Raw genomic sequence first — 141,062 nt, 5'->3', positions numbered from 1 at the left:
CGTACAGAGTATTGAAACGATGGCTTTTTAGTTGCCCAGAGTTAGGGTGACATCAGGAACCCTGCGTTGATGGAAATGCTCTGCTCAGTGTCAACATCTTGGTTGTGACATTACACTCGGGTCTTGTGAAGTGTCGTAATTGGGGGAAACTGGGTAAGGGGACATGGGATCTCTGTGTAGTGCTTTTGCAACTGAAAACCTATCCCTGCTTTTCACCCCATATGTTTCAACCGAAAAGTAGGAACACAAGCGTGCCTCCTAACCTCTGTTCTGCGAAGGTGTACGCCCGCGGACAGCTCGCCCGTCCCGCTTCCCCTCGCCACCGCTGCTGGGCACAGATGCAGAGGTGGGCCTCAGTGGGTAGCAGCTCCTTCCCCCGCAGTAGACAGCGGGGCAAACTCGGAGGGAGGGCGCCGGGTCTGAGAGTGGCAGCCGGTAGGAGAGGGAGGAGGTTAGCAGGGTGGCCTGGCATCCCTGGGTCAGGCCCTTGCTCCGCTCTCTGCGCCCCAACCGGCCTTTGGACCAGTTCGCGTCCTGTTCCTTTGGGGACACTTTTACTGCAGCCACAACTGCTTCTCGCCTCACTTTGGCTCACAGGGACATAGCTAAGGATGCTCTGGACTGAGTTTAAATTCCTTACAGGAAAAGACTGACTCGCCAGGCTGCTTGGCACGATGCTAGGCACAGTATACTGACATGCAAGAATGTTCTTGCCTTCTGTCACGGCCAAGAAATAGCCTCCTCAATTTATAAAAAGGTCACAAGAATCAAAAAGAAAAAGACCAGTGACTGGTTAGAAAAATGGTGAGCCAGGTGTGGTGGTGCAGGTCTGTAATCCCAGCACTTGGGAGGCTGAGATGGGAAGATACATGTTTGAAACCACCCTCAGCAACTTAGGGAGACCCTATTTCAAAATAAAAAGTAAAAAGTGCTGGGGGTATGCCCCTGGGTTAGAGCCCCAGTACTCAAAAAAAAGGTCATAGCCGGGTATGGGGGGCACACACACCTATAATCCCAGTACTTGGGAGGCTGAGACAGGAAGATCCCAGGTTCATAACCAGCCTCAGCAACTTAATGAGGCCCTCTGCAACCTAGGGAGACCCTGTTTCAAAAAATAAAAAATAAAATAGGGCTGGAGGTGTAGCTCAGAAGTAGAATGCCCCTGGGTTCCATCCGCAGTATACCCCCACACACATAAATGGTCAAAGAATATAAATTGATCCTTCTCAGTTTATAAATGCAAATGGTCCTTAAACATATAAAAATATGAACCACTGCTTCATAATAAAAAAATGGAAAATGTACATCAAGAGACCACTGCTCACCTGTTACATGGCCAAATATCCAGGAGTTTGACAACATACTCCGCTGGCCAGGCTCACATCTATTCCAGGAGGGAAGGCAAAATGCTATAATCCTTATGATTTTGTAAACTTTTTATTGTAAAGCAATTTCAAATATACAGAAAAGTTACAACTAGTTCAAAGTACTTGCTTGTTTCTGAACCATTTGTCAATAAGTTGATACCTCAGGGCCCCTCAAAAACTTTATATATATATCTTTTCCAAGTGGAGTATTCTTTTTCATAGCTATAGTACAAAACATCAAAGTCAGGAAAGTTACATTGATCCATTAGGATCATCGAACCCTCGCACCCCATTTGGTTTCTCCGGTACCTCTAGCCATAGCCTTTATAGCAAAAAGATCTGGTCCAGAATCACACTTTCTTTTCGTGTGTCTTTAGCTTCCTTCAAAGGAAGGGAGAGTTTTCTCAACATTTCTTTGACTTTTATGACCTTGACACTTTTGAAAAAGGCAAGGCAGTTCAGCTGTAGACTAGCCCTAGTTTTCTGTTTGTCTGATGTCTCCGAAAGATCAGATTCAGGTGTGCGCCTGTGGAGAGAGCATCTCAGAAACGATGCTAGGTCCTCCTCGCCGCATCCCGTGGGGTGGAGCACCGTCTTGATTTGGCCCGTTACTGATGACATTAACTTTGACTTTGATCACTTGATTACAGCGATCTGGTCCAGTGATGTGTTTTCCTCTTTGTAATTAAGGATTTTGTGCGGAGGCACTTTTCAATATGGAAATATCACATTTCTCATTAAACTTAGAATTTACTGGGTACAGCCGGGCATGGTGGCACACGCTTGTAATCCCAGTAGTTGGGAGGCTGAGGCAGGAAGATCGCAGGTCCGAGGGCAGCCTCAGAAAGCAGTTAAGACTCATCAACCTAGGGAAACTGTTTCCAAATAAGAAGTAAAATCAGGCTGGGGGTGTAACTCAAAGGTAGAATGCCTCTGATTCAATCTCCAGCCACACACACACACACACACACACACACACACACACACACACACATTCACTGGTTACACAACAGCCTGTAATCCTAACAATTTGGGAAGCAGAAACAAAAAGATTGCAAGTTTGAGGCCCAGCCTGGACAACTTAGAGAGACCCTGTCTCAAAATAAGAATAAAAAGAGCTAGAGACGTGGTTTAGTGGTAGAGTTCCCCTGGGTTCAATCTCCAGTAGCAAAACAACAATTTGTGTTGCTTTTCTCCTGGTTTGTCTATATACATGCAGCAGTGCTCGCACAACAAGGAAATCGCCTGAGGACAGGAGTCTGAGGGAGCTCGCCACTGTACGATGGACTCTCATCCCGCTTCCTGCCAGCAGCATGGACGCTGTGGGTTTGGTGATCTCGTTGCTGTTGGGTTTTGGTTTGGGTAGTGGGAATTGAACCCAGGGCCTGCTACACGCTAATCAAGCACTCTCTCGCTGACCTATAACTCCAGCCTGTTCACTTTATTTTCTGTATTTCTGCAGAGCTGGGGGACTGAAACTAGAGGTGTTCTGCAACTGAGCTAAATCACCTGCTCTTTTTATTTTTAATTAATTAATTTCTTTATTGGCACTGGGGAAAGAACCCAGGGGCATTCTACCTCTGAGCTATACCCTCAGCGCTTTTTAATTTTTTATTTTGAAACAGTCTCACTAAGTTAATGAGTATCTCGCTACATGGCTGAGGCTGGTCTTGAACCTGCAATCCTCTGTCTTAGCCTCCCAAGTATTGGGATTACTGCTCCTTTCTCGAGGCCTTCCTCCTCATGCCACCATGCCTGGCTTCTTTTTATTTTTTTTTAATTATTTTTTCCCTAGTGGTACTGGAGATCGAAGAGAGGAGCATTCACCCCCAACCTTTTTATTTTTTTATTTTTTTACTTTTTGAAACAGGGTCTCACTAGGTTGCTGAGATTCTTGCTATTTGCTGAGGCTGTCCTCAAACCTGGGATCCTCCTGTCTCAGCCTCCTAAGTACTGGGATTACAGGTATGTGCCACCAGGCCAGCTTTATTTTTATTTTGAGACAAGGTCTCACTAAGTTGCCCAGGCTGGCTTCGAACTTGAAATCCTCCTATCTCCTCTTCCTGAGTGACTGGATGTTACAGGCATGTGCCACCACACCTGGCTCTGTGCGTTATAATATGTTCTCACTGTTTTTTTCTTAATTAATTAATTAATTAATTAGGTACTGGAGATTGAAACCAGGGGTGTTCTACCTCTGAGATGTATTCCCACCTGTATTTTATTTTTAATTAATTAATTAACTTTTTTTTGGTAGTACTGGGGATGAAACCCAGGGGCATTGTACCTCTAAGCTATACCCCCAGCCCCTATTTTTTTTAGTCTTTAGTCCTGTTTCTTGTTTGAAACAGGGTCTCACTGAGTCACAAAGGGCCTCGCTAAGTAGCTGAGGCTGTCCGCGAACCGCGATCCTCCCGTGTTAGCCTTCCAGGTACTGGGATCACAAGCGTGTGCCACCACGCCTGGCTTTATTTTCAATTTTGAAATAGACTTTACTAAGTTGCTGAGGGGCTTGCTAAGTTGCTGGGGCTGGCCACAAACCTGTACTTCTTCTGTCTCAGCCTCCTGAATATTGGGATTACAGCTGTATGACACATCTGGCTCTTGTTAATTATTTTGATGCTGAACTATTTGCTGGGGAGAAGAAGCCAAACCAGGAGCTCGATGTGAGGGGAAACTGGTGGAAGTGGCTGTGGGAAATCCAACAAAGAGCATAAAAATAATTGAAGAAAAAGAGAATGTGCCACCACACATTAACCCAAACCAAAAGAACTTGTGTCTTTGTGACTCTCTCTGTGGAAGACAATAATGCGTGTCCAGGGTGACAGAACACGTCCATACCCACTCTTTCTTCTAAAGCTCCCACCTCGGGTGGCGCTGGCGCACGGTGCTCGGTGTGGTGGCCTTGGGTCTTTGGAGGCTAGTTATGAGTCCATGGACTTCTGTGATTTGGGTCAAAAATGTCACCCCAAAACTGATGTGTTTAAGACTTGGCTTCAAGCGGCTGGTGCTATTGGCAAATGGTGGGAACTTGCAGATGTGGGACTTGGTTGGAGGAAGTTAGGTCACCGTTGGATGGGATAGCGCAGCCCCAGGCCTCTCTTTCTGCTCTGGCCACCGTGGGGTGAGCAGCTTCTCTACCCCCTGGGCTCATTTGCCCAGCACGTCTTGCTCTGGGAAACAAGCCTGCTAATTCCGCCGCTGCCTGGGTCTGCCCGTCCTAATGCCACCTCATTTACCCACTTCCAGGGACGAGCATGTGGTCCATGTGGCCCCACTGCTGAGTCTGTGACTAAAGCCAGGACGAGCGAGGTAGGCCCTGGAATGTTTCTGCTAGGGATGGCCTCGCAAGTGAGGGCGACACTGGAAAAGAGATAAAAATCGGACCCAAGTCATGGCAACGGTGTGTGTCGGACCTTGAGGCTCAGGGTTGGGAGGGTGCTCAAGACTCAGTTTCATGTCCTTGAGACATCAGGGGGCTTCCTGAAGGAAAGGGAAGTGATGTACCCAGGGGGCCCTAACCTGCCTGAGTGCAGACCTGAGCCTGCTGGCTGACATCTTGCAAAGTTTGTGTGGGCAGGAGGGAGAGGTGACAAGGATAAGGAGGAGGGGAGCAGAGGTGAGCACTGGAGGGGAGGGAGAGCCCACAAACGTGGGCTCTGGAGGCAGCATTTTTTTTTTTTTTCGGTACTGGGGATGGAACCCAGGGGTGTTCTTACCCCGAGCAACATCCCCAGCCCTATTTTTTATTTTGAAACAGGGCCTCACTGAGTTGCAAAGTTGCCTCAGTAGCTGAGGCTGTCTGTGAACCACGATCCTCCTGTCTCAGCCTCCCAAATGCTGGAATTACAAGCGTGCGCCACCGCGCCCCGCTGAAGGCAGCCTTTGAACATCTGGATTTACCTATGCCTGAATCCCCAGTCTGGGCTTCCCAACTGTCTAAACAACGGGGTCCGTTTTTTGGCATCTTTCTTTTTTTATTCCTGGTGCCGGGGATTAATTCTAGGGCCTCACGCAGGCTAGGCAAACGCTCAAACACCAAGACGCACGTTGCACAGTAATTTGTAATCTACTGGGTAAATTTAATATATAGCTGTACTGTGTGCTATTTGTCTTATTGCGGTAAAATATACATGACACAACATTTCGCCTTTCAACTGGTTCTAAGTGCACAATTCAACGGTGTTAAGCACCACCGTGGTTCACATTGGTACGCAGCTGTTACTACCATCCGTCTCCAGAGCCTTTTCATCTTCCCAGACCGAATCTCTGTACCCATTACACTCCAGCTCCCCATTTCCCTCCCGTCCAGGTCCCTGGCGACCACGCTTCTGCTTTGTCTCTGCCAGGTTAACTATGCTTGGTATCTTGGCACCTGTGAAACCCTACAGTATCTGTCTGGCTTATTTCACTTAGCACAATGTTGTCAAGGTTAGTTCATGTTGTAGCATACGTCAGAATTGCCTTCCTTTTTAAGGCAGAGTAATATTTTTCTTTCTTTTTTTTTTTTTTTTTTGGTGGTACTTGGGGTGGAACCCAGAGGCTTTCTACCTCCGGGCTATACTCCCAGACCTTTTTTCTATTTTATTTGGAAACAGGGTCTCACTGAGTTGCTGAGAGCCTCACTAAGTAGCTGAGGCTGGCTTCGAACCCGTGCGATCCTCCTGTCTCAGCCTCCCAAGCGCGGGGATTACAAGCGTGCGCCACCACGCCTGGCAAGGCAGAGTAATATTTCATTGTATATGCAACATTTTGGTTATCCATTTATCCGTTGATGGACATCTGGGTTGTCTCCACTGATGTACAAACATCTGCTCACGTCTCTGTTTTCAATTCTGTTGGATATACACCCAGAAGTGGAATTGCAGGTCATATGCTAATTCTATGTTTAAATTTTTTGAGAAATCACTAAACTGTTTCCCATTGAAACTATGTGTGTGTGTGTATGTGTGTGTGTGTGTTTGTGTGTGTGTGTGTTTTACCAGGGATGGAACCCAGGGGTATCCTACCTCTGAGCGACACCCTCAGCCCTATTTTATTTATTTATTTTTATATTTTTAATTTTTATTTTATTTTTATTTTTGTGGTACTGGGGCTCCTGGTAGCCCTTCTACCTCCAGGTTATACTCCCAGACCTATTTTATTTTTGGAAACAGGGTCTCTTATGCCAGTGCGGCTGGCTTCGAACCTGTGCCATCTTCCTGTCTCTACCTCCCAAGCACAGGGATTACAAGCCTGTGCCACCACGCCCGGCACCCTATTTTGTTTTTTAATTTGAAAACAGGGCCTCACTAAGTTGCTGAGGCTGGCCATGAACCTACAATCTTCCTGTCTTAGTGCCACCATGCCTGGGTGACTTTAAGTCACTGAAATCTGAGGTTGTTTTGTTACTGCAGGATAAGCTAGCCTGTTCAGACTGACACTGCCCTATACCCCAGAGTACCTAGGACCAACAGGATTCTGGTGAGGCCACAGTGGGGCAGACAGAAGTAAGGGAGTGTAGAAGCCCAAAGGCTAGACCAATGTAAGCTGGACCTGGCATGATGTGCTGTGGGTAGAGTTTGCCAGCCTAAATATGCCTCCTCTTCCGGCCAACTGTATTAGGGTCAGGGTCTGAACCAAACCAGGGCCCTCACACAGCTGCTTCATTTTTTGGCAGTACTAGGGTTGGAACCCAGGGGCATTCTACCTTTGTAGCTTTGCCCCAGGTTTATTTTTTATTCTTTATTTTGAAACAGGGTCTCACTGAGTTGCAGAGGGCCTCACTAAGTAGCTGAGGCTGCCTGCGAACCCTGATCCTCCCGTCTCAGCCTCCCAAGCGCTGGGATGACGAGCGTGCGCCGCCGCGCCCGGCAACAGTTGTTTCTTACTGGGCCCAGACTCCCTACATGGTCACTTTGGGCCTCTTGACCCCAGCAACAAAGATACCCAAGCTCACACACTGAGGATGCCATGACGTCATCATAAATAGCCCCGATGAACAGCAACCCGCCTTTGCCTTTCTGGGCCCGGAAGCTCACACACTGAGGGTGCCATGACGTCACCATAAATAGCCCCGATGAACAGCAACCCGCCTTTGCCTTTCTGGGCCCGGAGAACTTCAGCTTCATAAGAGCAACTGAGATGTTGTAAAGGTGTGGTGACTTCAGAGTCAGCTGAACCTGGCTTTGAATACTGATCCTGCCACTTCCCAACTGTGTGGTTGGATTAAGCCTTGGTTTCCTTTTTTCTTTCTTCTTTTCCTTTTTCTTGAACTGCTGGGTATTGAACCCATGCCCTGCACAGCTAGACAAGCCCTCTACCACCGAGCCACACTCCCGGGCCAGGCCTTAGTTTCTTCACTGGAGAGTGAGGGCAATGCAAACTCCCTGACAGGTGGTGAAGGCTGGGACATGGTACTGCTTAGTAAGTGGCTGCTGCTTTTGGGGGGCAGCATTATATAAGGATTTTTTTTTTTTTTGCATTGAGGATTGAAACCAGGGGCCTTTGAGCTATACCACATCCCTTTTTATTTTGAAGCTGCAGAGGGTCTTGCTTAATTGCCGAGGCTGTCCTTGAACCCGTGATCCTCTTGTCTCAGCCTCCCAAGTACTGGGATTACAGGCGTGTACCACCACGTCTGGCTATGTAAGTTCTCAACAAAGGGAGAGATATGTCAGTCCTTTCCCTCAAATGGTCTTCCCCCAGGCCAAGCCTGTAGAATGTTTGCGGAGGCCCATCTGGATGCTAAAGGCAAAGAAGAAACCTGTGTTCACATATGCACTCAGTCGCAGTAAGTGGGGAGCTACGGGGCACGGCGCGGGGCCACAGCAGCGTCCTCACAGACACTGCGAGTCTTTGGACCCGTCAGGTAGGGGCCACAAGTAGATCGGCCTCAGCCCAGCAGCCTCGGTGACCCCTTGAGTGAGGGTAACAATAAAAACAGGGCAGTTGGCTGGAGAGTGGTCCTTCTTGAGGCCAGGGAGCAGGGAAGACCCAAGGCGCTGGGGGCTTCCTGAAGGGAAACCTGCTTCCTTACACGGAAGGGCGGCTCTGTGTCCCCCCAAGTTAGGGACTCTTCCTCTAACCCTCAAAGCGGTGAAGTTAGTGGGTGAAAGGACTCCGCATGGGGCCAAGGTAAAACTAGCATGGGCTACTGCAGGGTGGGCCTGGGTGCCCATGCCCAGTAGCCCCTGCCCACAGGGGTGGCGGGTGCCTGGGAGGGAGCCCAGGGCACCGGAACACAGCTGAGGGGAGGGGTGCAGCGGGGGAGGGGAGGGCGGGAGGTGGCTGGCTGGCAAGGGCAGGGAGAGCGCCAAGCAAGGAAGCTGGGGGCCCAGGACTCTGTGCCAAGCCCTAGAGGTGTCTGTTGGAGGGGAGCGGCACGGAGGGAGGCTGTGCTGGCTGGGTTAGATGCCCCCAGTCAGAACCCTGGCGCAGAGAGCTCTGCGGGGGAGGAGAGCGGCCCCCACGGTGCAGGGGTGAGGGCGGAGGCAGGTAGGCCAGATCTCTGAGCGGGAAGAGGCCTTTCAATGTCATCGGGCTCAGCCTCCCACCCCGGGAGATCTTTCCGGCTTTCCAGGGCCCACCTGAGGGTACCCAACTCTACTGGGACCCCTCCAGGTAGGGGGAGCTCGGTCTGGTCTAGGCGGGTCGTCGGGTAGAGGTGCGGGCGCCTCCAGGGCGGCCCGAGGGCCTGGCGCCGCGACCTTGCCCGGGGGGCACGGCCGGCTCGCGGCACCTGGCCGGGGGCGGCGCGGGCGCTGCTGTCCCCGGCCCCAGTGCTGAGGCCGCGAGCGCAGTGGGCTCTGGCGGAGGTCGGGAGAACTGCAGGGCGAAGGCCGCCGGGGGCTCGCGGGCGGCGGGGAGGCTCTGACACCGGCCCGGGGAGAGGCGGGGCCGCTGTCCCTGCGGCCAGTGCTGGATGCGGGGCCCGGCGCGGGAGCAGCTCCAGGTAGCGGCGCCGGCGGGCGGGCGGGCGGGCGGGCGGCGGCCCGGGGCGCGGGTCAGGGGCCGCGGCGGGGTCTCGGCCCGGCCCGGGGGCGGCGTGCGGGCGCGGCGGGGCTGCGCGGCCGGCCGCGGGCGCTAGGACCGGGCGCGCCAGGCCGCTCCCCGCGGCGCCGGGCCAGCGCCTCCCGGCGGCTCCGCAGCGCGGGCCGGGCCAGCGGCCGCGGGGGGCGAGCGGCGGGCGGAGGCCTGGGCCGCGGCGGCCGCGAGGGAAGGAGGAAGGCGGAGAGAGGGTGGGAGGGGGCGCCCGGCGAGGAGGCGGAGAGAGGGAGCGCGACAGCGAGCGGAGGAGGGAGGGAGCGCGGGCGGCGCGGCGGCCGGGAGGGAGGGAGCGCGGCGGCGGCAGAGGACGCGCCGGGACGACGCGGCGAGCCTCGCACACGGTAACCGGCGGCGGGTTTACGTCCCCGGGCTCGGCGGGCGCCCCCGCCCGGCCCGGGCTCAAGTTCAAGTCTGTACAATGCGGGGCCTCCGCGCCGCCGCCGCCGCCGCCGCCCGGGGCCGCCGCCGCCGCGCCGGCCGGGCTGGAGGGCGCGGACCCCGACCCCCGGGGCGGGCCGCGGGCCCGGGGAGGGGCGGGGGCGGCCCCGCGCAGGCCCCGCCGCGGCGGCAGAAAATGGCAGCCTGGCACGACCCGGCCCCCGCCCCTCCCCCCGGCCCGCCGCCCTCCCCGGCCGGGCGGGCGGGCGGGCGGGGGGCCCCGAGGCCCCCGGGGGCGGGCCGAGGGTGCTGGGGCCGGGCTGGGGAGCGCGGCGCCGCGAGCCTCCTCCGGCCACCTGTGGCTGGGGTGCGGGGCGCCGGCGGAGCTGGGAGGGGCGGCGGGGCGGGAGAGCGCCGGTCGGGGGGCGCACCTTCCCGGGGCCGGGCTGCCCGGGGCGGGTGGGGGGCGTCGCGGCGGGCTCCTCCCTCCCTGCCCCCGCCGCGGGCCGTGGGAGCCGGCGGCGGAGGTGGCGGCGCCGCAGTGTGGGGGCGGGGCGGGCTGGGATCCCGGGCCGCGGGGCCGGAAAACGCGGGGGTGGGCGCCGCGGGCCCCGAGCGGCGCGGGTGGGGGCGCCGGGGTCGCCCCCTGCAGCGGCACCCCGCCCCGCACACACCCACGGGCACGCGGACACACTCACACACACGCACACCCCGCCGGGCCGGTGCAGACGTGTCCTTGAAAGCTTCGCATCTGCACCGTGAAGGACGAGGCCTCGCCGGGGCTGGGGATCGGGTCTCTGGCCCCCGAGTCCCCGCGCCCGGGGAGACCCCCAGGTCCGAGCCGCAGGCGGCCGAGGTCTGTGTCCCGCCCTCACCCCGCTCCCCTCCCCAGGCCGCCCGGTCCTCCCTCCCCTTCGGCGGCGCGGACTCGGCTGGCGAGCGTCCAGGGCCCGCCCCCGGCCTCCCCCAGCCCCTCAGCGCTGGGGCCGCGGGCTGCCAAACTGCGTCTCGCTTTCCTGGAGCCTGCCTTCTCGGGACCACCCTCTCCCTTCCCTCCCCACCTCTGCTATTCCCCCCCTTCTCTCCCATCTCCGGGCGTCCCTCCGCCTCCCCCTCTGCTGCAAGACCAGTTGAGTAGGTGTCCGCACCCTGGGTGGGAGCAGGGGCCCGCTGATTCCCAGGGGCGCTCTCCCTGCCTCCCAGGGGGAGCCCCCTGTCGCTGCACCTTGACCCAAGATGGCGTTCTGCACCCAGCTGGGCAGCTCTGGCCTGCGTCAAAGCAGGGGAGGAGAGGCTGGAGACCGGTGCCACACCACTGCCCCCCTCAAACCAGCAGGGACAGGAGCCTTGGGGAGAAGCACCCTCCGCCCAGTGACCCGGCTTGCCCCTTCACTGCTGTGCCCAGAGGCTGCCATCGGCGTCCCTGGGGACAGTTGGGTCTTCATGTTTCACCCAGGGCTGCCAGAGGCTGAACCGCCAGGCGGTGGGGCTGCGAAGGGATCCAGGGATCAGGTGCGGCCCCAGTGTGCCTCCTCCCTCCCAGGCAGATGTGACAGCTGCAGCCTGGGGACTGTTCTCCTTGTGGAGCTGGGATGTTTGGACTGGCCTGTGGGATCTGGGGAGCCCAGCTGTCAGGCAGACGCTCTTCGGGCGGTCCCCTCTGCTGACAGGAGCCATCTCTAGGTAGTTTTCTCAGAGGCTTGCCTCCAGAGAGGTGGGTGCTGGGGCATGATGGCCCCTCTGCCTCTAGGCTCCACTGAGGCCCTGGAGGGATTGTTGACAGGTGATTCTGTCAAAGTGTGTGCTGTGTGCTGGGTGGGCAGGGAAGCCCAGGCGGAGCTGTGCAGAGCCTGGGCGGTGGGGTCCCTGGGCCCTGCCCCCTCCAGCCTCTGCTCCCCCTCCTTGCTGTTCTTTAGATGCGGCTGCTGATGCCAGGTGCCCAAGGCTTTGCTTGTTTACCCCGCTGGCTCTAGTGTCTGTCAGTAGGAGCCCAACTGACAGAGGAAAGATGAATTCCTTCTAGACTCCAGGAATGACCTGTCCCCCACTGGAGGGGCTGCCCTTCCCACGCCAGAGGAACCTAGGCGGCTAGTGGCCATCTTGTCAGGATGTCTGCAGACAGGATTCCTCTGTGGGGTGGGGGTTGGACTGGATCTTAGAAGCCCATTTCAACTTTGAAATTCTATGGCTCTGATTCTCATGGTGGAATTTCAGACCCAGAGTGGGGGCAGGGTGGTCTGTTTTCCACGGCAGCCAAAGTCAGGGGAGACTTCCTAGAGGAGGAGGTAGGAGAGCGGGCAGGGTTTGGGGTAGGGGTGGGGGCTTGGGAAGGAGGGGTGGCTCAGGGTGAGAGACAGGTTTGTCACCGACTCTGCAGAGGGTGTACAAGTACAGCTTCCGCTAAGCCTGCACACACGTGTGTCCTTCTATAGAAAGAAATCTGTGCATGTGGGTATTTCTGAGGTTTCCCTCCTGAGGCCCCATTCCCTGTAGGCCCTTCACCCCCTGATGGACATTCTGCTACACTTTCACACCACTCTCTGCCACTGGTGCTCTTAAAAGGAAGCCAGGACATGCCGGAGGTCCTTGCCCAGGCCTCTGAGCAGGAGGAAGCGGAGCCAGGCTTGCAGGCTGGGAAACCAAGGCTGGTGGCACCACCGCTCTGTCCTGGGTTGCCGCCGTGGTCCGGCTCCCCTATCGGTTTGCAAAGCTCTTTGCCTGGACGGCCTCCGGGTCCTCTGGTGGACGCTTAGTGGGGCCTGCCTGGGTGACTGCGGAATGACAGGAAAGCCTGTGTATCGCTGGCTCGCTTCTGTCTGCTATTGCTGTCCCCGTGCTCGGTGGCCGGCGCCTGCTTATGGCAGTTCCTTAGGTTCCCGTCTCCCTGAGAGGCCAAGTACTTTCCCACACTCCCTGGAGGCTCCTGCTTTGGGGAGCCAGCTAGAACAGGAAGGCTGTCAGAGATCTCTAATACCTGGGTACAAAACAGACCATGTCTCTCCATCCTTGGGCCCGAGATGTTCCTAGTAGACTCCAGGCCCTAGACTTTCAAGTTCAAAGAGAAAGTAAGCCCCGTGAACACTTGGAGCTGGGCTGGGGGCTGTGCGAAGGGACCGGACCAGTTCCTGAGGCAGAAGGGCCACTTGTTCTACCCCTCAGCCCCTCTGCCTGCCGCCGGCTGGCCTGGGGGCCTCCTGCTGCCGGCCCCAAGGAGAGTTGCGCCTCTAGCAGTGAGGACAAGTTGTAGCCCTCAGGAATTGCTTCCACTTGGGCACTGTAGTACACATTAGAGGCCAGCAGCCTGCTCTTTGAGACTGGGTTTCTGCGGGATCTGCAGGGACTCCACCGTTCCTGAGCAGGGCTTTCACGGTAAACTAAGCCAGGCCTGGTGGGGCACACCTGTAATTTCAGTAGTTGGGAGGCTCACTGAGATAGGAGGTTCTCAGGTTCAAGGCCAGCCTCAGTAACTTAGTGAAACTCTCAGCCATTTAGCAAGACCTTGTTTTAAAAAAAACAAACAAACAAAGGGCTGGGGTGTAGCTCAGAGGTAGAATGTCCCTGCGTTCAATCCCCAACACCCCTCCCCCTGCAAATAGTAAACTAAAGGTGCCGAGTTCTTTTCCACTTCAGTTTTGAGGCCTGTTTTCCGTCATTTGTCTTTTTCAGTAAAGAATTTTCCCCCTAAAAACAGGACCAAATCCAAAACCCGTGAAGTATCAACCTGAGATTTGTGTTCGTGTCTGAGCTGCCTCCACTTGGCTGAGTGTGTGGGCAGGATGGGGTTCGGTGCACGTGTGTCTGTGCGTATTTGTGTTCGCACGGTGTGCAGCTGCGTGTGCGCAGACAGGACTTGCTTCGACATGAGCTGGTTTCAAGGCAGTGCGAGGGCCCTGGCGTCAGAAGGAGCTGTGTCCCAGCTGCCTGGGCTCGAGCAGCTCTGGAGCCTCACCTGTGACCCGGAGGCACGCAGACCCCCAGGTTGTAAGCTGGAGGTGTGCTGTGTAGCGGTCTCAGCAGAGGCTGGCTCTCAGGGCAGGTCCACCGAGCTTCCCCATCTGGGCTGTGCTGCCCGACAGTGACAGTGGAGAGGGCTCTGTCGACCTTCCTTCCGCCTTTGCGGAATCTTAGCTTGGTCAGATGAGGAAAGTGCTGGTTCTGGCTGGAGGTCTGAGGAGGGCGGCTGCTCCACACCACCTAGCAGCCTGTGACAGGGTCACAAAACACTGGGCAACAGGTTGTTTGCGCCTCCACCTTCGTTAGCTCTTTATTTCTGCCATGAATTCAGTACCCCCCCCCCCCAATGTTTGCTTCCATTCGCCAGAGGCTTGCTGAGCATTTCCTGTGAGCAAGGGAGGCCGGGAGCTGGCTTAGAGGGGACCTGGAGGATGTGCCCAGCTAATTACCCCTGCAGCCCAGGGCCCTGGGAGAGGGAGCGCCCAGAGGACAGTGATGTCATCGGCAACTGCTGGCACCAGGGAAGGCTACTTGGAGGAGGGGGCACCTCAGAAGGGCCTCGGAGTTCAGACATGGTGTCACCAAGGGGAAGACCCCCTAGGGAGGTGGTGGTTCCAGGGGAATCAGCTCTGCTGGTGCGGTGGGGACGGTGGAAAGGGGTGGAAGAAAGCAGGGTTTCAACTGCACCCCGGGGAGTCGGCAAGGGTTGGGATCCTGCGTGGATGGGGGCGGAGGTTTTCTTTTCTGACCTTCCAGAGGCCTCCACAGCCCTGTTGCCCACGCTGCAGGCTGAGACGCCTGCGCATCCAGAACATTCCTGCATGGGGCTCCGTGAAAGATGGGGGTGGACCGCGCAGCCTGACTCCGCCCCGCCCTCTCCCTCCCCCAAGCGCTGTATGTGGAACCACCGCCAACTCAGGGGAGGTGCCGGGGCAGGCGGTGGGCGCCCCCTGTGTGGGTGCAGGTGCCTGGCAGCCCCCGGCAAGGACGGCGTGGACATCCGCCCCGCCAGGCCAAATCTCCCTTGCCCAGCACATCACGGCCACCAGCGTGAGGAAGGTGGGGTGGGGGAGGTGCAGGCGCCGGGGCTTTCCTGGCCAAATCCTAGCCTGGCTGGATTGTTTTTTTCAGCAATGGCAGTGGCTCTGCACTACCTGCCCGCCCCGCTGTGGTCCTCTCTGACCCCTGCGACTTCCCAACCTTATTTAGATATATGACCAGGTTCCTATTTTTCTTTCCTGCGGTCAGCCCTATTGATCCTGCCTCTGTTTCTGTTTCAACTATCAAGGTCATTTTTAATTCCAAGCTGTCTATTAGCTGCCCCATCTGGGGGCAGGAGGGAGGACCATCTCTTACAGCCAGTAGCTGGGCGTTGGGGCTCCTGGAGAGCTGCAGGTTGTACACAAGAGGTCCCAGACCTGACAGGTCAGCTGGACTGCAGGGTTGCACTGACCCCTGACCCACTTGAAAGCGTTCAAAGGTGCCTGGAGTGGAGATTATGGGATTGGGGGTTAGACTTGCAGTTGACTGGGGCTGTTGGTGGAGGTGGCCTTGTGTCACTGGGAATGTCCGAGAGGCCTGAGGCTTTGCCTCCCCTCCATACCCCAGAGGACCTGGGCACACAGGGGGTGTGCCAGGCCAGGGGGTCCTCCAACACCCAGCAAGCAGAAGCTGTGTGGAAGGAGGCTTCCTGAAGGAATGGCCCTGTGTGATTTATTTTAAAGATTCTGAAAGGGTAAATAGATTTATGGGTAAAGGGGGACTACATACTAAATTTATAGGTAAATAAATAAATGTATAGGCAAAGGGGACTCTACTTAAAGCCTTTGAAATGAGTCCTAAGGGTGTCTATTCTAACTTGTTAGCTGCCCGTAGATTGGTGTGTGGAGTCTCACTTTTGTAAAATTCCTTTAAAATATAGACAAATATTCACTCTTATGGGTTGGTTCATGCATAGAAAGAATCCTGGAAGGATATACATCCAACCTGTCAGTAAAGATTTTGCCTTCTTTATACATTTTTGTGGCCTTTGAAAAAAATGTAAAGGAACATATGTTTGTTTCTTAATGACAACAACAAAAATAAAACTGTGCCTTTAAAAAAATTGGAAAAACAGATTTTCTTCTGGAACTTTTGCAGTAGGGGAGAAGAGTACTCAGGGTACACCTGGGCTGGATTCTGAGCAGCCTGGACCAGTGGGGGGGTCCACAGCCCAGGAGTGTGTGTGTGTTGGGGGTTAGATGAGAAGTATGTGTGAGTGTGTGTGTGTGTGTGTGTGTGTGTGTGTGTGTGTGTGTGTGTGTTGGGGGTTAGATGAGAAGTTAGCATAAGGCAACTCCAGGGACGGGAACTTGGTGGACAGCCTACGAGGACTGAGGGCAGCTAGGGTGATCAGATACCAGGGTTGGGAATGAGAAATTTAGCAAGCTATTGTGTGTGACTGATACCAAGGGAAAGCTGCACCTTTCGAGAGCTTGTGGATAAGAATATGAAAAAAAAAAAATTCAAATCACCCTTAGGGGCAGGATGAACTTTTTTTTCATAATGGGTAAGAAGCTGGCTCAGGGTTACTCTAGTAACCTTCCCCTTTGCATGGGATCTTTTCTAGAAAGTGTGCAGAGCCGAGGTCTGGGCTGGCAGGGACTGAGTCAGAGCAGAACCTAGACAGCTGCCTGCCCCTCGACCCCCAGGGACGGCGGACAAAGTTAACTTTATCGGATGGTGACTTCAGACTTAGTTCGGACGTGGGATGGGAAACCAAAGCTTAAGGGTCTTCCGGAAAGGCAACGGTTGGTGGGCTGTTGTGGCCCAAAGGGTTCCCCAGGAGTTGAAGGCATGAGCGGGGCCTGGCCCGGGGTGCAGAGCAGGTGACCCGGCCCTGGCATTACAAGAGCACCCCTCCCTTGTCTGCAGCCCCCTCCCCTACCTCAGCCACCGGGGCCTTTGGGAGCTCCTTTTCCTTCTGAAGCTGTCACAGCTGGAGAAAAGGTCTCTGCTACACACACACACACACACACACACACACACACACGAAGAGAAATGCAGGGATGGATCCCAGCATGGAGGCAAACAGCTGGTCCCTCTGCAGACCATCCCCTTAGCTCCAAGCTGGTAGGGACAGATGTGCAGGGCAAAAAGGAACTAGGAAATTGGGCCGACCTCCACTACTAGGAAGTCGCATATTTGCCCTGCTGCAACTGAATGGTGTTGAGCTGCAGCATTCCCATCTGTGAATCAGAATGCAAACTCTGTGGCATCTGTCTGTCTGCCTTTTTTTTTTTTTTTTTTTGGTACTGGAGATTGAACTCAGGGGCATTCTACCTCTGAGCTACCCCCAGCCATTTTTAATTTAAAAAAAATTTATTTTTTGTACTGGCGAACCCAGGGCATTCTACCTCTGAGCTACACTCTCAGCCCTATTTCTTGTTTTATTTTGAAACAGGGTCTTACTAAGTTGCTGAGAGCCTTGCCAAGTTGCTGAGGCTGTCCTTCCACCTGAAATCCTTCTGTCTCAGCTTCCCAAGTACTGGGATTATAGGCATGAGCTTAAATTTTGTTTTTGAAACAAGATCTTGGTAAGTTGCTGAGGCTGGCCTCAAATCTGTTTCGGCCCCTTAGGCACTGTGATTATAGGTGTGCGCCACCATGCCTGGCCCTCTTCTCTAAGTAGGGGTCAGTTCAAGTGGCACAGGGTAGGGATAACCCCCTTGAGGCTCTGTTGCACTGCCAAGCCCTGCGAAAGTGACCTGCCCTTCTCAGCACCCTAGGAGTGAAGGGACAAGACCCAAGGCCATGGTGGACTCTGGGCTGGTTGGGGGAGTGGCAGGGTCAGGGTGTCTCTGTTTACCAGCTCTCACTGACACAGGCCCCTTTCCCCCGTGCCAACAGGAAGTCTAGTCTTTTTGGGCCTCCGCTTCTTCCTCTACAAACCCAGGATTTGCCTGTGTAGAGCCGTCTGCCCAAATAGAGTCCCCTGAGCCGTGGGCCCTGCCCGGCTACAGCCCCCTGGTCTCCTGGGCCCAGACAGGCAGTGGCTTCTCCTGGGTTCTGGGCCTGCTGGTTCCATGGCCTGGAGGCCTGGGGGTCTAGACCACAGGCTCGCAGTAGCAGCTCCTAATGGTTTTATTACCGGCAACAATGTGCCGTTGTTGCCACTTGCAGGCCTGACTGGCGGTGGCCTGAGGCCCTGCCTGGTACTGGAAGCTCAGCTGGGAAGCCACTGGGGCTGGGCAGTCACCTACTGAGTTTCCTTCTGTCAACACCCTGCCAGCCGCCTAGTGTCTGAGAGCGCGGCCTGGTGGCACTGGGGTTTTCTCTCCGGAGTCCTTTGCCGCACAGCCACACGGTGCCGGCAGTTCATTTACGAAAGACCTACTGGGTGCCAGGCGTTGGCCACACAGGCAGAGACACAGAGAGCCTGTGGGAGTCTGGGGAGGGCTGATCACAGCTCAGAGAAGTGGAAAGAGCCCCGCAAGACTGGGGCTCAGAGGAGGGGAGCCCAGTTCAGAGCAGGGAAGGTTCAAAGGGCTTCTAAGGATGGGATGTGGTCCAGGGCATGTCTGGCACCGTGTGGCTGCAGTGCAAGGGATGGTGGGTTAGGAGGTCCACAGGCTGAGCCGGCCAGGGAAGGCTGGAATGTTATTTATGATGGGCACTGGACCTGGAGGCGTGTGTGTGTGTGTGTGTGTGTGTGTACACATACGTATACGAGAAAGGTCATTCCAGGGTATCAAGGAGGAGAAATGAGACAGGTGAGGTTGGCAGCAGGGGGTCTAGGTAGAAGGCCCGTGCAGAAGCTGGGGCACAGTGGGGCACCCCTGTAATCCTAGTACCTGGGAGGTCGAGATAAGCGGGAGCACAGTTTCAGCACCAGGCTTAGCAACTTAGTGAGATCATGTTTCAAAATAAAATAGGCTGGGGGTCTGCGTAGCTTGGAGTTAGGATGGCTCTGGGTTCAATCCCCAGTATCAAAAGCAAAGCAGAGCGCAGGCAGCAGCGTGACTGTTTTTGCAGGACTCAGGAGGCAGAGTCAGGAAGGCTCGTGCTGAAGGACCGAGGGGGGCCAGCCCCTGGTTTCTGGCTCCAGCTTGAGTGGAGGGAGCTGCTGGTGCCTCCCTGGGAAGTGGGATTGGAGTCCAGATGGAGGCTGGGTAGGATTTCCTCAAGGAAAGCCTGGGAGGGAGCCAGGCTGCAGGAGGAGAGGAGAGCCTGAATCACAGGCCTAGGGGGGCGTCCAGTGGGAGGCAGGAGCGAGGCAGGGGCACTGGTGCCGTCACTGGGAGGCACCCTGCGGATGCTCGAGGGAGGCAGTGACTCCACCAGACACTTGCGTCACGGGCACAGGGGATGCCGAGATTGGGGCCTGAGCCGAGGCTCCCGCTTCACAGTAGCCCTCCCCAAAGATAAGCAGCAAAGCCTAGTCCCATCCCTCTGCTCCCTGGCTGCATGACCTAGGTAAGTCCCACCACCCTTTGGGAATTGTGTGTAGACTAGAAATTATTGTAAAGCCGTCAGGGCCTTCTGGTTGCTCTATTCAGAGGCAGGTCTGCCGAGGGAGGAGGGGACGAGCTGGGGCAGCATTTTTGTCAAGCAAATAGAAAAAATACTAACAAAAAATGATGCTCTAAAATGGACATGAGAGCTGGGCGTGGTAGCACACACCTGTAATCCTGGTACTTGGGAGGCTGAGACAGGAGGATCACAGGTTCAAGGCCAGCCTCAGCAATTTAGTGAGGCCCTGTTTCAAAATAAAAAACAAAAGCCAGGCATGGTGGCTCACGCTTGTATTCTCAGTGCTTGGGAGGCTGAGACAGGATGATCATAGGTTTGAGGATAGCCTCAGCAAGTAGTGGGACTCATCAACCTAGTGAGACCCTTTTTCCAAAAATAAAAATAAAAATAGGGCTGGGGGTGTATCTTAGAGGTAGAATGCCTCTGGCTTCAACCCCCAGTGCTACAAAAAATAAAATTAAAATTGAAAATAATAAATAGGGCTAGGGGTGTAGCTCAGAAGAAGAACCCTCGTGGGTTCAATCTCTAGCACCACAAAATTAAAATATAATTGCGTCTTTTGTGTATCACATGAAGTAGAACCTGAGGGTGTTCCCAAAGAACTTCTAGCAAAATGACACAAGCCGTGCTGGCATCTGGGAAGCCCTCAGAGGCAGCGCAGCGTGGCCGTGGCTGCGCCTCCTCGCTCCGCCCTGGGCAGGCAGGGGTTTCCTCGGGTTCCTCACAGTGTCCTTGGGCCACTGGCGGAACCTCGCTCAGCCTCAGTGTTGCCGGCTGCAAAGTGGACTGGCTCACAGCCTTCGCGTTGTGTACTTGTTTACCTGCCTCAGTAGGCTTGCGTTCACCCTGCATATATTGACTCCCAGGCGTTAAAGGTTGAGTCGGCCTGTCCACGGGCTGCTCCCTTCCGCCCTTCCCCGCCTTTCCTCACTTGGCTTCCTCCCTACTTTGTGCTTTGCCTGAGATCTCCTCTCCATCAGGGTTTATTTTTTGTTTTTTGTGCTGGAGATAGAACCTAGGGCATTCGACCCTAGCCCTATTTTATTCTTTATTTGGAAGCAGGGTCTCACATCACTGCAGAGGGCCTCACTAACAGCAGGGGCTGGCTGTGAACCTGCAATCCTCCTGTCCCAGCCCCCCAGGACCTACAGGTGAGCACACCACGCCCGCTTCTTCCTCAGTTCGGAGCTTCTTGTTCCTCTGAAGTTCCCTGATTCGGTCTCCAGGGACTCCCTTGTTCCCAGCACTTTCCTCCCCGGTGTGTGTCAGGAGTGGCTGCTGAGATTGGGAATTGGGGAATGGTTCCTTTCCCTATTTAATGAACAGGAAGGTGTCTGTGCCCCACTGCCCAGGGCGGTGTGGAGCAGGAGGAGGGCCAGTGAGGACAGTCACGGGACCCAGGTGATGCTTCACCTGCAGCGGCCTCATTATGCTGGGGGAGGGGGAGCCCTGAGGCTGGGAGGTGAGCTTGGGGGTGACTTGATCTGGACCCCGAGTGGGCTGCCTCACTTACAGAGCCAGACCTCAGGAGGCCTGGGACCAGTGTCCCCTGTGAGGGCCACACATGGTGGCCTTTCGGTTGTGCTTGGCTTGTGACCTGTCACCATGCCTAGGAGACCTTGGAAGCATCTCTGCCTTCTAGCGGTCCGGGGGAAGATGGCTTCTCAGGAGGAGCTCTGGTGCCCTGATGTTGACCAGAAGGCCTGGGAAGGCCTGAGGCTGTCTCTGGCCAGGGATGGGATGGGTGGGGACTGCTGTCGATTTGAGTGTGGAACCCATGTTACTCTGGTTTGTACAAACCTGTGCAAGGACCCAGGCCATTGGCCTGCTCCTCTGAAAGCTGGGCCTATGTGAACCCGGGTTGTGGAGGTATGATCAGATGAAATGTACAGCATAATTAATCCAGCATACCTTAGTGATATGCATGAGTATGCTGTGTGGTGATTAGGTGTAAATGGTAAGCAGTTCACATAAATGTTTTTGTAATTGGTATTAATTTTGCAGAGGCAAACCAGGTTTATGTGGTTTTTCTCTACTTGCTCTGTTAGTTTTTTGGTGCAGGCAATTCCCAGCTTTTGGAGGAATTCTATTGCAAATGTTTGTTTGTAGGGCAGTGTTTTGTATTTTCTCTCGGAACAATGTTATGAATGGTTATGAGGCTCCCAAGCTGGTTTCCAAATGCCTCTTTGGCCTGCACAGTAGGTGAAATGTGCGGGTGTGCGTCTGTGTGGGGGCGGCCTGCAGCCCTGCTCCAGGTGCCTGCCTGTGTTGGTTGGCCTTGTCGTGCACACTTGGCTGTGTGTGCCCGTGAGTTTGTGCTCGTGTGTCTGTGCATCTCTGCTCATCTGTGTCTATTTGTATCTGTGTCGCTGTGTGTATCTGTGTCTGCGTGTTTGTATGTCTCTGTGTCTGTGTGTGTATGTAAGCATGTATGTGTGTGTCTGTGTACCTGTGTCTGCCCAACTGTGTTCCGGTGTGCATTTGTATATGTTCATCTGTGTGGATATGTGTGTGTATCTGTGTGTGCACCTGTGTCTCTGTGCATCTGTGTGCAGCTGGGTCTGTGGCTGCGAGCCTCCTGAGGGCTGGGTGGCAGGTGTCCGGCTGTCGCTCTGGGTGAAGTCACAGCATCCATTCTGGGAGCACATGCCACTTGCTTTGGGGTCTGAAGCCAGAGTCTAGGTTTCCTCAGAGCCCGTTACTGGCCTTTCATCCTGAATAGCACAATTTTTTTTTTCAATACTGGGGATGGAACCCTAGGGCATTCTACCTCTGAGCTAGACCCCCAGCCCTATTTTATTCTTTACTTTGAAACAGGGTCTCACTAAGTTGCAGAGGGCTTCACTAAGTAATTGAGTCTGGCTGTGAACCACGATCCACCTGTCTCAGCCTCCCAAGTACTGAGATTACAGGCGTGCACCAACACACCCTACCACACATGATTTTTTAAGTAAACATTTATCAAGTGCCTACCATGTGTCAAGCCCTGTGTTAAACACTCAGCTCAGATTTTTATTTTTATTTTTTTATGGTACTGGGGATGGAACCCAGGAGCATTCTACCTCCAAGCTATACCTCTAGCCTGATTTTTATCCTTTATTTTGAAATGAGGTCTCACTGAGTTGCAGAGGGCCTCACTAAGTAGCTGAGGCTGTCTGGGAACCGCAATCCTCCTATCTCAGCCTCCCAAATACTGGGATTAAAAGCATGCACCACCATGCCAGCTTCAGCTCAGATTTTCTCATACCTTAAAATATATTTATGAGATAGGGAATCTCATTCTCCCTATTTTACAGATTTGGAAACTGAGGTCCACACCTCAGAATGACAGAGCCAGGGCCTGCAGTGGGGGCTGGCTGAGCCACCCGAAGGCTGTGGGTGGATGGGCTGCAGGGCGCTGCCGGGGGCAGAGATGGAGGTTCTGGGGCTCTTCCTCCCCACCTCGACCCCCTCCACAGATGGCTTGGTTTGGGTTGGGGTACAAGGTGAAGAAAAAGCAGACCAGGGCCCCACGGGAGAAGCTGTGAGCAGCTCCTTCCTGCCTTAGTGGGCAGGGAGGGGGCGGAGCTCCAATGGCAGCTCCCAGACCCCAAAGACCCTGGGGGCCTCCTAGGTTTGACCTGTTGCCTGTGATTCGCGGGCACCCCAACCCCTCATGACTCCCTTTGCCTTGTCTCTGTGGGGCCTTGCACGCCCCTTGGCTGGGGACAGTGGGCAGGGACCTCCGGGTTCCTGCAGAGACCTTTCTGTTGACACAATGCCTTGGGGGCTACTCCAGGCCACCCCTAGAGTGGGGATTGTGGGGTCTCTCTAGGCACCGCAGCACTGTGCTGGAGATGTTGCAGGGGTCTGGGAGTGACTTCACACAGTCTTCCCTGCCTCCGGGGCCACCCAGAAGGATGGCAGGAGCCCCAACTGGGGGCTGGGGGCACCAGAAAAATGCGAGACTTTGCCCTCATCTGTCTGGGAAAGCAGGCACATTCAGACACAGGTGAAAGGACCACCTGTCTGTCCCCAGGTGGGCGATGGAGAAGGAGGGACAGAGGAAGGAGAGCTGTGGGACGGAGGGCTGGAGGGTCAAGAGAGGGGGGCTGGGCGCTTCTGGGAGGGGCCTCCTTTAGGAGGAGAGAGTGGTGTGAGCAGCAGCGTGGGATGGTCACGTTGGCTGAGGAGGATGACCGGCTGGAGTGATGGCGTCGGCTGGGAGTGGCGGGGGCTGCGGCTGCACGGAGACAGCCGTTGGTGTAAGTTTAGATTTTATTACTGTTATTTGTAGTACTGGGAATTGAACTCAGGAGCGTTCTACCGCTAAGCTACATCCCCAGCCCTTTTTATTTTGAAACAAGATCTCACAAAGTCTCTAAATTGCTGAAACTGGCCTTGAACCCGAGAGTCCCTGTCTCAGCCTCCCTAGTGCTTGGTTTATGGGTACGTGCACCACCCCTGGCTCAGAGTTTAGATTTTATTGTGTGTGAAAATTATTGGCATCCCTGAGTTTAAGGAGATAGAGATAAGTTGTAGTGTGGATAGACAGAAATATGTATCAGGTCTATGAAGATATAACACACATTCCATTCTATCTTACAATTCAATCATGTAACCATCCAATTTGATGGGTTTTCGTGTAGCCCGAGTTCTGCGACCATCACCACCATCAGTTTCAGGACTTTCTTGTCAGGCGTCAGGTTTCTGTGGAGGAAGCCAGGAGTGAACAGCCTTTGCTGGGGGGCTGGGATGGAGGCCGAGACAGGAGAACAGGGAGCCTGCTCCAGAACTCCCAGCATCGTCACTGTGCCTGGGACAGGGGCCTGGAGCAAACTGGGGAAAGCAGAGAAGGTGAGGATCAGGAGGCTCCGGATGTGGCTGCTGAGTGAGGAAGGTGGGACCTGACGGGGCTCAGGTAGCCGGGGGTAGGTGGTGCCACTTCCACACAGAGAGAGAAGGTGGAAAATAGAGCTGGCTTCGGGGAAAACAGGAGGCGTCTGGTTCTAGAACAGGATGTTAGGTGACTACACGTCATTCAGTTGGGGATATACAGAGGACAAGGAAAGCAGCCAGGCATGGTGGTGCACGCCTGGAATCCCAGTGCTTGGGAGGCTGAGACAGGAGGAGAAGGCCCCCCGAGGAGAAGGCAGGGGACAGGATCGTTTCCTGAGCAGCAGTGGGTACAAGACTCCTGGCCAGCCTCACACAGAGCTGTACAGAGCTGCAGATTCTCAGGGTGTGAGCTCTAAGAGCAGGGAGCCGGGCGGAGGCAGAGGTGGGACAGAGCACCATGAATGCACTAGGCGAGGCTGGGGTCTCTTGTTGCTTCAGGGCCCAGCTCAGCAGCGGCGCTCAGGTACGTGGTTGTTGAGTGCCTGCTTGGGCAGGGAGTGATTAGCCGGTAGAGCTGCTGAACGCCAGGACCACAGGATGGAAAAAGGCATCTGTCGGGGTCTATTCAGGAGACAGAAACCACATGGGCTTTTGAACAAGGAAAGTTTGATATGAAGAGTGATTAGCTGTAACGGGGGGTTGGAATAGTGAGGGATTGGCTAGTTAAAAGAACTTCACTGAATACAGAAACAGCAGGTATGAGAACAGTGACAACCCCCATAGTTCCAAAGAGTGCCCAAGGAAGCGCCCCAGGGCGACAACCATAGCTCTCTGGACAGCAGAGAAGTCACTGTTGCCATGTTGGCAGATTTTGCTGGAAATCTGTACTCTGGAACCGACTAGAGTTTGTCTTGTGAGCGGGGCGTGGTGGCGCACGACTGTAATCCCAGTACTTGGGAGGCTGAGACAGGTTCGCCGTCAACCTCAGCAACTTAGTGAGACCCTGTTCGAAAATAAGAAATAAACTGGGTATGGTGGCACAGACTTGTAATCCCAGTATTTGGGAGGTTGCAGGTTCACCTGCCAGCCTCAGCAACTTAGTGAGAACCCTGTTTCAAAATAAAGAATAAAACAGGGCTGGGGATATAGCTTAGAGGTAGAATGCCCCGGGCTCAATCTCCAGTACAACAAAAATAAGTAAATAAATAAATACAAAAAATAAAATAGGGCTGGGGATGTGGCTCAGAGGTAGAATGTACCTCAGCTCAGTAGTTCAATCCCAGCACTACTACTGCTACTATTAATAATAATCATAATAAGCTGGGCGTGGTGGCATACGCTTGTAATCCCAGCATTTGGAGGCTGAGATGGGAGGATCGTGTTTCAAGGACAGCCTCAGCTACTACTTAGTGAGGCCCTTTGCAACTCAGTGAGACCCTGTTTCAAAAGAAAGAATAAAATATAGGGCTGGGGCTATAGCTCAGAGGTAGAATGCCCCTGGATTTCATCCCCAGTACTATACACACACAAAAATAAATAAATAAATAAATAAATAATAATAATAATAATAATAATAATAAAATCTTCATATTTTGAGCCAGGCAGGTGCTGGCTCAAAAGATGAAATTCCAGTACTTAGACTGAGACAGGAGGATCATAGGTTCAAAACCCCCCTCAGCAATTTATCAAGACCCTCAGCAACTGAGGTAAGACCCTATTTCAAAACAAAAAAATAAAGGGCTGGAATTTTAGCTTGGAGGTAGAATGTCCCTGGGCTCAATACCCAGTATCACCATCAAAAAGAAGGAAAAAAAAAAAAAAACTATCCTCTGCGGTCCCAAAGAAAGTCATTTATGTCATTGTGGGAAAGTGCCTTCCTGGAGGCACACTGCTCCTAAACTCAAGGAGAGTGCTGGGGAAGCTGCCCGCTGCAGCTGACTTACAGCACGGCTACAGCCAGGTGTTGGGGAAGTATGTCTGCACTGCGGGAGACTAGAGCTCCTGCAGGAGCGGGGCACTGCGGGGCTGCACAGTGTGGGAGCTGGGCACTGGAGAAGATGCGGCTGTGCCTGCGCTAGGTGCGGGGAAGCTTGGCCTCCTGCAAGAACTTGATGCTGGAAAGCGCCCAGGCTGCAGGACTTGGCCGCCAGGGAAGTCCTGTACAATTCAGGAATCCTCCAAGAGGGCACATTGAATCCAGGGAGACATTTTCCTTCAGTGCCCTCCCCTGACAAGGTTAATGTGCCAGCCATTAAAGGAAACATTTAAAGGGCCCGTCTGTATTTTCACAGAGCAGGCCATGAAGGGTGAATAATTTGGTAAGTGGCACCGTCCGCCCCTTTGGCTACGCAGATTCCATCTGAGTCCTTCCACGCCCATTTGAACTCCTGTACAGCAAAACAGCTGGATGTCTTGTCTGTCAAGACATCCTTGTGAAGTGTTCATCCTTTTGCCCAAGTGAGGCACCCCAGCAATCAGCGTATCAATCCCTGGCTAATTAATAGCATCTCAAACTCAGTCACAGACCCACTGAATATTCTGTTACCTAAAAACAACTTTTCTTTTTGGTGTTGCAGATTGAGCCCAGGGACATTCTACTTCTGAGCTATACTCCTAGCCCTTTTTATTTTTTATTTTGAAACAGAGTCTCGCTAGGTTGCCCAGGCTGGCTTCAAACCTGCGGTCCTTCTGTCTCAAGCCTTCCAAGTACTGGGATTGCAGGCATGTGCCACCATACCCAGCTGTAAAAACTAATTTATAAAGTTAACCGCCCACAACTTGTACAGAAACTATGGAAAGAAGGAGAAAAAAAGATGATGGTAACTCACGTCAAGTAAGTAGAAATTGTGCAAAAGAACCACAGTTCTCACGCCCCCCTTTGTTATCCAGGCTAGCTGGTTTCCTATGCTCATTACTTACTCTGTACTTCCTCTGCGCTCAGTCTCCAAGGTCACGAAGGTCACGTCACATTGGTAGGTGGAGTGACCCACACCTTCCTTCTTGAAGGGTCAGAATCCTCGGTTGTCCTGCTTTTGTTTTTATTACTGTAGTTTTCCATTAACCTTTACTTTGGGGCATGGACGTTCTGGGAGCCACGTGAGAGAATCCCCCCGCTCCCCCGCCGGGTCCCACACCTCATCTTCTTTGGCTTTATTGTGCGTTAGTACAGTTTTGTCCTTGGTAAATAGGACCCGATGTAGTGGAGGAACTCTAGTTTCTACTTGTCGATTCAGTAGCCATTAGCTCCAAAAATGACAGGCAAAGGCCTTGGGTCCATTGGAACCATTCCGGGGTCCCCTGGTGGAAGCATCGTTCCTTCCAGGGTGAAGACTTTCAGTGTCCCCAGAGGTTGCAGAGGTATGGGGTAGGGAGTGGGGGCCAAACCAAGGAGCCAAGGGGAGAGCGAGTGAAGAGGTCTGGAGTTGGCAGCATAGAACATTCTTTAAAGAAGCGCACAGGTGTGACCCAGGCCCCGCCCCCGGGGAGAATGCCTTTGAAGCCCATGGGGAACCGCACAGCTGATTCTCACGCGGACTTATGGCCTGGCCACCTGTGCCCTGACTCCCAGGCCGGGGCAGCCCATCTGACCGCCACGGTGCACACAGCCCCAGGCTGGGCTTCTCCTGTGCATCACACTCAGCCATGGCCGTTCCTTTATGGAAATCTCTGGTGCCTCACATTGGCTCCTGAGAACAATTTCAGCTCCTCAACAGTATCTATTTTGGGGCATAACCCCTCCCCACTTTGGGGGCTGTGTCATGGTAACGGTGAGCGTGAGCAGAGGAGGCCGTGACTCAGCCTCCTCCCCGTCCCTGTGGCTGCGTGAATGCTGGGCCTGTCTGCCAGGGCCCTGGGCTCCAGGGGGGCATGAGGGCCACAAGTCCTCTTGCTGTGACTCTGGGGCCCGGCAGATGGGCTCTGATGTGGTACCAGGTTGGCAGGACTATTGGCCCCTTACCAGTGGCGTTGAGTCTTCCGCGGGCAGCTGGTGGGCCGGGACGAGTGATATTTCTGAAAGTCAGCGTGACGTGATGATGATGGTATCTCACCCTCCGCCCTCCTCCGTACCCAGCCCATCTGTGACCCACACTCGGCAGATAGATGGCTCCCTCTAGAAGGCCCTGGTGCCCGTCGGCCTTCTGCTGTCCCCCCGCTTGCACCAGTCTGGCAGATGATGGGGCAGGTGGGGGAGCAAGATGATTCCAGCCATCCAGGCCCACAGGGCTCATTCGTACCCTTGCCCAGCTCAAATAGGAAGTTCAGCTGTTGTTTGTGGGCTGGGGCTGCGCTCAGCCCACTCCCCTGAGAGCTGCTTTGTTTGCTCTGGAGGGACCCGGCTCTGGATTCCTAATTCTGCCCCAGGGACTTTCTAGCTCTGCCATCTTGGAGAGATGTTTCCTCTTCTAGAAAATGGGAATAACAAAAGGACCTACTTCACACATTTCATAGGATTGTTAGGAGGATTAAACAGGACAGTGCGTGTCCGTGAGCACGGCGTCAGGAACGTGGTAGGTGCTCAGTAAGGAGCTGAAGGAAACACGCTTGTAATCCCAGGACTTGGGAGGTTGGGACCAGAGGACTGTAGATTTGAGACTGGCCTCAGCAGCTTAGTGAGAGCCTGTTTCAAAATTTAAAAACAAAATTGGGAGGCTGAGACAGGAGGATTGCGGTTCGCGGACAGCCTCAGCTTCTATTTAGTGAGGCTCTTTGGCAACTCAGTGAGGCCCTGTTTCAAAATAAAGAGTGAAAAAATAGGGCTGGGGGTGTAGCTCAGAGGTAGAATGCCCCTGAGTTCCATCCCCAGTACCACAAATAAGTAAATAAATAAAATTGGGGCTGAGGGTATAGCTCAGAGGTAGAATGCCCTTGAGTTGAATCCCCAGTGTCTGTCTGTCTGTCTGTCTGTCTGTCTGTCTGTCTGTCTCTCTCTCTCTCTCTCTCTCTCTCTCTCTCTCTCTCTCTCTCTCGCACTCTCGCACACGCACACACACAATCTTGAATGAATTTAATGGACAAACAACTTCCACTGAGCAGGGCATTGAACACTGATTGAAGGTTGTGGTACTCGCGCCCCTCCTTGCCTGACTACACACTGGCTTAACCAGGGGAAGGAGCTCACTGGAAACTCTTTAAAGCAGCCTGCGCCCACAGTTAATAAATCTGCAATGGTCACATGCTAATTATGAGCGGTCATGATGGAGTGGAAAGCCAAGGCTTCTCCGTGGCTCCAGCCTGGATCTGAACCTAGCTGCCCATCTTACGGTGACCTTGGGTGGTTTTATGAGCCTTGCCCTGCCTCGTTTTTTCTTGTCTGGGAAATGGGGATAAAAATAGTACCCACTTCAAAGGGTGGGGTGAGGTGTGAGGATTAACGAGATGTTGACATCGTAAAGCTGTGCTCACGGGCCTGGCACCACGCAGGAGCTACAAGCGCCTGCTTGAGCGACGTCCACTTACGGGCACTCCGGGGATTTCAAGAAAAGAAAGGAATCTGTGGGTGGATGAGTCAGGGACTAATAATCGTTAAGATTTATTGAGGGTTTTCTCTGTGCCAGGCCCTCTTGGAAGCACTTTGGATGCATTGTGTTTTGACTCTCACAACAGCCTTGTGGGGCGATCATTATTGGTCCTCCCACTTTTCAGCTGTGCAGGAGGTCACACAGCTGATGAGAAGGGTGGCCGGGCCTTGAATCGCCTCAGCCTGTCTCCCCGGAGGGCTTCTGGAGGTTGCGATTGGCACCTGAGTCAGGCCTGTGTCAGCCACGAGTCACAGGCTCCCTCCCACGGAGGGAGGGGAAGCTCACGGCACCCGGAAGTTCAGGATGTACCGCCTCGGGTGCAGCCAGGTGTGGTTGGCAGACAGCTGCTCTGTTTGACCCCACTGTTTTCATCGCTTGGCCGTTTGCTCTCAGCCCAGCTTGCTCTTGAGGACACAAGACAGGAGCTGCCAGCCCCTGACTCAAGTGCGACCCCATTAACATATTTCTTCTGTAGCATCAATAAAAAAAGTTCCAGGAGGCGGTCACGTGCTTACCTGGAAGCGGGATGGGGGCGGGGTCAGCACAATCACTACTAAACTGTGAGAGTTTCCCACGTGGACTTCAGGTAGGGGGCTGGACATGGGGACAGGGCTCTTAGGGCGATGACCGTGGGTGGTTTGGTGGCGCGGGGATTTGGGTCTGTGGGCCTGATGGCTTTGGCTGTACGCGGGGGTGACGATTTGTGGGCCCTTGTTGAGGTGGGCCTGAGGGGACACACTCTGTGGTGCTGGTTGGGGCAGAGGAGGAGCTGAGACTTGGTAGCTCACTCCGCTCCAGGGTGCTGACTTGGCGAGGAAGTTGGGGAGGAAGGTGGGGATGGCGTTGGTGACGGTGGGTAGGACACTCTCGAGGTTCGGGAGGAGGCTGAATTGTGGGGCCTTGGTCTGGGTGGGGGAGCGGGAGCCTGCCTGCCGTGGGATAAAAGCGGCACCGCCACCACCGAGGGATGCCACGGAGGCGCTGTGCGTGGCGGGCTGGGGAAGTGACGTTTCTGGAGGACTGAGTGTTGCAGGAAGGTGACTCCACTCTCGTAGCTGGTGATGGAACTCCGTGGGTGTGCGGAACGGATGATGGTTACTCTGTGGGATGTGAGGGTTTCACAGAACACCAGAGTATTTATAGAAGCCAAGTGAGGCCAAAACCCCGTCAGTGGCCGCAGTGGAACGTGAGCCCCCTTTCTATCCTCATCCCTCTTTTAAAAACTTACTGCCGGGCGTGGTGGCGCACCCTAGTAATCCCCGCGCTTGGGTGGCAGAGACAGGAGGATTGCAGGTTCGAAGCCAGCCGCGCTGGCTTAAGAGACCCTGTTTCCAAATAAAATATAAAAAATAGGTCTGGGAGTGTAGACCGGAGGTAAGAGGGTTCCATCCCCAGTACCACCCAAAAAAAAAACAAAAAACAAAAAAAACCTTACAATAGCAGGTGCTATAATCTAAGAAGCCAAATAGTATTGAAATCTAACCAAATGCAGTTGTTCCTTCCCTTTTTTCTCTTCCTAGAGGGAACTACTTTCAATCCTGTGTGTGTGTGTGTGTGTGTGTGTGTGTGTGTGTGTCTGGTACTGGAGAGTGAACCAAGGGGCATTCTACCTCTGAGCTATACCCCCAGTTCTCCCATCCCTTTTTTAAAATTGTTTTTTAAACAAATTTGGCCGGGTGTGGTGGCGCACGCTTGTAATCCCCGCGCTTGGGAGGCGGAGACAGGAGGATTGCGCTGGTTCCGAGCCAGCCTTGCTGGCAAAGAGACCCTGTTTCCACATTAAAAAAAAAAAAAAAAAAAAAAAGTTAAAAAATAGGTCTGGGAGTGTAGCCCATGGGAGTGTGTCCCAGAGGTAGAAGGGCTTCCAGGAACCCCAGTACCACCAAAAAAAAAAAAAAAAATTTTTTTTTGCACTAAGTTGTTGAAGTTGGCCTTGACCTTGCCATCCTCCTGCCTCAGGCCCCCAGTAGAGGGGATACAGGCATGGTGGCCCAGCCTCATCTCATGTTTCTGAGTAATGTGTATATTTTTGATTCATCTATGTAGACATTTTCCATGGAGTTTCCACTTAATATATTCTTGTAGACAACGAACCTTTCTACTCCCCAGCCATCCTTTTTTTTTTTTTCAATTTATTTTTATTGGTGCATTGTAATCATACATCACATTGGAATACAAGACTTGAGAGGATATACAAGCACACATCATCCAATTAGCCCTCATCCAGTCCCCATCCCATTCCCTCCCCTCCCTCATCCCATGCTTGTTTGGTGATTAACTTTGATACATATGTTTATGTACCTCCTGCTTTTTAAAGAGGCTCCATCCTCCCCTATTCCATACCCTCTGATTGGTCACCTTAATTGCTTCACTATAGGGCCCTTTCTATAGCTCGACCTCTTCCTGTTGCCCCTTTCCTCCTAGTTATTGCTGATTAGGGGAAGCATCTGGTTTTAATTTTCTGCGATATTTCTCTGTGCATTCTGCGTTGCAAATACCGATCCCACTCTTGATGGCCCCAGTAGTGGCATGGCTACCCAGTGGACTGATCCAGACCTCGCTGGCTCAAGCAGCGGCCTTACCTCATGGGAGGCCCCGATTCTGGTCTCGCTGGCCCCGACACTAGCCTAACATCCTCAGCTGGCTCTGATCCCAGCCTCGGAGGCCCCAGCACCGGCCTTGTCTCACGGCAGGCTCTGATGCCACCCTCGCTAGTTCCAGCGCCGGCCTAACCCCTCAGCAGGCTCCAATCCCGGCCTCGGAGACCTCAATAGCGGCCTTGCCTCACGGAAGGCTCCGATGCTGGCCGCTGGCCCCGGCACCGGCCTAACCCCTCAGCAGGCTCTGATCCCGGCCTTGGAGGCCCCAGTGTCAGCCTTGCCTCACGGCAGGCCCAGCCATCCTTTTAGTTGTGTGTGTGTGTGTGTGTGTGTGTGTGTGTGTGTGTGTGGTAGGTACATTACTAACAGTACCCTTCTAATAGTCTTTCAGAAATGGGTATACATGCTGGGCGTGGTGGCGCACTCTTGTAATCCCCGCGCTTGAGAGGCTGAGACAGAAAGATCACACAGGTTCGAAGCCAGCCTTGGCTACTTAGTGAGGCTCTCAGCAACTTAGTGAGACCCTGTTTCCAAATACAATATAAAATAGGTCTGGGAGTATAGCCCGGAGGTAGAAAGCCTCTGGGTTCCATCCCCAGTACCACACACACACAAAAAAAGGTATATATACATTAGTGTGTATATAGCTAACAGGCAGAATAATGCCCCTTAAAAATGACTATGTCCCCTGGATGTGGCGGTACACACCTGCATACACCTGTAAACCCAGTACTTGGGAGTCTGAGTCTGGTGGATTGCAGGCTTAAGGCCAGCCTCAGCAGCTTAGTGAGGCCCTCAGCAATTTAATGAGACTCTTTAAAAAATAAGCTGGGCATGGTGGTGCACACTTGTAATCCCAGCTTTTGGGAGGCTGAGACAGGAGGATCACAGTTCGCGGACAGCATCAGCTACTTAGTGAGGCCCTCTGCCACTCAGTGAGACCCTGTTTCAAAATAAAGAATAAGCCAGGTGTGGTGGCGCACACTTGTAATCCCCGTGCTTGGGAGGCGGAGACGGGAGGATCACGCAGGTTCGAAGCCAGCCTTGCTGGCTTAAGAGACCCTGTTTCCAAATAAAAATATAAAAATAGGTCTGGGAGTGTAGCCCAGAGGTAGGAGGGTTTCCAGGAACCCCAGTACCACCAAAAAGAAAAAAAAAGAATTAAAAAAAAGAATAAAATATAGGGCCGGGGATGTCACTCAAAGGTAGAATGCTCCTGGATTCCAATTCTGGTACCTCAAAATAAATAAGTAAAATAAAAAGTTAAAAAATAAAATAGGGCTGGGGGTGTAATTTGGAAGCAGAATTCCCTTGGGTTCAATCCCTAGCGCCCCCTCCAAGGTATATTCCCCTGAACCTGTGAATATGTTACTTTTGTATGGCAAAAGGGACTTTGCAGATGTGATTACATTAAGGGATTTGAGTGGGAGATTATCCTGGACTAGCTGGATGGGTCACTGTACCACTGGCCCTTAGAAGTGAAAGGCGGAGCACTGGACAGTCAGAAAAGAAGCCACAGAAGCAGAGTAATGGGACGGGAGGGAGATGGGCCCCCTGGGCTGGGCGGGAAGGGGAAGGGCCCGAGCCAAGGCACAGGGGCCTCTGGAAGCTGCCTCTAGAGGAAGGCCAGGCAGTGGATTCTCCCTGGAGCCTGTGGAGTAGAATGCAAGCGCCGCTGACACTTTGCTGTCAGCACAGAGGGGGCAACCGCTGGCACTTCCAACTTGCAGAATTGCAAGGGAATAAATTCGTGTTGTTTTAAGACGTTAATTTTATGATACATCCAAGATTAATATATATGCATGAGTGTAAGCACATACTTAGACATCTATATCTGTTAAATCAACACACAACATCTACATGACTATGTGAATGCGCCTCTTATTCACAGCTGAGCCTTCTAGTGGACCATGATCTTTTCCTTTTGTCCCCCTTGAAGTTAATAATTTCCTTGTTTTTCCACCTGCCTGGCTTTCGTGGTGCCTGTGGCTGATTCCTACCCTGCCTCCGCCTTCGTAGCCCTCAGCATGGCTCCCCGCAGCAGCACCAAAGGTTTCAGCTCCAGGTTTCGAATGACCTCCCCCTCGCTCTGGGCGCTGCGGGGCACAGGGCTGTCGCTGCTGTTCTGCGACTTCCCTCTGTGGTCATCCTCGGAAGGCCCTTTACCTCCGGTGGAGGCCCCCTCTGGCTCTCGCGTCTCCCACTTGCTTGGCCCACGTTCCCTCTTTGGAATACCTCCTCCGGGTCAGATGTCAGTCAGCATCTAATCTGTGCAGTTCCTGGGTTCCGATGGCGTAAGGAAGCCCAGGTTCAGTGGCAAAGGACGGACTTGAGTTCTCACCACTGAGGTGGGAGGCGCGGCCTCCGGCTCGCCAGGTGGTCCTCGGGCAGCCTCTATCCACCTTCATCGGATGGACAACGCCCTTCCCTTCTTTCCTGAGCTGCATCTCTGTGGCTTAGAGGACGTCTCTCTGGGCTACCTGAGAAAGGGGTGTGAGACCCTACAAGTATTAAAATGTATGTATTCTGTTTTCACACTTAAATGAGCATTTGGCAGGGGAAAGACTTCTAACCTGAACCCAGGGCCATTCTACCTTTGAGCTATGTCTCCAGCCCTATTTTTTATTCTTTATTTTAAAACAGGGTCTCACTAAGTTGTGGAGGGCCTCACTAAGTACCTGAGGCTGGCCGTGAACCTGTGATCCTCCTGCCTCAGCCTCCCAGGTACTGGGATTACAAGCCTGCACCATCATGCCCGACTCCAACCCTTTTTTTTTTTTTTAATTTATTTTGAAACAAGATCTTACTAGGTTGCTGAGACTGGCTTTGAACCTGCGATCCTCCTGTTTCAGCTTCCCAAGTACTGGGATCACAGGCATGCTCTACTATATCCTGCTTGTCTATTCTATAAGAATTTTGAGGCCCAGCGTGATAGCGCACGCTTGTAATCCCAGCATTCGGGAGGCGGAGACTGGAGGATCGTGGTGGTTCTCCGACAGCCTAAGCTACTTAGTGAGGCCTTTTGCAACTCAGTGAGACCTTGTTTCAAAAATAAAAGGACTAAAAAAATAGGGCTGGGCATGTAGCTCGCAGGTAGAATGCCCCTGGGTTCCATCCCTGATACTGAAAAAAAAAAAAAAATTGAAGCCAGGCTTGGTGGTATACTTCTGTAATCCCAGCACTCGGGAGGCTGAAGCAGGAGGATTGCAGGTTTGAAATCAGCTTCAACAAGTTTGTTGCAGGTTCAAGGCCAGGCTCATCAACTTATTGAGGCCCTCAGCAACTTAACAAGACCCTGTTTCAAAACAAAAACCATGGGAGGCTGAAACAGGAGAATTGCAGTTTCAAAGCCAGCCTCAGCCACTTAACGAGGTCCTGTTTTCAAATAAGAAATAAACTCTGGCCGGGGGTGTAGCCCAGAGGTAATGCCTCTGGATTCAACCCGCAGTACCACAAAAAAAAAAAAAAAAAAAATTGAAGCCAGGTGCGGTGGCACATGAATCTAATTCCAGTATTTAGGAGGCCAAGATAGGAGGATCACAGGTTCAAGACCAGCCTCAGCAATGTAACAAGACTCTCAGCGGTCTAGCAAAACCCTGTTTCAAAACAAAAGAAATCTAATAAAAAGAGCTGGGGTAAAGCTTGGAGGTAGAATGCCCTCGGCTTCGTTTCCCAGTACCAAAAAAAGAAAAGAAAAAAAAGGAAAAGAAGGGAAGAACTTTGAGGGTCTGGTCTTTCATCTTCTTGCTTACAAGGCTGCTGCTGCGCCGTCTGAAGCCACTCTGATTCCTGAGCCATTTCATCTCCCTTTTCTCTGGAGCGGGGCAGGTTCTCTTTGTCTCAGGGTTCTGAGGCTTCCCCGCGGGGCCTCGGTGTGGAGCTGGAAGGTTAGGAGCCTTTTCACCAGGCAATTTGTCTCTCGGTTCTGGAAAATTCTCTTGTATTATCTCATTGGTCATCTTCTCCCTTTTTTTTTTCTTCTTTCTGTAACTTTTATTATTTGCATGTGAAAACTTCTAGACCAGTTCTGTTTTCCGTGTGTGTGTGTGTGTGTGTGTGTTTGTGTGTGTGCGCGCGTGCGTGTGTGTGTGTTGAGATTGAACACAGGGGCATTCTACCCCTGAGCCACACGCCCAGCTCTTTTTTTTTTTAAACAGTCTTGCTGTTAGGTTGCTGAGAGTTGCTCAGGCGCTAAGGCTGTCTTCCAACCTGCAATCCTCCTGTGTCAGCTTCTCGAGTACTGGGATTACAGGCTTAATCCCACCACACCCAGCTTGTTTGGTTTTCAGGTAGGGTCTTGCTGTCTTGCCAGGGTGGCTTTGATCTTCCTGCCTCAGCTGTCAGCCACACTGTAGGCTTGTGCCACCAAAGCCTGGTTTGTTGTTTTTTTTTTTAATCTTTTAAATGAACTTCTAATCTGAACCTGGTGGTACAGGCCTATAATCCTAGTACTTGGGAAACTGAGACAAGAGGATTGCAGGGTCAAGGCCAGCTTCAGCAATTTAGCCAAACCCTCAGCAACTTAATGAGGCCCTGCTTCAAAATAAAATATAAAAAGGGCTGGGGGTGTAGGTTGGAGGTAGAATGCCTCTGGGTTAAATCCCAGTAACACACACGCACACACACACACCTTTCTATTATGTTTTTAAATATATATATAATTTTGGTACTAGGGATGGAACCCAGGGGCATTCAACCTCCAAGTGAGACCCCAAACAGGGTCTGAGTTGCAAAGGGCCTCACTAAGTAGTTGAGGCTGGCCATGAACCATGATACTCCTGTCTCAGCCTCCTGAATGCTGGGATTACAAGTGTGCACCACCATGCCCAGCTTATTTTTTCTTTCTTTCTTTTTTTCTTTTTTTTTTTTTTTTGTGGTGGTACTGGGGGTGGAACCCAGGGACTTTCTACCTCCGGGCCATACTCACAGACCTATTTCATATTTTTATTTGGAAACAGGGTCTCACTAAGTTGCCGAGAGCCTCACTAAGTAGCTGAGGCTGGCTTCAAACCTGTGCGATCCTCCTGTCTCAGCCTCCCAAGTGCGGGGTTTAAGAGCCTGCGCCACCTAAATGGCATAATAATTGTACATATTCATGGAGTACAGAGTGATACTTTACTATCTGTAAACAAGGGAAATGATCAGATCAGGGTAATCGGCATATCCGTCACCTCACACATTTATCATTTTTTGTGCTGGGTCTGGGCACTGTGAGGCCTGAGGCCTGGCCAGAGGAGGCTGAAGGCAAAGGACTCCAGGAACGTGGGGATGCCTCTGACCGTCTCCCTGCCCCGGCCCATAGTTTACCTGCTCTGGTCCGGTGTGAAGCCCACCAGTCAGAGGAATACACGGCTGCTTTGCTCTCCCGCCCATCCCAACCCCTCGTGAAAGCCCCTAGTCTGTAAGGAAGCGGGCTCTTCTGATGCTGTGGGCGCTTTCCCTGGTCAGTTTCCCCTCCCAGGCTTGTTCTGGTCTATTGAACCATGTGTCCCTTTTATCCTTATATTTTCTAACATTGGGAACATTCTAAATCCTCTTACAGGCTACTTTGAAATATCCAATTAATTGTTTTCAATCATTGTTACCTTACCTTACCTTACAACTGAGACCCTGTACCCATTAGCCATCCTTCCCCATCCCCTCCTTTACCAATTGCCCTCCAGTCCTCTGGTGCCCACTAGTCTATACTTTTTATTTTGGAGGGGTCTTGGGGATTGAACCTCCAAGATACACCTCAAATCCTTTTTATTTTGAAATAGGATCTTCTAAGTTGCTGAGACTGGCCCCGAACCCGCAATCCTTTTGTCTCAGCCTCCCAAGGACTGGGATTATAAATGTGCACCACCATGCCTGGCTTACTTTCTACTTTTAAGAGATCTACAGATAAATGAGAAGCATGTGGTATATATCTTCTCATACCTGACTTATTTCATTTAACCTTGTTTTCTCTAGGCTCTTCCATGTTGCTACCAGTAATAGAATCATTCATTTTGTGGCTCAATAATTATTTCATTTTGTATATATACCACAGTTTCTTTATTCAGTCATCCATCAATGGACAGCTAGGTTGGTTCCATATCTTCTTGGCTCCTGTGAGTAGTACTGCAATAAACGTGGGAGTACAGATGTCTCTCTGCCATACTGATTTCATTTCCTTTGGATATATACCCAGTAGTGAAATTGCTGGATCATATGGTAGTTCTATTTCCAGTTGTCTACTAAGTTTTGCATTTCTACTAACATGATTTTTATTTCTAGTAATTCTTTTTTTGTTCTCTGTTCTTTTTTAATAACAGCACATTCTTGTTTCATAGATATAGTATCTTCTCTGTGCGTGAAGTCTGTTTCCTCCAGGTTGTTTTTGTTATTACTGTGTTTTGTTCGGTTTTCATTTCTTTGTTCTGGTTTTTGTCTTTCAAGTTAAAGGCTTCCCTTGAATGTCTGGTGGTCCTTGGTTATCCTTTCTGGATTAAGAACAGGAGACTATAAAAAAGCTCTGAGCATGACGGTGAGACCTGTCATTTTTCAGGTCCACATTGGTTGACCTGAACAAGTCATTTGATTCCCCATGTTGATACTGGTGTCAGTATTGGTATCCACAGGCCTTTTCTCTTGGACTTGTTACATTCTTCAGAGAAGGTCAGGGTCAGGTTCTCTATTCTTCAGCCCAGTGAGGGGATAGCTTGAGGGATCCCACATCACCATTTACATCAACCTTCATATAATGCTTTACTCCCTGCCATGCCAGTGAACTCTCTGTGCGAAGGCCCCGTCTTTTATTACCTCTGGAAAAAATGAATTAACCTTCAGATTCTGGGGGAGGTGGGGGGAGTGACTTCAGTCTCTTCAGTCGGCTTCTATTTCACAGATGCATCGTCTTTCCCCTGGTCTCAGAGTCCCTGGTGCTTTCTGTCAAGTATCCGTGCTGTCTGTGTTAAGGACTGTTGTACATTGGCTTTCACACTCCTGTCTCACGTTTGGCCATCACAGGTCTGCTTTCCAGATCTCAGAATTTTATTAGTAGTGTTTCTTCTCTGGTTGCGCCCAATCATGTGATTTTACATCTTCTTAAAACCATCTTTCTACAAGTTTGGACTGTAAGATGTGGGGTACATTCCAAATCCTGGATCTTTTTCCACAGCAGTTTTATAACTCAACTAGTCATGTTGGTGACCGTATCAGTGACAATCACTGATATTTTCATGATGGAATTCTTTAAACATTTTTATTTATTTATTTTGATATTGGGGATTGAACCCAGGGACATTCTACCACTGAGCTATACCCCCAGTTCTCTCTCTCTCTTTGTATGTGTGTTACTGGGGACTGAATCCAGGAGCATTCCAACTCCAAGCTACAACCCCAGCACTATTTTATTTTTTATTTTGAAACAGGGTCTCACAGTTGATGAAGGCCTAAGTTGCTGAGGCTGGTCTCAAACAGCCTTCTGTCTCAGCCTCCCACATACTAGGATTACGGGCATGTACTACCAAACTCAGCTTCTTTAAACATTTGGGTTTTTTTTTTTTTTGTTTTGTTTTGTTTTGTTTTTGTACTGGGGATTGAACCCAGAGGCATTCTACCTTTAAGCTACATCCCCAGCCCAACTTTATTTCTTAATTTCTTAGTTGGAAACAGAGTTTGACTAGGTTGAGAGCCTTGCTTAGTTGCCCAGGCTGACTTTGAACCTGCAGTTCTCCTGTCTCAGCCTCCCGAGTTCTGGTATTACAAGCATGTGCCACCATGCCCAGCTTTAAATATTTTAAAGTTGTTGCTATAAACATTGTTCTAGGTCACATGAACATGAGAAGTATCAAGGAGAAAATACAAACTGGTCTTGGCGGCCGGGGATTTTCCGTGGTGGTGGGTATGGTGCTATAGCCCTTGGCCTGGGCAAGGAAGAGGCTCAGTTGCTGGGGCGGCAGGGCCAGGGCCGTGGGGGACCTGCGCCGCTGGGTTGGGACGGTGGCCTGGAAGCTCCCAGAGAGATGGCAGACGTGTGAGGCCTGGGACCGTGGCCGCCCAGTGGGGTTCTCGAGGTGCACAGCGCCTGCCCTGCCTGGCCACAACCTGAGTGACTTTAGAAGATGCCTAGTGACTTTGAGGGCCACCTAGGGACCCGGCTGGTACACGGAGCAATCCCAAGGGACTGAGAGTGCACTGGGCCAGCACATTTTTCCTTGAGGACAATTTATGTAGCTTAGTTGTCAGGGCCTCAGGAGGAGGAAGAAGCGCTTCCTTCCTGTTCCGGGGTGTCTGCCCTCGGGGTCAGCGCCCTGTGAGGTTCTGCGTCCCCAGCGGCTTGCTTCCTCTCCCCCTGGACCTGGGTTCTCTGAAAGGGCTCCTCTCACAGCACCTGTGGTGGCCCACGTGCCCCGGTGTCTCTGGGCCTGAGGGTAGGGTTGTTTACTTTGTGTCTGGGTCTCCCCTGGCCTCCGCTTTGGGGCTCCCAAAGGTGCCCCCTTGTCTGCCCCGCGTCTTCCCTCCTTGTTCCTGTGAGGCTCCAGTGTGGCAGGCCTGAGCTTCGCCCCAGCCCTATTTTTACTTTTTATTTTGAAACAGGGATTCACTAAATCACAGAGGGCCTCACTAAGTTGCTGAGGCTGGCCGCAAACCTGCGACCCTCCTGTCTCAGCCCTCAAATCCTGGGGTTAGGAGCGTGCGCCACCCGCAGCTCTGCAGCTCTGCAGCTCTGCTTTCCATTTTATTGGTGAGGAAACCGAGGGCCGGAGAAGGGCCAGTCAGGACAGGAGAACCACTCACTCTGGTAGGGTCACGAGGAGGGGTGGGTTTGAGGAGGAACCCCTGGACAACAGATGGGAGCTGGGGCAGTTCTGGGTTGGACTCTGGAGAGCTTTCTGGGGGTGGGGTGTGAGTTGGGGGACACAGCTTCATAGAGATCTGGTATATTCAGAGTGTTTGTGGCTGTAGGCAGCAGAGCTTCATAGAGGACCCAGCCCCTTCAGAACTTTAGAATGAGGAGATCTGGGTCCAAGTGCTGGACAAGCCCTGTTCTGGGACTTGGATTCAACTGTAAACTCCAAAAGTACTAGTCGCTGCCCGAGGCCAAGCACGGTATGGGGCATGGAGCCGCCCTCACAGTCCCGCCGTCCACCCTCAGGTATCTGGGCGGCCAAGCTCGCCCAGCACTGTGCCAGGCTTAGGACTGCAGGGACCCAGATGCACCACACCTGGGGCCTCCTGGGGCACAGCTGTGAGGCTGGAGTCTTTGCAGGCACCCTGGGTTTCTAACTAACAGCACCTCCCTGTTACCCCAGCACCCACCTCCCCGCCGCTGTCACCCGCTCCCAGGGGGGAGGCTGGGTCCACAGGAGAGCCAAGCCTGCGCTGTCTCAGCTCCTGGTTTTCCAAGAAGCCCTGGCTGGAGGGGGATGGGAGGAAAAGCCCACGAGGGAGGGAAGGAGGGAGGGAACAGGACACAGAACCAGCAATTGGCAGGGGAAGGGTGTGGGTGGCCCGCATCCAACCTGCCTCCCACTTTCCTGCCGCTGCCAGTCCCCTCCTGGTGGGCGGGCACACTGAGGCAGGGGCTTGGCGCCTCCAGCTCCCCCGGGTGAGAGCAGAAGAGCCCTGCATATGTGTCTCTCATGGAGGGGGTGACACACCCCCACCCCCACCCCCACCCGGCTGTGTTATTTCCCTGGCTCGAGGCCCACACCTGGTGCAGGGAGGAAGAAAAGCCCCTAAAATTTAGCTGTGCGGGTCTGGAGGGATCGGGAGGGAAATGGGGCTGGTGGGGAGCAGCCCATCCTTTTGGGCACCCTGGCCAGGGAGCAGAGCAAAGGGGCTGCAGCCAGGGCTCAGGCTCAGGGTCCCCGGCCCCCAGGCCCCAGGCCCGGGCTCAAGGCCTGATGTGAGGTGACATTCATTTCACTACATCCTGTGACGCGGCCACTTCCTCCACGTGGCAGGAGCGGTGTGGGGGTGGGGGGTCGGGTGAGGACAGATTAGAAGGAAAATGTAGCCCGGCCAGGGGGCCTCTGGGGGAGCTGGGGTTTCCCAGGGGCTGGCTGGGTGGGAGGGAGGGCGCGGGAAGCTCTCAAAGGGAAGGGCGGATGTCAGAGAGAAGGAGGAGGCTGGAAGGCCCAGCAGGCTGCGCCCCAGGCTCTGCGGCTGCTCCCCGGCCAGCCGGCGTGCCTTGGTTTCCCTGCTCCCTGAGGTGCTGAGGCGGGAGGAAAGGGCTGGGGGGGGCTGATCCTGGAGCTCTGCCCGCTGACCACTGACCGTCAGCTTCTATTCTCCCGCAGGTGGAGCCATCCGAAGCCCAAACCCACAGGCCCACTGAGGCAGCGTCTCACCAGAGGGCTCGACGCTGGGATCTATGTTTAAGTTTTAACTCTCGCTGACGAAGACCACGATAATTCCTTCCTCCAAGCCCAGCAGCCCCCAGCCCCGCGCAGCCCCAGCCTGCCGCCCGTCGCCCAGCTGCCCGCGATGCCCTCCAGCGGCCCCGGGGACACCAGCAGCTCCGCTCCGGAGCGGGAGGAGGACCGAAAGGTGAGTGGTGGACCCTTCAGGACACTGGGGGAGGAGGACCCTGTCCCCGCCCATTGGCAGCTCGGGGGTGCCACTGTCTTCACGTCGGGGTGGTGGGGACCGCCAACATCTGTTTTGGTGAAGGGGAAACGGAGGCAGGGAGAGGTGATGCTGGTGGCCGTCTGGCCCCAGGGCCCAGCTCTCAGCCACCATGGTGGGTAAGCACAGGCTCAAACCCAGGTCTGTGTAGCGGGGAGGGCTCAGCCGTCCAGGGAGTCCTGAACCACAGTCCTCCTTGGGTCTGCCCCTTACTGCCTGTGCCTCTCCGTTTCACCTGCGTTGGTCTCCCGGGGTTCAGTGACTTCCTGGGAATGCTGTAGACACCAGTGTCCTCCTGGGCGCCCGGCACCATCCCAGTTGCAGGTGCGCTGCTGTGCCAGGGCGCTCGGCAGCCCTTGGAGATAGATGTGGAGTCCAGGCCCCGAGTGAGCCGCACTGGGTGATTGTTGACGTGGCTTCTGGATGTGGAGCTGGTGACCTCAATGTCCTCAGAGTCCCGGGAGGGTATACCTTCCCGCCCTTCTGCTAAACTCCAGGTTGGCCTGAGTCAGTCAAATAGGATTTCATCAGATTGATGGGAATCCCTTCCGGGTCCCCTCAGGCTGAGTTGGGACCTTCTGAGCTGTGACCACCCATAAGAAAAGCCACCTGTGTCCCAAACACTAAGGCCCTGTTTCCCCGTCACTGAGTGGTAAAGTCCACTGCTGCCCTTCCTGGTGGCCAGGGCCCTCCTGGCGTGTCCCCACGGCTCCCGGGAGGGTCGGGATGCCTGGTGGTGTCTGGAGTAGCAGGGTCTGCTCATGAGGGCAGCAGTTTATTCTTCTGGAGCAAGGGTGGAGACTGGGTGCGGAGCTCCTGAGCACTCTGGGGCGAGGAGCAGCGGGGCGTCCCCATGCCGAGTATGGGTCCGAGGCCACCCTCACCACGCTCCGCAGCCCCGGGCTCACTCATCCGACTGTGTTACCCGTCTCTGGGTGGTGTCCATCCACTGTTCCGTTTGTCCTTGAGGACGACCCTGGAAACAAGTGGGGCACCACAGATGGTCCCGATTGACAGATGGTCACCCGAGCCCAGCTAGTCAGTGGTGGGTCCAGATGAGTGCCTGGCCTCCTGCCTCCTGGATCTGAGCCTCCCCGTGGCCACCTGCCTAGGTCCTGCTGTGAGCGCACGCACACTGGGCACTGTGTACAACAAGCCCAGGGCCCAGCTTCCCAGCCTGGAGCCCACAGCCAGGCAGAGTGCCCCCCGGGCAGGGTCCAGCCCCCTATTTCTGATCCAGTGGTCCAGGTTATCTCACAGGGCACTAGGCTACTCTTTCTTTTTTATCAGATGATTCTTTATTGACATATATTCCTTTGTACTTTAACTCACCGGGCACTCTACTGCGCCACTGTTGACGTCATCTATGATGCCATGACATCAGCATTGCAGCCCACCGACCAGGCAGGCCCCAGGATCTCTTTGATGGTTCCAGAAAGTTCTCTGGCTAAAGATCCATGTCACATCTGTCGGGCAGTGTTGACAATTTAATCAAAAGTGATGTTTCGCCGGGCATGGTGGCGAACGCTTGTAATCCCCGCGCTTGGGAGGCGGAGACAGGAGGATCACGCAGGTTCAAAGCCAGCCGCACTGTCTTAAGAGACCCTGTTTCCAAATTAAAATATAAAATAGGTCCGGGAGTATAGCCCGGAGGTAGAAGGGTTCCATCCCCAGTACCACACACACACACACACAAAAAAAGTGTGATGTTTCCACTGTGTATAACTGCAGGAAAAAGAGTAAAAGGCGTCCCAATCTGAGGCCCCCAATAGAACGGGACTCACATTAGAATGGCCCTTCACCTAATTCTGGGGCTGTTCCCCTGCTTTCGGCACAGAGTGGTCCACAAGAAGAGCAGCCCTGTGCCCTTCGCTGGGGTTACTCTCAGCTCACCTTGAATTGCACGGGCAACAGAGAACTGGTCAGCTGCGGTGGTGGGCGGCTCACGCTGGATGACTCTTGCTCAGGCAGCAGGTGGGACCCGCATCCGCCTGCGCTCCAGTGACCCTAGTTCTGTCCCCTCCTTCCTTGGAGGTGTCTCTGGGTTGGACCGCGTGATTGATCCTTCCCTGTTCTGAGCCCTACTTCCTGACAGCGACTGACACATCTTCAAGACCAGGCACTTGACATTGATGGTCAGATGTGGGACAGACTTCTTCTGTTTCTGGACTCCTCTCCACCTCCGCTCCTTTCCGGACAGCAGCAAGTGGGGCTCTTGTGTGGGTTTGGGAGAGAGAAGGAGCACTGTGCGGGAGTCCTAAGTCCTAGGCCTTCCCAGTGTGTGCCGCCTCCTGGAGATGTGACCTGAGGCCACCTGGGCTTGTGTTTGCTCAGCTGGGAGATGGGGGTGGGGGGTAACTCTAGCCTCGCCTGTGCTGCAGGGTGGTTCTGGAAGTCAGATGAGGTCATGGGCATGGAAGTACCCTGCAGACAGCAAGTGGTCCACTTATGAGGGATGACGGCTGCTATTATTATCCGCCCATAGTAACTGGTCTGGCTCAAGCGGCAACAAACACACACCCAGCCCCAGATCCCAGGGCTGATAGAGCAGGCGAACTCACGCTGGCAGGCAGGTTGCCAAAAGATGGCAGCGATCTGGGCAGACAAGGGCCGGGGCCCGGCGGGCCTCCTCCCCGGCCACCCACACCCATAGCGCGCACGCTGGCACACCTCCCCAGCACCTCTGAGCTGGCTCCTGCAGCCCCAGGGCACAGCAAGATGCTAACGGGGGCCCTGGAAAGCTGGGCCTGGGCAGGGGCGCTGCAGAGGGGGAGACCCAGGCTTGGTCAGCAGGGGTGCCAGGCACGCCCAGGACAGAGGGGCTCTGGTGAGCCAGAGGCCCCTTCACCACTGCCCCTCCAGGTCCAGCCTGAACCCCGCCAGACATTGCTTATGCTGGCACCTCTGCCTGGCCACTGTTGCTCTGGTATTCTCTCCGCCTGCCTGCCTTGCTTCAGTCTGCCCTGGCGCACAGCTGGCAGTGGCCTCGCAGTGCTCAGGGGATCCCAAACCAGCCACATCAGCACCACCTGGGAAGGTGTGGAAAACGCAGAGCCCTGGCTGCCTCCTGCTGAGTCAGGGCCCAGGGGAGGGGCCTGCCGGCCCTCCAGGGGTGCCCTGCCCACTGACAGCTGAGAACTGCTGCTCCAGGCAACGTTCAGTGCCCCTTCCTCCTGTGTGAATCCCCTGGGCCCGCTGCAGCCCCAGTGGGTGCTTAGGAAGCAGGCTGAGGGCAGGACAGAAGGGAGCGTGAGAGCCCATGACACCCTCCAACAGTGCCGCCACTGTCGCTGGATGGGGGCAGTGGGAGGGGGCGCAGAGGGGTCCATGCATGTGAGCGCCCCTAGCATCTGCTGCCTCCTCCATCCTGCCCTTTGTGGGGTAAGTGGGAGAAGGCAGGCTTTGGCGCAGCTCTGGGGCTGGGTCAGGTGGGGTCCCTGGGCAGATGTGGCAGCAGTGAGGGGCCGCCTGGGCAGGAGGCCATAGCCTGGGGGATAGGGAGGTAGTGGCGGCCCTGCGTGGAGGGGAGGGCGAGGGGCAGAGGAGCCAAGAGCACCCGGGCTGCCTCGGCTCCCACACAGGAACGAGGGGCCAGCAGTCTAGGTCCTCAGACCATTTCCCCGATCTCAGCGCCCCTTCTTTCCTCTCGCTCTATGGCCAAGGTGCTTTGAGCACCGTCTGCTGGAACTCTGTACATGATTTTCTTATTTAATTCTTTTTTTTTTTTTTTGTGGTACTGGGGTTCCTGGAAGCCCTTATACCTCCGGGCTATACCCCCAGACCTATTTTATATTTTTATTTGGAAACAGGGTCTCTTAATCCAGCTGAGGCTGGCTTTGAACCTGCGTGATCCTCCTGTCTCCGCCTCCCAAGCGTGGGGATTACAAGCGTGCGCCACCACACACGGCTGATTTGATTTCTTATACTCGCCCAATAAGGCAGGCACTGTCATTCTCACTGGCCTTTCTTATTAAGGGCTAAGCTGCAGCTCAGAGAGGTTGTCACTCGGCTAAAGTCGTGCGGCTAGCAGGTGGTGGCACAGGGGTTGGAACCCGGGCAGCCTGTGTTGGCTTCTGAGCTCTCGGCACCTCCCAGGTGAAGGGGACGGCGCCTCACGGCCTGGATGCCCTGGAGTTCGGCTGTGGTTTCTCTCGCTGCAGGTTCAGGGTGTTGAGACTGAAAGTCGGGATGGTCAGAGAAGTCCTATGTCTGTGTGACAGCGCTCTCGCCCCAGGGTAGACGTTGAGGGCACTTGCACATGATTATGTGCACACCCACGCATGCACAAACACATTCACACAACCAGCGAAGACGCCGCAGTGAACACGCAGTGGCTGTGTACTGCTCTTCCCTCCCTCCTCCTCTGGACTTCTTGCTTCTCTTTCTGTTCCTCCCTCTCCACCTCTCTTTCTTCAGATTTAGGTGCCTTTGGAGGTACCTAGCACATAGTAGGGATCACAAGTCTGTTGGATGAGCTGATTAGCATCCCTGGAGGACCTTGAAGAGCTGAGCTGAGCGTGGCGGCATGCCATGTCATCCCAGTACCTGTAATCCCCGTACTTGAGAGGCTGAGACAGGAGGTTAAAAGCCAGCCTCAGCAACTTAGTGGGACTCTTAGCAACCCGATAAGACCCTGTTTCCAAATAAGAAATAAAATTGGGCTGGGGATGTAGCTCGAAGGTGGAATGCCTCTGGGTTCAATCCTCAGTTCCAAAATAAAACAAAGAGCCGGGTGTGGTGGCGCATGCTTATAATCCCCATGCTTGGGAGGCTGAGACAGGAGGATCGCACAGGTTCGAAGCCAGCCTCAGCTACTTAGTGAGGCTCTCAGCAACTTAGTGAGACCCTGTTTCCAAATAAAGTATAAAAAAATAGGTCTGGGAGTATAGCCCGGAGGTAGAAAGCCCCTGGGTTCTACCTCCAGTACCACACACAAAATAAAATAAAATAAAACAAAGACAAAGGATGGAGGATAGTTGTACTCACACTGGGGAGGAGGGAGAGCCCCTGGGCAGCTTAGCCTCGCACCCTCCCCAGCTCTGTGTTTGTGGGGGGAGCAGGCTGTGTGTGTGTGCGCGCACGCACTCACGTGTGCATGTGGCCAGCACTGGGGCTCCTCCCTTCCCTTCTGACTTCCCTTGGGCTCCTTGCACTTCCTCTGCCCTGGCACAAGCTCAAGGGCGCCCTTGAACAGGGTCCCTGCCTGCTCCAGTCGCAGTGGCCCTTGCAGGTCCACAGGTCACAGGTCGCAGGGCACTGTAGGGCAGGTTCTGCCTTTATTGCAGTCCCATCCCCACATGGTCACTTCAGGCTGGCTGGTTCCTGCAGGACCCTACAAAAAGCATCCTCCCTGCAGGGGCATACCTGTGATCCCAGCTACCAGGGGCTGAGGCAGGAGGATTGCAGTGAGACCCTGTCTCAACCAACAGGCAAAAGGACTGAGGATATAACTCAGTGGTAGAGGGCCTCAAGACTTTATTTTGAGGGGGGTAGTCCTGGGAATTGAACCCAGAGGCATTCTGCTTCTCAGTTATACCCCTTTTCTCCCCTTCTTTTTTCTTTTGTGGTACTGGGAATTGAACCCAAGGGCATTCTACCTCTGAGCTATACTCCCAGCCCTATTTTGTATTCTTTATTTTGAAACAGGGTCTCACTAAGTTGTAGAGGGCCTCACTAAGTAGCTGAAGTGGGCTGCAAACCTGTAATCCTCCTGTCTCAGCCTCCCGAATCCTGGGATTCCAGGCAGATATCACCATACCTGGCTTCCCTGAGGACATTTATTTATTTCATTATTATTATTATTATTATTATTAATTATTATTATTATTTTGGTTGTACTGGGGTTCCTGGAAGCCCTTCTACCTCCAGGCTACACTCCCAGACCTATTTTTACATTTTTATTTGGAAACAGGGTCTCCTAAGCCAGCGCGCAGCTGGCTTTGAACCTGCGTGATCCTCCTGTCTCTGCCTCCCAAGCGCGGGGATTACAAGCGTGCGCCACCACACCTGGCCTCCCCTGAGGACATTTGAATAGAGTAAAAGCTGTTTTCCTCTTCAGAAACACAGCACATGAACAGCAACCTGTGCGCTTTTATTCCATGGAGTTCCTAGATGCCTGGGCACATTCAGCAGGTGTGTGATATACACAGCCCACTTGGGACCTAGGTTTTGTGCTTCAGAAAGTGTAAACTCCTCTTGAATTAGACATTAAACCTCAAGTTCAGTTAGCCTCGCCGTCAGTTTGGCAGGGTCAGCTGGGCTCTTGAGTCTGACCTCACTGCAGGACTCGGCACCGGCCGGGCCACAGCTCCTCACCAGCTCCAAGAGCTCACGAGAGATGGAGCTGGCACAGAGGACGCTTGCCTTCTACTTTATTTTGGATTACTGTCTATGGCTTCGCTGTCTGTCTGCCTCTCTACCTACATACCCCCCATATTGCCGGAGGCGGGGGAAGTGCAGGGACCGGGTGGAGGTGTGCGTCATGTGGGCTAGGAGCTGGGGGCTGGGCATGTAGCTCAGTGTGGAGGGCTCGCCTAGCCTTGCGAGACCCGGGGTTCAAACCCCAGCATCACACACACACCCTGGAAAGAAGCAAACCAAGCTCAGTGGCAGTGAGCTCCGCCTCTGGAAGGCGGGAGCCGCGGGTTCCTGCTGGAGGGCCTTGGCCAAGCCCAGGGTCCCTCGCGTCCCTCCTCTAAGTGGCCAGGCCAGCTTGGAGCCCAGCCCTGCTAAGGACAGTCAGGAAATGGGCCTTTCCTCTGGCACCTGCGCCGGCCCGGGAGGCCTGGCCGTGCCCTGTAGCTGCCTCTGCAGAGAGCCACAGGCAATTAGGGCCATTACCCGTAATCACCCCCTTCGTGTGCAGTGTGGAAGAGCTTATAAAGGAGGCTCCTTTGCACAGCAATTAGCCCAATTGATGTTCACAGTTACTCAGGAGGCACCTGCCGTCATTATCCCATTTTACAGGTGAGGAGCCGAGGCTTCAAGAGATTAAGAAACTTGGCAAATGTCAAGTGGCTACAGCGTAGTTTTCTCTGGACTCTCCCTCCACAGAGCGGGGCGGCAGAGTCCGGGTGGGCTGCCGGGTCGGAGCGGGCTGGGTGCCCGCGGGTTGGCTGCCAGCAGTAGGCACGCTCCGCTCTGGCTCGGCACAGCTCAGCTGCGGCCTTCTTTACAGGAGCTCTGTGTCCTCCCTCTAGACCGGCGCAACTGCTTGCTTACCTTTGTATCCCATCCACAGTAGGCGCTCCATCTTTTTCTGGTTTTGTTTTTAGCACATCCTTGTGCCTGGCCTCTTGGTGGGCACCAGGTCCCGCCCACTCTAGATTTCTGTTCTTTCTGGAGGAAGTCCATGAGGGCCCCCCCATGTTCCCCAGCAAGGGGCATAGCTTGTAGAGGAAAGTGGGGTGGCCTGGGGAAACAGCTGGAGCAGCCATTTTTAATGATTTAAGGGTTTTGAGGCGCCTGCTCTGTGTAAGTACCCACTAGCTGTGGGGACCCAAGGGGCCCACTGCCACCTGGCCTCTGTCCTCCAGGACTATGGCCTTTGGGCAAGAGGAATGGCTTCCATCAGTTACTATAATATGAAGCCAGTGAACGCTTGCTGAATTCTATTTTGTTTCTTTTTAAATTATTATTTTACAGTACTGGGAGGTGACCAAGGTCAGAAAAGTAGGGGGCTCTAGAAGGCTGGGGCTTTGGGCATCTCTGATTCCTGGTCCCTGGCCCCTGCCCTACCTCCTGGCCAGAGCCCCCTCGGCAGAGGGGTCCATCCTGCTCCCTGTGACTGTGGCTCAGACCAGGCCAGAGCTCTGCTTGCTGCAGAAGCCAATTCGTTTCGCTGAATTCCAAGACCACAGACAGTCCTGGGAGGCCAGCCAGCCAGCTGGCAAAGGCTGTGCATGTTTCTTGTCCCCGGGGGCCCCAGGCATGTGGCTGGCTGGATCCGGCAAGTTCATCCCCTCGACTCGAACACCAACTTGAGACATCTGCCCAGCGGATGCCAGATCAGTAGCATCCGGTTTAAGTGCTGCAGGGGCACGTGTGTCTCTCTGGCTGTATCTGGGCATGAGCTTTGGGGGACACGCCTCTCTCTGGGGGGAAGGGGACCCCTGTCTAGGCATGGCAGGCGAGAGTTTGTGTGCACATGGACGGCGGCGGGTACACTTACACTTGGTGTGTATTGTGTGTGTGTGTGGCATGTAGAATACAACATGATGGGTGATTGTGGCATGTTACAGGTTTCAAGAACCATGGGCTGAGAGTCAAATGAGTTTAAGTTTTGGTTCTAAAGGGCTCCCTGGCTCTCTGACTCCATGAGTTATATAGCCTCACTGCACTTCAGATTTCTCACCTGTACAAGGGGAAAAAAACGATAATACCAGCTCTGCTTTCTGTAAAGCATAAGAATAAAATGAAATAACGTATGTGAGAACGCTGTTAATTACCCTGTACTGTACAAATGTGATCATCATAGCCCAGCTCATCGGCATGAGAAATTGTATGTGGCTTAAAATAATCCATCCAGTGAGCTGCGCTAAAATGTAGGTCAAATCCTAGCCTCAGAAGTTTAGTGAGAGGCTGATGGGAACCACCTAATCTAACAGGCGCCCGAATGTAAAGGTGCTTTGAAAGCCGTAAAGAATTACATAAATGTAAAGTGACAATTTTGTTTAAGCCTAGAAAGTACATTTTAGTCATCCTGTTTCCTGCTTCCAGAGACATAAAGATTTGAGTGGCCCTGGAGCCTCATACACTGTGGTATTTTTGAGGATTTGGGCAAATTTGTTGAATGTGCGTTTGGGTATTTGTTTGTGTGCCTCGTCTGTGTGTCTGAACTCGGTTATTGATCAAGCACCCACTCTGTGACGGCCACTTATCAAGTATTTGAGCTGGTGTGCCTGGGACGGGCACATCAGTCTATGCATGTGGGCACCATGTGAAGAATACCCTGGAGTTTCCCTTAGAGAGCGATGCCTGGCCAGCCGGGTGCTCAGAGCAGAATCCTGCAGAGCAGGTGACGTAGGAGAGGTGGGCCGGCTCAGTCTAGGTGGGGGGTGGGAGAAGAAGGGTCCAGGGGAAGGGATCCCCGGAAGCTGGGCTGGAGAGGGGAGTCTGGGTTTGCTGAGAAGCCTGAAGGGATAGTAACCCTTGCAAAGCGGGGATTCGCAAGGCACTGGGGGTGCTTACATATGTGGGGTATTCTGACCAGGATGCATGGAGTCACTCAGGGTGTTCCCGAGTGACTGTTGTGTACCTGCTTTTGACGTATTACCTCTGTTAATCCCTATACAATTGCTGCAGTGTATGTCATTATCTGAATTTTATGGGCGAGGAAGGCAAGACAGAGAAGAGGTAGATAGCATAAAGGGACGCGTAGGGAGCGGAGCCAACCCCAGTCCACCAGTGATTCCTGCCCCTCGGCCGCTGTCCGAGGGCTGCCGGGCTCGGCCCGCTGCGTGACAGGTGAGGAGACCCACCTGGGTTCAAATCTCTTCCCACCAAAGTGTCGCTGCTGTTTTCCAGCCGCTCAGGCCACCGGGGAGCAGATTCTCGGATTTCAGAGTATCTCCTGATTCACTGCTACTTGTGCATTTGACAAGCATATTTTACATTCCTTTACTCAACAGATCAGCAAAGATACTGACTGAAACAGGCCCCGTGACAGATGTGAGAATGCTCCATTGACAGGCCTCTGGGAGCGTGGAGGGCACGGCCGGCACCTGCTGGCGCTGCTCGGGGGCAGCCCCCTGAGCCCCCTGCCCGGTGTGGGAACCGCAGGCAGCCCCGGCAGAGCCGCCCCCATGCGTCTTCGCGGAAGGACGCTATGTTGGCAGAAGAAATGTGCTTCTCACAGCGCTTGCTTGAGGGCCGGATGGGAAGGGCCTGGGCTGGCCCGGTGTGACTCCTGGCCGGGTCCTGTGGAGACTCAGTCTCTTCAAGCCCCAGCTCAGGCGCTCGAGTGAGGCCTGAGTGGATGTTGCCCACCAGGCTCCGCTGCCCGGAGCTCCCCACGTCTCTAGACGTGTCAGGACCCGGAGCGGTGGCCTGGCATCCGGGGGTCCAGCCCTTCTCCCTGAGCCCAGGAGAGAACCCAGCAGAGATATTAAAAAAAAAAAAAACTGTGCTGAGCGCCTGGTGGAGATCCCAAAGGCTTCCCCAAGTGCCTGCGGGAGCGGGGCTCGCCCGTCCCTGGAGCTCAAGTGTCTTTGTTTATAGGTCATTGCCGTGTGGTCACGGGTTTCTCTTTGCTGATCAGAGGTCCTGGCTGCTTTCACATATCTGATTATTTCAGAATAAAAGTTAGAAAGTCAAATAAATCCCTTTGTAATAAATGCAGTTGGTTGAAGAAATAGTTCAAGCCAGGTACAATAGCTAAGGCTTGAAATGCCAGCGACTCAGAAGACTGAGGCAGGAGGATTGCAAGTTTGAGGTCAGCATGAGCAACTTAGTGAGACTGTGTGTGTGTGTGTGTGTGTGTGTGTGTGTGTGTGTGTGTGGCACTGGGGATGGAACCCAGGGGCCTCTGGGCTACACTCCCAGACCTATTTTATATTTTATGTGGAAACAGGGTCTCTTAAGCCAGCGAGGCTGGCTTCGAACCCGTGCCATCCTCCTGTCTCCATCTCTTAAGCACAGGGATTACAAACATGCGCCACCACGCCCGGCTAGTGAGACCCTGTTTTATTTATTTATTTATTTATTTATTTATTTATTTTATTTTTTTGCGGGTCTGGGGATGGAACCCAGGGGCATTTGACCTCCAAGATACACCTCCTGCCCTATTTTTTCTTTATTTTGAAACCGGGTCTCACTGAGTTGCAGAGGGCCTCACTAAGTAGCTGAGGCTGTCCGCGAACCGCGATCCTCCAGGTCTCAGCCTCCCTAATGCTGGGATTACAAGCGTGCGCCACCACGCCCAGCTATGAGACCCTGTTTTAAAAAGTAAGCAGGGCATGGTGGTGCACGTTTGTAATCCCAGTACATGGGAGGCTGAGATGGGATTGCAGGTTCGAGGATAGCTTCCACAACTTAGTAAGGCTCTCTATAATTTAGTAAGACCCTGTTTCCAATTTAAAAAGTGAAATAAAGCTGGAGGTATAGCTAAGAGGTAGAATGCCTCTTAGGCTTCAATCCCCAGTACCAACAAAAAAAATATTTTTAAAAAAGGGCTGGGATGTAGATCAGTGGTAAATAGCACCTGGGTTCAATCCCTAGTGCCACACACACACACACACACACACACACACACACACACAGGCACCAAAAAAAAAAAAAAAAAAAAAGGAAAGAAAGAGTTTAGTCGAGTAACCCCAGTACCCAGAACTTGGGAGGCTGAGACAGGAGGATTGCAGGTTTGAGGACATTAGAACAGCCTTATCAAGTCCCTACTTGATACTCATTAATCTAGTTAGACCCTGTTTCAAAATAAAAATAAAATAGGGCAGGGGGTGTAGCTCGGAGGTCGAATTCCCCTGGGTTCTATCCCCAGATCCATTAAAAAAAAAAAAGTTGCTGAGGCTGGCCTTAAACTTGTGATTCTCCTGTCCCAGCCTCCCAAATCTCTAGGATTACAGGTATGAGTCATGGTGCCCTGTGTGATCTTTCACCTGTGTGTCTGTGGGATCCCAGGAGACAGATCCCGCAGCCTATCCTCTCAGGGACACAGGCCCTTGTCTAGCTCTGTGGAGCCTTCCGGACCCCAGTGGCTCCCCCTCCACCTCTCTGTCCTCAGCTGTGCTTTCCTGAGCCCCTCAAGGGTCTCTGGTCCCAGCCTGCCTTTCCCCGCACACTGCAGCCATCTCTCCAGACATCGAGGATGCTTCCTTTCCCTGGCTTCCCCTCCAGACCCTCCCTGCGTTGGTCCTCTTCACCTGTCCAGTCCCTCTGTCCTCACTGCCCATCATTCTGCACAGCCTAGTGGCAGTGTTCTCGGAGCCTAGCCAGATCTCTCTCCGGGACATCAGTGCATCAGTCGGCTGGTCCCTCGGGTGGCAGCTCTCGCCCTCCTTGCCCCACCGGGGACCTCCTCTGCGCCTCTGGCCATTCTGATCCGTCGTGAGCACCGCCCTCGTTCCAGCATGACGGCCCCCCCCCCCCGGGGTGCGAAGGCGCGGTGCCTCTCTAGCGCCTCCCAGGACCTGAGCCGTGGTGGTCTGTCTCCACTGGCCTCGGGTGGACGGCTGGACAGGTGGAGGGGCCAGTGGTGTTCTTCCTGTGGGTCAGATGTCTCCAACTGGTCAAAGTGGGTTTTGTTCGCATGTCCCCCCATCACCTGAAAATTAACGTGGCAAACCACAAGCTATTTTGAAATTGCAGAAAATGAAAGTCAAGTGGGATGTGGAGGGCCATCTGAGCTCGACCTCGGGGAACCCGGAAGCCGCCTCTCCCCATCCGCAGTGTCCCTGTCGCCCTGGGTCGGTCCCTCCTCCTGGGAGGGCCGTGGAGTCGTCTTCAGCTCCTGCCCTGCGCTGGGGCAGGAGCAGCAGCCATTCCTCCCGCTGGGCCAGCGTCTCTCTCTCCCTCCCCAACATGGCTTCAGCCAGGGATTAGTCATGCCGGGGCAGCTGAGTCAGAAGGGACTTGTGGGTGGTTTGTGGCCAGCCTGGAGCAGTGAGGCAGGACTTTCTAGGTTCGTGTCTCTGTGTCCCAGAAGACAAGCAAGAAGGCTGGAGGAGACACCCCTGCCCAGGCACTGTGGGGGCGGGTCACTGAGCTGTGAGCCGCAGGGTCAAGAGGAGCCAAGATGTGGGCCCGGAGGCGCTCCTGTGGGTGACGGCACAGGCGGCTGTGTCTGCGGCCCGGGCTCCGGCACAGGGGTTCACAGCAGCTGCAGAAGCCCCATGGTGCACATAGTCTCCATTTCAGGTTTTGCATGAATTTCAAACAGGCATCCTGAGTTTTAACATGCCTTTTCATGTGACATGTCTTTTCATGTGGTTTTATACTTTTTACTTTTTTTTTTTTTTTTTTGTACTGGAGATTGAACCCAGGGGCATTCTACCTCTGAGCTATATCCCTAGCCCTATTTATTACTATTTTTAAAATTTATTTTATTATTTTTTTGTGTGGTACTGGGGGCGGAACCCAGAGGCTTTCTACCTCCGGGCTATACTCCCAGACCTTTTTTTAATATTTTATTTGGAAACAGGGTCTCACTAAGTTGCTGAAAGCCTCACTAAGTAGCTGAGGCTGGCTTCAAACCTGTGCGACCCTCCTGTCTCAGCCTCCCAAGCGTGGGGATTACAAGCATGCGCCACCACGCCCGGCTATTATTTTTTTATTTTTATTTACTTACTTTTTTGCAGTACTGGGGATTGAACACAGGGACATTCTACCTCTGAGCTACACTCCCAAAAGGCAGCCCTATGTTTTCTTATTCTTTATTTATTTTTGTATGTGTGTATGTCTGGGAATTGAACCCAGGGGCATTCTACCTCCGAGTTATACCTCCTGCCCTATATTTTACTCTTTATTTTGAAACAGGGTCTCACCGAGTTGCAGAGGGCCTCACTGAATAGCTGAGGCTGTCCTCAGACCACGATCCTCCTGTCTCAGCCTCCCAAATGCTGGAATTACAAGTGTGCACCACCGCACCCCGCTTCCTTATTCTTTATTATGAAACATAGTCTCACTAAGTTGCAGAGGGCCTTACTCACTAAATAGTTGAGGCTGGCCACGAATCTGTGATCTTCCAGTCTCAGTTTCCCAAGTACTGGGATTATAAGCATGTACCACCAGGCCCAGCTCTCTAGCCCTATTTTGTTTTGAAACAGGGTCTCCTAGATTGTGGAGGGCCTGGTAAGTTGCAGGGGCTGTCTTCCAACCTGCAATCCTCCTGTCTCGGCTTCCCAAGTACTGGGATTATAAGTGTGCACCACCATGTCCAGCTGAATTTATACCTTTTAATAAAGATTCATGCCAGGTGCAAATGGTACATGCCTGTAATCCCAGTACTTGGGAGGTTGAGACAGGAGGATTGCAGATTCAATGACAGACTCCACAACTTATTCCTTCACCAATTTAGCAAGACCCTGTTTTTAAAATAATAAAAGCCGGGCGTGGTGGCACACGCTTGTAATCCCAGCATTTGGGAGGCTGAGACTGGAGGATCATGATTCGAGGACAGCCTCAGCTACTTAGTGAGGCCCTCTGCAACTCAGTGAGACCCTGTTTCAAAATAAAGAATAAAAAATTGGGCAGGGGGTGTAGCTCAGAGGTAGAATGCACCTGGGTTCTATCCCCAGACCCGCAAAAAATAAAAATTGATAATAATAAAAAAGGCTGGGGTGTATCTCAGAAGTAAAATGCCTCTGAGTTTAATCCCCATTACCAAAACAAAAACAAAACCATTAATTCAATAAATGGATCACTCATTGAACTTTTGTATTTGTGTTAATTTTTTATATATATAAATAACTCAGAAAGAAACCCTTTACTAGAGTGTACGTTGTGATCTTGTGCTTGAGGAAATGTGGCCACCTTCAGTAGGGACCCCTGAGGCCCCCCAGGCTGTATTTCAGTGGGGCTCGCAGGGGAGAATCCAGCTTCACCAGGAAGAAAGGGAGGCTTCACCAGTGGCTGTCATGGGGGTGGGCCTGGAGCAAGGTGCGTCTGGGATCAGCTCTGGCTCACAGATACGTCTGTGTCCACAGGATGGAGAGGAGCAGGAGGAGCCCCGCAGCAAGGAGGAGCGCCAGGAGCCCAGTGCCACGGCCCGGAAGGTGGGGAGGCCCGGCCGGAAGCGCAAGCACCCACCCGTGAGTGTCCCGCCCCACACACTCCCCGTGTGCGTGCTGACAGCAGGAATGTGCGCTCTGCAGGGACCCTGGGATGGAGCTCACTCACATTCCTCATTCTTTGAACCCCAGAACCACCCAGTTCCCTGTTTCCTGCCATGAGAATTGAAGGGCCCACGAGGCCATTTGACTTGGCTGGTAAGCTTTGGAGCTGGGATTTCAACGAGGCCCCAGCCACCTTGGGAAGGGGGCAGCAAGAGGCCCGCAGACTCCGCTGGGCCCCAGCAGGCCCTGTGGCTAGGAGTCTGATTACAGTGTAGGGAAGATGCAGGCTGACCAGGCCCTTTTGTAAGAGGAGATGACCCTGGAGTCCTGCAGGGGTGGAGGCCGAAGGTCAGAGGCCAGCCTGGAGCTCCAGGTTCCTGGGAGCCAGGGCCACTGAGGTGGGGGGGTGGTCTGGGTGGCCAGAGTCGGAGCCAGCTGAGAGGCAAGGCTGTGGGTTGGAGGGGTCTTGTCTCCCGTGGTCTTAAACTCAAGAGGCAGATAATTGTTTCCCAGCAGCGAAGACAGCTGGTTCTTTTCTGTTAGCTCCTTCCAGCTGAGAATGGTAAACTCAGAAGGTGAGGGGCCAGGGTTCCGGATTTGTAGCTCAGCCCTTCCAGTTCTCCGCACTGCGGCGGTGGGAAGGTGGGTTCTTAGAGGCTGGGGGCTTGGGAACCCGTGGGTGCTGGGGTGCAGCAAGCCGATTCTGCTTGAAGAGAGGGGAGCAGGGCAGAAGCTAAGTAATTTCACTGGTTGAGTAATTTAAAACATTTTAATATTAAAGCAAACATGGATATTTTATGGCCTGGGATGAAAAATTGACGCGACACTGAAGGATGAAATGAGACTTGAGAGTTTCGGGTTTGCAGCAGGCTTGCCGGCAGGCTCTGGGCTGCCCTGCAACCCTCTCCAAAGGGCACCTTGAAGGAGGAGGCAGGCTGGCGGCCGGCGGGGTGAGCTGCCTGCGGTCTGCAGCTCCGACTTCCCTTTCCCTAGTCTAGTCGCAGCAGGACAAGCGCCACCATCTGTAGCAAATAAAAGCCCAGCCACCTTTTGACTCCAATTTGTAGGTCTCTGGAATCAGATGGGAGGCATATCACTGAGAAGGGAGTGGACTCTCAGGTCAGAGAGCACAAGGAAGTGGCCTGCAGGTGGACAAAGGGAGAAGAGAGGTGCCCTCCTGAAATCCCAGTTTCTGGGAAGCTGAGACAGGAGGATCATAGGTTCAAGGCCAGCCTCAACAACTGAGGCCCTATTTCAAAATAAAAGCCGGGTGTGGTGGTGCACACCTCTAATCCCAGGGCTTGGGAGGCTGAGAGAGGAGGATCATGTAGGTTCGAAGCCAGCCTCAGCTAATTAGTGAGGCTCTCAGCAACTTAGTGAGACCCTGTTTCCAAATAAAATATAAAATGGGTCTGGGAGTATAATCCGTAGGTAGAAAGCCTCTGGGTTCCACCCCCAGTACCACAAATAAATAAATAAATAAGTAAATAAATAGATAAATAAAATTTTAAAAATAGGTCTGAGTGTAGCCTAGAGGTAGAACGTCCCCGGGTTCCACCCCCAGTACCCCCCACACACACACAAAATAAAAAATAAAAGCCGGGCGTGGTGGCGAACACTTGTAATCCCAGCATTCTGAGGCTGAGACAGGAGGATTGTGGTTTGTGGACAGCCTCAGCTACTTAATAAGGCCCTTTGCTACTCAGTGAGACCCTGTTTCAAAATAAATTAAAAATAAGGCTGGGGGTGTGGCTTGGAGGTAGAATGTCTCTGGGTTCCATCCCCAGTACTGCAAAAATAAATAAATAAAATAATAAAGAGGGCTGGGGTGATAATCCTAGTATGTGGGAGGCTGAAGAAAAAAGATCGCAAGTTTGAGACCAGCAAAGGTAACTTAGTGAGACCCTATTTCAATATAAAGAATAAAAAGGGCTGGGGGTGTAGCCCAGAGGTAGGATGCCCTGGGTTCAATCCCTAGTACCCCTTCCCCCAAAAAAAGAGAGTGGGAAGAGGTGTGGCTGAGTTGGGAGAGGGGTGGGTGGTCGTCTGCCTGGAGCAGGCCTTGACGAAGGGTACAGAAACAAAAACACTGTTTCGGGGGTCCAGCAGACCCAGGTTTGAATATCAGCTCCACAGCCCGGCAGGGTGGTGCACACTTGTAATCCCAGCCTTTGGGAGGCCGAGACAGGAGGATCACGGTTCTCGGACAGCCTCAGCTACTTAGTGAGGCCCTCCGCAACTCAGTGAGACCCTGTTTCAAAATAAAGAATTAGGGGTGGGTAGCTCATAGGTAGAATGCCCCTGGTTCCATCCCCAGTACCGAGAAAAAAAACCAAAGAACCGGAGGCAGTCAGGACACACTCCTAGACTGCTACGACAGTGAGTAGCCTCGAGCTTGGTGAAGGTCTGGCCTGCCCTTGCTCGGCCAAGCCTTCCCTCTCAGGAGGCCATGGCAGCCAGAGTTTGACGGAAGAAACAGCACCTGGATTTACTGCTGCGCAGCTGTGTGGCTTGAGCAAGTTACTTGAGCTGCTTCCTCATTGGTAACATAGGTCTGCGGGTGCAGGGCTGCAGTGCAGTGAGCCTGTGCCTTTGCAGAGCCAGTGTCCACAGACTGGGGTGCAGGCTGTTGGAGGGGCGCACTGATGGGGGGCTGAGGCCCTCCTGGGCAAGTCACAGTGTGGACAGGGCCCAGCCCGTGTCCTGGGTGACAGCTGCAGCCACCTGGACTCTCTGGAGGGTGCGTGGGTTGGAAAGGGTACCCTGCACCCTGGAGGAACAAAGGAAGAAAAGACAGCCCAGAGAACACGGCCCTTCCTAGGAGCCCAGGAGGGGCGGCCCTGGCCCTGCCTGGCCTGGCCGTGGGTCCTTGCAGGGGTAGGACCTGGTCTGGGGCTTGCAGGGGCAGGTGCGGGCCCTGGCCTCCCCCTCCCTGCCTGGGAGCTTTAAAGCAGCTGCGTGTATCACCCTGCTGATGAGCCAGAGGGAGCCTGCTGCGGCCCTGACAGGTGTCACAAGGGAAGGTGCTAGAAGGAGAGAGGCTTGGGGGGGCTTGCTTTCTGCCAACTGCTCTGCCAGCCTTGGCCGGGAGTCCCTGTCACCAGTGTCCTCTGGCTGCTGTGTTGACCTCGCCCAAGCCAGCTCCCTGGCCTCCTGGAAGCCCAGGCCGGGTGCTTTCTAGAGCTCCCCCACCACAGGTGCTTTGCCCTCGCTGAGCACCTACCACTGCGGGGAAGAAACACACATGTATCTTCTAGGCTAGCCTGAGAGAGGGGCCACACACAGTCACGTCAGACACAGTGCCCGACACACCTTTACTCAGAAGCCTCTAGGGACTCCATTTCTTGTGGGACAAGATCTGGAACGTTCCCTCTGGCTTTCCAGCTTCATGTCGTCTCACCTGCTCTAGCGCCCAGCACCACCTCTCTGGCCACAGAAACGCATCTTCTTGCTGCCCCTGAGCATAGTATGCCCTGTTCCACAGCCTCCCCGGCTCCCCGCCCCAGAGCCACAGCCCGACAGACACTGGCTAGAGGATGTAGCCAGCCCAGCCCACCCATTGTCACCCTCTCCAGCCTGTCCCCTTGTGAGCTGTTTGTAAAATTAACACTGATGAACTCCTGAGAAGTCAAAGAAAGCTACAAGTGCCCTGGTCAGGAGCTTGGACGATGGTCTGCAGATCCCTCTTTGAGAAGCACCGGTTGTTACCTTTGTGCACAGAACGTGAAAACCTGTATTTAGGAGTTTTGATTTTTACGGTGAAGAATGGAACCTAGGGCTTCTGTATATTAGGAAAGTATTCCATCACTGAGCTATGCCCCCTAGGAGCTTTTTTATTTTTATTTTTATGTGGTACTGGGGATTGAACCCACGGGCATTCTACATCTCCAGCCCTTTTTATTTGATTATTTGGAAACAGGGTCTCACTAAGTTGCTGAGAGCCTCACTAAGTTCCTGAGGCTGGCTTCAAACCTGCGATCTTCCTGTCTCAGCCTCCCAAGTACTGGGATTATAAGAGTGCACCACCAGGCCCAGTTTATTTACTTATTGTGGTACTGAGAGTTGAACCCACGGGCATTCTACCTTTGAGCTACACCCCTGGCCCTATTTTCTTTTTTATTTTATTCAAAACAAGGTCTCACGAAGTTGTGAAGGGCCTCACTAGCTAAGGCTGTCCACAAACCTCAATCCTCCTGTCTCAGCCTCCCAAATGCTAGGATTACAAGCGTGCGCCACCACTCCTGGCTTTTATTTATTTATTTATTTATTTATTTATTTATTTATTTATTTATTGGTGGTACTGGGGATGGAACCCAGAGGCTTTTCTACCTCTGGACTATACTCTCAGACCTATTTTATATTTGGAAACAGTCTCACTAAGTTGCTGAGAGCCTCACTAAGTAGCTGAGGCTGGCTTCGAACATGCACGATCCTCCTGTCTCAGCCTCCCAAGCACGCGCCACCACGCTCGGCTTATTTTTTTATTTTAAAATAGGGCCTTGCTAAGTTGCGGAGGGCCTCATTAGGTTGCCGAGCCAGGCTGCAAACCTGTGATCCTCCCGCCTCAGCCTCACAAGTACTAGGATCACAGGGTTACACCGCCACTTCGAGCTCCACTTTTTCTCTTGAGGCAGGATCTCACTAAGTGACCACACACTGGCCTTGAACCTGCGATGCTTCTGTCTCAGCGTGTGCCACTGTGGCCGGCCTCTTCCGCCACATTTGACCGCGGGTGCCAGCCCCTCTGCCTAGTCGCTGAGCAGAGGCACATTGCCTCTGCCTCCCCCCTGCAGAGAACAGACTATGAAGTCCGGCACTCTATTGCCTACGAAGGCCTTTTACAACGATGCACAGGGCAAGATCGATGGGGCCTCCGTCGTTACCACATTCAGAGGAAGAGCCTGAGGTTCAGAGAGGATTCAGGACTTCCCTGCCACAACTGCAAAGCTCTTGCTGTGTTTTCCTTCTCACTGCGCCAGCCTGAGTCTGGCTGACTGGGTACCCAAGATAAAGTTAATGTACGAATGCGGGGCTCCTTGTAAAAGTCTATAGAACTGTTCCAAAAAGTGAACAAAGAAAATATAAGCGAGGAAGGTGAATGACCCAACCAGGGAGCCTGTGCTTAACTGGGGGAGGCTGCAGTGACCTGAAGCGGGCTCGCTGAAAACCAGGCAGTGGCGGCTTGCCGGCAGGCAGCCCTGGCTGGAGATCCAGGATGTTGCCGACAACAGGAAACAGGAAGCCAGCTGCACGGCTGGGCGGGGCCTAGGAAGAGAGCTGGCACCTGGGCCAAGGCCTGGGCTGGCCAGTGCCCAGGACGGGGAGGAGGGCACTGGCGTGAGAGGCCGAGGCGGGCAGGAAGGGGCATCTTCCTGTCCACCAGCTCCTGAGGACATTGCAGGGTGACAAGTTAGGCCGTCGGAGGCTCCCCACAAACCCAGACAGTCCTGTGGGGGCCTTTGTCCTTCGTGGGAGGTTCCAGCTGGGGCATTTGAGGGGTGGTTTCTGCCCTGGCCCACCAGACCCTGGGGGGAGCGGGGCTGGCCTCAAAGAGTTCCATCCCCTGTTTATTAGCTTATATGCATTTATTAATTGAAGGTTTGTACCCATCAACTTCCTTTAGGTTATTTTTGCTCTGAGGGGGCATTCTGAGGTCACCTCTTGCTAAGAATAACCCAGAAAGGGTGGGGGAGGGGCTGGGAGCTGGCGCTGAGCTCTGCTGAGCCAAACTGGGGTTCCTTACTCCACCCTCCAGCACAATGCAGGAGGGAGGGAGCTCACAGGGCCAAAACCGCCCACTTCGGGACAAGAGACCTGGGGCGTAAACTGTGGGCGGTCAGGGGACCCTCCTCTGCAGCCTAGGTCAGCGGCGAAGCTTTGCTTGGCTCTCAGAGGTTTGCAGTGTGGACCAACTTTCCAGCCTGATAGGACCTTTGGATTCTGCTCCAAGCCCCTTTGTTTACAGGGCCTCCTGCACTAATCGCTCCACTGTGACCAGAGGCTTGTGCCCCTTGGCTCTGAGGCACAAAACTTCTTGAGGCGGTTCTCCCATCCCAGGCTCCGGCCCTGGTTGTTGTCGCTCCCATGGGGCATTTTTTTTTCCCCTGTGAGCCCACATCAGTCACCCTGCTGTCCTCTCTCCTGCCTCCTCATATTTTGGAAGGTGTGAGGAAAATGTAGCTCATGAGGTTTGAGACCTTTAACTCTGCCCTGCAGATTCTCCAGCCTGAGCACTCAAATCAGTACCCACCATCAGACCCCTATACCGAAGGGCCTGGCCATCGGTGTGGCCTTAAAGAGCCACAGGATGCCTAGGGATGCCGGGGGAGCCAGGAAGACACTGGAGGATGTGGGGCTTAAAAGAGGGTGGCAAGCGGGGCATGGTAGCACACGCTTGCAATCCCAGTACTTGAGAGGCTGAGACAGGAGGATCACAGGTTCAAAGCCAGCCTCGGCTACTTCATGAGGCCCTCAGCAACTTAGTGAGATTCTGTTTCAAAATAAAAGAATAAAATAGGGATGGGGGTATAGCTCCAAGGTAGAATACCCATGGGTTCCATCCCCAGTAACATACACACACACACACACACACACACGGTGGTATCCAGGTACCTCCCAGTACTTGAGAGGCTGAGACAGGATTGTATTTTCAAGACCAGCCTTTTCAACTTAATGAATGAGGACCCCCAGCAATATAGCAAAGCCCTGTTTCAAAATGAAATTTATAAAGCTGGGCGTGGTGGTGGACACTTGTAATCCCAGTACTTGAGAGACTGAGACTGGAGAATCACAGGTTCAGAGCCAGCCTCAGCAACCTAGTGAAGCTCTCAGCAACCTAGTGTAAACCTGTTTCCAAATAAGAAATAAAGGTTGGCCTGAGGGTGTAACTTGGAGGCAGAATGCCTCTGAGTTCAATCCCTAGTGACAATAAATAAAAATGATAACAAATTAAATGTTTAAAAAGAGGTTGGGGGTAGAACACCCTGTGGTGCTGGGTTCAATCCCAGTACCCCCCCCCAAAAAAAAAAGGTGGCAGCCACTGAGGAAGCTGAGGTAAAAGGATTGCAAGTTCAAGTCTAGCCTGATGAGAGACCTTGCCTCAAAATGTGTGTGTGTGTGTGTGTGTGTGTATGTGTGTGTGTGTGTGTGTGTGTGTAGTACTGGGGATTGAACGGAGAGGCATTTTCACCTCTGTGTTATACCCCAAGCCATATTTTATTTTTTATTTTGAAACAGGGTCTCACAGCTGGGTACGGTGGCACACGCCTATAATCTCAGTACTTGGGAGGCTGAGACAGGAGGATGGCAGGTTGGAGGACAGGCTCAGCAAGTAGTAAGACCCTGTTTTAAAATAAAAAATAAAATAGGCCTATGGGTATAGCTCGGAGGCAGAATGCCCCTGGGTTCGATCCCAGCACCACAAAATAAAATTAGCATTAAAAACCCCACAAGTTCATCTGGAAGGTTTGGAGGAGGAGGCTGTAGGGTCTGAGGAGGCTGCCTCTGGCATCCCTGAGCCTGATGGGGCACATCCTGCCAGGATATGGGGTGGATGGTACCCAGAAGAGCCCTGAGGCCTCCTGGGGGTGGCCGTGGGGGTTCAGATGGGCCAGTGCTGCCTGCCACTGGGGATGAGAAGAAAGTGGGAGGAAAGGAGATGCCACAGGCCCAATGAGGACACTGTCCGAGGCCCCTGTAGAGAGCAGGATTGATTGAAGGAGCATATAAGTGAAATCTTAGAATCTCCATTTTGTATTTCATTAAAAATAAAAATTCCTCTATGTGTGTCCCTCCTTGACTCCTTCCCGGAGTGACACATTCCAGGGCCAGCTTGGGCGAGTCCTTCATACCCACAGGTCTCAGCCTCTGCATCCTCCTAGGAGCTCAGGCACCCACATCTCCCTCCCTGCATCCAGGGAGGCGCGTTGTTGACACTCTTTCTTTCCCTGGCCCACCTGGAGGCTCTGCACTCAGCTCTCCCTGCAGGAGGGCGGTCCAGTCAATCACGGGAAGGGGAGGCGGGAGGATGGCTAAGGGGAGGAAGGCTCTCCAGCCCAGAGGACTAGGGCCAAGGGAGGGGGATGTGACCCAGGCTCTGACGTCACATCAGGTGGGGCAGGAGGACGCTCCTGAGACCCTTCAGAAGATAGAACTGCCTTCCATGGTGGGCCCCCTTTCTGCCAAGCCCGTCGCCTTCAGGGTGGTGGCAACTTCAAAAGAGACGGGTTTGAATTGTAGCTCTCCCGCATGTCACAGTCCTTTCAAGGGAGGCTCCAGCTCATCCTGCCACCCTTTTGAGGTTGACTTCAAAGGACACAGCCCTGCCCAGTTCCAGGTGGACAGGTGTCCCTGCTGGAGACGGTGCCCCGCCACCCCTATGCCATTCACTGGGCTTGTTTTTGCCTGCTTTTGCATGGCTTCTGACCACCCAGCAGGGACTGGGCTGAGGACTAAAGGTGTTCTCTCCGCTGGGCTCAGGCGGGGACTTCTCTGGGGAGGAAGGTAACAGCTCCTAGCAGAAGATGGACCTGGTGGGGCCTGGAGCAGCCAGGGTGGGCCCAGGGTTTGTGGAGTAGCCTTGGCCATTGGCCTGCTCTCCCTGACCCCACTGTTGGCCCTCTGGGGAAAAGGAGGCTGGAGGTGTCAGAGTTTTGAAGCCCAACTCCGTTTACTCAGCAGACAGAGCAGGGGACCTCTGGGAACCTCTGGGAACAGGGATGGGGTGGCCTCTGATTGTCCCTGATGCAGCAGGCCACTTTCTGCGGCCAGCAGATCTCAGGCACAGAGCTGCAGGGAGGGCTGGGGCTGGGGCTGGGGTGGACGGAGGTGGCCCGGTGCCAGTGCTCCCGGGGCAAGGCTGCTCTGCTTCCCTGGACATGTGGCTGTTTTCTGAAACTAGAGTCAACCTGGAAAAATCCAGGCTGAGTGGGGCCTGCTGGGCCGGCTGGGGCCATGGAGCCCTGGAACCGGAGGGACAAGGAGGAGCAGCAGCAGCCGGGCCTGTTGTGCGTCTGTTTACACTGCTCCTCCGCACGCAAGCGCGGAGCATCTCTGCCCTGCAGAGCCAGTCTGTTGGCCGGGCTGGGGTGAGCGCCTTGTGTATCTGTGCTGCGATTGTGTGCGAGCCCACGGCTGGCCGGGCGCCAGAGTTCCCGGATGGCTGAACCCTGCCAAGCCCTTAAAGGCACACTAGCAGGTCTGGAGAAGGCTGGGGAGCGCCCCGTGGCTGGGGGGGGGGGGGCAGGAGGAGGCGCCTTGAGCCCCAGGGGCAGGGGCCCCACCTACCTTCCATTGTTGCCCTCACTTCCTGGGTGCCTGGTTTTTAGTTTTTGTGCGTAAACATAACTATAATAAAGGAACTCAGAAAGCACTTCCCCTCACTGGGAGCTTGAGCACTTTGTGCTACTTTGGGAGACACGGCCTCTCCTGGGGAGAGAGGGGTCAGTCATTCCAGGGTCTGGCGTGGCTGAGTGGAAGGGGTGGAGGATGTGGTGCTAGGGGCTGGAGAAGTGGTCTGGTCCAGACAGGTTCCCTGCAGAAGTCTCCTCATGTTCTCCCCTGGCTCTCCCTCCAGGTGGAGGCCGCCCTTCCAGGGCACATTGGAGCCTGCTGTTTTTCCTTCTTAGAACCCTAGGAATCTGGTCAGGTGTGGTGGTGCATGCCTGTAATTCCAGCAACTCTAGAGGCTGAGGCAGGAGAATCATAAGTTCAAGGCCAACCTGGGCAACTTAGCAAGACCCTATCTCAAAATAAAATTTTCTTTTAAACAGGCTGGGACTAAGCTGGCATGGTGGCACACACTTGTAATCCCAGTACTTGGGAGGCTGAGACAGGAGGATTGCAGGTTCGTGGCCAGCCTCAGCTACTTAGGCCCTCCACAACTTAGTGAGACCCTGTTTCAAAATAAAAAATAAAAAATAGGGCTTGGGGATGTAGCTCGGAGGTACAGTGCCCCTGGGTTCAATCCCCAGTACTGCAAAAAAACAAAAAGTGGGGGGGGTGGGGAGACTGTAGTGATAATTTGCTTAGTAAGCAGGAGGCCCTGGGTTCCATCTCCATTAGCACAGGTGCCTGAGCGTGCACGCGCGCGCGCGCGCGCACACACACACACACACACACACACACACACACACACGGATGAAAGAAAGAAAAAAGCAACTGGGGTCCGGCGTGGTGGCACACGCTTGTAATCCCAGCACTTGGGAGGCAGAGACAGGAGGATCGCACAGGTTCGAAGCCAGCCTCAGTTACTTAGTGAGGCTCTCGGCAACTTAGTGAGACCATAGCCTGGAGGTAGAAAAGCCCCTGGGTTCCACCCTCAGTACTAAAAAAAAAAAAAAAAAAAAAAAAAAGCAACTAGGGATTTACTAGGGCTTTTCCTGAGATGGAGTCCGCCTTCCAGGGCCTGTCCTGTTCCGGGTTCCCAGGTCAGCCTGGAAGTTTTTTCCACAGAGGGAGGAGCCGTCTTTTTCTTGGAAAGTCAAGGCTAACGCGGGCTGCCTTGGATGCACTGTGACGACTGCTTTATTAATGTCCTGAGTGCATGGGTGCCGGGACCTGGGTCTGGCTCTGCAGAACCATAGGTGGAGAGAAATAGAAAGATAAGGAGGCAAAGCTCACCGTGTAGGAGGGGGACATACCGTAAACAAATAACTAGGTGTGTGTGAGGAGAGGTGTAATGAGCGAGGGTGAGAAAGCGCTTCCTAAACAAATGTGGCACACGCCTGCGGGGGACCTCACCCCCACTCTACAGGGCGGGGGGCGGGGCGGGGCCAGCAGCTGGCCACCCTGCCAGCTGCACAGTGGGGGCTTTGGGAGCTGGGGATGGCGGTGAGGCTGAAGGCTCCAAAGACCGGAGGTCTAGGGGGGGGGGGGCTCTAAAGTGTTCCTTAGAAGACAGAGTAGAACAGTGGTTACTGGGGAGGGGAGGGGGATTACTATTTAGTGGGTCCTGAGTTTCTGTTTCGAGATGCTGAAAATGTTCTGGAGATCGACAGTGGTCATGGTTGTACACAGTGTGAATGTACTTAATGTCTACTTCAGAATGGTTAAACGAGAAATGTGTAGGGGAGGACTGGGGGTTGAACCCAGGGGCATTCCACTTCTGAGCTGTGCCCCCAGCCCTTTTTAGCTTTGGGGGATTTTTTTTGAAAGAGGGTCTCATTAGGTTGCTGCAGGTCATTCTAAGTTGCTGAGGCTGTCCTTGAACCTGTTATCTTCCTGTCTCAGCCAAGTACTAGCATTACAGTCATGCTTCTCTATGCCCAGCTAAATAATTTTTGTGTATCCTTTATCACAATTTAAAAAAAGAAAATAGAGCCAGGTGTGGTGGCGCACGCTTGTAATCCCCGCGCTTGGGAGGCTGAGACAGGAGGATCACACGGGTTCGGAGCCAGCCTCAGCTACTGAGTGAGGCTCTCAGCAACTTAGTGAGACCCTGTTTCCAAATAAAGTATAAAATAGGTCTGGGAGTATAGCCCGGAGGTAGAAAGCCTCTGGGTTCCACCCCCAGTACCACCAATAAATAAATAAATAAAAATAAAAAAAGAAAATAGCTGGTCATGGTGGCACAACATAGTGAGACCCTGTTTCAAAATAAAGAATATAAGCTGGGAGTGGTGGCACACTCTTGTAATCCCAGCATTTGGGAGGCTGAGACAGGAGGATCGCGGTTCGAGGACAGCCTCAGCTACTTAGTGAGGCCCTTTGCAACTCAGTGAGACCCTCTTTCAAAATAAGGAATAAAAAATAGAGCTGGGGTGTAGCTTAGAGGTAGAATGTCCATCTCTAGCACCACACACACACAAAAAAATAAAGAATATTATATAGGGCTGGGGTATAGCTCAGTGGTAGAATGCCCCTAGGTTCCATCCCTAGTACCACAAAAAGAAAAAAAATTTTCAGAAAAACAAAAACCATGTTCCTTAAAAAGCAGCCGCTCATTGCCCCAGCCTCGGCTGGCTCGGGTTCCTTCAAGTCCTGTGGACTTTTGGGGGAGAATGCCTCGCTTGCGGAGGCAGTCCCTGTCTGCAGGGAGTGCAGCAGCGCATCCCCGCCCTCTGACCACAGCAGCCAGGTGACAACCCGCAGTGCCTCCAGGCAGGTGTCCTGTGACTTAATTTGCCAGGAATGCTTCACACAGGACAGGCCCAGGACAGGGAAGCAGGAGGCAGTTGTCCCAGCAACGGTGGGTGTGGTTCCTGGCAGGAAGGCAAAGGTCAGCGAACTGATGGACAGCTGGAGGTACCCAGAATGAGGCGTGCAGGTCGAGGGACAGGCATGGGCGGCCAGACCCCGCTTTCCTCACATCCCGGACACTGGCTGTGGGCCTCCGGGGAGGGGGCGTGAGGGGTACTCACTTCGGCTTCCATTCTGAAGCCACCTGCTGCTGCCTTTTGAGATGGCCAGAATGCCTTCCTTAGCCCTGTGCTAGGTCTCCTTTCTAAAAAAGAAATAAAATAGAGCTGGGGGTATAGCTCAGAGGTAGAATGCCCCTGAGTTGAATCCCTAGTGCCACTCACACACACATGCACACACACACAAATATATATATATATATATATATATATATATATATATACACACACACGTGTGTGTGTGTGTGTGTGTGTGTGTGTGTGTGTGTGTGTGTGTACTGGGGATGGAACCCAGGGGCATTCTACCTCTGAGCTACACTCCCAGCCCAATTTTTTATTCTTTATTTTGAAACAGGGTCTCACTGAGTTGCAAAGGGCTGTCCTCGAAGCATGATCCTCCTGTCTCAGCCTCCCAAGTGCTGGGATTACAAGCATGCGCCACCATGCCTGGCTGAAAAATAATTTTTTAATTTTGAGACAAGGTCTTGCTAAGTTGCCCAGGCTGGTGCTGAGCTTAGGATCCTCCTGCCTTGACCTCCCGAGTAGCTGAGATTACAAGTGTTTTCGATGGGTCAGATGGCTCAGAGGATGGCCATGAAGGAATCTTTAGCTTGCCTTAACCCCAACGCTTTGGTGGACTCAGGACTCATTAGAACAGAGAGGCTGGGTGGTGGAGGATGGGGATGGCTGGGAAGAGAAGCAGGTGGAACGGTGGGTGGGACCAGCTGCTGAGCTAACTCCAGGCGGGGAGCGTCCAGAGTCCCCCTCCGCTCCCCTCACCCACACAGGGAGCTGCTCCCACCTCTGCCAGCAGACTGTGTCTCATGCTGCTGCAGATTGGGGTTCCCCTGGCAAAACTGGGGGAGGCGCCTACAGTGTACTTGAATGACTGGAGGCAGTGCGCCCCGGGCCAGGCGGGAAGTGGTGACAGTGGAGGAGCTCTGTGCTCCACAGTGGCTGAAGGAAAGGACGGTGGCCGTGGGAGCGGACTGGCTCTGATGGCCACGCAGGGCCATCGGGCCATCAGCATGGTGGCACAGGCCTGTTGTTTCAGTACTTGGTAGGCTGAGACAAGAGGACTGCAGGTTCAAAACCAGCCTTAGCTATTTAGTGAGGCTGTCAGCAACTTAGCAAGACCCTGTCTCTTTCTTTCTTTTTTCTTATTTATTTTTGGTGGTACTGGGGATGGAACCCAGGAGCCCTCTACCTCTGGGCTACACTCCCAGACCTATTTTATATTTTATTTGGAGACAGGGTCTCTTAAGCCAGCTGAGGCTGGAGTCGAACCTGTGCGATCCTCCTGTCTCAGCCTCCCAAGCTCCCAAGCGTGGGGATTACAAGTGTGAGCCACCACGCCCGGCTTCTTATTTAATTATTGCAGTAGATCGAACTCAGGGACATTCTACATTCCAGCTATTTTTTATTCTACCTCTAGCCCCCTTTTTTCTTTTTCGGTACTGGGGATGAAAATGATGGGCATTCTACCTCTGAGCTACACCCCCAGCCCTATTTTTTATTCTTGATTTTAAAACAGGGTCTCACTGAATTGCAAAGGGCCTCACTAAGTAGCTGAGGCTGTCCTTGAACCGCAATCCTCCTGTCTCAGCCTCCCAAATGCTGGGATTACAAGCGTGCGCCACCACGCCTGGCTTGTTTTTATTCTTTATTTTCAAACAAGGCTTCACTGAGTTGCTGAGTGCCCCACCAAGTAACTGAGGCTGGCTACGAACTGTGTTCCTCCTGTCTCTACCTCCCCAAAACTAGGACTACCAGCATGCGCCACCATGCCTGGCAAGACTCCATTTCAAAATAAAAGAAATAAAATAGGGGTGTTGCGTGGAGGAAGAATGCCCCTGGGTTTAATCCCCAGGACTATAAAAAAATTGATAAAAATTTTTGCATCCTTGAAGGGTGATGGAATTTATGCCGGAGGCCCGTTCTGGGCTGGAGGCTCCCTGACTGCCTATGCAGGGGAGTAAGAGGACAGTGCCAAGCCTGAGGAGGGTCAGACAACATGGATGGAATACCGCGAGGTGGGAGAGAGACAGGCTGCCCTGGCTCCGGGTCATTCCTGCGCAGGGCTGCCTGGCTCTGATGGCCTGGCCTGGCCTGGCCCTGCCTGGCCTTCCCCTCCCACCAGGCACTTCCTCTTCCGCCTGCTGCGCCCTCCCTTCCTGCCCCCAGCCGCCTGGGCGGGGAGCGCAGCCTCACAGCCTCCCTGGGAGCCGCTTTTCCCCTAGAGAGGGCAGCCACTGTGCTCTGCACAGCCTGGGAGAGCCGCAAAGCAGCGTCCTCAGGTGGGAGCTGGCCTGGGAGGATGCTGATTGCTGTTTTCTCCCCAAGGCCCTCATCCCTATTTGCTACCTCTGAGAGTTCCTCCCTGGATAGCAGTGGGCTCGGAGTTCAGGGCCTAGACCTGCAGCACTGTATGGAGAGGGGCTGGGAGCCAGCACCTTCTCAGGCTGGGTGCTCAGTGCTGCAGCCATCTCAGAGAGCTTGGCACACTTAGACGGGCAGGTCCTTATCCCCACCAGTCCACTTCTGGGACCCTGGCTGCAGAACCGTGCAGGAGCCACGTAGCAAGCCACATAGCCACCGTGTGCAGAAATCACAAGCATCTTCTAAACAGGAGACAGAACTGCATGCAGTGGTATGGAGAGATGCCCACTTTGTTTCTTAAGGGAAAACCCAGTTGCAAATGTTACCAGTACATGCTACATCCCCACCAGCTGTGTGTGTGTGAGTGTGTGTGTGTGTGTGTGTGTGTGTGTGTGTGTGTGTGTGTAACCAGGGATTGAACACAGGGGCATTCTACCTCCAAGCTATACCCAGCCCTTTTAATTTTATGAAGCAGGATCTTGCTAGGAGGCTGTGAGTTTTGATAAATTACCAGGCTAGCCTCAAACCTGTAATCCTACTGCCTCAGCCTCTCAGGTACTGGAACTACAGGTGCGTACCACCACACCCATCTTTATTTTTTATTTTCAAGTAAAGTTTCAATAAATTGCTGAGGCTGGCCTTAAACCTGTGATTCTTCTGTCTCAGCCTCCCTGGTACTAAGATTACAGGTGTGCACCACCGCACCCAGTTTCATAATACCCTTTTATAAAAACACAATTCTGGATCTGGACTTGTATATGAATGTGTATGGCTAAACATAAGCATTTACACGTGCCTGTAAAAAGTCTAAAAAGGAGACTTGTCAGGCTGTCAATACTGGTTTAGCTGGGGAAAGGGAGAGAGAGATATAAAACAGGCAGGTTGACCTTTTCCTGTGTGTGGGGGGACATTGGGGATTGAACCCAGGGGCATTCTACCTTTGAGCTACACTCCCAGCCCTATTTATTTCTTATTTGGAAAAAAGGTCTAACTAGGTTGATGAGTCTCATTACTTGCTGAGGCTGTCCTCCAACCTGTGTCCCTCCTATCTCAGCCTCCCAAGTACTGAGATTATAGGCCAGTGCCACTACACCTAGCTTACTTTAGTCTTTTTTTTTTTTTTTTTTTTTAAGTACTGAAGATGGAACCCAGGGGCATTCTACCTCTGAGCTACGCCTTCAGCTCTATGTTTTATTCTTTATTTTGAAAGAGGGTCTCATTAAGTTGCGGAGGGCCTCACTAGGTAGCTGAGGCTGGCAGTGAACCTGCGATCCTCCTGTCTCAGCCTCCCGAGTACTGGGATTACAAGCCTGCGCTGCCACACCCAGTCTCACTTTAACCTTTTAATGCTATCCATTTTGTACAGTTTGAATTTTCACAATATATGTGTCTGACTTTTAATTACCACTAAAAATTTTAAACTGATAACATAAAAACAAAAATTATACTTATTAATGGGGTACTATGTGATGTTTTGATGTATTTATATATTGTATAATGTTTAAACCTGGTTAAAATATTTATCTCCTTAGCCGGGTGTTGTGGTGCACGCTTGTAATCCCAGCATTTGGGAGGCTGAAACCCGATGAAAGTGGTTCGCAGACAGCCTTAGCTACTTAGTGAGACCCTGTCTCCAAAAAAAGTATAAAATAGGTCTGGGAGTATAGCTTGGAGGTAGAAAGCCTCTGGGTTCCACCCCCAGTACTACAAAAAAAAAAAAAAATTTATCTCCTTAGCTGGGCGTTGTGGCGCACGCTTGAATTCCAGCATTCTGGAGGCTGAAACCCAATGAAAGCGGTTTGCGGACAGCCTCAAATAGAGCTAGGGGTATAGCTCAGAGGTCGAATGCCTCTGGGTTCCATCCCCAGATCCGCAAAAAAAAAAAATTATATATATATAATTTTTTTTTTTTACAGTACTGGGGGTGAAGCCCGGGGCATTCTACTTCTGAGCTAGATTCCCAGCCCTAATTTTTATACCCTTCTCCAGGCTACACTCCCAGACCTATTTTATATTTTATTTGGAAACAGGGTCTCTTAAGCCAGAGAGGCTGGCTTCCAACCTGCAGGATCCTCCTGTCTCCGCCTCCTAAGCACGGGGATTACAAGTGTGCACCACCATGCCCGGCTTTATCCTTTATTTTGAAACAAGGTCTCACTAAGTAGCTGAGGCTGGGCGCAAACCTGTGATCCCCTTGTCTCAGCCTCCCAAGTACTGGGATTACAAGCATATGCCACCATGCCTGGCTTTTTTTTTTTTAGAACTGGGGATTGAACCCAGAGGCGTTCTACCTCTGAGCTACATCCCCAGCCCTATTTTCATTCTTTATTTTGAAACAGGATCTCACTAAGTTGCACATGGCCTCACTAAGTAGCTGAGGCTGGCTATGAACCCGTGATCCCCCTATCTCAGCCTCCCAAGTACTAATATTACAAGTGCGCACCAACACGCTTGGCTTTTATTTATCTCCTTAAACATTTTTTATTTGTGTGTGCGTGTGTGCGTGGTGCTGGGTACTAAACCTAGGAGCATTCTACTTCTGAGCTATACCGCCAGCTCTTTTTTATTTTTTATTTGGGAACAGATTCTCACTAAGTTGCTAAGATCCTCTCTGTGTTGCTGAGGCTGGCTTTGAACCTGCAATCCTCCTGTCTCATCTTCCCAAGCACTGGAATTACAGCTGTGCACCACCACACATGGGTTTCTTTTTCTTTCTTTCTTTCTTTCTTTCTTTCTTTCTTTCTTTCTTTCTTTCTTTTTTTGGTGCATTGTAGTCATACATCTTAATGTGGTACAAGATGGTAGAGAAATACATGCACACATCACTCAGCCCTTCCCCACCTCCCACCCATTCCCTCCCCGCTGGCTTATTCTTTATAGTAAACAGATTCAAAGTCCTTTCTTCTAGCTTTTTGAGATAAACAATACGTAATTGGTATTTATAGTTACCCAACTGTGCATATGACTTGCTAACTATAACTTAGTACCCTTTGACCAACCTTTCTCTATCCCTTCTCCCCCTGCCTTTTTTTTTTTTTTTTTTTTTTTTAGTGATACTAGGGATTGCGCCCGGGACGCTCTTTCTCTGAGCTACATCTCTAGCCCTTTTATTTTGAGATAGGGTCTTACTAAGTTGCCAAGGCTGGCCTTGAACTCAACATTCCTCCTGCTCAGACCCTGAATAACTGGGATTACAGATGTGCACCACTGTGCCCAGCACCACCTGACATACATTTATTTATTTATTTATTTATTATTTATTTATTTATTTATTATTTATGGTACTGAAGGTGGAACCCAGGGACATTCTATCCCCAGCTACACTCCTAGCCCCATTTTTTCACTCTATTTTGAAACAGGATCTCACGAAGTTGCAGAGGGCCCCACTGACAGTAGCTGAGGTTGGCCGCAAACCTGTGATCCTCCCGTCTCAGCTTCTCGAGTACTGGGATTACAGGCCCACGCCACCATGCTCAGCTCTTCCTGACTTTTATAATAGAGGGGAATAAAAGACTTAGAAAGAAAGCCAAAGTATCCGCTGATAGAGCCTCCTTGCGCCCCCTCCCACTGGGGAAACTGAGGCACCTTGAGCACCTTGTATGAGCTTGCTGAACCATCGGGCTCCCGGCGTTCTGCAGGTTCTGGAGGGTTGCTGAGTGCAGCCTGGTGTCCAGGGGGGCGGCAGAGTACTGAGTGCAGGGGCCCGGCCACTGCCTGCCCCGAGCTGGACACCTCATACTTCCACGACGCCCTGGCCACTTGCCTTCCCGTGGCCGAGGACAGTGTTCGTGCACAGGGCCCAATGGACACAGGCTTGCCCGCACTTGTTCTAGCCTCACAAACTAAATGACTTGCAGTAAGTCACACAATTCTCCAGGAGCCTGGGGCTCCTCACCTGCTTCGCTTCCCAGGGAGCAGAGAGGCCCTAAAGGGGTAAGTGGAGGAGCGAGCTTTGCCCACGGTGCGGTGCAGGCAAGGCCGTTAGAATGACTGTGGATTTGATCTCCGTTAGCTGGACTCTTAGACTCAGTCCTTGGGTTCCGGGGGAGGAGTACTGCATTGGCTTTCAAGGGGGTATATGGAACCCCTTGCCCGGGAGAGATGGCCACCGAGGCTGCAGATTGCTTGATGGGGCCTCCACTCTCCTGGGTCTGAGAACCCATGGGTGTTTAAGGTTGGGCCCAGAGAATGCTTCTTCCAGAGGCCTCCTTTGACCCTTCTGCCTGGAGAGACCAGGAGGAAAGCTGAAGGCCAGGGGAAATCTAAACACATAAGTCACACCAACCTGTCGTTGCCAGAACCAAGCAGGTGGTCCTAGAGTCTCCCAAGGAGGGGTCCTGGTTTGAGGGACCGATTGCCTGGGGAGCACTTGCTTTGAGGAGAGGCTGCAGAGAAGGCTTGGAAACCCTAGAAGCACAGTGAGTTGGGTGCTGTGGGGTACCCCTGGGGCAGGAGGACAAGGCTGGCCAACCTGCTTGGCTTCTTACCCTGTGCCTTACGCTGAACCCCACAGACCCCTTGACATGGAGGGTCAGGCCCTTGGGTCCTGTGATGTCAAAGGCATACCTGTGGAGGTATCTGCTTGCATGAAGGTTTCCAGGGCCACAGGTTCCTGAACAGAGGGTGCTGAACTCTCACAGAACCTCAGACCAGCTGTGACCCGCAGGTGGCAAAGGCTCTGGTCTAACCCTGTCCTCATGTCTCTTCTCCTATTGCCAGGCTGACAGCAGTGATGCTCCCAAGGACCCTGCGGTGACCTCCAAGTCCCCGTCCACGGCCCAGGACTCAGGCCCCTCAGAGCTGCTACCCAATGGGGACTTGGAGAAGCGGAGTGAGCCCCAGCCTGAGGAGGGGAGCCCTGCCGGGGGGCAGAAGGGCGGGGCCCCGGCCGAGGGAGAGGGTGCAGCTGAGGCCCCGCCTGAAGCCTCCAGGGCAGTGGAGAACGGCTGCTGTGCACCCAAGGAGGGCCGGGGCGCCCCCGCAGAGGAGGGTGAGTCTCTCCCGGGTCCTGGTCCCCGAGGGCTGGAAGCCCGGCTCCCTGGCGTGCCCGGGGATGCCCTGGGTGGGAGCCAGTGACCCGCCTGCCCAAGCCCTGGCCTGGGCTGCTGGCAGCGCACAGCCTGCACGTGTGCTGATTTGGCCCACGGAGTGCTTTAAACATTTAAAAATTAGTTGCCAGTATTTTAAAAACTCCAAGTTTCACATAAAAATCTGGAGTTTTGGCTTTTCACAGAAAACCAAAAAAAAAAAAAAGAGCTAGATCTGGCAACAGTGGATTTGCATAATGCCAAGGGGAACAGGACTAGGATGACAGGCGCCTCTTTCCTCCTGGGGGGGTCGTGTGCCTCAGTTTCCCTCCTCTCCCCCAGGGGCCTTCTCATGCTTCCTCACAGCGTGCAGCTCTCGGGGCCCATCGTGCGTATGCATCCCCTGACCTGGGCGTGGGAAGCCCCTGCCAGCGTGGAGCCCACAGTAGTTTGGTTGGTCCCACTGGAGACGTAGCTGTGCCGGTGGGGGCAGGGGCGTGGGGGCGGGGCCTGTGCACTCCCGGCCTGGGCCTCTTCATCTGGGGACTTTTTGGGCCGGCCCTGGAATCCTGGACCATTGCCCACTTTTCTCTTTCAGGTTAAGCCAGAGATTTCAGGGCCAACCGAGCTGTAAACAAGTTAGTAATGAGGACAACTAGCATTTGTACGGGGCTTCGCAGTTTACACAGCACTTCCTCGTACATTATCACATTTGAGCCTCCCGGGGCCCTGCCAGGTTGCTTTGCATATGTGCATTTTAATTTCAAAAAGTCTTCCTTCCAAGTGTGTATGATGGAATGAGTAAATTGATTAATTGGCATCACTTATTTTGCATGGATCCAAACCTAATATTTATGCGGAACGGAGAACACTTCCAGAAAAGAGATTTCCAAACTTATTTAAAAATACCGTGCGTTTAGTGCTCAACAAATATTTATGATGCTCTACCACGTGTAGGGCACTCTCGGAGGCACTTAGCATTTGTTGTTTTATTTACTCCCCCAAATATTCAAGAGGTATTCCACCCCCATCTCAAGGGAAACAAGCGTGGCTTATAAGGTGACTTGCTCAGGGGTCAGCAGAGGGGCCAGGGTGTCTTTAACCGTGCCCTAGCGCCACTCCTTCTCCCCTGCTCTTCTGCAGTGGGGCTCCCTGTAGCTGGTTCCCCAACTGTCCAGGCCTCCTAGTCTGTCTCACGCTTGGCTAGAGTGCTGGGACAACCTGGGAGGAGCCAATCAGAGGAAAGGAGAGACAACCTCCCTCCAACGCACAAGGGGTGCAGGAGGAAGGCCTCTGCAACCAGGCATGGCAGTCTCTCTGGGCAGCTCTGGTCTATTCCAGGTGCTGGTATCCAACCAGCATGGGCACTGCACTGCCGCCCAGGGCCTGGCCAGTCCCTCCTCCTGGCAAGATGGAGCCGGAGCGCCAAGGATGCTCTGGAGCCCTGCGGGTTTGTTTTCAGCTTGGGATTTCCCTGTTTGCATTTCTGGTTGATCTCGGAGCACCTTCAGTCAGCCAACAGGTGTTCACTAAACACCTGTTTGGTGTGTGCCAGGATCTGCGCAGGTCAGAGGAAAGGATGGTGAACAAAAACCTGGTTATTGCCCTCGGGGACCTCACTGTGGGCCAGAGAGTCTACCTTTAAAATGTGTGATGGCCAGTCTCAGCAGCTTGTGAGACTCTCTGATTCAAAAAACAAAGAATAAAATAGAGCTGGGGGTATAGTTCAGAGGTAGAATGCCTCTGGGTTCAATCCCTAGTAATAAAAAAAAAAAGTGTGATAGTAGCCCACATGGTGGTACACATCCATCTAATCCCCATACCTGGGAGGTGGACGCAGGAGGATCACAGGTCTGAAGCCAGCCTCAGCAACTTAGTGAGGTCGTGTTTCAAAATAAAAAATAAAAAGGGCTGGGACATAGCTCAGAAATACAATGGCCCTTGGTTCAACCCCTAATACCAAAAAAAAAAAAAAAAAAAGTATGAGACAGATATGGTGGTGCATGCCTGTAATTCTAGTATTTGGGAAGCTGAGATGGGAGGACTAAGGTTTGAGAACAGCTTCAGCAAGTAGTGAGGTTCTCATCAACCTGATAAGAGAGACCCTGTTTAAAAACAACAACAACAAAGCCAGGTGAGGTGGTGCACGCTTATTATCCCAGCATTTGGGAGGCTGAGATAGGAGGATCATAGTTTGTGGCCAGCCTCGGCTACTTAGTGAGGCCCTCCACAACTCAGTGAGACCCTGCTTCACAATAAAGAATAAAAAATAGGGCTGAGTGTGTATCTTAGAGGTAGAATTCCCCTGGGTTCCATCTCCAGGACCACAAAAAGAAAAAAAGAAAACAATAAAATAGGGCTGGGGGAGCCAGGTGTAATGGCGCATGCTTGTAATCCCAGTCCTTGGGAGGCTGAGACAGGAGGATCCAGGTTCTCAGCCAGCCTCGGCTACTTAGTGAGGCTTCTGCAACTTAGACCCTGTTTCAGAATGAAGAATAAAAAAATAATCAGGCTGGGGGTGTAGCTGGGAGGTAGAATGTCTCTGGGTTAAATTCCCAGCACCACAAAGAAAAAAAAAATAGGACTAGGGATTTAACATGGAGGTAGAATGCCTCTGAGTTCAGTCCCTAGTACCACCAAACACATACACACTTGTGCATACACCACACACACACACACACACACACACACACACACACACACACACACATACACACATACATTCTAGTGATTTATATATGTTAACAATGCTGTTTGTTTATTTTTCTTGTAGTACTGGGGAGTGTGTGTGTGTGTGTGTGTGTGTGTGTGTGTGTGTTACTAAGATGAAACCCAGGGCTTTTCTACCTCTGGATTACACCCCCAGACCTATTTTATATTTTTTTGGAAACAGTGTCTCACTAAGTTGCTGAGAGCCTCACTCAGTAGCTGAAGCTGGCTTAGAATCTGCACGATCCTCATGTCTCAGCCTCCCAAGTGCTGGGATTACAAGTGTGTGCCACCATGCCCAGCCTGTAGTACTCGGGATTAAATCCAAGGACAATCTACCTCTGAGCTACACCCCAAGTCCTAATTTATTTTATTTTTTAAATTCTGAAACAGGGTCCCACAAAGCTGCTGAGGCTTGCTGCAAACCTGTGATCCTCCTGTCTCAGCCTTCCAAGTACTGAGTTTGCAGGTGTCTGCCCCCTAGCCCTGCTGAAACCAGTGCTTTGAGGGTGAGGAAACTTGGTGCCATGAAGAGCTATGGCAAAGGAACTGGAACCAGCCCAGGCAGTTTTGCCTAAGCCGAAGGATGAGGGGAGGGCTGGTGGAGAGAGAGGACTTACCTGCTGCCAGGTGCGCCCCAGGTGGCAGGGAGCAGGGTACCCAGAACCTGACCAAAGCCACCAGGCTACCATAGAGAGAGCCAGGGAGAAGGGTGTGGGAGGCAGTGGGTGGCGGATGCCAGAGTAGGCCTGCAGGGCAGCAATTTGAAAGGATCGCCTTTCTTCTTTCTTTCTCTATTTTTTTTTTTTTTTGAGGATGTAAGCCAGAGGCTTTCTAGCTTTGAGCCACACCTCAAACCCTATTTTATTTTGAAATAAGGCCTAAGTTGCTGAGCACCTCACTAAGTTGCTGCAGCTGGCCTGTGATCCTCCTGTCTCAGCCTCCCAAGTACTGGGATCACAGGCATGCACCACCATACCAGTCAAAAGATCACTTTTCGGTCTGGCCCCAGAATGGGTGGCAATGGCCGGGGAGCTGGATGAGAGGTAGAAAGGCAGCTGGCAGCAGAGATGGAGAGAGGTGAAAACAGCCAGGGATCTGAAGGTAAGGAATTGCATCGTTCCTGGGTTGGCGTCTTGACTTTCAAACGCGAAGGTGGATCCGTCTCAGAATCTTAGTGTTAGTATTGCTCATGGTGGGTGTAAATGCCTGGCATCTTAATCTCCAACATTTGACCTTGGGGGCTCCTGTGTGACCCCAGCTCCTAGAAATGGCAATGCTATCAGGAATCAGAGCTAGTGGTATCCCCAAAGGCCACTGCCAAGCGGCCAATATGCCAAGGTTGGCAAGATGTTAGTTACCCAGAGGGGCGGCACTGCCTGTTGGAGGCTTCGCCAGGGTACAGTAGGCGTGGGGGCTAGCCCTCTCCCAACAGCCGGCAACACCTCAGCTGCAAAGTTCAGATGCGGAAGGAGACTGAGCCCCCAGGGAAGAACTGAACTGGCCTTTCTCATTTCAGTTCCTCCCCATTCCAGGGCTTTTTTCAGGGCCCCCACTATCTCTCCAGAGCCCTCTGATCAGGTTCTGTGGTGCCACTCTCTGGGTAACGCCTGGCCAAGTCCAGCGCCCAGGCCACTGCTGAGCGGCCTTCAGGGAGGCCACCAGCTGTGATCCCAGCCCACATCTCCGCCTCAGGGAGAGCTGTGGGAAGCCTGGATCCCCGGAGCGTGGCCAGGGGAAAGGATCAGGAAGAGGCAGGATGGTGAGAAGAGCGATAAGGTCAAAAGCCAGTCCTGGCCAGGCTGTGCCCGGCACTGCGCCTGCACACCTGGCATTAACACCACGTGAGGGGCAGCGATGGGGGACACGTCATCCTCAGTGAGCACCGACTGCATGCCAGCGTGCTCCCAGGTCAACAGCCAGGAGCATCCGTGCTACCTGGGGAGTACAGCGAAGGACCCCAAGCTCCACATCAAGCCGGGGAAAGCACAGTGCCTGCCCTCGTGCACACCTAAAGAGGGCCTCAGAATTTCTCTGTGTCGTAAAGTCTGAGAAGCCCTTTATTTTTGCCCTAGTATTAAAGATTGGATCCAGGGCCTCACACATGCTACACCCTAAAACAATACAGAACTATATAGAACAGTATAGAAAATTAGCTCTGTTAAGCAGGGCTTGGTGGCGCACACTTGTAATCCCAGCATTTGGGAGGCTGGGAGGATCGCGGTTTGCACACAGCCTCAGCTACTTAGTGAGGCCCTTTGCAACTCAGTGAGACCCCGTTTCAAAATAAAGACAAAAAAAAAAAAAGACTCGGGTGTAGCTTGGAGGTAGAATGTCCCTAGTTTCCATCCCCAGTACTGCAAAAATGAATAAATTAATTAATAAATTAATTAATTAAATAGAGTGTGAGTAACTGCTGGCTAAATACCATCTCAGACCAACAGGTAAATGTTAGAAGTTAGCCAGATGTGGTGGTGCATGCCTGCAATCCCAGTACTTGAGATTGAGAAAGGAGGATCACAGGTTGGAGGACAGCCTCAGTAAGTAGTAAGACTCTCATCATTCAAGGGAGACCTTGTTTCAAAATAAAGATTTAAAAAAATAGGGATGGAGGTAGCTCAGAGGTAGAATGCCCCCGGGTTCAGTCCTCAGTGCCACACACACAAATGTTAGAAGTCCATGGCCTCCCCTGCCCCTAGGACCCGAGAGGCCCTGGGGTCCTGTTCCAGCCTGCCAGGGCCACCCTGGGAGGCACCCAGCCATCTGGCCCTGCCTGGGTGCCTGGGTCCAGGCCAGGAGCAGATGGGTGCAGAGGGAGGAAGGCTGGGGAGGGCAGCTGACTGCCGACCTCGCGAAAAGGGCCCATTCTGAGGCAGCTGGTTTGCTTGCTGGGCCAGGCTGAAAAGTGTGTGTGTGTGTGTGTGTGTGTGTGTGTGTGTGTGTGTGTGTGTGAGAGAGAGAGAGAGAGAGAGAGAGAGAGAGAGAGAGAGAGAGAGAGAGCGCGAGCACGCGCGCAAGCAAGATCACTCAAGTGAGCATGCGCAGACTCTGTCAGGGAGAAAATTCCAGAAAAGCCAGTTGGAAACTGCCTAAGGAAAAGTCAAAGTCAATTCTGTTCGGGGGGCGCTTGGGGGCTGGGGAATCAGGAAGGGGCACATCAAGGAGGAGCTGGTGGTGCACTGGAGAGGGAGCTGGCGTGGGAGCCAGGAGCCCTGGAATCTGATCTCAGGCCTGGCTGTGAGTCACTCCACTCTGGGGGCCTCAGTTTCCCCGTTTGAAAAATAGAGGGGCTGGACAAGTCATCTCCATAATTCCTGCCCGCCCTGAATTTTTAAACTGCCATGAATACATGACTTCCCATGAGTGCAATCGCAGGCCCTGGAGGTTCCCAGGTGGGGAGCCCAGCGGGCAGAGCGCAGGCGGCCAGGCTGGGCTGGGTGGGGCCGCGGCCGGGGCGGGCGCCCCCTGCTGGCAGCCCGGGGCAGAGCGCGGGGTCCCACGGCCCGAGGCGAGCCCCGCGAAAACGAGGGTGCCGGCCGTGGTGGGAGAGATCGGGAAGGAAGTGGGGAGGAGGAGACAGCGCCAGTGACACAGACCTTAAAAGGCCGTCACGTGCCAGCCGGGCAAGGGCGCGCCCACCCAGCGCCCCCAGGCCCCGAGCCCGGCGGGCAGGTGCAGAGCGCCCCGGGAGGGCGGAGCGCGGGGTGCGGGGCGCCTGCGGTGGCTTCCGCCCAGAGCCGGAGGAGAAGCAGGGCTGTTTTTTCCGTTCTGAGCTCTTTATCCCCACTACCACCACCCCAGCTACCATGGCCAGCCTCGGTGACCTTCCTGCTTTGGCCCAAGCCCAGTACTCGCTTGGTTTCAGAGGAAGGAGCCCAGGGGCCACGTGGAAGGAGGGCTCGCTCCCCACCTCCCGCCGGAAGCCAGGAGCCCACGACCCCAGCATCGCGGGCGCCTGGGGGCTGCCGCTGTGCTGGCGAAGGCGGAGGGAAGGGGGCCGGGAGAGCCAGGGGCCTCCCCAAGTCAGGGCTGTGGGGGCCCTTCCAAGAACTGCAGTCAGCACCCCCTTGGGGAAGTTCGGAGAGGCCACGCAAGGGCTGGCCAAAGGAATCCCTTAGGGACGGGGACGACGCCAACACGCTGAGCGCCTACTGTATGCCAAGCCCTGCGCTGCGCACTTGGTGTCCCCCGACCTGAGTGTTTCCCCACCTCCACTCAGGGAGGAGACTGGCTAGGGTGGGGCAGGGAGGTCACACGGACACACTGGAACTCAAATTCAAGAACTGTCGATTCTAGGCTGAGCTCAGGGAGCCGAGAATGCCCGGAATGGCGAACAGAGGTAGGTGTCGGTAACAGGACGCGGATAGCTAGAAATACGGGATGGTGGACCTCATCCCCAGCCTCTGTATGCTGCAGGAGAGGAAACTGAGGCAGACAGTTGCTTTGCCAGGGTTCTGCTCCATTGGCCCCAGCACGTGCCCAGGAAGGTGGGCTGGCTTGCTGCAAGACAGCCCTTGCAGGGAGGCATCTGCCTTTCTGCCCCCTGCTCTGGAAAGAAGCCCAGTTAACCTAGAGGAGCAGAGTGGGGATACTTAAAACCCTTCTTTGTACCTGAGACAGAATTAGTGGGTCAGAAACCACAGTCCCAGCTGGTCGTGTGGCGCACACTTGTAATCCCAGCATTTTTTTTTTCTTTTTTCTTTTGGTGGTACTGGGATTCCTGGAAGCCCTTCTACCTCTGGGCTACACTCCCAGACCTATTTTATATTTTTATTTGGAAACAGGGTCTCTTAAAGCCAGGGAGGCTGGCTTCGAACCAGCGTGATCCTCCTGTCTCCACCTCCCAAGCCCAGGGATTACAAGCCTGCACCCCCCCACCCCCCCCCCCACCACCACCACCACCACACACACACACACACACACACACACACACACACACACACACACACCCGCCTGTAATCCCAGCATTTGGGAGGCTGAGACGAGGATCACAGTTCACGGCCAGCCTCAGCTACTTAGGCCCTATGCAACTCAGTGAGACCCTGTTTCAAAATAAAGAATAAAAAACAAGGCTGGGGGTGTAGCTCGGAGGTAGAAAGCCCCTAGGTTCCATCCTCAGTACCGCAAAAAAAAAAAAAAAAAAATAGGACTGGGGGTGTGTGGCTCAGAGGTAAAATGCCCCTGGGTTTCATCGTCAGTACTGCAAAAAAAAAAAAGGAAGAAAGAAAGAAAGAAAGAAAAGAAAGAAAAGAAAAAAAGAAAAGAAACCACGATCCCAATATTTTTCTTGCGTTGGTGTGTGTGTGTGTGTGTGTGTGTGTGTGTGTGTGTGTGTGTGTGTACTAGAGATTGGACTCAGGGGCACCCTGACACTGAACTACATCTCCAGTCCTTTTTAAGTTTTTTTTTTTTTTGAGACAGGGTTTCCTTAAATTGCGCAGGCTGACCTCTAACTTGTGTCCTCCTTCCTCAGCCTCCGAGGCGCTGGGATTACAGGCGCGCACCACCACGCACCCTAGCTGCTTTCTTGGTCCCTCTTACTTTGGTCTTGAACCCAGCCCTGGTTCTCGCTCTGAGGCGGGTTCTGGTTCCCGGCCCAGCCCAGTGCCTGCGTCTGCACGTGGCGACCACAGGTGCTGGGGGGCCCCCCTGGCCCCCCTGCAGGGAGCCCTGGCTCTAGGTGCAGCCTCTGCCCCCCATAACTGTGCCGACAGTCCCTTTGCTCTTCCTTCTCCACAGGCAAAGAACAGAAGGAGACCAACATCGAAACCATGAAAATGGAGGCAAGTGTTTTTCTCACCCCCCTGGGCTCTGTGGATCTGGCTAGAGAAACCCACCACTCTGACAGACTGTGTGTGTTAGGGGGCTGGAGCGTGGGCCCCGGTCCCGCCTCTCCTACAACACCCGTGTGCGCGCCATGCAGCGGGCTCCGCCCTCTAGGGATCCCCACTGCCTCCCTCAGGGCCAGGCCGAGCGCCCTGCCCTCTCTCATCCCTCACTTCTCTGGCCCAGAGTTTGCCCATGCTCCTGCCCGTGCTCCTACCCACCCCAGCCAGAATGTCCCTATCCTGTTGCGGGGAGCGCCCTGAGTTCCTCCTGCGGGGGTGTCGGCACCCATGGTAATGCCTGTCTGTCTCTTTGCCATCTGTCCTAGGGCTCCCGGGGCCGGCTGCGGGGCGGCTTGGGCTGGGAGTCCAGCCTCCGCCAGCGCCCCATGCCGAGGCTCACCTTCCAGGCCGGGGACCCGTACTACATCAGCAAGCGCAAGCGGGATGAGTGGCTGGCACGCTGGAAGAGGGAGGTGAGGCGCCTCTGGCCCGGCCCTGTCTCACCCCTGGACCTGCAGACCAAAGCTCAGCTCCAGCTGCTTCTGGCTGAGCCTCGGTTTCCCCCTTAGACCAACCCCTAGGATATACAGACCTGCTTGATCCCCAGGCAGTGAGTGACTGGTTGGTGCGCTTAGTCTTTCAATGACTTTATTGAGCACTTACTGTATACTGGGCCCTGGAAGTAGGCTTTATGTATATTTGGAGTTGACATTCTGATGGGGAGATGGGCAGAAAACCAAGGGCTGAAACGAGGTAGAGGTAACAGAGGCCCGTGCTCGCTGGGTGGGGTGGTCAGAGCCGCTTCTGGGAGGAGGTGGTGGGTCAGTTAAGAGCTAAAGGAACTCAAGAGCGGGCTCTGCTGGGGGGAGAGAATGCTGCAGACAGGAAACAGCACAGGCTACAGGCCTGGACTTCTGACCGGCTGTGTGCCCAGAGTGAGGTGAGCAGGAGGGGCCTGGGGCCAGGGGAGGTGGGTGGCCAAGCAGGGCGCCACCCTCGGCCTCGGCGAAGCTGGCTCGCTCCGGGTGCTGGGAAGCCCTGGAAGGTGTCTGCAGGTTTCTAGTAGCAGCAGGGGAGATAGGCAGCTTCAGGTTGGTTGTGGACGTGGCATCCGTGGGCTTGGTGATGGAGAGGGAGCCACAGGGACACCCCAGTGGCCTAGTCGGACACCCGGCGATGGTCACGCCCTTTGCTGTAGTGGGAGGACTAGGGAGAGGAGGAGGTGGGAGGTGGGAATCAAGGGAGGCTGGACGCAGGGGAGCACAGCTGAGGTGCCAAGGTGAGGTCAAAGGCAGAACCAGCATTTCCATCCTGGGGAACCAAGGAGCCTCCCTAGCAGAGGGGAGGGAGAAAGGCCCAGGATCACATCTGCAGAGAGGACATTTCTGGGCCGTGCATGAGAGAGGATCTGCAGGCAGTACAGTAGGCCTCAGCAGATGATCGGTGAGGAATGGAGTCAGAAAGCAGGAGGTTTCCCCAGGGAGTGGTGAGCCCAACTTGTAGAGGCTTGTCTGGACCAGCAAGCGGAGAGGGAAGCGTCCAGGGCCAGCGGGGTGCAGCCCCGCGGAGGACTTCCGCTGGCAAAGGAGGTGGAGAGCAGGAGGGCCAGGGAGGAAAGTCAGCCCACCAGGCTCACTGTGGGCTGTTTCGCTGTGTTTGCTAAGAAGGGAAAGTACAAAGGGAAGGGGCGTGGAATGCCCCTGAAGGGCTGTGGAGTGGAGCCATTCACCTTAACTCTCCATCTTCTTGACCCCAGGCCATTGGCCATTGTGTAGAGCTGGCCAGAGAAAGTTGTAAACAATGTGAAGGTGGGGGCTCTGGCTTCATTGTTTCCAGTTCCCGCAAGACTTCAGGAGGCAGAAATGAAGGACTCTCGGGGAGAGCCGGGTAAAGGGGCAACCTAGGAGAGGAGAGCAGCCGGCTTCCCCCTCGGCTCCGCTCAGGCTCCACCCGGGACCCTGGACTCAGAGATGGGCTTTGCTTCTTAACCTGTTCGGGGCTGGTTTTCTACCCTCGCTAAGCCTGAGGCAGGAAGCATACAGGGTAGGACTTTTAGACCTAAGAAGAGCTTCTAGAACTTCTGCGCTTTCTTGAACAGCAGCATGGGAGCGCCTCCTTGGTCACACTAAGAAAGGAGTCTTTTTTCAGTTCACAGGAAATGAGGCTAGGGTACATCTGAAGTTTAAGTGTTCTGCTAGAATATAAAAAGAATCTTGAAGCCGGGCATGGTGGTGCACGCTTGTAATCCCAGCATTCAGGAGGCTGAGACAGGGCGATCCGGGTTCGGGTTCGCGGACAGCCTCAGCTACTTAGACCCTCTACAACTCAGTGAGACACTGTTTCCAAATAAAGAATAAAAACTAGGGCTGGGGGTGTATCTCAGAGGTAGAATGCCCCTGGGTTCCATCCCTAGTACCGCTAAAAAAAAAAAAAATTTTGAAATTAAGAATATTGTTGGGTGTGGTGGCGCACATCCATAATCCCAGTACTTTCAGGCTGAGACAGGAAGATCACAGGTTCAAGGCCAGCCTCAGCAACTTAGCAAGGCCTGTTTCAAAATTAAAAAATAAAAAAGGCTGGGGGTAATAGCTCAGAGGTAGAATGCTCCTGGATTCAATTCCCAATACCAAAGATAAATAAATAAATAAATAAATGGCTTTTCTCATAAATCTCTGCTAGATTTTGGCATGTGCTTCGATGTCCCAATCAGTAAAGGTAAAAAATAACCTGTAGCAAAAAGTGGAAAGACTAAGTGGAAAGATTAAGTTTGCAGTACTAGAGTGCTGCCTTCTATGGCAGGCAAGCATTCTACCACTGAGCCACCCCAGCACTTCTCTCATTTATATCTGGAGACGGGCTGGTTGGGTTGCCCGGGCTGGCCTCACACTCATGATGCTCTTGCCTGAATTGTTCCACTGAGCCAGGCGCAGTGGTGCGCACATGTCCCCCCAGTACTCGGGAGGCTGAGACGGGAGGATCTGGGTTCAAGGACAGCCTCAGCTACTTACTGAGGCCCTCTGCAACTCAGTGAGACCCTGTTTCAAAATACAGAATAAAATAGGGCTGGGGCATACCTCGGAAGTAGGAAGACCCTGGGTTCAATTCCCAGTACCACCATCACCAAAAAAAAAAAAATTGTTCCTTATTTCAGCTGGGCATCAGGGTGCATACCTGTAACCCCAGTGTTTGGGAAGCAGGAGGATCACAGGTTCAAGGCCAGATTCAGCAACTTAGACCCTGTTTCAAATTAAAAGTTAAAAGGCAGGGCTAGGGAGCCAGGCGTGGTGGCGCACACTTGTAATCCCAGCATTTGAGAGGCTAAGACTGGAGGATCGTGGTTTGTGGACAGCCTCAGCTACTTAATGAGGCTCTCAGCTACTTAGTGAGGCCCTCCGCAACTTAGTGAGACCTTGTTTCAAAATAAAGAATAAAAAATAGGGCAGGGGGTGTAGCTCAGAGGTCTAATGCCCCTGGGTTCCACCACCAGACCTGCAAAAAAAAAAAACGGTCTGGGGGTATCACTCAGAGGTAGATTGCTCCTGGGTTCCAGCCTTAGTACAAAAAAAAAAAAAAAAAAAGCCAGGCATGGTGGTACATGCCCGTAATCACAGTACTTGAGAGGCCGAGACAGAAAGATTGCATGTTTATGGCTACCTTCAGCAATTTAGTGAGGCCCTCTGCAACTTAATGAGATCCTATTTTAAAATAAAAAATAAAATAGGGCTGGGAGGTGTACCTCAGAGGTAGAATGCCCCTGGGTTCAATCTCCATCACCAAATAAATGAATAAAAATAAATAAATAAAAAGTAAAAGGGAGCTGGGTGTGGTGGCACATGCTTGTAATCCCAGCACTTGGGAGGCCGAGGATCTTGGTTTGCAGACGGCCTCAACTATTTAGTGAGGCCCTCTGCAACTCAGTGGGACCCTGTTTCAAAATAAAGAATAAAAATTAGAGATGTACCTCAGAGGTAGAATGTCCCTGGGTTCAATCCTCAATACAATAAATAAATAAAATTAAATATTTAAAAGGGTTAAGGCTGGGCATGATAGGGCACGCTTGTAATCCCAGCATTTAGGAGGCTGAGACAGAAGGATCCGGGTTTGCAGACAGCCTCAGCTTCTTAGTGAGGCCCTCTGCAACTCAATGAGACCCTGTTTCAAAATAAAGAATAAAAAGCCGGGTGTGGTGGCGCACACATGTAATCCCTGTGCTTGGGAGGCTGAGACAGGAGGATGCACAGGTTCGAAGCCAGCTTCAAGTACTTAGTGAGGCTCTCAGCAACTTAGTGAGACCCTGTTTCCAAGTAAAGTATAAACTAGGTCTGGGAGTATAGACCAGAGGTAGAAAGCCCCGGGTCCCCCCGCCCCCATACCACAAAAAAAAAAAAAGAATAAAACATAGGGCTGGGGTATAGCTCGGAGGTAGAATGCCCCTGGGTTCCATCCCCAGTACTGAAAAAAAAAAAAAAAAGGGGTTAAGGATGTAGCTCAGAGGAAAGATAGACTGCCCCTGGGTTCAATTGCCAGTAACACACACACACACACACACACACACACACACACACACACACACACACACTTCTTTTTTCCTATGCTAGAATTAAAGATGTTGATAAAGAACTCTGTTAGCCAGTCGTGGTGGCACACGCTTGGAATCCCAGCAATTGGGAGGCCAAGACAGGAGGATTATGGTTCGTGGACAGCCTCAGCTACTACTTAGTGAGGCCCTTTGCAACTCACTGGGACCCTATTTCAAAAAAAGAATAAAAAATAGTGCTGGGGAGTGTAGCTCGGAAGTAGAATGCCCCTGGGTTCCATCCCCAGTACCAGGAAAAAAAAAAAAAAAAGAACTCTGGAACTTTCACACAAGTTCTAGAACTACAGATCTCCTCCTTTTCAGAGTAGGAGGCCATGCCCAAGAGTCATGCAACTGGCCACAAACTTGCAAAGCAAGCAGGCCTGGGTACCATGTCCTCCTGATGATGCCAGCAGGTAGGGTAGGGCTCACTGCAGGTATCAAGAATGCGGGCACACAGGTGGCTGTGGGATGCGCACATCCCACAGAGCTCTTCTCTTTTCTTTTCTTTTTCTTTTTTCTTTTTTCTTCCTTACTGGAAATGGAACCCAGGGGCATTCGACCTCTGAGCTAGACCCTCATCCCTGTTTTTTATTCTTTATTTTGAAACAAGGTTTCACTGAGTTGCAGGAGGGCCTCACTAAGTAGCTGAGACTGTTCTCAAACCCAGATTCCTGTCTCGGCCTCCCGAATGCTGGGATTACAAGCGTGCACCACCATCTTAGCTCTTCGGCATTTGGCCATCTCTTCTGAAGCTGCCCCCTGGGCTTTCCCAGCAACTCCGCAGGCCCCCGCCTCGTGCAGCTGCAGTTTTCAGGATCATTCTCCATCCACTTACCACCTACCTGCTCTCACAGCTCCAACTCCCCCTCACCAGGAGAGCTCCCCTCCTCACCAAGCCCCTCTAGAGCTCAGCAGCAGCCGTTGCCCAGGTGCTGGGCAGCTCTTGGCATTTATTTATTTATTTATTTATTTATTTATTTATTTATTATTTATGTACTGGGGATGGAACCCAGGGGCCTTTCTACCTCTGCGCTATACTCCCAGACCTATTTTATACTTTATTTGGAAACAGAGTCTCACTAAGTTGCTGAGAGCCTCACTAAGTAGCTGAGGCTGGCTTTGAACCTGTGCGATCCTCCTGTCTCAGCCTCCCAAGCGCTGGGATTACAAGTGTGCAGGACAGGCAGCTCAAAGGATGACCTTGAAATTGGGAGAGGAAAGTCTTATCTGAAGGAGATATGCTAGTTATAGGGAAGGCCCCATGCACCAACATGGTTTTTAAGAATGGAAGTTTGAGCCCAGTGTGGTGGTGCACCCTTGTAATCTGAGTACTCCGGAGATCACAGGTTCCCAGCCAGCCTTGGCAATTTAGTGAGGCCCTCTGCAACTCAGTGAGACTGTTTCAAAATAAAAGAGCATGGTGGTGCACGCCTGTAATCCCCATGCTTGGGAGGCTGAGATAGGAGGATCACACAGGTTCGGCTACTTAGTGAGGCTCTCAGCAAATTAGTGACACCCTGTTTCCAAATAAAGTATAGGTCTGGGAGTATAGCTCGGAGGTAAAAAAAAAAAAAAAAGCCCCTGGGTTCCACCCCCAGTACCACACAAAAATAATACATACATACATACATACATACATACATACATACATACATACTAAAAGAATAAAGCTTGACATGGTAGCACATTTCTTGTAATCCCAGTACTTGGGAGGCTGAGACAGGAGGATTTCTGTTCAGACAGCCTCAGCTACTTAGTAAGGCCTTCCGCACACAACCTAGTGAGACCTTGTTTCAAAATAAAGAATACAAAAAATAGAGATGGGGGTGTAGCTTGGAGGTAGAATGCCCCCTGGGTTCCATCCCCAGTACCACAAAAATAAATAAATAAAAAGCCGGGCGTGGTGACGCATGCTTATAAACCCAGCATTCAGGAGGCTGAGACCGGAGGATTGCGGTTCGGCGACAGCCTCAGCTACTTAGTGAGGCCCTCTGCAACTCAGTGAGACCCTGTTTCAAAATAGAATACAAAATAGGGCAGGGGGTGTAGTTCAGAGGTAGAATGCTCCTGGGTTCCATCCCCAAACCTGCAAAATATTAAATAAATAATAAATAAATAATAAAAGAGCTGGGCGTGGTGGACAAGTTTGTAATCCCAGTACTTGAGAGGCTGAGACAGAAGGATCCCACAGGTTCGAAGCCAGCCTCAGCTCCTTAGTGAGGCTCTCAGCAACTTCGTGAGACCCTGTTTCCAAATAAAATAGAAAATAGGTCTGGGTCTGGGAGTGTATCCTAGAGGTAGAAGGCCCATGGGTTCCATTCCCAGTTCCACAATAATAAATACATAATAAATAAATAAAATCAGTCTGGGGGTGTAGCTGGAGATAGAAAGCCCCCAGGTTTCTTCACTCCCTGCTACTCCAAAAAACAAAACAAAATAAAAGGAGCCGGGCGTGGTGGCGCACTCCGTAATCCTCGCGCTTGGGAGGCTGAGACAGGACGATCACAAGGTTCGAAGCCAGCCTCAGCTACTTAGTGAGGCTCTCAGTAACTTAGTGTTTCCAAATAAAATATAAAAATAGGTCTGGGAGTATAGCCCAGAGGTAGAAGTGCCTCTGGGTTCCACCCTCGGTACCACAATTAAGTGAATGAATGAATGAATGAATGAATGAATGAATGAATGACTGGCCAGGGTGTAGGCAGGCTAGGCTGCGGGGAGCTTCCGGAGACCCCAGCTGCACCTCCCCCCTGCAGTTTCATTTCCTTTTCGGCCACCTCCTGTGGATCAGGCCCTGGTTACCGTGGTTACCGGAGGAGGCTGACTCCTTACTCCTCTGTCTACCCTAGATTGCTTACTTCTGGAGGCACTTCCAAAAAAAAAAAAGGAAGATTTCGATGACCACAAAATTAATGAATTTTGAAATAAATGGGTGAGGAAAATGGGACGTTTCCTTCATCCCTGAGGCTGTGGGAAAGTTCCTGCTACAGCCGGGGAGCTGTTGTCTTCTCTCTCTCCTGTCTCCTATTCTCTTCACCTGTTTACCAAAAAAAATTTTCCCCCTGTACTGGGGATGGAACCCAGGGGCATTCTACCTCCGAGCTACACCCCTGGCCTTATTTTTATTTTCTTATTCTTTATTTTGAAACAGGGTCTCACTGAGTTGCAAAGGACCCACTAAGTAGCTGAGGGTGTCCGCGAACCGCCATCCTCTAGTCTCAGCCCCAGACTTCTGTGTTAACTGTGCCCTGGGCCAGGCTATAGAACCCACTATGGCTCCCTCATCATATCAGATGCCTTCTGACCATTTTTCAAACTGCAACCTCGTGACCTCCACAATCAACCCACTGATTCTAGGGTAGTCCACTGATATTATGACTCTCATTCATCTTTTCACCCCAGCCAGATTTGAAAGGACTTGAGGGCAGGAGTGCTGTGGCTTACTGCTCTGATATCTTTCCCGGCTCAACCCGAAGGTCAGGACCCTCAACTCCTGCGTGCTCAGGACCCTCAACTCCTGCGTGCTTATAATAATTAGACGCTTAATAAACACTAGTGACTGGAATGGATAGCTCATGGCTTCAGTATCATAGTCTCCCCTCTCCCATCCTTCCGACAGGAGCCGGCCCCCACCCCAGGCCGGCCAGCCAGGAGCAGAGACTTCACAGTCCTGAAAGGCAGGGGGTTGTTCCCTGGGACCTTTGTTCAATACTCACTCCTCAGTGCAGACCTTACACATTGCTTAACCTTGGCACCAGGCTGAGACAGGAGGGTCGCAGGTTTGAGGACAGCCTGAGCAGGTGGTGGAACTCTCATCAACCTAGCGAGACCTTGTTTCCAAAATAAAAATAAATAGAGCTGGGGGTGCAGCTCAGAGGTAGAATGCCCCTGGGTTCCATCCCCGGCATCATCAAAATTATATTATCTCGAATCACATATTATACAAATACATTCTTGTTATAAAAAGCTTCCCCCCACAATTTTAACCCCTTCAAATTACTTTAGAAATCTGTGATGTTATCAGGTTGCTGAATGTATATCACAGTTATTTCTGTTCAGCTCTGTGTATATAAATATGTAATTGTGCTTCGCAGGGTTTTTTTCTCTCCTACATAAATGGACCACACTGTAGTTTCATTTTACAGCTTGGTTTTTCACTTAAAATAAGTCTGGCCAGTCTCCCCACAAAATTACTCTGATACTCCACCTTTTGGATTTTGCCACGATTTCCCTTCCCTGGCCTCTCAGCAGCACGCGTTTACACTGCTCACTCCATTTTGCTGGCTAGGCCGCGCAGCGGTGACCGGCCTCAGCCCGGCCTCTGCCTTTCTGTAAGACAAATACCTAGAAAGAGAAATCCTAGTCGCAGGGAACGTGCACTGTGCGTTTTATAAAACCTGGCAAATTGCCCTGTTCCGAGGGCAGCACCAGTTTATGCTCTGTGAACGGGGAGATGACTTCCGTCTTTGCCAACATCAATATTTTGCTAATCGAATGGGTGAGAAAATGGCGTCTGGTGAGAACCGTAATTGGCGTTTCCCAGGCCGCAAGTGGGGTTGACTGTCTTTCCGCGTGTTTATTGGCCATTTGTGCTACCGCCGCTGCTTCTGTGAACTTAGCAAATGTTGCTTCGCCTCCCTGGCTTTACAGCCTGCCTTCTCCACAGATGTGCTTCCTGTCTGCCCAGGGAAGAGTGGCCTGCGAGTGTCCACAGGGCCAGCCCCTGCTGGGCCGTGCTCACTTAATAAGCCATCACCCGGCAGCCCAAGTGGGGGGCCTCCTGCAAGGGGCTGGGGAAGGTGGAGTGACTAAGGCGTCCTCTGCAGTCTGCAAAGTAGACCAATAAGGGCAACCAGTTGGGAGCCGGGAGTGGGCAGCGGAGCCGGATGTCCCTGGCTGTCTGCTACACCTGCGCTTTTGCGTGGTGCCCTCCAAGCTTACCTCACCCTGAGGAAAGTGACATTTGGAGCAGGCACAGCAAATATGCTCTACAAAAGGCTGGGCGCACCCTAAGGTGCTCCCGTGGCTGCCAGTAATCAGGAATGACTTCCAGAGCCAGGCATGGGGCCCAGGCCTATAATCCCAGTACTTGCGAGGCGGAGACAGGCGGATCTCAGGTTTGAGGTCAGTCTCAGCAACTCAGGGAGACTCTTATCCACCTAGCAAGACCCTGTTTAAAAAATAAAAAAATAAATAAAAGGCTGGGGGTATAGCTTGGAGGATAGAGTGCCCCTGGGTTCAATACCCAGTACAACAACAACAACAAAAAAAAAAAATGGAGTGATTTCCAGGGCCAGCCTTTGCTCAGGATTGCAAAAATGGTCATAAAAGGGACTCCCCGGTGCCCTTTATGTGGATGGGCTGTTTGCACACTGGAGAGTTTCCTTCTGGGGCCGCAGAGGGGGATCTCAGAACAGCCCTGCTGTTCAGTAGTAAGAAAACAAGCATGGGGGAGGGGTGGTAACGTGTCCAGCGTCCCAGTGTTGGCCACGGCAGAGCCTGAGCTAGGAGAAGGGGCTCGGGCTTTCCTGAGCACCTCCACATGGGGCATCACAGCGGATCGTGCTCTCGCCGGCGTTCTGGTCTCCCCACTCACTGGAGGTTCCATTTTGGTTTTGGGTGTTTGGTGCTGGGAAGCAAACCTGGGGCCTCAGGTGGGGTCATGCACTCTTAGCATGTGGCCACCACCACCACACCACCACAATATAAGAAGTGTTTCCATCCCTAATTTATTGCTGGGGAGTGAGGCGTCCCTGGGGGACACAAGTAAGAGCCACACGCCGGCCTTAGGGCCCGGGCCAGCCAGACGCCAGGGCTCAGGCTGCTTCTGTGGTGCACCCAGCTGACTCCTACAGCCATTTTCCTGGCCTTGGCTGTTCTCTCCTGACCTCGGGTCTGATGGGGTGAAGGTAGATAAGAGACGTTGGCCTGAGATTGGTGGGGGCTGGCTTCCTGTCTCAGCTGATCACTTTGAGGAGTTCTTTCTCTTCTTTGCACTGTACTTTTCTGGTTTATAAATGTGACAGAAATAGACTGATGAGCCAGGCGAGGTGGAGCAGGCTTGTAATCCCGGGACTTGGGAGGCCAAGACAGGAAGGTCAAGGTTCACAGCCAGCCTCACACCTGTAATCCCAATACAAGGGAGGTGGGCACAGGAGGATCGGGTTTGAGGACAACATCAGCAACTGAGTGAGACCCTCTGAAACTTGGCAAGATGCTATTTTTAAAAAAAAGTGCTGGTGTAGCTGAGAGGTAGAAAGCCCCTAGGTTCTATCCCTAGCACAATCTCCCCGACAGCTTTTATAAAATTAGCATTTGGGCCGTGCCCAGTGTCTTTTTGGAAGCTGAGGCCAGATTGTTTTAAGTTCAAGGCCAGCCCAGGACACTTATCAAAACCCTGGCTCAGGCCTGATGGTTCGGGCCTGTAATCCAGTACCTGGGAGGCTGAAATAGGAGGATTACAGGTATAAGGTCAGCCTCAGCAACTTAGTGAGACCCTAAATTAAAAATTAAAATAGAGCTAGGTGTGGTGGCACATGCTTGTAATCCCAGCATTTGGGAGTCTGAGACAGGAGGATCACAGTTCAAGGACAGCCTCAGCTACTTAGTGAGGCCCATTGCAACTCAGTGAGATCCTGTTTCAAAATAAAGAATAAAAAGCCGGGCGTGGTGGCGCACGCCTGTAATCCCCATGCTTGGGAGGCTGAGACAGGAGGATCGCGCAGGTTTGAAGCCAGCCCTAGCTACTTAGTGAGGCTCTCAGCAACTTAGTGAGACCCTGTTCCCAAATAAAGTATAAAATGGGTCTGGGAGTATAGCCCGGAGGTAGAAAGCCTCTGGGTTCCACCCCCAGTACCACCAAAAAAAAAGGATAAAAAATAGGGCTGGAGGTGTAGGTCAGAGGTACAATGCCCCTGGGTTCCATCCCAGTACCGCAAAAATAAAATAGGTCTGAGGTATATCTTGGAGGTAGAATGCCCTTGGGTTCAATTCCTAGTACTACCAAACCAAACAAAAAACCTTGCTTAAGATAAAACTTAAAGAGGGCTATTAGAAGCTGGGCGTGGTGGTGCACTCTTGTACTATTAGTACTTGGGAGGCTGAGACAGGAGGATCTCAGGTTTGAGAACAGCTTCAACAACTTAGTGAAGCCCTCTGCAACTTAGTGAAACTCTGTTTCAAAAATAAAAGAATAAAATAGGGCTGGGGGTGTAGTTCAGAGATAGAATGTCCCTGGGTTTTATCCCCAGTAACACATACACACACACACACACACACACACACACACACGCACGCACGCGCGCGTGCCTGGGAAAACCAGGCACTGTGGCACATGCATATAATCCCAAAACTAGGGAGGCTGAGACAGGAGGATCGCCGTTTGAGGCCAACCTCAGCAAGTTAGTAAGGCCCTCAGAAACTAAGTAAGACCTTGTTTCAAAATAAAAAGGACTGGTGATATAACTCAGAAGTAGAATGCCTGTGCCCCTGGGTGCAATCCTCAGTACCAGTTAATTAACCAAATAAAAAATAAAAGGGAGCCGGGCATGGTGGCGCATGCTTTATAATCCTAGCACTTGGGAGGCTGAGACAGGAGGATGGCGATTAGCGGACAGCCTCAGCTACTTAGGGAGGCCCTTTGCAACTCAGTGAGACCCAGTTTCAAAATAAAGAATAAAAAACAAGGCTGGGGGTGTTGCTTGGAGGTCAAATCCCCCTGGATTCCATCCCAGATCCGCCAAATAAATAAATAAATAAATAAATAAATAAATAAATAAATAAAGTAAAATATCAGGCTGGGGTGTAGCTCAGAGGTAGAATGCCCCTGGGTTCTATACCCAGTACCTCACAAACACACACACACACACAAAATCACATAATCATTCATTTGTTATTACAAAGAGTTGTGGAACCTTCACTGAGCAGAGACTAGGTGCTGAACCCCAGGTCTTGGGCTTGCTGGGCCTGCACTGGCCCTCAGAGCTACATCCCAGCCCTCTAACATTTTCTAGACTGGAAGAAAATGAATTGTAAAGATTAGAGGGTAAGTGAAATATTCATGTTGGGACCTGTAGTTGCTTTTTAGAACGGTGGGCCTAGAGAGCCACTGCCTGGCCTACCTGAGCTCTGAGGGAAGGTCATGCCACGGGAGTGACCTGGAGTGGTCCAGTGGCCATTCTTGCCCCAAGGCAGTGGAGAGGGGCTGGAAGGGTCAAGCCATCCCACAGGACTTGGCGTCTAGAGCTGCTCAGGGAGGTGTCTTGATATTCAGGTCAACTTCTGGAAGTTTCCGCATAGCGCTCTGGATGGGGCTGACAACCCCCATAGTGCAGAGATGGCTGTCTGCTCAGGAAGGTCCCAGGGCTGTCCAGGCACAGAGTGGGCTGCCGGACTCTGACTCTGCTAAGGAGTTACTGGATGAGCTCAGTGTTTACTAACGCACACCACACTGTCGGATGGGGGAGCACAGGCACAGGCCCTGTCCCAGGCCCTCGCAGCTTAGGGGAGGACGCAGGAAAGCTCACAGACAGCCTGGGCGTCGGAGCACAGGCCGGATCTGTGCACTTGGTACCAAGGGCCAGGGGACTCCGGGAAAGGCCCCCAGAGGAAGCATCCTCTGAAAAGATCAAGGCTGAGACAGGAAGATCCCAGGCTACGTGGCTGAGGCCCACAGCAACCTTAGCCAGATTCTGTTTAAAAAAAAAAAAAAATAGGACTTGAGGTGTAGCTCAGCTGTAGAATGCCCCTGGGTTCAATCTTCACTACTGTCAAAACAAAACACAAACCAACACTAGCTGGACTTGGTGGCACACGCCTGTAATCCTGTACTTCAGAGACTGAGACAGGAGGATCACAGGTTCAAGGCCAACCTCAGCAACTTAGTGAGACCCTGTTTCAGAATATACCATAGTAACACACACACACACACACACACACACACACACACACACACACACCCTACAACATAGTATCTGTAAGAATAAAGGGAAAAACTGGGTGTGGTGGGCCAAACCTGTAATCCCAGTACTTAAGAGGCTGTGGCAGGAAGGTCACAGGGTCAAGGACAGTCTCTGAGAGTAGTTAGACCCTAGCCAGGTGTGGTGGTGTAGGTTTATAATCCCAGCATTTGGGAGGCTGAGGTGGAGGATCAGGGTTTGTGGATAACCTCAGCCACTTAATGAGGCCCTCTGAAGTCAGTGAGACCCTGCTTCAAAATAAAGAATAAAAAATAGGGCTACTTAGTGAGGCCCTCTGCAACTCGGTGAGACCCTGTTTCAAAATAAAGAATAAAAAGTAGGGCAGGGGATGTAGCTTGGAGGTGGAATGTCCCTGGGTTTCATCCCCAGTACCGAAGGGGGAAAAACAAAAAAGAAAGAAAAGATTCCCCAAAATATTTTATCGCCTACATCTGGGCCTCAGCATGCATAGGATCACCTGGGAGTTTTGTTTAAACATCACCAGCTTGCCGATAAATCACATCAGGAATTTAGTGATGGCTGGTACAGGTCATTTCTAAAGGTCTCCAGGTCTTTTTTTTTTTTTCCCCTTCGGTACTGGGGAAGGAACCCAGGGGCATTTTACCTCCGCACTACACCCCCAGCCCTATTTTTTTTTTTTTTTTGAAACAGAATCTCACTAAAGAGCCTCACTAGGTAGCTGAGACCAGCCGTGAATCTGCGATCCTTCTGTCTCAGTCTCCTAAGTACTGGGATTAGAAGCGTGCATTACCAGCCTGGCTTCTCTGGTGCCAAAATTTTAATTTTCCCTTTCAGATGGAGATGGCAGGTGCTGCCCTGCCGTTCTCAGCAATAGCCTGCTTTGGCCAGCAGGCCCCTCTAGGTCTTCTCTTCCGGGGGCCCTGAAACCTGAGAGGGTTGGCCTGCCTGAATCTGAGTGTTGTTCCTCAGCCCCTCCCTTTGACCTTGGGAACCTGGAGACCCTGGGGGAGGGGTGGCGGTGAAGGGGTACCCTTCCTTCTCCCACACCCCAGTATAGGATCAACACTTCTCTCCTGGGTCTGGTTTCTAAAACAAAGTGACAACATCCACATGTCCTAAAGTCAAACTTATCATAGTTGTTGTTTTTTCTCCTACCTCTCAAGTGTTACCCCTCCTGACTTCCTTTAATCTTATCTGTAATACTTACCAGATATTTGTAGTCCCATTAGGCAGCCAGGTCTGGAGAAGCTTGGAGGGAAGGTGAGTTAAGGTCTTGTTATCAGCTCTAATATCTAGTCCCAAATCAATCAGTCTATCTATAGTATGTATCTTGCATGTGTACACACACCCTTGTTGATTCTCAGGCTCAGGGTCACTGCAGCACAGAGAGCCCACCCTACAATGTCACCTCTGTCCCCTGCACACGCCCCCAGGCTGCTCACTGTGGGACCCTGCAGGCCTGGCAGTTCCGAATTCGTGGACAAGTGACGGTTAGAGGAAGGGGGTTTGTGGAGCTGCAGAGGTGGCTGACACCTAGCTGCAGGCCTGGCATGTACCGTCAGGGAGGGGTAGAGCTGACTGGCAGCATCGGAGCCCAGGAGGGCTGAGGGCTGCTTGGGAGAGGTCAGCGAGAAGGAAGGACTGGCTCTCTAACAGGTCTCCACCCTGCATTTCACTTGTTTATTTTTGTGGTCCTGGGAAATGCTAGGCGAGCGCTCTGCTACCCAGCCACATCCCAGCCAGCCTCTGCAATGTCTCTGTCGGATGTTCTGCAGCAGAATTCATCATTAGGGCGGCTGCTCCTGCATATGGCTGACCCTGAGCTTCTGTCTTCAGCCGCAGGGAAGCTAACGCCATAGCAGGGGGCCCAGGACCTGCCCAGCCTGCCTCAGAACCCGGGGATGGTGCCTGCTCCTGGCACACCCTTGCTCACCTTCCCTGGAATCTCCCTGCCTTCCCTGAGATTCCCCTCCTCCTGTGTAGGCAACATCGCTACCACGTAATTTACCATCTAATTGCATGCCGTCTCAGATGAGCGCCTGGCTTATGTGTGGTGGGTCTTGGGTGCACAATGAGGCTGTAATAGAAGCCTGGAACCATGTCTTTTGCCTCCAGTCCTGAGTGTGCCCTCACCCCAGCCCAGCTATTGCGAGCGTCCAAGACATAAGGGTCCCAGGGCAGTCTCAGCGTAGGTGTGTTTCAGGCAGCTCCAGGAAACTAATCTGGCAAGTGGGCTGCGGGGCACCCCTGCACCCTGGTATTCACCCAAGCCTCAGGCCCAGGTTTGGGCTGGTGGCAGAGAGCCCAACCAGAGGCACACACTGCGGTTGCCATGGTGACCCTTTTGCTTTTCTGTGGGAGGGGGAGGATGGAATTTTTCTTTGAGTCAGAATCATCTGCAGGTCCTTCACTGTGTTGTACTCTCTGGGACCAGTCTCTGTAGCCCCCATCTTCTGCTTCCTGCCATGGGGGACAGCTGGTCCAGCACTTTGGTTTTAAACACAACCTAGTGTCAGACTACAGTGAGTTCTGACTTGAAAGAGCAGGGGGAAAGGCCCAGGAGCTGGCCTGGGACCCGTGCACTGAGGTGCGAGGTTAGGAGTGGACCTTCCGAGGTCCTCCCTCCACCCTCCAGGCCACTTCCTCCTCAGCGGCTCTGACACGTCTTCAGGTGGGCTGAGTCTTCTCAGGCCTCAGTTTCTTCATTTGTAACAGACAGCCTGCCTGGCTGGTAGCAGAATGACCTAGGGAGGGTTTTGTTTTGTTTTTTCCTTCAGTACCAGGGATGGATGGAACCCAGGGGCATTCTACTCCTGAGCCAAACCCCCAGCCCTATTTTTTATTCTTTATTTTGAAACAGGGTCTCACTGAATTGCAAAGGGCCTCAGTAGCTAAGAATCTTCTCCTCTCAGCCTTTCAAATGCTAGGATTACAAGCATGTGCCAGGTTGCCCTGCTTGACCTAGGGATGTTTTAATAAAGCTCTGGCCCCACCCTGAGCCTCCCTTAAGGCCACGGGCAGCTTTAAGAATCTGTATTGTGTGTGTGTGTGTGGTACTGGGGTGGAACCCAGAGACTTTCTACCTCCGGGCTATACTCCCAGACCTATTTTTATATTTTATTTGGAAACAGGGTCTCACTAAGTAGCTGAGGCTGGCTTCGAACCTGCGCGATCCTCCTGTGTCAGCCTCCCAAGCGTGGGGATTACAAGCATGCGCCACCACGGCCGGCAGAATCTGTATTTTTACAACTTCTCTTTTAGCTAGGCGTGGTGATGGACCCTTGTAATCCCAGTACCTGGGAGGCTGAGACAGGAGGACCGTAGGTTCGCAGCCAGCCTCAGCTACTTAGTGAGGCCCTCCACAACTGAGACCCTGTTTCCAAATAACAACTAGGGCTTGAGGTGTAGCTTGGAGGTAGAGTGATTGGATTCCCAGCACCACAGGAATCAAATTCTAAAATTCTCTTTGGATGACCCTGATGCATTTAAACCCCTAGTACATTGGGGGCGCTCCTGGGAGGATGCCCCACAAGGGCCTATGGAAAGAAAAGGAAGCGCTGGCCGGCACTGAGGACCGACTGGGCTCCTGAGCTCCTGGAGCCCGCTGGAAGGTTGTCTTGGCAGGAAGCGGGTGTTTCCTGGTCACGCTGGTGAAGCCAGGTCTGGCCCCCACCCACCTCTTCCCTCAGGAGAAGCCAGGAGAGAGAGAATGACAGGAAGGGGTGATGTTGCCATAACAACCAGCTCCAGGCAGAGGCCTCCTTCCAGGGGCTGGTACTTCACCCCAGTCATGGTGGTTTCCATGGAGATGTGGTCCTGAGGAACAGGGAGGGGGGAGTGGAGAGCATTTGCCCCACTTAGAGCATTTAGTAAGGAGCTGCAGAAGGCAGCTCATCTCCAGGTGGGAGCCTGGACCCCTGTCAACGCAGAGCCCCCGCCCGGCCTCTGCTCTCCGGAGCACGCAGGACACCTTCTCCTGCTTAGCTGCTCTCTCTGCTGCCGTCTCCTTAGCAACAAGTCCCGCTAACTCCATGCTGTTGGCTCTGTGGCTATTTTTAGCCTCGCTGCCAGCAGCCCAGTCCTGGTCATTTGTGTACAACCTCCATGTGCATTGCAGAGGAAGAGGAAAAGTGATGATTCCCCGCTGCTCTGGGGAGCCCAGACCCCTCGGCAACCATTAGCGTTTCTGCCGTGGACAGTATCTGTCCCCCATCCTGTCACTTGGGCGGGAGATTTGGGATGAGGTGCCTGGGACAATGTTCAGTTCCCAAATGGGTGCTCTGTGCACACGGCTTCCACACGCTTCCACACGAAGCTGAGGGGAGAGCCGGTCTCGGCCCTCTGGGGACGTTCAGTCATGCGGCAAAGAGGAGTATAGTCACCTCCACCCAAGGCATGGGCGGAAGGATCTGAAGACGACAGTGCCACGGGGGGAGGATGAGGGCAGCAGTGAGAGAGGGGTCCGGCCACAGGTGGCTCTCTGCACTCCTGCAGCCCAGGAACTGCATCTTAACTTTTATTTAATGTTAATTAGTAACCACATGGCAACCAGCAGCCACCTCAGGGAGCAGCGCAGGGGCAGAGACGCTGGCTGGGGGGAGGTAACTGGCGGAGGAACCAGCATAGGATGGGTTGGATGGGGGCTGGCAGAAGTTGAAGGGGAAGGGCAGTCCAGGGAGAGGAAGAGCATGGGGGCCGGCCCTGGGAGGGGGGCAGAGCGCGGGCTGCGTGACACATCACCAAGGCCTCGGATGTCCTGCAGTGTTGACTGCTAGGCACGGCACGAGGCGCCTGCGCCATTCAGATGTCATGGCTCTTCCTCCTGCTCTCTTCTTCCAGGCTGATCTTCCTCCTCTTCTCTCCGGTCGCCGGGTCTGTGGGGCTGTACGTGTGACAGACACATGCAGTGCCTTTCCAGTGTGTTGCTTTGTGGATGTGGCGGTGGCTTCTGTGATTTTAGGCCAAGGGACTGGGGTGGGAACTGTCCTGTGTGAAGGCGGCAACATGATCCCCCCCCTCTCAGCACAGCTCAGGGGCATTCTACCTCTGAGCTACACCCCCTGCCCTATTTTTTTTATTATTTATTTATTTATTTATTTTTTGGTGGTGGTACTGGGGGTGGATCCCAGAGGCTTTCTACCTCCGGACTATACTCCCAGACCTTTATTATATTTTATTTAGAAACAGGGTCTCACTAAGTTGCTGGAAGCCTCACTGAGTAGCTGAGGCTGGCTTCGAACCTGTGTGATCCTCCTGTCTCAGCCTCCCAAGCGCGGGGATTACAAGCATGCGCCACCACGCCCGGCTATTTTTTATTTATTTATTTATTTATTTTTTGGGGGTGGTACTAGGAATGGAACTCAGGGGCCTTCTACCTCCGGGCTATAGTCCCAGACCTATTTTATATTTTATTTGGAGACAGTCTCTTAAACCAGCTGAGGCTGGCTTCAAACCTGCACGATCCTGATCCTCCAGTCTCAGCCTCCCAAGTGCAATTACAAGCGTAGGCCACCACGCCCAGCTATTTATTCTTTATTTTGAAACTGGGTCTCACTGAGTTGCAGAGCCTCACTAAGTAGCTGAGGCTGTCCGTGAACCGCGATCCTCAGGTCTCAGCCTCCCGAATGCTGGGATTACAAGCGTGCGCCACCACGCCCGGCTTCAGCACAGCATTTTATGACAAGCAGAAGCCTGAACTTTGAGAGGAAGCCAGTCAGGAGCGGCTCCAGCCACCTGGACCGTGGGCATTACTGCTCTCAGGAGGGACGTCCCGTCAAGGGTCCCATCCCAATCAAGTTACCTACTTAGGACGCTGCTCTTCAAAGAAGCAAGAGCGTGACACACACCGAAACCATGACATGACTGATTTATAACAGGATGTGTCCTGGCCACTCGGGTCACAGTACTTGTCCTGCGGTTTCCTGGCAACTGACCGGTATGAGAGCCATTGGAAAATGTAATTAAAATTAGAAGTTTGCTTGATGAATCCAGGATCAGGCTCGAGTGTCAGGTGGCCCTGAGGGGTTTTCATCCACTCTGGCTGCTGTGGCTGTCTGTCTCCGCCTGCCAGGCAGGAAGTGAGTCTTTGAGGTCACCCTCTCTGTTGGATCAGAATCCTTCCTCTCCAACACCTCTTTCAAGCTCTTGACATCCACGGTTTTTTATCCAGGAGTTCTTCTTTTCAGCATGCTTTGATAACAATCCCAAGAACTGGACTCATTCAATGTGACACTGCTCTCTTAGGTTGACTCTTTACCTGGATCAAAAAACCTATCCCAGGAACTACCCAGGGAGAGCTACTTTGGAAGGTCAAAGGCATTCGTGGTCTGAGGTCCACTGAAGGCTGCCTTGGGTTTTCTCTCTGACCTTTTACTAAAAGCACCCTCTTATTTATACTGGATGTAGGGGTCTATTCAGTTTTGGGGTCTGACTCCATTGATCACAAACAAGACAAACCTCCGATTCCATGACTCATAGTCTACGAAAGGGCAGTGTTTTTAGCTGGGCACAGTGGCACACATCTGTAATCCCGGTACTTGGGAGGCTGAGACAAGAGGATGGGAGGCTTGAGGCCAGCTTGGGTAACTTTCAAAAATAAAAATAAAATAGAGATGGGGATGTAGTCAGAGGTAGAATGGTCCTGGGTTCAATCCCCAGTACCACAAAATAATGAGGAGGAGGGGGCAGCAGTATTTCTTGTTTGCATGATCATAAGAAGGAAAATGCCCTAAAGTGGTTACGAACACCTTGGAGTCTGGGGTCCTTTTGCTGCAGTTGGGAAGTTGTATGGAGGAGGTAAGATTTTATTTGAATTTTATTGGTTTTGCAGTACTGGGGATGGAGCCAGGGCTTTGTACTTGCCAGGCCAGGGCTCCTCCCTGAGTCATATTCCTAGCCCTTATTTTAATTTCATTTTGAAACAAGGTCTAAGAACCAGGCTGACCTCAAACTTGCAATCTTCCTGCCTCAGCCTTCAGAGTATCTGGATGGCTTGTCTTGATTTTTTTTTTGTACCGAGGATTAAACCCAGGGTTACTCTACCTCCAAGCTACACCCAGACCTCTTAAGTTAATTTTTCTTATTAATTTTTTTTAAGTGGGACTAAACTCAGAGCCATTCTACCTCTGAGCTACATCCTCAGGCCTTTTTCATGAGAGTCGGGCCATGTTGCTGAGGCTGTCCTTCAACCTGCCATCCTCCCATCTCAGCCTCCCAAATACTGAGGCAACAGGGGTGTGCTAGCATGCTCAGCTTTTTATTTTTTTGAGGTACTAGATATTGAACCCCAGGGCATTCTATCTCCAAGCTATACACCCAGCCCTATTTTTTATTCTTTTATTTTGAAACAGGGTCTCACTGAGTTGCAAAGAGCCTCACTAAGTAGCTGAGGCTGTTCTCTAATTCAGATGCTCTGCCTCCTAAATGCTGGAATTACAAGCATGCACCACCACGCCCATTTTAAAATTTCTTCTTTGGAAACAGTCTTTGCTAGGGTGCAGAGAGCCTCCCTAAGTTGCTGTGGCTGGCTTCCAACCTGTGCTCTTCCTGTCTCAGCTTCCCCAGTACTAGTACTTGGTACGGGTGTGCCACCAAGCCCGCCCCTTGTCTTGAATAAGGGAGTTTGAAAGCTGGGAGGAGGTACACTCTCTGTGGGCTAAGGGAAAGTGAATGGTTCTAGTCAGTTTTGACAGGGTTGTAGCTTCGCATGTGCGGGCATCATTACCGTCTGAAGATGTCCTGGGGCCACGTGCAGAGTCTGAGTAATTTAGTCACAGTATGATGGAAAAGGAGATATAGGTGAGACAGAGTGTCTGAGCAGCTCATCCCAGACAGAAATCAGAAACTTCCTTTAGGGAGGAGGCTGTGTGGACCCGGTGTGGAGTTGAGGAGGCTGCAGGGACAAGCAGGAAGCAAGGGTTTCACATTCCTTTACGGTCAGGGCCCTGGGGCAGGCGAGAGGTATAAATTGAGGGCGTATAAATTGAGGGCGCATGTGTGTGCTGGGATTGAACCCCCAGGCCTTGCTCATCCTAAGCACAGGCTCTACCAATGAGCAGCACCCTCAACCCCAGATTCAGGGCCTCTTATCATGGTTTGGGCATCTCCTGAAAAGTCCCAAACAGATGCCTTGATTAGGTTGAAAGATGGATTGGGGCAGAAGAAAACCATGTGTTGGGGGAACAGCCCCTTTTCCTTGTGTATAGATTCCGAGTTGGGAGGGACGTTTGTGCCCTCCACGTTTCATACGGAGAAGGCCCTCTGATTCCAGGGCCCCAGGAAGGATGAGTGGAGCTCCAGAGGAGCGGGTGGGCTCTCCTTAACCACCCATCCCTGGACCTCATTATGCAGAAACCTGCCTCAGCTGGTGTGTCCCAGAGACTGGGGCCCGGAGCCAGGCACCTGGGGAATTATCTCTTTGTCCTTAGGATGCAGTCTTCCAGGACTGATGTAATCACTCCTGTTTTGCACAGGAGAGGGCTTGCTGCAAGGTCATGTTGGTGGAATCAGAACCCAAGTCCAGATCTGCCAGTCATGCCCATAGCCTGACAGCACTCCCGCCCTGGGAGCAGTTGTCCTCAGTCGGCTCTCCTTCTAGCCTTTGTAGGATACTCACCCATCTTACCAGAAAACTGTCCCCTACTCTTCGCTGTTCCAGGCTATGTCCATTGACAGGCCTGACTCCTGCCTTTCACCCACCGTACTTTTCTCCGTGCACTTTATCTTTGGTTGAGTGGAAGAGTGGGGGAGAGCATGGTGCCTCTCCCTCCTCTGCCAGCTTATTCCTACCTAGCTGACTTCAGACTTCTTTAACTTCGTGTATCATTCATACCACCCATCTTATGTTGTCGTCTTGGTATTTGTGGTATTTTCTTCTTCTGTGGTGCTGGAGATTGAACCCAGGGCCACTCTACCTCTGAGCTATAACCCCTAGTCCAATTTTTTTATTCTTTATTTTGAAACAGGGTCTCACTCCGTTGTAGAGGGCCTCACTAAGTAGCTGAGGCTAGCCCTGAACCTGCGATCCCCCAGTCTCAGCTTCCCAAGTAGTGGGATTCCAGGCATGCGTCACCGCCCGGCTATCCGTGATCTTCTCACAGCTCCCACGTCGAGCGGAATCTGTCGGCCGAGGGCAGGGCCCTGCGCAGCCATTCCCGAGACTGCTGCAACAGCCCACCTAATGGAGGGCTGTGGGTGGAGACTGTCGCCTGGGGGGTAGGTGCCTCCGCTTCGGAGGGAGCTTGAAATGGCGGAGGCTGCACCTGGAGGCTCCAGGAGACTGCGGTGTCGTCTTGAGCTGCAGATGTCGTGGCGCGAGCGACGGCAGTGCTCCACCTGGGAGCACTCGCCCTCGCCGCAGGAAGAGGAAGGCGCGGCCGGGCGCCCCGGGACCGGCCAGCGCGGAGGTCTGCAGCCGGCCGGCCGCCTCCCGGGCGCCCCTCGGCCACCTGTGGCGCGGGGTGGGGGCGCCGCCAGCAGTTCTCGCTCTGGAGGCGCCCGAGCTCCGCCTTCGGTCCACCTCCGTGTGTTCTGAGTTCCCTAAACTCCTTAGGATTCGCCACTCATCCGTAAGCTTTTTTTTTTTTTTTTTTTTCGGTCCTGCTTCTGCAAAACTCACTTTCAACAACTTTCTCCCGACTGTCCCAGGCCGCCCGGCAGCGCCGATCTCGCCCGCGGGGCCTCCGCCCGGCTCCCGAGGGCCGCGGCCGCCCTCCCGGGCCTCCGCCCCGCGCCCCCGGGCTGCGCCGCCCCGGCCCCGGCCCCCGGCCCCGGCCCCGGCCCCGGCCCGCGCTAATCCCCTCCCGAGTTGGGAGAGGGGGCTGGGCGGCCCGCCGCCGGAGGGGCGCGGGCGGGGCTCGGCCGGGGCGGGGCCCTGGGAACCGGCGCGGGCCGGCCTCGCCCCCCGGCCCCCGCGCCCCTCGGACCCCCGAGAGGGGCTGGCCCACCGCCAGCGTCGGAGGCCGGCCCCCTCCCCCGGCCCGCGCGCAGCCAACCAGGCACTCCAGCGGGGCCCACGTGACCTGGAGTTCTAGACAAAGAAAATGTTCCCTCCCTCCCCCCCAGCACCCCCTCCCCCTCTCTCTGGCCCCCTCCGCCCCCCGCCCCATCGCCCCCTTCCCCTCCCCCCAGACGGGCAGCTATAACAGAGCTTCAGGGCCGGGGCTCACACCTGAGCTGGACCGCAGAGGGCTGCACCTGGCCTTATGGGTAGGTCCCTGGACAGAGCCCTGGGGGGCCGCGGGGGCGGGGAGGCGGCCGGGCGGGTGGGAGGGTCCCCGCTGCCCTCTGTGGAGAGTCAAGTCTGCCCCCCCGGCCCGCAGCAGCCCCGGCGGCCCCGGGCGCCTGAGTTGTGCAGATGCTGAGTCCCGTCCCGCCCACTCCTGCGCACGAGCTGCGAGGTCCCGCTCCTCACCGGGTCCGGGGCACCAGGGCTCGGGGGCCGAAAGAGCGGCCCGGCAGTGGTAACTGCAGGCTGGGGAGCAGGCGGCCCGGCCGAGGCAGCTGTTGGCCAGGAGTTGGGCTGGAAGCAGCCTGGACCCTTCTGTTGGTAGACGGTGCCTGGCAGTTCCCTGTTGACCTCTGTGCTGGCCTGGAGCGTGGTCCTCAGCCCTGCCAGTTTTGCGGCCGCCGAGAGGGGCTGCTTCCTCCTCTTGGAGTTCCCGGATCCCCTGGGCAGGCAGCCAGGAAGAAGTGGTGGGGGTGGGAGGGCGCAGGGCGACCCTGACAGGGGGGCCTGAGACACCAGGATAGGCCAAGGCCTCGTGGGCTTGGAGTGGTGGCGCTCAGACCTCTGACCTTTGGAATGGAGTTGCAGGGGGAGGCGCAGGCGGGACAGCTGCCCCAGGAGATGGAGCTGGACCGAGCCTGGCGTTGTGGAGTCACCAGTGGCTGTCCCAGGCAGGAGGAACTCCAAGCCAAGTGCTTCCTTGGGCCAGCGCTAGTGGGGGATGGTGGCGTGGCCCTCTTGGACCCTGCCGGCAACCTCTGTCCCTCTAGGGGAGAAGAGCCACCAGCCCCAAGTGGACAGCTTCAACTTAACCCTTTCTTGTCCTATTGTTTGCCTGGGGCGAAGGTAGGGTGCTGAAGGAGGGACGGATGCGCTCTCCCGCCGGGCTATTCTAATGAGGCCCCTCCCCCACGGCCCCACTCAGCCCCCTTTCCTCTTCCCTCTGGCCCCCCGCTGCTAGCCCCCTCCTCCACCCAGGGCTGGTGGAGGCCCCTTCCTCTGCCGGCCAGCCGTCAGGGCGCGTGCTCTCCTGCTCTGCTCAGAGTGGGCCGTGCCTGGCAAACAGCTATCAGCCGCCGCATCTGACAAGCTGGGGGAAGTTGCGGGGGAAGAATTTTCAGGAGCTGCTGTGGAGGGGTGAGGGGGGAGACAAAGGGGCTGTGGGGGAGGAAGGAGGGTGGGGCAGGCACGACTCCCTTCTACACGGGACCCCTGGGCCGTGCCCACCGCCTGCTGCTGGGTGTTGAAGTGCTGGCGAGCCCTTCCTCGCCCGCCCTCTGCCACCTGCGCGGGCAGGGCCTTGTCAGGGCTGCACATGGGTTCGGGGAGGCAGCCAAAGAACCAGTCTCCTGGGGCAGTCATTCCTGCGGAGGTGGGGGGGCCCTGAGGAGGGAGCAGGCAGCTGGGCAGGGGCTTCCGACTGGGCTCCTCTGGGAAGTAGCTTCAGAACGGAAGCCCTCCCCTAGAGGCCTCACCTTGGGGCACCTTCCTGGGGGAGGTAGCTAAGTTGATGAAGGAATGGGAAGGCCCAGCCCTGCCCAGGTGAGGGTGGAGCCCGAGAGGTTGAGCCTCAGTTACCCGCCCTGCTTCTCCAGCTGTTTGGCTAAGGGCAAAGGATGCCTTTACTCCTTCTAGAACTGGTTGAGTGAGAGCAAGAACTAGGACCAGTGTCCTCCACGCTTTAGGAATCTGCCACAAGAAGTAGATTTTGGTTGGGCGAGGGCAAAGACTTGGAGGTAGAGTGGACCGAAGCGAGTCTCCGTGAGTGCGTTGGATCACGGATTTATTTTACTTTTTGTGGTACTGGAGGACGAACCCAGGGGCATTTTACCTCTCCAGCCCTATTTTTATTCTTTATTTTGAACAGAGGGCCTCACTAAGTAGCTGGTCCTCCTGTCTCAGCCTCCCAAATTCTGAGATTACAATCATGCGCCACCACGCCCTGCTTGGACCATTGATCTTAAAGGAGCTCTTAATCTTTCTTTTGTGTGTGTGGGGAGGGAGGCTGGAGATTGAACTCAGGGACATTTTACCTGGAGCTACACCACCAGATGGATTTTATTTATTTATTTATTTTGGGTGGTACTGGGGGTGGAACACAGGGGCTTTCTACCTCCAGACTATACTCCCAGACCTATTTTATATTTTATTTGGAAACAGGGTCTCACTAAGTTGCTGAGAGCCTCACCAATAGCTGAGGCTGGCTTCGAACCTGTGCGATCCTTCTGTCTCTGCCTCCCAAGTGTGGGGATTACAAGCGTGCATCGCCATGCCCAGACTTTATTTTTTATTTTGAAACAGGGTCTCACTAAGGTGTGGAGGACCTCACTAAATTGCTGAAGCTGGTTACAAACCTGCAATCCTCCCACCTGAGCCTCTCAAGTATTGGGATTACAGGCGCGTGCCACTGTGCCTGGCTTAGAGCTCTTTATTTATTATTATTTTTTGGGGGGTGGTACTGGGGTTGGAGCCCAGAGGCTTTCTACTTCTGGGCTACACTCCCAGACCTATTTTATATTTTTTGGAAACAGCGTCTCACTAAGTTGCTGAGAGCCTCACTAAGTAGCTGAGGCTGGCTTCGAACCTGCGCGATCCTCCTGTCTCAGCCTCCCAAGTGCTGGGATTACAAGCGTGCACCACCATGCCCAGCTATTCTTTTTTGAAACAGTCTCACTGAGTTGCAGAGGGCCTCACTAAATTGCCGAGGCTGGCTGGGAACCTGTGATCTCCCGAGTACTCAGATTACAAGGGTGCACCACCACACCGGGCTCAAACTTCCATTCTTAAAAACCATGTTGGTGCATGGGGCCTTCCCTATAACTAGCATATCTCCTTCAGATAAGACTTTCCTCTCCCAATTTCAAGGTCATCCTTTAAAAGCCAAGAGCTTGCTGTTGTGCACACTTGTAATCCCAGCACTTGGGAGGCTGAGACAGGAGGATCACACAGGTTCGAAGCCAGCCTCAGCTACTTACTTAGAGCTCTTTCTTATACCCCACAATGCTTTCTTATCACTTTGATTTTGTGTGTGTGCGTGTATGGTACTGGGGATGGAACCCAGGGGGCTTCTACCTGTGAGGTAAACCCTCAGCCTTAATTTTTTTTTTTTTTTTTTTTGGTGGTACTAGGGGTGGAACCCAGAGGCTTTCTACCTCTGGGCTATACTCCCAGACCTTTTTTTTTTATATTTTATTTGGAAACAGGGTCTCACTAAGTTGCTGAGAGCCTCACTAAGTAGCTGAGGCTGGCTTCGAACCTGTGTGATCCTCCTGTCTCAGCCTCCCAAGTACTGAGATTACAAGCATGTACCACCAAGCCCAGATTGTTGGTTTTTGTTTGTTTGTTTGTTTGTTTTTGGTGGTACTGGGGTTCCTGGAAGCCCTTCTACCTCCGGGCTACACTCCCAGACCTATTTTCTATTTTTGAAACCGGGTCTCTTACGCCAGCGCGGCTGGCTTCGAACCTGCGCCATCCTCCTGTCTCCGCCTCCTAAGCGCGGAGGAGATTACAAGCGTGCACCACCACGCCCGGCATTGGTTTTTGTTTTTTAATTTATTTTTTTTATTTTGTGTTACTGGAGAATGAACCCAGGGACATTCTACCTCTGAGCTACTCCAGAGGGTCTCTCAGTAAGTCACTGAGAGCCTAGCTTGGAGGCTGAGGTTGGCTACAAACCTGGAATGCTCCTGTCTCAGCCTCCCAAGTACTGGGATTACAAGTGTGCGCCATCATGCGCTGCTAATGTTGTTAACTCTGAGGACGGGTTTATGTTCAGGCTCACGGAGAAAGCTGTATGTTAAAAGGCATATTGAAAAAGGAACGGGAAGGGGCTGGTGGTATAAGTCAGTGGTTTAGTCCCCCCAGCACTGGAAGGAAAAAGAAAGCGGGATTTCCCCCTCTGAATCTGGTGTGTTGGAAGAGGGTGTAGAGCTTCGAGGTCCTGTGCTAGTTTCAGGAGCGGGGGTGAGATTATTTTGAATGGTTCTCAGGACTAAGTATCAAGGATTTCATTCTCCTTTAGGGATCCCGGAGCAGGTTTTGAGAAGGAATGGGCGTGTGGACCGTAGCATGATACGGTGAATGGATGGAGGCTGTTCAGTGGGAGAATAACTGGGGTCTGGATTCTTAATTTATTGGTGGGATGGTAGAGTGCCAAACCTGTGTGCGCGGCAGAAAGTTGAGTGAATAAGCGTATGGGTGGGTCTGAAAGGCGCACACACAAGGTGGCGTACGGTACGCCGGCTTAACACGGAAGAACTCTTGAGGGAGTCTGGAGTCTGGAGTACGGGAGCAGGCAAGCTGCTGAAGAGCTTTGTGTAGTGGTGGAGCAGATGCGGGAGGAGATAATGCTAAGTTATCAGTAGGAGAAAATAAAGAAATCATCAGTAGACGTCAGGACTAGAATTGTAGCTTAGAAACTAGGAAGAGAAGGACTTGGTTGTCCATGGAAGTTGTGGAGAAGCAGCTGAGAGCTTCCCTTTTTGGTTGGGAGGGAAGAGAGAGGCTGGCCATGTCTGTGCTTGAACAGTGGTGCATAATTAATACTGGAGTGGGGTTATCCTCCCCAGATCCGAGGGTGGGCAACTGGTCTGACCTGGATGAGGATGAGGAGGCCCGGGAGGGAGGTCTCCTAAGGGACGGGAAAGGAGGCAGGAATGGAGTTGTTTGACCTCTTCTCTCAACCTCAGCTGTTTCCATTTTCACGGCAAGCCAGTTGGGTTGATGAGGGAGGAGCTACCTCCCGTACTGGCTCCAGACCACAGATGGGTGGAGAAAAGCCCCCAGTCTCATCTGGCTGGGGTTCCCGCAGGGGTCAAGGCGACTTCCTCCCTGTTTCCCCAGGCTGAGAAGAAGGCCAAGGTCATCGCAGTCATGAACGCCGTAGAGGAAAACCAGGGGTCCGGGGAGGCTCAGAAGGTGGAGGAGGCCAGCCCCCCCGCTGTGCAGCAGCCCACCGACCCTGCATCCCCCACCGTGGCCACCACCCCTGAGCCTGTGGGGGCCGAGGCCGGAGATAAGAATGCCACCAAGGCGGCCGACGACGAGCCCGAGTACGAGGTGAGCTTGCCAGCTTCGCCTGCAGCCCTGCCCAGCTCTTTGTTGGGGCTTCGCCTGCAGCTCCCCCGGCCCGCTCCCCCTGACCCAGGCCTCCTCACCCCCACCGCGCTGTTTCCCACCATCCCATGCAGCTCTCCCGTAGCTGACCTGCCCCCTGATGCCCAGAGCTGGGGTTGCCATGGGGGTTCAGGGTGGCAGGGCTTTGTGACCGCCACGTAATGATTTCCGCTCCTTGGGGCTCCAGGACGGCCGGGGCTTTGGCATTGGGGAGCTGGTGTGGGGGAAACTGCGGGGCTTCTCCTGGTGGCCAGGCCGCATCGTGTCTTGGTGGATGACGGGCCGGAGCCGAGCAGCCGAAGGCACCCGCTGGGTCATGTGGTTCGGGGACGGCAAGTTCTCTGTGGTGAGTGTTGGGGTTCACCCGGGGGCGGGGCAGGAATCTTGGTCCCGGGATCTGTGGCTTTAGCCCAGCCAATGTGTCTAGAACCGGGTGGTAGGAATGGGCTCACCTGCATGTGATTAATGAAAGAAGCCTTAGAGGTAATGAGTGTACCCTGTTGTACATGGGTGGGAGCTGCCGGGAGCCCTTCTCTGGATTCCTTCCCCCTGTCCCCTGCCGTCCATTCTTCGGGGTCTGGGCCCTTCCTTTGCCTGCTCAAAGAGCCCTGATGGACCATTAGTGCTCCTGATCCTGGTTGGGGGCTGAGCCCTGGGCTGGCGGGGCCTGAGCACCGCTCCTCCCCCCCAGGTGTGTGTGGAGAAGCTGATGCCCCTGAGCTCCTTCTGCAGTGCGTTCCACCAGGCCACCTACAATAAGCAGCCCATGTACCGCAAGGCCATCTATGAAGTGCTGCAGGTGAGTGGGCGCTTAGCCAGCGAGGCCACCGGGGGCCTGGACGCTGCCACCTGGTCGGGGGTGGCCCCAGGCCCCTGGGCTCGTCCCCACTGCAGATACTCTTCCTGCCCCAGCCCTGGCCCCCTGGGCTGCTCTGGCCTGTCCTGACCCCTGCTCCCGTGTTCCTCCAGGTGGCCAGCAGCCGCGCGGGGAAGCTGTTCCCGGCCTGCCACGACAGTGACGAGAGCGATACTGCAAAGGCTGTGGAGGTGCAGAACAAGCAGATGATTGAGTGGGCCCTGGGGGGCTTCCAGCCCTCAGGCCCCAAAGGCCTGGAGCCACCTGAGGGTAAGTGCGGATGCCAGGCCGGCCTCCTGGGACCCCTGCCAGCAGGCAGATCCCCAAGGTCCCAGAAGGGCCGGGTGTGTGGCCACTGCCTCCCTTCTCCCCCTGGGGTCAGGGGGTACCTCTCTATAACTCCAGAATCACCTCTTGGCTTGCCTGACCCAAGAGGAGGGAGGTGCGAGCCAGTCGGGGAGCGGGCTGGGCTTGGGCACCAGCCTCTGACCCGGCCGCCTGCCTTCTGACAGAGGAGAAGAACCCCTACAAGGAAGTGTACACGGACATGTGGGTCGAGCCCGAGGCAGCGGCCTACGCGCCACCCCCACCAGCCAAAAAGCCACGGAAGAGCGCAACTGAGAAGCCCAAGGTCAAGGAGATCATTGACGAGCGCACGAGAGGTGGGTGGCCTGGCGAGAGGTGGGTGGCCTGGCGGGGAGGCTGGCCTCCGAGGGCTGCAGGGCAGGCAGCCCGAGCCTCCTGACCTGTCCTCCTCCTCCGTAGAGCGGCTGGTGTATGACGTGCGGCAGAAGTGCAGAAACATCGAGGGTGAGTGTAGCCTGGATGCCCTGCCTGCTCCGCATGGCCCTGGCTAGGTTCTCAGGAGGGCCAAGTACTGCGGGCCCATGGCTAGCAGGCTGCCGGCCCTGCTTCCCCCAGCCGCTCCCCGCACGCCCGCCGTCCTGCCCTGGTCTCCTGTCGGGCTTTGGGGGCTGAGCTTGGCTCTTCATTCTCTCTCACCTCTTCATCTCATCTTCTCCCTCTTGCCGTAGTGGGTGGTGATCTGATTGGGGCCTGGAAGGATCGGGGACAAGGCCAGGACTTGAGGGCTGCCCCGGGACCCAGGCCAGGGCCCTTGCTCTCCTTGAGCCTCAGTGCTGGATGGCAGCACTGCTGCTCTAAAGGACAACTGGGCCTGATCCCAGCACTTGGGAGGCTGAAGAAGCCTGGGCAACTTAGCAAGAACTCATCTTTTTATTTTATTTTATTTATTTATTTATTTATTTATTTATTTGCGGTACTGGGGATGGGACCTAGGGACATTCTACCTCCTAGCCTGATTTTTTTTTTTATTCTTTATTTTGAAACCGAGTCTCACTGAGTTGCAAAGAGCTTCACTAAGTAGCTGAACTCATCTTAAAATTAAAAAAAAAAGGTGTTGGGCTACTACCTTAGTGGTAAAAGCAACCCTCAGTTCAATCCCCAATAGTACCACACGCAGATAAAGACAAATGGGCATGCCTTCCTAGGCTTCTTTTATATATAATTTTTGTTCTGAGGAATCAATCCAGAGGCATTCTACCTCTGAGCTACACCCCCAGCCCAATTTTATATTTTCTTATTTGGAAACAGTCTCACTAGGTTGCCAAGAGCCTTGCCAAGTTGTTGAGGCTGGCTTTGAACCTACAATCTTCTGTCTTAGCCTCCCATCCATGTACAGCTATCTGTCCCAGTCTTTTTTTTTTTTTTTTTTGGGGGGGGTCTAACCCAGGGGCATTCAACCTCTGAGCTACACCCACTGCCCTATTTCTCCTGCCCCCCCCCCCTTGCGGGTCTGGGGATGGAACCCAGAGGCATTTGACCTCCGAGCTATACCCCCTGCCCAATTTTTTATTTTTTATTTTGAAACGGGGTCTCACTAAGTTGCAGAGGCTGTCCGCAAACCGCGATCCTCCGGTCTCAGCCTCCTGAATGCTGGGATTACAAGCATGCGCCACCATGCCTGGCTTATTTTTTATTATTATTATTCTTTATTTTGAAACAGATCTCACTAAGTAGCTGAGGCTGTCCGCGAACCGTGATCCTCTAGTCTCAGCCTCCCGAATGCTGGGATTACAAGTGTGTGCCACCACACCGGGCTCCCAGGCTTCTTTCTGAATGCTGTTTGGCTGCTCCCCCAATACTCCTTTTTGTGGACCACTGGGGCCGGGCTGGGGCCCTAGGGGCTCCAGCAATGATCCTCATAACACTCCTGCTGCTTTGCAGACATTTGCATCTCATGTGGGAGCCTCAACGTTACGCTGGAGCACCCTCTGTTCATCGGTGGAATGTGCCAGAACTGCAAGGTAGGTGATGCCACCCTCGTGACCTTGCCCTGCCTCGCTGGCTCTGAGGGGGCTGGCACCGGCAGGGAGGTGGCATACACACCTCCAGGTTACTTTGGAAGCGGAATGGGCCCTTGGATGCCAAGCTTTTGTTCTTGGTTATTCCTGAAAGATCTTCCCCGGCCTTGTTTTAGGCCGCAGATGGCGGGCGGCACAGGGCTCGCGGTGGCAGCCACTGCTGAGAGGTGGTAGGAAGCAGAGAAGCAGGGTTTGAGCAAGCCGATGAACCACGGATTGCGCACTTCCTTGGAGGCCCAAGTGGCCGCAGTTCCCTAGCCGGCCTGGCTCTGCAGGGTGTGCCCCCACCCCAGGACCGGGGTTTGTGCCTGAGCCTGGGTTGGCAGCGTCTCCAGGCAGGGTTGAGTCTAGGTGCCCAGAGATGGATTCCGAACCCACCTTCACCTGGACATGCTGGGCCCTGCCTGGTGGCTTCTGACCGCCACATTGCCTCCTAGAACTGCTTCCTGGAGTGCGCGTACCAGTACGACGATGACGGCTATCAGTCCTACTGCACCATCTGCTGCGGGGGGCGCGAGGTGCTCATGTGTGGGAACAACAACTGCTGCAGGTGAGGCTGGGGGCTGCCCGGCGCCCCTGCCCTGGGACCAGGGGCCCCGCTCACTGGGCCTTCTTGCAGGTGCTTTTGCGTGGAGTGCGTGGATCTCTTGGTGGGGCCGGGGGCTGCCCAGGCAGCCATTAAGGAAGACCCCTGGAACTGCTACATGTGCGGGCACAAGGGCACTTACGGGTTGCTGCGGCGGCGAGATGACTGGCCCTCGCGGCTCCAGATGTTCTTCGCCAATAACCACGACCAGGAATTTGTGAGTGCTGGGCCCAGGGCGTGGGGTGCTCTGGGAAGGCACATTGGTGGGGATGGTGCCGCGTGGCTCTGGAGGGCCCAAGCCTCGTGGTGCCCTGTGCCACGCTTCTGTGTGTTTACCTGACACACTCTGCTCCCTGCCCAGGACCCTCCGAAGGTCTACCCACCTGTCCCAGCCGAGAAGAGGAAGCCCATCCGGGTGCTGTCTCTCTTTGATGGAATTGCTACAGGTAAGAGAGGCACAGGTTCTAAGAGGTGCTGGCCTCCTGGTCCTTAGAGAAGGCGGATGTGTGTGTCTGGCCACTCAGGAGGCTGTGGCAGGAGGATCGCAAATATGATCCTCCTGGGCACTTAGCAAGATCCTGTCTCCAAATAACAAGTAGAAAAGGTTGAGCATGTACTACACGTGCTCAGTGGTAGAGATCCCTGGGTTCCATCCTCAGTGCTGCTTCCTGGTTTTTTTTATCCTTAAGAAGTCCACAGATGGGATTTGGTCAAAGATAAAAAATAACCTAAGTGAGCCGGGCATGGTGGCCCGTGCCCGTCCTCCCAGTACTTGGGAGGCAGAGACAGGAGGATTGTGCAGCTTTGAAGCCAGCCTTGGGTACTTGGGTTCTTAGAAACTTAATGAGACCGTATAAAATAGTTTGGGGTATAGCCCAGAGGTAGAAAGCTCCTGGGTTACATCCCTAGTACCCCCCCAACACACACACAAATAATAATAACCTAAGTGGTCAAGCGGCCTGTCTGGTGGACACCTTTAAGGAAGGGATCCCACAACAGAGGACAGTGCTCCTTGTTGGAGGTCAACCAAAGATTTTCACAGACTTGGTGACTAAAACATACCCACTTTGATTATAAACCAGATAGTCTAATCAGAGACTTGAAGTCGCCTATAATCCTTAATTAACATTTTGGGATATGTCTTTTAGATTTCTTTGTGTGCATGTCTATATAACTGTATGTCTATAGATAAAGTATAGTGTGTACTGTTGTATAACTTACCTTGTTATTATAAGTACTTTCGCATGTATTTGCATTCAATTTGTAAGTGCTAATCGATTCTGTTCTGTGAAGTATCATAATTTACTTAACTAACCCATCAGGTTATTTCCTGTCTTCATTCTAAGCAGTGCTGTGACAGCCAACCTAAGTACATCTTTATGTACTTAAACCACAATCTCCTTAGAGAAAGAACTCTTAGGAGTGATGGGGTCATTGTGAGGCACTTTTTTTGTTCACGGGACTCTTAATTCCTCCAAGAAGCCTTCCCGAGTGGTTGTGCTTAGATATATATACACACAGATACACACACACACCCAAGAAGCCTTCCCGAGTGGTTGTACTTAGATATATATATACACACAGATACTCACACACACACACACCCAGGAAGCCTTCCTGAGTGGTTGTACTTAGGGATGCACACACACACCCAGGAAGCCTTCCCGAGTGGTTGTACTTAGGGATGCACACACACACCCAGGAAGCCTTCCCGAGTGGTTGTACTTAGGGATTCACACACACACCCAGGAAGCCTTCCCGAGTGGTTGTACTTAGGGATGCACACACACACCCAGGAAGCCTTCCCGAGTGGTCGTACTTAGGGACGCACACACACACCCCTCTCGCTGCCTCATGTCCTAAGAATGGAATTACTGGGCCGGAGGGCATTACCGTGCCAGAGGTGCGGCCGGGTGCTGGAGCAGGCCGCTGAGTGACAGCCTCTGCTGTCCGGTGCAGGGCTCCTGGTGCTGAAGGACTTGGGCATCCAGGTGGACCGTTACATCGCCTCGGAGGTGTGTGAGGACTCCATCACCGTGGGCATGGTGCGGCACCAGGGGAAGATCATGTACGTCGGGGACGTCCGCAGCGTCACTCAGAAGCATGTATGTCTGTGCAGCGGGCACATCCCGCCTCCTTCCCCTCCCCCTCGGCTCTGGAGGGGTCCCCTTTTTCCTTTTCTCCCTTTTCCCCAGCCCCACTTCCTCCTTATCTTCCATTTTTCTTTGGCTCGTAAAGGATGTGGGCAGATTAGAAATGGGGTTTTGAGCTGGGTGCAGTGGCAGGTGCCTGGGAAGGCCGAGATAGGAGGATGAGATAGGAGGATCGCAGGTCTGAGGCCAGCCTCAGCGACTTGGGCCCATTATAACTTAGTGAGACCTTGTTTGAAGATAACAGAAAAAGTGTTGAGTGCCGCCAGGGGCACGCCCCACCTGAGCTGCTTTTCTTGCTCAGTGCACCTTGGTTCCCTGCTGCCCTCAAGGGATGGTTCATTCTGTTCAGAAGCTGAACCTGTGGCTTTGCTGGTCACAGATGGGCCGTTTATGTCCCTGGATAACAGGCCTTCACATTACTTTTCTCCTCCCAGATCCAGGAGTGGGGCCCGTTTGACCTGGTGATCGGGGGCAGTCCCTGCAACGACCTCTCCATTGTCAACCCTGCCCGCAAGGGACTCTACGGTAGGCGCCCTCCTTGGGTATTTCTGCCCTGGACGGCTCTTTTCCACAGCCCTGCCCTTCCTCCCCTCCCATGGCCCAGCCTCACCACTGGTGCGGACGGCCCTGGCTGATGACTTTCTCTTCTGACCTCAGAGGGCACTGGCCGACTCTTTTTTGAGTTCTACCGCCTCCTGCATGATGCGCGGCCCAAGGAGGGAGATGACCGCCCTTTCTTCTGGCTCTTTGAGAATGTGGTGGCGATGGGCGTTAGTGACAAGAGGGACATCTCACGATTTCTCGAGGTATAGCCAGCAACCTTGGTTTGGCCAGCTCACTCATGGCTTCTGCCTGGGGCTGCTGCTTCTCGCCCCTCCCTGCCTCATGTGCACCGTGGAGCTGGGGACTGGTGGCTTCTGCTTCGAAGGGGCGTGCTCGGGAAGCTCTGGGCTTCCCAATAGAGAGGGAGGAAGTGGTGCCCGTGTCCTCCCCCAAGGACAGTGCTTTATTGTGAGGTTCCTGGGGTCAAGGGTTCTATGGGATGTTACTCCTAGGGGCTCTTTGAAATGCCAAATACAGTTTTTCCCAGAATGACCCACTTTGCTTCCCGGGACCATGTTGGATGTTTCATGGTGCCCCAGAAGAAAACATGGGCCTGTCTCAGTTTTTATTTTCCATGAATCCAATTCTGCCAGAGGTGTTCTTGGTGGGCCACTGGGGAACTCGAGTCCATCCCCCCCAGTAATACTACCTTGGGGTCAGTAATGCCTCAAACTGGTATTTAGTAGACTGTGAGTGGGTGCTTCCTTGATTTATGATCTGGAAGCTTGGTGAACTCACCAGTACCTGCTGTCTTAAGCCCCTGGGTATTTGGAGGTACCTTGGCCAAGATGGTAGCCATCAGCTAAGGTGGCTCTTTGCATTAGTCTGGAATCCCTTTCCTCAGTCATGCTGTCCTTGTTTTAGGTACTAAGTAACCAACCTGTAACTAGTAGACTGTCTATTGGGTACCTAGTACACCAGGTTTACCTAGTAAACAGTGCAGGTAGATGATAGTTCCCACCTTTACAGAAAATGTTCAGGCAGATGGTGGCCTGGAATGGTCCAGCGGGAGCACGTGCCTAGGTGTAATTCCGGTCCTTTTAGGGGCTTGAGGCTATTCCAGTGTGTGGCTTTCTGAGAGACCAGCAGAGATCCCAGCACTGTTTGATATTCCTCCTTTGCTCATCTTTAAATTGTCTCTCCTTTTTATAGTCCAACCCTGTGATGATTGATGCCAAAGAAGTGTCAGCCGCACACAGGGCCCGCTACTTCTGGGGTAACCTTCCCGGGATGAACAGGTTGGTGAGCACTTCTGGGCCCTGGGGCCATGGGTGGTTTCTGCAAGCGAGATGGTCCAAAGAGGGGGACACGAGGCCTTCACGGCTGGCCTCCTGTTGAATGCCAGCTGCTGTGCCATGTTCATTATTTCCTGAGAGAAAAGGAAAGTCCAGATATTTAAAAAAATAGCTTCAAAAAAGCAGCAACTGGTGGTCTTAAATTGGACCCCCACTTTTTTTTTTTTTTGCAGTACTGAGGATGAAACCTGAGCTACACCCTCAGCCCTATTTTTTATTCCTTATTTTGAAACTGAGTCTCACTGAGTTGAAAAGGGCCTCAATAAGTACTTGAGGCTGTCCACAAATTGCAATCCTCCTGTCTCAGCCTCCCAAATGCTGGGATTACAAGTGTGCACCCCCACACCCGGCTCCAGTCCTGTTTTTAAGTTTATTTTGAAAGTCTCACTAAGTTGTGGGGTATAAGCAGCTGAAGCTGGCTTCGAATCTGTGATCCCCCTGTGTCGCTGCCCAGGGGCTGGGATTACAAGCTTGCGCCACCACACCTGGCTTAAAGTGCATTCTTATAACTTATTGAGACCCTGTTTCAAACTACAGAATAAAATAGGATTTGGAGTGTGTAGGTCAGAAGTAGAATGCCTCTGGGTTCAATCCCCAGTACCACACCAGGCGTGGTAGTGGACACTTGTAATACCTGCGCTTAGGAGGCGGAGACAGGAGGATCGCGCAGGTTTGAAGCCAGCTGCTCTGGCTTAAGAGACCCTGTTTCAAAATAAAAATATCAAATAGGTCTGGGAGTGTAGCCCGGAGGTAGAAGGGCTTCCAGGAACCCCAGTACCACCCAAAAAAAAAAAATCCCCAGTACCAAGAAAATGTATTTTTATATAAAAAGAGTCCTGTGCTTGGCTTAGTGGTATATACCAGGCACACAGGAGGCTGAGGCAGGAAAATTGTAAATTCAAGACCAGCCTGAGCAGTTTAGCTAGGCCTGTCTCAAAGGGCTGGGGATGTAGCTCAGAGGTAGTTTCCCTGGATTCATCCCTAGAATCACTTTTTTTTTTTTTTTTTTGCAGTACTGGGGGCGGAGCCCAGGGGCATTCTACCTCCCAAGCTACACCCCAGCCCTGTTTTTTATTCTTTATTTTGAAACAGGGTCTCATTGAGTTGCAAAGGGCCTCACTAAGTATCTGAGGCTGCCCGTGAATCTCGATCCTCCTGTCTCAGCCTCCTGAATGCTGGGATTACAAGTGTGCGCCACCGCGCCCGGCTCCCAGTACCACAATTTTTTTTTAAAGTCCTGAGCAGTGGGATTGTAGTTGGCTCACCTGAGGTACCGTGTCCAGAGCCAGCTGTCCCCTGGGTTCTCCTGGGACCAAGCCATGGAGGAGGGGGTGGGAAGGGAGTAGCACCCACAGCCAGCACTGCCCACCCCGCAGAAGGGTCTGAAGCAACACCATCTAAAAATGTGAGGGTTCTGCTTTTCATACTGTGGGCAGCTCCCGGTTTTTATCGGAAGAACTCTGTGCATTTAGATCACCCAATGGGAGAAAGCGTCATTCCTGCATCATATGCATTGGTACTTAAGCATCACGTTATAGGAAGGCCTTGGAGGAGTGGGGTCGTGTGTGTGTGTGTGTGTGTGTGTGTGTGTGTGTGTGTGTGTGTGTGTTGCTAGGGATTGAACCCAGGGCATTCTAGTTCAAGCTACACCCCCAGCCCCATTTTGTTTTCATTTCCTTTTGTAGCACTGGGTATTGAGCCCAGGGACATTCTGCTCTGAGCTACATGCCCAGCCTCTCCTCCTATCTCAGCCTCCCATGCCTCACCATGCCTAGCAGAGCTTAGGTGTTTTAACTAGTACATCTAAGGTGCACGGTTATTGGACCCTGTTTCAAAGTAAATAAAATTGGGCGAGAGTATAGCTCAAGGAAGAATGAGGTTCAGGTGATTGGTGCCCATTGATGGCCTCTATTTGCTTGCTGTGTTTGGGGATTTTGAAGAAGCTTACAATCTGCATGTGATTAGGGCCTTTTCCCTTCCCTTGAGTGTCAGGTGGCTGTAGATGGGGTCAGCACACTTGGGGGGTGGGGGCCTTCCTGCCCCTGCCGGTCTCCACTCCAAGTTTACTGTCTCCTCTCCCTCCTAGGCCATTGGCATCCACTGTGAATGACAAGCTGGAGCTACAGGAGTGCCTGGAGCACGGCAGAATAGCCAAGGTCAGCCCCTCTCCCGGGCAGAGGGCAGGGCATCCTGCCTATGCCTGCAGCTTCAGGGCTTTGAGTGCAGCCCTGTGGAGAATGCAGCTGAGAGGATGGTGCAGGGTTGTGTAGCCAGCCAAGGGGCGGCCGGAGCTCCTGGCCTTTAGTCTTCCTCTCCTAGTGAGTACTGTCCACCTTCCCCCAGGAGCTTCTTTTCCAAGAATCTGGGATCTGCTCTATGGCATTAAAGTTTTTGGCTGAACCTGTTGCAAGAACCTTTAGAGCAGAGAGATGTCTGCTGTGATGTGGATTTCCCCCTGGAGAAATCTCCCCGTGTGACTGCATGGGCGTTAGGTCCCAGGTCAGCTTCTAGCATGTGGGACTGCTGATACCCAGCGCCCTACCCTGGGTCACTTGACCCCCTTTTGTCCATGAAATATAGTGGCCAGAGCTGCTGCCTCTCAAGCCTGACTAGCTAGATTGGACCAAGGATGGCCAGGAGCTTCCGGATGGGAAGTGAAGCAGGCACGTGGAGGCTCGTGACTCATGATGTCCCGGGCCGCCCGGAGCCAGCCACATCCCAGCCCTGGATGGAGTGGCCCGTGCTTGCTTGACAAGTGGATGGGTGGTTATTCCGCCTTTTCTCTTTATCTTCTAGTTCAGCAAAGTGAGGACCATTACTACTAGGTCGAACTCCATAAAGCAGGGCAAAGACCAGCATTTCCCCGTCTTCATGAATGAGAAAGAGGACATCCTCTGGTGCACTGAGATGGAAAGGTATGGGCAGCCGTGCGGGCTTCCTGGGTGCGGCGCTTGAGAAGTTCTCTGCCTTTCTAGCAAGACTAGTGTTTCCCAGGAAACAAATCCATGTGAGAGTGTTATACCAAGTATTTCTCAACATGGCAGGCCCTGGGAAGGGCTCTTGGCTGGTCAGGCCCCTGCACGTTTTATGGCGGTCCCAAGTCAAAAGAGGTCTAGGAATCCGTTCCGAACACCTGGGCTCTAAGAACTTGCTGAACCCCCGGGGATGCTGTGTACAGCTCTGGGGTTCTTGAACCCCAGGGATTACAAGCATGCGCCACCATGCCCAGCGAGATTCGAGATCCATACCAGTGCTGGAGCAGCACGGGACAGGGTGCACACACAGCCTCCACACCAAACTGGAGTCAAGGGGCTGGATCAGCTCCTCATCTTCTGGGTATAACTGGGATTTAGTCAAACACAGAGACTATTTACATCGACAACAGCAAAGCCATGGGTCCTTGAACTTGGGAAGTGAGGCAGTGGCTCTTCCACGTGGGCACTCCTCCTCTCGCGAGATTCGAGATTTTTTTTTTTTTTTTTTTGGTGGTACTGGGGTTCCTGGAAGCCCTTCTACCTCCGGGCTACACTCCCAGACCTATTTTATATTTTATTTGGAAATAGGGTCTCTTAAGCCAGCATGGCTGGCTTCGAACCTACACGATCCTCCTGTCTCTGCCTCCCAAGCGCGGGATTACAAGCGTGCGCCACCACGCCCGGCGAGATTCGAGATTTAAGCTGTTTCTCGTATGCATCTAGATCTCACTTGCTGAGGAATTATGCAATGCATTTTGGAGGTGTATTTATTTTATTTTTTTGGTATTGGAGATTGGATTCCAGGGGCTTTCTACCTCCAAGCTACACTTCTAAGCCCAGTTTTCTTACTTGGATACAAGGTCTTACTAAGTTTTGGGAAGGGCCTCACTCACAAAGGTGCCAGGGCTGGCTTTGAACCTGCAGTCCTCCTCTCTCAGCCTCCTAAGTACTGGGATTACAAGCATGCATCACCATGCCCAGCTGGAGGATTTTTTTTGATGTGTTTTATTTTTTGTTTTTGTTGTTGTATGTGTGTGTGGTGGGGGTGCTGGGGATAAAACCCAGGGACATTCTACCTCCAACCTACACCCCCAGCCCAATTTTCTATTTATTTTGAAACAGGGTTTCACTGAATTGCAAAGGGCCTAAGTAGCCGAGGCTGGCGGGGAACCTGTGATCCTCCCGTTGCAGCCTCTCAAGCACTGGGATTACAAACTGGAGGTGTTGTTTGGAAACACTGCCACCTTGAAACCCGGATGCTTGGCGCACAGTCGGTGATCAGTCTGGGTGCTGAGCTGGGTGCGGGCTCAGCGGGGCAGGCAGGCGGACGGACGGCCTGCTCTGGTGTGTGGCAAGCTGGCCCTGGGTGGCGCGTGCTCACCTGCCCTTCCTGCCTCTTCTCCCCCAGGGTTTTTGGCTTCCCCGTCCACTATACCGACGTCTCCAACATGAGCCGCTTGGCGAGGCAGAGGCTGCTGGGCCGGTCGTGGAGCGTGCCAGTCATCCGCCACCTCTTCGCTCCGCTGAAGGAGTATTTTGCTTGTGTGTAAGGGACACGGGGAAACTGAGGTAGCAACACAAAGTTAAACAAACAAACAAAAAACACAAAACACAACAAAACACCAAGAACGTGAGGACGGAGAGAAGTATCAGCACCCGGAAGAGAAAAAGGAATTTAAAAAGCAAAACCACAGAGGCGGAAATACCGAGGGCTTTGCCTTGCGAAAGGGGTGGACATCATCTCCTGATTTTTCAATGTTAATCTTCAGTCCTATTTCAAAACAAAACAAAAATACCAAGTCCTTTTCCCCCGCCCCTCTTTTTTTTTTTTTTTGGGTCAAACCTTTTCTTTTCTACTCTTTCCAGAGGGGTTTTCTGTTTGTTTGGGTTTTTGTTTCTTGCTGTGACTGAAACAAGAGGGTTATTGCAGCAAAAATCAATACAAAAAAAAAAAAAGTAACCATACTTTGCAGAGGAAAGGCGGGAGAGAGGAAAAAAGGAAATTCTATAGAAATCTATATATTGGGTATTTTTTTTTACTCTATATCTTTTCTGTTGTTGTCTCTAGCCTGATCAGATAGGAGCACAAGTGGCGACAGAAAGGACACGCTCAGGTGGCAGATTCCCTCCCAGCCCCTGAGCCGTCTTACCAGCACCATTCCTGGTCATGCGAAACAGAACCCAACTAGCAGCAGGGAGACAGAACACCACACAGACACTTTTCTACAGTATTTCAGGTGCCTACACACAGGAAACCTTGAAGAAAACCAGTTTCTAGAAGCCGCTGTTACCTCCTGTTTACAGTTTATATATATATGATAGATATGCGATATATATATAAAAGGTACTGTTAACTACTGTACAACCCGATTCATAATGGTGCTTTAAAACAGCGAGATGAGTAAAAACATCAGCTTCCGCCTTCTGAGCAGAGGGTTTAACCAAGGATGGAGAGGGGCATTCCGCTCAAAGACAGCTCACGGGCTGCGGGGTCCCCTTCGGTTCTTAACGAGCCGAAGGAGGAGATTCTTTGGGGGTCGCACTCCTCCGCCTCTCCCTGCCCAGATGGGGGTCAGCCAAGGGGGGCAGGGGCAGTGGGCAGCCGAGCATGGAGTTCATCCAGATTCATGCAATAACTTGTGAAGTTTTTTCAAAAGAGAGGCTCCCATGGCAAGATGACCAGGTCTGGAACCCTGGTTCCCGATCGCTCCCGTTAGCTGAGCGAGGGCTCCCGGAGGCAGGATCAGAAGTTATCCAGAGTGTGGGAAAGTGACAGTTCAGAAACCCACCTGGAGCAAATAAAAAAACATACAAAACGTACTGGTGCTTTCCTGTCTAAGTCGCCTTTTGTGTGTTCTTTTATGAGCCCCACCATCCTCCCCTCTGAGCACAAGGCGGCTCTGTGCCCCGGAATGTGATGTTTTTGGTCATCTCCAAAGGCTGCAGTTTTATACTGGGAGGCTGATGACACCTTTTATTATAATTATTATGGTTCTGGTTATACTTATGTTTGTTTTAAGATTTTTCTTTTAAGAAAACAAAAACCCAACACCCTTTAGGTTTCAAACCAAGGTGCGGGAGCAGGGTGCTTCTAGGTTAGCGGTGGCCCTGGTGCCCTGGCTCCCCACCCCTCGGGCCAGGTGGGCCACTGGGCGGCGCGGCGACAAGCTGGGTGGCCCCTCTTCTCTTCTACTTCCCCTCCTCGAGTCAGGTGTGTCAGGGCCGGAGGGAGGCGGCGGCCTCTCTCCCGTGTGTGCGTGGAGTGGTGTGTGTTCTTTTCTAGTGTTTGGTCTGATAGCTGTGCTCTTGGCCGGCGTCGGCAGCACCTGACTGCCCGCTCTCCTGCCTGCTGGGGCAGGCGGCCCAGCGTTGGTGGTGGGGAGGGACGGCGTTGCTGGCTCCAGGCTGAGGGCCCGACGGCAGAGCTTGCCTGGATGGATGGGGTGTAGATATGTGGCATATAGAGATATATATTTTATAATGGGAGGGGGGCGGCACCTCCTGGGACCAGCAAAGCTAGGAGGAATGCTGGCAAGCACACGGTCCCAAGTCCGCATCCCTAGAAAGATGGGGCCTATCAAGATAGGCGCTATATAAATACATAGATAGGGTCATGTATCAGAAATATAATGGAGTGGGGAGTGGGGGGAGCGGGCTCTGTGCTGAGCCCAGGTCCCTGCACGGACGTTAGCCCCACACCAGTCCGTGTCACATGCACAGGAACCTATTCAGATGTCCAGCGAGTACTCACACACCAGGGAGCTCCCACGCCCTCCGGGTGCAGGAGTCTGCCGCGCAGCTCCTTACCTCTTGCCCTGATTGCAGGTAGACTTGTCAATCCCAGAAGTTGCTAGGTGCTGAAGGCGGGAGAAGGAGGAGCTTCGATCCCAGCAGGTGCTTCCTCTTCACAGCTCGTGTTCTGTCCCTTTTACCCCTGGTGATGTCAAAAGATTTCTTCTGTTAGCAACCTGTGATACTGACCTGCAACTCTAGGCACCAGTAGTGAGCCCTCAGCTCCCCCTACATATTCTCCCAACCAAAATCAAATTGACATCTCTTGTCTGTCTGGGCCACAGGGCTTCCATTGGGAAAAATAATGGGACCGTGAACCTCACCTTCAGAATAAAGCAAATTAGCAATTAGTGACAAAAAAAATGAAACCAAGGCTTTGCATCCCCTGCTCGGTGCTCAGGAGCAGCTCAGGCCAGCACGCAGGGCATGCCCTCTGGGGCCCCATCTAGGAGTAGATGGATTTTTGACATCACACCCAGTTGCTACCTGACATAGCTGGTGGTGACAGCCCCCTTCCCCCTGAGAGAAGGGGGAGTGTCCAAGCTAAATGTGCCCACTGGGCCCCTCTTACCTGTGGGGCTCCATTCTGGCAGGAGGCCACCGGTGCAGCCCAGGGAGGGCTGGGGGGAGGGCGGCTGCCTCAGGCAGGCCAAGGTGCTCCCTCCCCTGTTGGCCAATGCCAAGGTCTTCCTCTTCCAACCCTGCGGGCTCTCCCGAGCCTTTGCTGCTCTGTGACTCAGCCTGCCCCAGTGGCCCCAGCTCCACTTGGCGGGGTCTGGTGCTCCCACCCAGGGCTGGTGTCAGAGTTCAGGAAGGACTTGGTAGCCATGGGCTGGCTGGGTAGAGGCTTCCTTGGGGCCTCTGTAGCACCAGTTCCTCCCACTCTGGTGACCTGTCAGGGTCCCCAGAATGGGCCAGATGCCCCCATAGGGGACCAGGAGTCGATCACCAGCGTTTTTCCAGCCCAACTTGCATGCTTGGCTTCACAGTAGACTTGGTGGGGTGCAGGGGGCTTTGGGAATGCACCAACTTGGCTGACAGGTGCCTCATCCACCTCTACCCCTGTGGGGGCTTTTGGGGACAGGTATTAGGTGCTGCTCCATGGGGCACTACTGTTCGGCAGCTGAGGTGGGCCAGGGGAGAAGCGAGGGGTTGTCAGGCTTGCTGTGGAGGCTGAGGGTGCAGTCCAGGAGAAACCCAGAAGGCCTGGGGAGATCCTCAAGGGAATTACTTCCCAAAGAGCAGCCCCATTTTCCCCTGGAAGCCAAGGTGCTGGGGGCCGAGGGTGGCAGCCTCCCTTCCACAGGTGCCAAGTGGAGCATGGTGCCAAAGAGGTCCGCGGCCCCCCCTGGGGGAGGCAGCCGGGTGCTAGTGCCGAGGCCGTGGGGTCTTGGCCTCCTGCTGGAGGAGGTGGCTGTCCTAGCAGGTGCTGTTGAGCCCAGGCCTCTAGCTGTCTGGTGCTAACCCTTCCCCTGTGGGGCCACTGGAGGCCGTTTTAGAGGGGGTCCTGCGGTCGGTTGGCTGTCTTCTCTCTGGACTTGAGACACGCCTCCTTGGTATCAGGTATCCTATCAGAAAGCGGACTTCCCCAAAGAGCACCCAGACGGCTTAGCTTTGGTGAAGCAGCGCTGAGCGTGGTTGGACGGTGGAGATGTGGTTTGGGGTAAGTTGGACAGGGCAGGCCAACCTCAGCAGGAAGGAAGGCTGATAGGAGAGGCTCCCCTCACCTCCCACTGAGCTGGCCCCAGGCTGCAGCCGCTGGGTAGAGAGGACCCCCAGGAATCAGCCTCCGGCTCCAGCACAGGGAGATCTGTCACGGGAGTGATGTCCGGCTGAGCCCTCTAGGAGATGTTCTTCCAGGAAAACTGCAGCCCGCTGCCATCTGTTGACTTAGATAAGCGTGTGTAGAGCAGATCTCGAGTGCCTGTTCTGTGTGGAGCAGAGCTGCGGTGGCATCTCAGCTGTCTGGCAGGAGCCCTGCAAGCTGAGGGTGGGTGCAGTTCCCCAAAGAGAGCTGAGCTTCCGGGGCGGTTTTTGTCCTGGGAGGTGAATGGTCGAGTTCATTACCGGCTTTGTCTAGTGTGCTCTCTCCCAGTGCTGGTGACTAGAGGGTGACGCTGAGTTGTCCCATTGGCAGGGAGAAGCTGAAGCCCCCTGTTCCCACAGAATGGGACAGGCGTTGCGGAGGGGTGGCTTGGCACTAGGGTGGCCCTCCGGCCTCCTTGCCCAGCCGGGGGAGGAGGGACAGACAGGTGAACTGCGCCGTTTGATGTAAGCTCTCGCATCTTTACGTTTTGGTAAAGGAAGGCCGGGGTCTTTGAGAAGTGAGGACCTCATACCTGTTGGTTTCAGAGACCCAGCTACGGTGGCCTTGCCCAGGGACCTGGCTCTGGGCAGTGGAGTGTTGGCAGTGGGAGGAACGAGCAGGTTGATTCAGAGAGGAGGACAGAGGCCCTTGGCTAGTGGGACTTGCTAACTCCCCCAGAGGTCCCTGAGCTTCTGAAGCTCCCTTAACTGGAAAACTGGAGTCTCCAGGGTGCGAGGGCGGCTCTGAGCCCCAGGCTAGTGGCCTCCATCCTGTGCCTGAGGACACGAGCAGAGGGCTAAAGCATCACAGTAGTCCCATGTCACTCTTCAGACCAATTCGCTTGCACAGCCCTAGAATTCAACAGACGACAAAAAATTGCCGAAATTTCTTAGAATACGCAGAGGGAGAGGGTGACTCAACAAGGTGCTAAAACATTTTATTAAAAATATATATTGTTAAATTAAGTCTGCTGTCTGGACAATGACTGTTTGTTTTGTTTTCTTGTAGTGGAGTTTAAAAGAGTCTATTATTTTACTCTGATATATTATTATTAAAAAGGCATTTTAACTTTGTACTTGAAAACTAAGTGAGCGATTTCACGTGTTTTAGCCGAGGCATTGAAGTAGCGGGTGCTTACTTATTTGTGGGAAATCATGTATTCATACTGAAGAATAAACTCCGTAGCTGATTTGGTAATAACTTTTACTGTTACAGACGATTCGCTTTGACCCCGGTGGCAGAGCACTTCCACTCCACATTCCACGCAGCTAAACGCAGGACTTTGCGGCCTCTCCCTCCCCGGCCTCTTTCCTTTCTCAAGTTCCTCTTCTTTCCTTTGTTTTGGCTTTCATTTTTCCTGGTTCTAGCATCCTTTCACCACTGTATTTTTTTTTTTTTTTAGGGTTGCTTCTCTATTTATTGACAATAATAATGTACATTTCACAGTCTGGTTCTGGGGCGCCCAGGAGGGGCCCGCGGGGGCTCCCCGCCACGCCCGTCCGGCGTCCTGTTGTATCTCTGTGTACGTGATGCTCGTGACATAGCTGTTTATGAAATAATTAAAGAGGTCAATGCGTACAGCAGATGTAGAAAGTCTGTCAGTTCCGCCTTCATCACATCTTTTTTTGTGCCCAGAAGAATATAATAAAGCTCCTTTCTAATGTACTTGTGCTGGAGAACACTTGAATAAATGGACTGTTTTTGTGCAAAAAGAAAAACGGAAAAAGCACCGTAATAATGTCCTTTTGTCTCGCGTCTCCTTTTCCCTGACATGAGTGTTCGCAGCCCTTCTCCAGAGGGCTTAAGTACCCGAGTGGGGCAGCGCCGGCATCCGGGCCAGAGGAGCCAGGTCTCCGTTTAAACCATCACCTGCCTGGGCATCGTGGGCTGGAGCCAGGTAGCAGAGTGCTGTGGACTGGAAGCTCAGAGATAAGTTCTGGTGAGACCAGGTCACTGGCCTGGGGGGCAGTAGGAGGACTCCTGGCCACGGCACGGGCAGTTACCTTCCCAACAGAATTTCGCCCACAAGCCAGTGTCCAGAGTGCAGTCGCGAGGGAGGGAGGCAGTAGAGATCGCCAGGCACCCTGGAAGGAACCGAGCCAGCCGTCCCAGGAGAAGAAAGAATTAGGAGATACTTGCAAATACTGACAAACACCCACAGGGCGGCGTTGTCCCTAGCGGGTGGGAGGCCGGTTCCTGCAGAGGCTGCCTCAGGGCAGGCAAGGCCTTGGCGGCCTTGGCACTGGTGCTGGTCTGGGTTCCTGTGGCTGCCTGGCGCGCCTCAGAGCAGCCTGCAAGTGCCCTGCAAAGCCCCAGCGCTGTCTCCCTGTCCCCACCCACCCAAAGTGACAATCGGGATCTCTGTGAGGACCGGGGCTGTCTGCACACGTCAGCTCCAGGATCCGTGCCCGTGTCTCAGGGAGCCCCAGGGCTCCTGTGTGTGGGACCCGGGCAAGGTCCAGGAGGGCGGTCAGGATCAGACATCCCCAGGGACCGTGTGAGAAAGGGGGACTCCGGCCAGACCGACAGGCTTTGTCATGGGCACTTTTTCTGTCATGGGCACTTTTTCTTTCCTTTTTTCCTTTTTTTCCCCCCACAAAGTTGTAAGTGTGTATTTAACTTTTACTCTACTTTTTTTTCAGTACTTTTCAATGTTATTGTAGAACCTTTTTTCCCCCCAAATGGCTGCATGGCATTTTCTTGTTGAATGTGTGTTTCTATATCTATATATCTCTCTATATATTATTTTAGCTATAAATAGAGCTTCAATAAACATCTTTATGTTTTGGCTTTTCCCCCTATATTTTGTATTTTTTATTCCTTGAAATAGATTCTCAGAAACCGGACGTGGTGGCATATACTTGGAATCCCAACATACAGGAGGCTGAGACAGGAGGATCACTGTTCACGGACAGCCTCAGCTACTTAGTGAGGCACTCTGTAACTCAGTGAGACCCTGTTTCAAAATAAAGAATAAAAAATCGGGGCAGGGGAGCCGGGCGTGGTGGCGCACGCTTGTAATCACCGCACTTGGGAGGCTGAGACAGGAGGACTGCACGGGTTCGAAGCCAGCCTCAGCTCCTTAGTGAGGCTCTCAGCAACTTAGTGAGACCCTGTTTCCAAATAAAATATAAAAAAGGTCTGGGAGTATAGCCCGGAGGTAGAAAGCCTCTGGGTTCTACCCCCAGTATCGCCAAAAAAAAAAAAAAAAAAGATTCTCAGAAATTGGAGCCATTAAAGTAGATGTATATTTTGGTTGGTTCCTGACATTTGCCTGATTTCTTCCAAGAGGCTGGCAGATGCACAGCGGCTTCAGTTCTGAAGTTCTCTGTTCTGAAGGAAGCAAAACTGGTCCTTGGTTTCACCCACTCAGAAACATGCTGTCTTTGATTTTCTGTTGCTGCAAGAGACTTCCTGAGTATAGGAAGTTTATTTATAAAGGAAAGACATTTAGTTCACTCTCAGTTCAAGTCCAAAATCAGAGACCACATCTGCTGAAGGCCTCATGTTGACATCACATGGCCACATGCGGAAAAAGCAGGCGAGTGGCCCCTGTGACCCCCTCCGGGAGAGAGACAGTCACCTCCTGAGTGATCTCAGGGACTGGAAGGCCCTCCCTACCCCAAGGCCACATGGCAACCAATTTCAACATGAGTTTCAGAGAAGACAAACCATGTTCATCTCAGCACATGTGTCATTACCAATGGAAACTGGGCCTGGCAGCTCATATAGAATCCCAGTACTTGGGAGGCTGAGACAGGAGGATCACAGGTTTGAGGACAGCCTTAGCAATGTAGCAAAACTCTCAGCCACCTAGTGAGACCCTGTTTCAAAACAAAAAAATTGAGCCGGGCGTGGTGGCGCACGCTTGTATTCCCCGCGCTTGGGAGGTAGAGACGGGAGGATCGCGCAGGTTCGAAGCGAGTCGCGCGTGTTGTCTTAGGAGACCCTGTTTCCAAATAAAAATGTAAAAATAGGTCTGGGAGTGTAGCCTGGAGATAGAAGGGCTTCCAGGAACCCCAGTACCACCAAAAAAAAAAAAAAAAAATTGCCCGTAATCCCAGCATCTAGGAGGCTGAGACAGGAGGATCACAGTTTGCAGACAGCCTCAGCTACTTAGTGAGGCCCTCTGCAACTCATTGAGACCCCGTTTCAAAATAAAGAATAAAATATAAGGCAGGAGGTATAGCTCGGAGGTAGAATTCCCTGGGTTCCATCCCCAGTACCTTAAAAAAAAAAAAAGTAGGTGTCGGGTGTGATTTGGAGGTAGAATGCCCCTGGGTTCAATCCCCAGTACCAAATAAACAAGTCTGGGGTGGGACTTGTGTACCTCAGACGTAGAGTGTCCCAGGGTTCAGTCCCCAGTACCACAAAAGAACAAAAATGAATGAATAAAGAAATAACAGTGGGGAAGTAAAAACTCAATATTTTTATTTAAGCTGAGCATGGTGGTGCATGTTTGTTATCCCAGTAGTAGGGAGGCTGAGATAGGAGTATTTCAGGTTTGAGACGAGTCTCAGCAACTTAGTGAGGCTCTGTTTAAAAATAAAACAGCCCGGTGTGGTGGCGCACACTTGTAATCCCCGCGCTCGGGAGGCTGAGACAGGAGGATCGCACAGGTTCGAAGCCAGCCTCAGCTACTTAGTGAGGCTCTCAGCAACTTAGTGAGACCCTGTTTCCAAATAAAGTATAAAATAGGTCTGGGAGTGTAACCCGGAGGTAGAAAAGCCCTGCTCCACTCCAGTACCACAAATAAATAAATAAATAAATAAATAAATAAATAAATAGGGCTAGTGGTGTAGCTTGAAGGTAGAATGCCCCTGGATTAAATAATAAATAAATAAACAAAAATATTTTTATATATGTGTGTGTGGGAGAGAGAGAGATACTGGGATACTAGGTATTGAACCCAGGGGCATTCTAGCTATGACCCCAGCCCAACTTTATTTATTTATTTATTTATTTATTTATTGGCGGGTCTGAGGATGGAACCCAGGGGTATTTCACCTCTGAGCTACACCTCCTGCCCTATTTTTTATTCTTTATTTTGAAACAGGGTCTCACTAAGTTTCAGAGGGCTTCACTAAGTAGCTGAGGCTGTTTGCGAACCGTGATCCTCCAGTCTCAGCCTCCCTGATGCTGGGATTACCAGCGTGCGCCACCATGACTGGCTTTGGCTTTTTTGTTTTTAATAGGGTCTCTCTAGCCAGATGTGGTGGCTCACCCTTGTAATCTTAGTATTTGGGAGGCTGAGACAGGAGGATCACAGGTTCGCGGCTAGCCTCAGCTACTTAGTGAGGGCCTCTGCAATTTAGTGAGAACCTATTTCAAAATAAAAAATGAAAAATAGTCCAGGCATGGTGGTGCACGCTTGTAATCCCAGCATTCAGGAGGCTGAGACAGGAGGATTGCAGTTTGCGGACAGCCTCAGGTACTTAGGCCCTCTGCAACTTAGTGAGACCCGGTTTCAAAATAAAGAATAAAAAATAGGCAAGAGGTGTAGCTTGGAGGTAGAATGCCCCTGGGTTCTATCCCCAGACCTGCAAAAAAAAAAAAAAAAAAAGAAAGAAAGAAAGAAAGAAAAAGAAAAATAGGGCTAGGGGTATAGCTTGGAGATAGAATGCCCTTGGGTTCAATCTCCAGTAACACACACACACACACACACACACACACACACACACACACAATAGATCTCCCAAACCAGGCATGGTGATGCACACTTATAATCCCAAATTCTGAGGCCCTCTGCAATTTAGTGAAACCTAGTTTCAAAATAAAGAATAAAAAATAGGCTGGGGATAGCTCAGAGGTAGAAGGCCCTGGGTTCCATCCCTAGCACCACAAAGAAAGAAAGAAAGAAAGAAAGAAAGAAAGAAAGAAAGAAAGAAAGAAAGAAAGAAAGAAAGGAAGGAAGGAAGGAAAGAAGAAATCGGATCTCTCTAGGTTGCTGAGAATGTCGGAGGCTGAGGCTCATTCCAAACTCGGAATGTGTGTGTGTGGGGGGGGTACTGGGGCTGGAACCCTGGGGCATTCTACCTCCAAGTGACACCCTAGCCCTATTCTTTATTCTTTATTTTGAAACAGGATCTCACTGAATTGCAGAAGGCCTACTGAGTAGCTGAGGCTGGCCACGAACCTGCAATCCTCCTGTCTCAGCCTCCCAAGTACTGGAATTACAAGCCTGTTTCACCACACTGGGCTCAGATTGAATCTTTGAGATTAGTTCCAAGGCTGAGGAGAGAGGGGAGGGCACACAGCGGGGGGGGGGTATGGAAGCCCTCAGCTCTTAGCACCCAGTGCCTTTTGAGCCATAGATTGGAGAACTCATGAGAAGGAGGGTATTAAAAACCACCCGGAGCCCAGCGTGGTGGCGCGCACTTGTAATCCCAGCATTTGTGAGGCTGAAATGGGAGGATTGCGTTTTGCAGACAGCCTCAGCTACTTTGTGAGGCCCTTTGCAACTCTGCGAGACCCTGTTTAAAAATAAAGAATAAAAAATAGGGCTGGGGGTATAGCTTGGAGGTAGAATGCCCCTGGGTTCCATTCCCAGCACCAAAAACAAACAAACAAACAAACAAACAACAAAAACCATCCTGGCTATAGTCCCAGTACTTGGGAGGCTGAGACAGGGATATGGCAGATTCAAGATCAGCCTCAACAGCATAGACTCTCAGCAACCTAGCAAGACCCTGTTTCAAAACAAAAAGTAAAAAGGAAGCCGGGCGTGGTGGTGCACAGTTATAATCACAGCATCTGGGAGGCTGAGACAGGAGGATTGCGGTTTAAAGACAGCCTCAGCTACTTAGGCCCTCTGCAACTCAGTGAGACCCTGTTTCAAAATAAAGAATAAAAAATAGGGTTGGGAGTGTAGCTCAGAGGCAGAATGCCCCTGAGTTCCATCCCCAGTACCGAAAGAAAGTAAAAAGGGCCGAGGGTGCAGCCCAAAAGTATAATGCGCCTGAGTTCAAGCCCCACTACCCCTCCACACACAAATGAGTCCAGATGCAGTGGCACACACCTGCCATCTCAGCTATTCAAGAGGCTGAGGCAGAAAGATTTCAAGTTCAAGGCCAACCTGGGCTACTTGCGAGGCCCTCTGTAACCTAGTGAGACCCTGTTTCAAAAAAAAGAATAAAAAAAATCAGGTTAGGAGCAGAGCTCAGAGGTAGAATGCCCCTGGGTTCAATCCCTGGTACTACTAAATAAATAAATAAATAAATTGGAGCTGGGCATGGTGGTGCACACTTGTAATCCCAGTATTTGGGAGGCAGAGACTGGAGGATCGCAGTTTGAGGACAGCCTTAGCTACTTAGTGAGGCCCTCTGTAATTTAGTGAGACCTTGTTTCAAAATAAAGAATAAAAAATAGGGCAGAGGGTGTAGCTCAGAGGTCAAATGCCCCTGGGTTCCATCTGCTGACTCGCATAAAAAAAATAAATAAATAAACAAAAATAAGCCGGGTGTGGTGGCACACCCTTGTAATCCCAGGATTTGAGAGGCTGAGACAAGAAGGATCGTGGTTCGCGGACAGCCTCAGCTCCTACTCAGTGAGGCCCTTTGCAACTCAGTGAGACTCCGTTTCAAAATAAAGAATAAAAAATAGGGCTGGGAGTGTCACTCAGAGGTAGAATGCCCCTTGGTTCCACCCCTACCTAGTAATGCAAAAAATAAACAATAAAAAATAGGGCTGGGGAGCCGGGTGTGGTGGCTCACACTTGTAATCCCAGCATTTGGGAGGCTGAGACAGGAGGATTGTGGTTTGAAGACAGCCTCAGCTGCCCTTTGCAACTCAGTGAGACCCTGTTTCAAATAAAGAATAAAAAATCAGGCTGGGGGTATAGCTCAGAGGTAGAATGTCTCTGAGTTCCAACCACAGCACCACACACACACACACACAAATTATAAAATCAGGCTGAGGGTATAGCTTCGAGGTAGAATGCCCCTGGGTTCAATCCCCAGTAGCACAAAATAAACAAAAATAAATGAATAATAAATAAATTGGGCTGGAGGTAGAATGCTCTGGGTTCAACCCCCAATATCATCACCCTACCCCCAAAAGGCACTGATGTCTGTGTGCTGTTGGGCCTCAGGCATCTGGCCTCTCAGTGCATCTGGCCTGGCCGTGGGGGTTGCAGCCCAGAACGGGACTGAGTTTGGGCGTGAGTACCGCGGCGCCCCGCTGCACCATGGGTCAGGACAGGGACTCAGAGCTTGCAGGGTAGCTTGGGCCCAGGCAACCCCGCTTCCCTGCACCAAGGGGCCGCTGTCTGAAGCCCCCCTCCCTGGGAGACCACAGCGTGCTGGCCCTGCACCCAGCTCTCGTCTCAGCCACAAGCTTTCTTCCAGATCCCGGTCCCGCCTGGCCGTCCTCCCTGCTCCGAGCCCGCCCTCCCCGCGCTCTCCCCAGCCTCCCTCTACCCTCTGGGCTCTGAATCCCTCGCCGCTTAGGCGCCCTCTGCCTGCCGCCTGGGAGCCCACAGGCTTCGTGGCCTGAATCCACCTTCTAGACGCCCAGGTGGAGCCCCCTGCGACCCCCAGACACTGCCCCAGTTCTCTGCTCTACTTTACCGCAAAGCCTGACAGATGTGCAATCGCTCAGCTGCCTCCCCTGGCGGACCCCTCTCCCGGGCCCTGAGTTCTGCGCGACTTTTCTGACACCCTCACTACCCCATAGGACCCTATTTCTGTTTTTTTTTTTTTTTTTTAATATCAGAGAACCCCAGGGCCTGTTCCCTGTACCCCCACCCCCGGAGGCCCCTGTTCCTGGGACTCAAAGCCTCTCGGTCTCCTTTCAAAGAACTAGGGTTTGGACAGGCATCTCAAAGGTGAACTGTCAGAAGCAGAATTTTGGAGCCAGGCATGGTGGAACATGCTTGGAATCCCAGCATTTGGGAGGCTGAGACTGGCGGATCCCAGTCCGCAGACAGCCTCAGCTACTTAGTGAGGCTCTCCACAACTCATTGAGAACCCTGTTTCAAAATAAAGGATAAGCCAGGCGTGGTGGCGCACGCTTGTAATCCCCGCGCTTGGGAGGCTGAGACAGGAGGATGGCACGGGTTCAAAGCCAACCTCGGCTACTTAGTGAGGCGCTCAGCAACTTAGTGAGACCCTGTTTCCAAATAAAATATAAAATAGGTCTGGGAGTATAGCCCAGAGGTAGAAAGCCTCTGGGTTCCGCCCCCAGTACCACCAAAAATAAATAAATAAATAAAATAAAGAATAAAAAATAGGGCAGGGGTATAGCTCGGAGATCCAATGCCCCTAGGTTCCATCCCCAGACCCGCCATAAATAAATAAATAAATAAATAAATAAATAAATAAATAAATAAAATAACCAAAATAAAGAATAAAAAACAGGGCTGGGGGTATAGCTCAGAGGTAGAATGCCCCTGGGTTCCATCCCCAGTTCCGCAAAAGAAAAATAAATAAATAAATAAATAAATAAATAAATAGTCTCACTAAATCGCTAAGGCCCTAAGTACTAGGATTACAAGTGTACCACCATACCCCCAGGCAAGGAAACTTTTTTTTGGTGATGGTGGTGGTGCTAGGATTGAAACCAGGAATGTTCTACCTCTGAGCTATGCTTCCCCCAGCCTTATTATTTATTTATATTTATTTTTGCGTGTGTGGTAATGGAGGTTGAACCCACAGGCATTCTACCTCTGAACTACATCCCCAGCCCTATTTGATTTCTTATTTGGAAACCACTAGGTCTTGCTAGGTTGATGAGAGTCTCACTACTTGCTGAGGCTGTCCTGAAACTTGTGATTCCCTTGTAATCAAGTACAAGGATGACAAGTGTGCCCTACCACACCCTGCCCGTTGACGACATCAGAAAGGAGCCAGGCGTGGTGGTGAACGCTTGTGATCTCAGTATTTGGGGAGGCTGAGACAGGAGGTT

General features: G+C 52.9%; 1 protein-coding gene across 3 annotated transcripts; it reads left to right on the top strand.

Annotated features, from left to right (window-relative positions):
• Window positions 1–42,630: 42,630 nt before the first annotated feature.
• On the top strand, window positions 42,631–127,110 carry DNMT3A (DNA methyltransferase 3 alpha; the record flags this gene model as incomplete). Of its 3 annotated transcripts, none has more annotated exons than XM_080712072.1 (22): window positions 42,631–42,693; window positions 57,426–57,530; window positions 77,009–77,279; window positions 85,765–85,808; window positions 86,180–86,326; window positions 114,436–114,651; window positions 114,896–115,054; window positions 115,400–115,507; window positions 115,678–115,834; window positions 116,077–116,226; window positions 116,330–116,374; window positions 117,812–117,891; window positions 118,386–118,498; window positions 118,568–118,751; window positions 118,896–118,980; window positions 120,494–120,639; window positions 121,122–121,212; window positions 121,345–121,493; window positions 122,443–122,528; window positions 124,672–124,741; window positions 125,382–125,500; window positions 126,969–127,110. In XM_080712072.1, the coding sequence occupies 22 exons, from the start codon at window positions 42,631–42,633 to the stop codon at window positions 127,108–127,110; spliced, it is 2,730 nt and encodes a 909-aa protein (XP_080568198.1). The 3 variants fall into 3 exon arrangements, with proteins under 3 accessions (XP_080568198.1, XP_080568197.1, XP_080568199.1); XM_080712071.1 differs by having other exon boundaries at window positions 77,009–77,351; XM_080712073.1 differs by lacking the exons at window positions 42,631–42,693; window positions 57,426–57,530; window positions 77,009–77,279; window positions 85,765–85,808; window positions 86,180–86,326 and adding an exon at window positions 113,620–113,669.
• Between the last annotated feature and the right edge of the window lie 13,952 nt (window positions 127,111–141,062).

This window comes from Muscardinus avellanarius (genome assembly GCF_963383645.1).
Source record: "Muscardinus avellanarius genome assembly, chromosome: 15".
Taxonomy (NCBI): Eukaryota; Metazoa; Chordata; class Mammalia; order Rodentia; family Gliridae; genus Muscardinus; species Muscardinus avellanarius.
The sequence above is the reverse complement of the archived record's forward strand: the minus strand, read 5'-3'. Positions and strand labels throughout refer to the sequence as shown.